This window comes from Lithobates pipiens, unplaced genomic scaffold (assembly GCF_037356315.1).
Source record: "Lithobates pipiens isolate NorthernLeopardFrog02 unplaced genomic scaffold, aLitPip1_a1.2 Scaffold_8, whole genome shotgun sequence".
Taxonomy (NCBI): Eukaryota; Metazoa; Chordata; class Amphibia; order Anura; family Ranidae; genus Lithobates; species Lithobates pipiens.
Window position 1 is genome coordinate 305,911,885 of NW_027507903.1, and position 144,179 is coordinate 306,056,063.

The 144,179-nt window shown below is 44.6% G+C and overlaps 1 protein-coding gene across 1 annotated transcript; it reads left to right on the plus strand.

Annotated features, from left to right (window-relative positions):
• Positions 1–14,174: 14,174 nt before the first annotated feature.
• Positions 14,175–121,103, plus strand: FBXO38 (F-box protein 38). The gene is given in 23 exon segments (XM_077472668.1): positions 14,175–14,265; positions 29,994–30,153; positions 31,602–31,735; positions 32,819–32,982; positions 44,789–44,954; positions 45,044–45,181; positions 49,806–49,862; positions 49,865–49,909; positions 51,347–51,440; positions 53,623–53,753; positions 58,081–58,251; positions 58,873–59,015; positions 62,408–62,696; positions 71,653–71,769; positions 74,186–74,359; positions 80,297–80,941; positions 81,068–81,165; positions 83,283–83,385; positions 84,661–84,827; positions 95,400–95,545; positions 95,846–95,949; positions 107,770–107,883; positions 118,855–121,103. Coding segments are annotated over 22 exon segments (3,504 nt in total). The 5' UTR covers positions 14,175–14,265; positions 29,994–30,028; the 3' UTR covers positions 119,034–121,103.
• Positions 121,104–144,179: the final 23,076 nt, after the last annotated feature.

Consider the following 144,179-nt stretch of genomic DNA (forward strand, 5'->3'; position numbering starts at 1 on the left):
CCCTGAACAAACGTACTCAACAATGAATGAGTCGCCAAGAGATGCTGAAAAGACAGCCAAAGCTGATATTTGCCCCTTACTGGTGCTTAATGCAAGTTTCTGATCCACTCCTCGCTGCAAAAACAGCAGGATCCTGGAAATTGAATATGTACGTGGACGCCACCCCATCTCCTCACGCATGGGGATGTAGGCCTTCCACGTATGATTATCAATCTTCAGAGAAGATGACTTCCGTGTCCTCAACATAGTGGATATTACCAAATCCGACAGACCTCAGTTCCTTAGCACCAGGCTTTCAACAGACATGCTGTTAAAGCCAGTGACGGTAAAGCAGAATGAAATATCGGACCTTGCGACAGAAGGTCCTCTCGCATCGGCAATCACCAAGGAACATCCACCACCATTCGCACTGTCGGCGTACCACAGACGCCGAGGCCAATCTGGGGCAATCAGAATTACCGTAATCCCCTCGGCCTCCACTCTGCGATGCAGACATGGTAGAAGTTTGAGTGGGGGAAAGCCATAAATAAGTCGATAATACCCCCATGGAGCCACCAATGCGTCTGCCACGGGATCCTTTGACCTGGCCACAAACCTCTGTACCTTCTGATTGAGTCGAGAAGCCAGGAGATCCACATCTGGCATGCCTCACCTTAGGCAAAGGAGCCAAAATACATCCGGATTTAGCGACCATTCCCCTTACGTAGTCTGCTTGCCAGTTTTCTATGCCCGGAATGCGCCGCTCTGCCCACAGCAGGATGTGAGCGGCCTCCAGTGCTGCAGCCAAGCTTCTTGTTCCTCCTTGATGGTTGGCATACACCACTGCCACGGAGTTGTCTGACTGGATCCTGACCGGATGCCCCTGCAGCCTCTGTGACTATGTGGAGAGGCACTGCCTGATGGCCCGAAGTTCCAGCATGTTGTTTGGCAGGTGAGCTTCTTCATGGTTCCACCGACCCTAGGATGACTGTACGCCCCAAACCAACCCCCCCCCCCAAACGCTCAGGCTGGTGTCTGTTGTGATCACCATCCAATAAAGAGGAGGGAACGACTTCCCGGACCGAAGACCTCAACCACCAAAGCAGGGAGTCCCTGACTAGCTGGCTAACTCGAATTTGCCAATCCAGGGACAACTGAGATTTGTCCCAACTTGACAGGATCTCCTTTTGCAGGACTAGAGTGTGGAATTGAGCATATAGTACCACCTCGAAAGTGGCTACCATGAGACTCAGGACTCGCATGCATAAAACGCAGCGACGACCACCTGCAGGACACCGGTAACTTCACTGCAGCTTGAAGAGTCTGCAGCTTGTTCGAAGGAAGAAAGACTCTCGCCTCTGAGGAGGCGAGATCACTATGAGATCACTATCTCATAGGAGGCGAGATCACTATCGCCCGAAGAGTTTGCATAGTGATTGCCACATCCTCCCTTAATTCTGAGGCGGAAGCTGCTCTCAGATGGAGGTCATCCAGGTAACCCACAATTGCGATCCCTCGCTGCCTTAGGAAAGCCAAAATTGGGGCTAGCGCCTTGGTGAAGACCCACAGTGCCAATGCCAGGCCAAAAGGGAGAGCTACAAATTGGTAGAACTCGTCCCCGACCACAAATCGCAGAAACCTCTGATGCTTGATGCATATGGGGACATGCAAGTATGTGTCCTTGATGTCCAGGGATAGCAGAAAATCCCCTTGATGGAGTGCAGGAACCACTGAGCGAACTGATTCCATCCTGAACTTTTGTACTTTAACAAAGCTGTTAACGGCCTTGAGGTCCAGGACCGAACGGACCCCTTCCTCCTTTGGGACTACAAACAGATTGGAGTAGAAATTCTGAAATCTTTCTGGCATTGGTACAGGTACTATCACCCCGTGCAGCAGCAGGTCCTGTACTGCCCCAAACAGGTCCTCCCGAAAACCCGGGAGAAGATGAAGGTTGGAGGGAAAAAAATCTGTTTGGCGGACAAGAAACTCTATCTTGTACCCTGAGGAAACCAGTTCGCAGACCCACTGGTCGGAAAGTAGGGAGGTCCACCGAATAGGACCCCCCCCACCCGAGAGGTGGGTGGGGCAAACCTTGATGCGGTAACATTTTTGCGCGCAGACTTTTTTTTGGCTTTCAAAACCAGGGACACTTTTGTCCTTCAGCAGGCACGGTGTCAGACTGGGAACGCTTACCTGCTGACCCGGGCAGGTGAAAAAGCAGTTCTTGAGTGGAAAAAGAGGGCTCTTGCCTGCGGCATGGCGCCTTACCCTTCCTGGACTGTGAGAGCAATGTGCTCGTCCCACCGGTAACCTCTTTAATAATGTCACCAGTGAAGCTCCAAAAAGCCTCTCACCTTGGAAGGGCAAATCTGCCAGTGCTTTCTTAGATGCCTGGTCTGCAGGCTCTAGAGAGCAAGGGGGCCATATCTAAGGCAGCATCAGAGACATACTTAAGGCCCTGCACCAACTGGTCCACCAACTCCACACAGACCGGGGAAGCCTGTTGCGTCTCCAATTCATGGTGCAACAATTTAGCCCATTCAGTAAGCTTCTATGATACCAGAGCCATGGCTAACACTGGCAGCAATGCTGACTCCACCACAGTAAACATGGGCCGGGCAACCACCTCGGCCCTTTTGTCAGCAAGGTCCTTGAAAGCAGGAGTCCCTTAAATCAGAATCGTGGTTACCTTATTTAACCTGGATACTGAGGGGTCAACAATCAGAGATGTCCATTTCTTCAGGAGACTCTCCTCAAAGAGGTAACGCACCGCCATGCGTTTTGGGACTGAAAATGCCTGCTGCGATTCTCCCCATTCCTTGTAAATAAACTTATCAAAATAAGTTGGGTAAGGAAACACCTTAGCCGTGTGGGCCGGCTTGTGGGACCCAAAAGGGACCGACACCTCTGTAGATGCCCCCGCCGTATCCTCCATTTTTAGGGTATCCCACACAGCTGTAAAAAGTGCTCCTACAAGCGTCTTTTCCTGCGCTGACCCGGACATGGAGTCATCCTTGCTGTCTGAACAGTCCTGGTTCACATCCTCTGATACATTAGAACAGGGGCCAACTGTCACAGCGGGGCCCGAGTCTGAATCGGAGCTTTCCCCAGAAGACAGTGGGGGGAGGGGGTGTTTTTTACCCCCCTTGCGCCCGCACGCCACTTCCACCCTGGCAACAAATGCCTCCAGGACTGCCGACAGAGCGTCCATAGGCACCGCAGGTACAGGGGAACCAGTTGCAATAGCAGGGATGTCTGGAGATCTGACTCCATGTTGACCCACATTCGCCCGTCACCACTTAGGGACCTAAGGCAAGACAAACAAAGTCCACCCTCCTAGCTGCACAGATTGAGGGGCCCCACCACACGACTCACCAACCTGACCAAGGTACTGCGCTGTGCTGCTGCTGTCTGTTCTCCCTTATGTCATCCACGAGGTGTCTGTGTGGAAAGCGCGATTTTCTAGAAAGAAACAAGCACCCAGCGCTAGAGGCAAAACTGTGGCTACAAAAAAATGCCCGTGGAGCGTGAGGCGGCCTCCCCGCATGTCTCACACAGCACAAACACCCCACTATGGCCCAGAAACAGGGAAGAGGACGAGCGGACCACTAACACCCAGCGCAGCCCCTTGCCAGGACCCAGAGCCCCCCCGGAGGACCCTCGGCCAGGTATGTGCACCGCACCTCCATGTGCCCAGTCAAACCATGGCCCATAGCATGGGGAGGAGGGAAGGGACAGGGAGAGAAGAAAGGGAGAGTGAGAGACTCCCTAGTCGACCTCCCAGGGAATGCCCAGCTGCTCCATCCTGCCGAGACAGGTGGAACCATACTTACCCCTCCTGCAGGGACTGCTGGACACATTCCACAGACAGACCCATCACCCAAGCAGTACGGGTGACTGCCGGCCACGGCACACTGACACAGACAGCAGTAGCTGGTCATATGTGTGCCCCGGAGCATATAGCTCACCTATAGGATTTTTGTACTCGCTGTAAATCCTTTTCTCTGAAGTTCACTGACTGACACAGCTCCATTAGTCTTGACCGTAGGAGCCCTGGGACAGCTGACAGCGAGGAGGTGTTCTGTAGTACAGCAGGAATGCTGGGTCAGCAGGCTGCAAGAAGGCACTCTGTGGTCAGGCAGGAACACTGGCAGGGTCAGACAGGCCGGGTCAACACTAGCGGGCAGAGCAGGTAACAAACGGAGGCAGGAGGGTAGTCGAGGTGCAGGCCGGGTTGGTTATAAGCTGGCAGTGATCAAACCAAAGGAAGAGGCAGAAGAGTGTAGTCGGGACAAGCCGGGGTTGGAGGCAGGCAGCAAACAAACATAGTCAGGAATAGGCCGGGTAGACAGGAATCGGGTCAACAGGTAGCAAGTAGCAAGGGTCTCAGGAAACAATGTAGACTGGACAGCAAGAAGGCACAGTAACAGACTCCTTTAACCAGTTCCTGACCAGCGCACACGATGTACGTGGGCAGAATGGCACGGGCAGGCATATTGGCGTACAGGTACGCCCAATCTTTAATACCGCCCTGGCATCGTGAGCGCATCGCCGGCGGCGTGCTCGCGTGCTGGTCGGGACCCCCGTGAGTCCGGTCACGGGTCCCGCGGACTCGATCGCCGTGGGCATACCCGCGATCGTTTCACGGGCGGCTGAACGAGGAAATGCCGTTGTAAACAGCATTTCCCTGTTCTGCCTAGCAACTAGTGACGCTGATCTCTGCTCCATGTGATTGGAGCAGAGATCGGTGTTCACTAAATTAAAGCCCAGCCCCCAGCAGTTAGTAACACACCCCTAGGAACACTTAACCCCTACACTGCCACCCACTGGTTAACCCCTTCACTGCCAGTGTCATTTACACAGGAATCACTGCATTTATATAGCAGTGATTGCTGTATAAATGACAATGGTCCCAAAAATGTGTCAAAAATCTCTGTCCGCCATAATGTCGCAGTCACAATAAAAATCGCTGATTGCCGCCATTACTAGTAAAAACTAAAAAATATTAATAAAAATGCCATAAAACTATCCCCTATTTTGTAAACGCTATAACCAATCAATCGCTTATTGCGTTTTTAAACCAAAAATATGTAGAAGAATACGTATCGGCCTAAACTGAGGGAAAAAAATGTTTTTTTATATATTTTTGGGGATATTTATTATAACAAAAAGTAAAAAATAATGCGTTTTTTTTTTCAAAATTGTCGCTCTATTTTTGTTTATAGCACAAAAAATAAAAACCGCAGGGGTGATCAAATACCACCAAAAGCTCTATTTGTAGGAAAAAAAGGACGTCAATTTTGTTTGGGAGCCACGTCGCACGACCATGCAATTGTCAGTTAAAGCAACGCAGTGCCGAATCGCAAAAAGTGGTCTGGTCTTTGATCAGCAAAATGGTCCGGGGCTGAAGTGGTTAAATAAACCTCTTGGCGCCAAGTGCTGTCACGCGGCGCATCTGCACACACCCGTGCGCGTCCGCCCACTTGCACCATCGCACACCCGCGTTCACACTATTGCGCATCCGCGTGCGCCCGTTGGCGCTATCGTGTGCGCTGGTTGGCTCTTTTGAAAAGGATTCTGCGGACAGGTCTTCCACATACAGCCGGATTACCAGGACGACTTTCTTGACAGTGCCCGCAATATAGTGGAAATCAGAGTCCAACAGGCCCCGGTTCCCTAGCACCTGGCTCTCAACAGCCATGTCGTTTAAAATCAGCGATGGTAAAGCAGGATGGAGAATCGGACCTTGAGACAGAAGGTCTTCTTGTAACGGTAGTCACCAGGGAGCGTCCGCAAGCAGGCGTACTAGGTCAGCGTACCAGGGGCGCCAATCGGTATTACTGGAATCCCCTTGGCCTCCACTCTGCAGAGCAGACATAGTAGCAGTTTTAGCGGAGGAAAGGCGTAGATCAGTCGGCACTGAGCCACCAGCACGTCTGCCCAAGGATCTATTGTCCTGGATATGAATCTCAGCACCTTCCAATTTGAGACGGGAGGCCAGGAGATCCACATCTGATGTGCCCCACCGCAGGCACAGTAGCCTGAACACCTCCGGACGCAACGCCCATTCGCCTGGGTCCAACATCTGGTGACTTATTTAGTCCACCTGCCATTACTACTGCCGGGATGTAAATGGCCGACAAGGCTGGTACATGTCGCTCTGCCCACTGAAGGATGTGAGCGACCTCCCGTGCTGAAGCCAAGCTTCTTGTTCCTCCTTGAGGGCACTGCACTGTTTGCAGACGAGCCAGTTGCAATTGCAGGGAGTTCTGGGGAAGAAATGCCAGTTTCTGAAGCCATGCTGACCCACCCTGTCTACCACCCTTGGGGACTTAGGACAGGTGCAGAATCCCACCCTCCTAGCTGCTGCAGACTGAGGGGCCCCGACCGAGTGTTGCGCCGTTCAGTTACAGGTGTTTGCGTCCAGTATCAGCTCCCAGGTGTCCTGAGCAAAAAAACGCACCGTTCTGAGCAGCAGGGACAAGCGCTGAGGATAAAAACCACGCTGGGCTACAACAAAATGACCGCCCTGTATAAAGGACCTAATCACAAGGAAAATGGCCGCCGAGATACAGAAAAATTGCCCCTGACCATGCTTTCCACTGAGGCACACCAAAAATGGTAGACAAACAACTGTATACAGTAAAAGGACAGAGAAAATGGTGGCAGAACAGCGCTATTGAGATCAGCACATGCAGACCTCCAGACACCCAGCTGGGAGACCACAGACACCCAGGGACACAGACACCCAGCGCAACACCACAATCTAAGGTGAGAGGCCCCCAGGGGGACCCTGGCTACAGGTACACACACCGCTCAGCAGCCCATCATGCAGCATCCCCCACAGGAGGGGGGAGGCAAAATGGGGACAGGGAGAGAAGAGAGGAACCCCCTAATCAACCTCCCAGGGAATGCCCAGCTGCTCAATCCCGTCAAGGCAGGGAGAGCTGTACTTAACATCCAGACGAGCTGGGGACATCCCATCACAGACTCACTCTCCGAGCAGTACGGGGTGGCTGCTGGCCACGGCACACTGTGACAAACACATCGGTAGTCCGGTCATATGTGTGCCCCGGAGTGTTGCGCTCACCGGCCGCCCCTGGAGCCTGAGGGGAATGTTGTGACCGACCCAGCGCGTAGCTAGGGACTGCACACGCTCAATAGCCAGGCTGGGGAGACTACAAGGATCTAGAATATCCAGCCTGTCACCCAGCCGTTTGTTGATAGCAGATCACAGGATCTTAAAATCTTGCGCAAAAGGCAAACATTCAGAAAAAAAAAAATCCCAGGGCCGATGGTCCCGCAGGGAGCCTAGGTCTATCTCCTTCACTAGTAAGGGTGCAACGGATCAAAAAACTCACGGATCAGATCATTCCTCGGATCGTTTTTCGGATCAGCAAATAATAATTGAATTTGCAAAAACCTGTGAAAATTCCACCGCCATATAGTCCCCACTGTAATATCCACAATCTCCCCCACTGTAATATTGACAGAGCATGGCTGGGTATGGCAGCGTATTGGCAAGGTATGGGAGAGTATTGGCAGGGTATTGCAGAGTAGGCTGTCAAAGAGCAGCACTGTGGGCACTACAGATGCAGCCCACAGCGCTGCATCCATCCGATCTCTCCCCCTCAACTGTACAGATCAGTACAGAGAGGGGAGAGAGGAACCGGCAACATGACATGACTTGTTTACAAGTGATTGCTCCGCCATTTGACGGAGCGATCACATTGTAAACGGCCTGGGTGTAGAATGATGTCAGCCGCTTCGTAGCTAGGCCGAAGCTGCGGCATTTCCTAAAGGCCGTGACCACGGAGCGACCCGTTCGGATCACAGATCGGTGACGATCCGTTGCACCCCTATTCACTAGGCAGAAAAAAACTGAGCTGCAGGAAGCAGGCTGATGGGGTTATTACCAGAGGGACTGCCCCCTGGATGGAACTGTAAAGTTCTGTTTTTTTCACCTGTATTACATGTTCTGCCTAGTCCTCTCCTGAAGGTAGTGCAATAATCCTACGGTCAAGACTAATGGAGCTGTGTCAGTCAGTGAACGAAAGAGAAACACAATATTTTTTACTTTTTTGCTATAATAAATATACCAATTTAAAAAAGGAAAAATATATGTGTGTGTGTGTGTGTGTGTATATATGACATTTTTAATTATACATTTTTTTTTACTACTAATGGCGATGATCTGTGATTTTTTTTTTTTTTTTTACCATTACTGTGACATTGCGGCGGACACTATTTTGGGACCATTCATACAGCGATCAATGCTATAAAAATGCACTGATTACCAGTGTTGGTCATCTTACTTAGTTAAGTTACAAATTACTTCTCCCAAAAATGAATTGCATTAGTAACTCGGTTACTACATTGGAAAAGTAATTAGTTACTCAGCAAAGTAACTGTGGTTGTAGAAGTGATGGTGGGTGGGTAGGGATGGGATCTTTAAGAAGCAGAGGCGGTGGAGAACTTGGGATGGATCGATTGCACTGCAATTCGAATCGTCAGTCACTTGAATGCCTTTCCTCATGGGGAGAGAGAGAGAGACCCTCCCCTTCACTTAATTGGTGTCAGCTGACTTCATTTTAAAGTGTCTGCCCCGTCTCCCTACATTCATTCATTCTCTCTCTCTCTCTCTCCAGGGCGGGATGGGGCGGTCCAGACAGTCTCTCTGAGACACAGCCTCTTCTCAGCGGGCGAAAGCCCCCCTCCCCACTGCGAAACAAATGGCCAGGCAGTGCGACCACGGCAGGCCTCCCGGGCGGTAGATGTAATTGCGGTAACGGCGCCCAAGTAATGGGAACTGAGTTACCATGAGGGGAAGAGTAATCAGTTATATTACTCGTTACCCTCTAAAGTAACTGCGTTACGAAACTCCGTTTATTTTAACTCTGTTACTTATATCACTGCTGATTACTGTATAAGGCTTGATTCACACTAATGTGTTTTTTGATGCATTTTGCAGAAATGCAGGGACATTTTTAACATGGGTTCCTCTGGAACATGTTCACATCAATGCATGTTTGTGCCTCTGCGTTTTTGGAAAGGGTCTGGGACTTTTTTCCCTGCAAAACGCAGCATTTTCCATGTAATAGAATTCAATGTACCCACATCCAAAACGCAAGTACCGCGTTTTTTTACTGTGATTTTGCTTTTTTTTTTTTTTACACTGTATATAGCCGGTTGCTAAGCAACCGGCCGCCACATCCTTAACAACTGAGGAGTCATCAGCTGTCAGCTGGCTTCCCACTCAATGTAAAAAAAATTGTGAAAAAAAACAGTGGGGTCCCCCCCAGGTCCATGGGTTTAGTATGGCAAAAAAAAAATGGTGTGGGGGTCCCCCAAAATCCATACCAGACCCTTATCCGAGCATGCAGCCTGGCAGGTCAGGAAAGTGAGGGGACGAGCAAGCCCCCCCCCCTCCCGAACCATACCAGGCCGCATGCCCTCAACATGGATGGGATGGGTGCTTTGGGGCAGGGGCGGCTCTGCACCCCCCCACCCCAAAGCACCTTGCCCCCATGTTGATGGGGAAAAGGGCCCCTTACTAACAACCCTTGTCCAGGGGTTGTCGGGGTCTGCGGGCGGAGGGCTTATCGGAATCTGGAAGCCCGCTTTAACAAGGGGTCCCCCAGATCCCAGCCGCCCCCATGTGAATGAGTATGGGGTACATTGTACCCCTACCCATTCACTAAAAAAAGTATTGTTAAAAAAACAGTAGTTTTTGACAAGCTTTTATTAAAATCCTCCTCGTCCTCGGTCTTCTTCCACTCTTCTGTATTCTTCCTCCTTCTTCCACCTCCTCCTCCGGTTTTCTCCTTCTTCCGCTTCTCCTCTGTCTTCTTTGTACGGTGTTCTTCCTCTGCAGTCGCTCCAGCCGACGAGCCACCCCCTATGCTACGCCCCGCTGATCTGTCGGCGCCGATGTCCTGCATTTCTTAAATAATGGTGGAGCGTGGCAATCGGACTACATCATCCGGAGGCCACGCCCCCTGTGACGTCACAGCCTGGGGCATGGGTCCGTGACATTACAAGGGGTGTGGCCTTCGGTTGACGTAATCCGACTGCCGTGTCCCCATCGTTATTTAAGAAATACAGGACATCGGCACCGACAGATCAGCGGGAATCAGCATCGAAGGTGGGTCACCAGCTGGAGCGACTGCAGAGGAAGAACACCGGACAAAGAAGACAGAGGAGGAACAGAAGAAGCAGGGGGAGAACAAGAAAACCGGAGGATGAAGATGGAGGAAGAAGCGGAGAAGTTGATATTTTTTAACACTACACTACTTTTTTTTTTTTGTGTATGGGTAGGGGTACAATGTACCCCATACTCATTCACATGGGGGAGGGGGCCGGGATCAGAATCAATGCTCACCAAACACATTAGCAAAAGGTACCCAAAGGGTGACGCTCGAGCTGAAATTCCACGTAGTACATCACTACGTTCGTGTTTGTTGGCCGACAATTGTGTGGTGTTGGTATGCAAGAAAAGTTCCTGGCACACGCCCCTCGGACAAAAGTCTGAGCCTCTGTTGGCCAACAATCCGATCGGGTGTACGAGGCTTTAAGCCTCGTACACCCGATCAGATGTTCAGCAGGGAATTGTGTGATGTCAGACTGCCTAAAATCTGACCATTAGACTCGGTTCATACTGGGGCAGCTTGTCAGGTGATTTAGCCGCCTGACAAGTCGCAATCCATTCTGTACAATGGAACTGTTCTAATAGGAGTGACACAAGTCGCTCCGACTTAGAAAAAGGTTCCTGTACTACTTTTGGGGCAACTTCAGGTGACTTGCATTGACTTCTATACAGAAGGCATTCTGCAAGCCACCGCTGAAGTCGCCTGAGGCAGTCGCGCTGCAAGTCGTGCTGCCTCAGTGTGAACAGACCCTTAGTTTGCTCCTTCAGACAAATGTTGTCAAACTTTCTGCCAAAAAATGTTGGATGGTAGGCTGGAAAATTTTTGAGGGACAGCGATCAGTTCTCAGATTTTTGTATCGTCTGTACACAAGTCCATCACTCAAAAGTCCAAAGTACAAACGCGCAAGCTCAGAATCAATGCTCACCAAACACAACACTGGCAGAAAGTGCCCAAAGGTTGGCACTCAAGAGCTGAAATTCCACATAGTACATCACTACGTTTGTGTTTGTTGGCCGACAATTGTGTGGCGTTTGTATGCAAGACAAGTTCCTGGCACACGCCCTTCGGACAAAAGTCTGAAGCTCTGTTGGTCATTAATCTGATCATGTGTACGAGGCTTTAGAATCCGTTCACACGGGTGTACCCACATGAAGGACTGTCTTTGACTGCACAGGTGTCCCGTCATGTCTATTACGCATCGTCTGCACAGAAATGGGCACACAGACTCATGTTGATGAATGCCAACAGTGCGCGCTCTCTGGGACATATATTCACACCCACGCGCATGTCAAACCGAGAGCAGCGGCTGTGTCTTTGCGCAAACGCTACGTCCTGATGGGCATGTTTGCACTCAGATGAACAGAATGCCTCAGCCGGCCCTTCGCACAGATATACGCCTAAGGCTCGGTTCACACAGGGGCGACACGACTTCAGGACGACTTTGTGAGGCAACTTGGAGACGACTTGAACACGACTTTTAGACACGACCTGGGGCGACTTACAAGTCGCCCCAGGCCAGGCGGCTTTTGCCGTGGCCAATCAGAGAATGAGCTCTGAAGGGGGAACTCCACGCCAAATTTCTGAAAAAAAAATTGACGTAAGTTCCCCCTCCGAGAGCATACCAGGCCCTTAGGTCTGGTATGGATTCCAAGGGGAACCCCCTACGCCAAAAAAACGGCGTGGGGGTCCCCCCCAGATCCTTATCCGAGCACGCTACCCGTCCGGCCAGGAAAGGGGGTGGGGACGAGCGGGCGCCCCCCCCCTCCTGAGCCGTACCAGGCCGCGTGCCCTCAACATGGGGGGGTGCCTTGGGGGAGGGGGGGCGTGCGGCCCCCCCACCCCAAAGCACCTTGTCCCCATGTTGATGAGGACAAGGGCCTCTTCCCGACAACCCTGGCCGTTGGTTGTCGGGGTCTGCGGGCGGGGGGCTTATCGGAATCCGGGAGCCCCCTTTAATAAGGGGGCCCCCGGATACCGCCCCCCCCACCCTATGTGAATGAGTATGGGGTACAGTGTACCCCTACCCATTCATCTGTAAAATAAAGTACAAAAAAAAACACAACACACAAGATAAAATAATTTATTGCACAGCTCCAGGGGTCTTCCGTCTTCGGGGGTCTTCTCGCCGGACTCCTCCGCTATCTTCTTGTAGCTCTTTTACTAGCGGAGGAGCCCGGCATTCTTCTTCGTCGCCGCGGCCTCTTCTTCTGACTTCGGGGGTCTTGTCCCCTTCTTCGGTTCTTCTGCCGGGCCACCGCGCCTTCTTATAGCTCTTTTACAGGCGGTGGCCCGGTCTTCTGTCGCCGCCGCCTTCCGTTCTTCTTCTTCTCCTGGAGATGTTGACTCAACGTTCTCTCCGGCCGCAATGCCAGGGACGCGCTGCGCTGCCACTTATATAGGGACAAGGGGCAGTGTCACATGGGTTGATGTCACATGGGTTGGTCACATGGGTTGATGTCACATGGCGACAGTCCCAGCATCCTCCGGGACTGTGACATCGTAAGGGGGCGGGGTCACCATGTGACATCAACCGATGACCCCGCCCCTTGTCCCTATATAAGTCGCCGCGCAGTGCGTCCCTGGCATTGTGGCCGGAGAGAGCGTCGAGTCAACATCTCCAGGAGAAGAAGAACGGAAGGCGGCGGCGGCGACAGAAGACCGGGCCACCGCCTGTAAAAGAGCTATAAGAAGGCTCGGTGGCCCGGCAGAAGAACCGAAGAGGGGGACAAGACCCCCGAAGTCGGAAGAAGAGGCCGCGGCGACGAAGAAGAAGAGTCCGACAAGAAGACCCCCGAAGACGGAAGACCCCCGGAGCTGTGCAATAAATTTTATCTTGTGTGTTGTGTTTTTTTTGTACTTTATTTTACAGGTGAATGGGTAGGGGTACATTGTACCCCATACTCATTCACATAGGGTGGGGGGCCAGTATCCGGGGGCCCCCTTATTAAAGGGGGCTCCCGGATTCCGATAAGCCCCCCGCCGGCAGACCCCGACAACCAACGGCCAGGGTTGTCGGGAAGAGGCCCTTGTCCTCATCAACATGGGGACAAGGTGCTTTGGGGTGGGGGACCGCACGCCCCCCTCCCCCAAGGCACCCCCCCATGTTGAGGGCAAGCGGCCTGGTACAGCTCAGGAGGGGGGGGCGCCCGCTCGTCTCCACCCCCTTTCCTGGCCGGCCGGGTAGCGTGCTCGGATAAGGGTCTGGTGTGGATCTGGGGGGGACCCCCACTCCGTTTTTTCGGGCGTAGGGGGTTCCCCTTGGAATCCATACCAGACCTAAGGGCCTGGTATGCTCTCGGAGGGGGAACCCACGGGAAAAAAAATGTCAGAAATTTGGAGTGGAGTTCCCCCTTCAGAGCTAATAATTCTGTCAAAGTCTCCTCCGTAAAGACAGAGATCTGACTTGGAGGCGACCTCCATTGAAATCAATGGGTACAAGTCGCCTACAATTTGGATTCAAGTAGTACAGGAACTTCTTTTGAAGTCGGAGGCGACTTCAGTAGCGTGCATTAAGACGGCTCTCATTCACTTACATTGATTTTTAAATGTTGTCCGACCTGAGGCGACTAGGGGCGACCTGAAGACTAGGGGCGACCTGAAGTCGGATCTGAGTCGCCCCTGTGTGAACCGAGCCTTAGTGAGACTGTGAACGAGGCTAAAGGGAAAGGTCACTACGCCTTTAGTAAATGAGGGAAAGGTCACTACGCCTTTAGTAAATGAGGCTCGCAGTGTCTGTGTATACTTATTTGTACTTCGTCCATAGTCTATCTACACTCCACTTATATAACTTATGCCCCTATACATTATTATCATTCTATCTCTTCAATGACAATCTGCTCCCACCATGATATCAGCCCGGTCACAGCTCTTCGCTGCCGCTGAGGTGACTGAAACGGGAGCGACTCCTTCCTAGCGAGGAAGCGCTTCTCTAGCCAATCCTACCGCCGCTGGCTCCTAGGCTTCTCTACCATTGGCTCCCCAGTGGAACGGAACAGATTGGCTGTGTGGGAAGAGAGGGGCGGAGCTGAATCAGGAAGTGTTTGTCTGGGCATCTTTCTAGCTGTTTCCGGTACACAGAGGCTCAGCTGATGGACGGCCCGGGGTTCCCTGTATACTGGAGAGCTGTGTCCGGGAGGTAATAGCAGGGCACTGGCAAGGGGGCAGGCGGTTGGAGCACGGTTATTGTAGCTGGGCAGTGGTGGTAGAACAGTATACCGGTAATGGGTACGTGACTGCAGCCCTGGCTATATATTATAGCCTGTATATATGGATTTAATGAGGATGTGTGTGAGTAATACTTCCTGTATAATTGCAGGATTTACATTACATACTCAATGGGCTCTCCTATATTGTGGGCAGTGTCATGGGTGCCAGCCATTCAGAAGCATGTGGACGGTTCTAAAGTGACCCTGTCACTAGTCAGGTGATGCTGGCTGGCCTCCTATGAAAAATGCTTGTTGCCTGGCTGTATCTAAAGTTGAATCACTGACCTGAAGTCCCAGTGGAGATGAGTGTTGTGAATGTGTCACAGTTCCTTATGTCTATGCTAATTCCTTGGCATGGACTCAAAAAATGTGGAATGACAACCAGGCAAATGGCATTTTCAGAAGGGAGAATTAGCAATGGCAGCCTCCATGAGGCACTTGCAGGTTTGTGTAAAAGCTGTCTGCTGATATCCCGCTGTGCAGGTGGATGGCTGGTCCGTGTCCGTCCTGCTTATATTGAGCAGATAGACATAGCTCACTCTCTGTGGGTGGTTGGGTATAAACAGACCCCACATCTCTGTTTACACCTGGCTGCCATCTGATCCGATTATTTATTATTTGGATCGGTTTCAATGTCGGTTGGTGTAAATGGACACATACTCTGTAGAGGAGAATGGAGGGTGTGTTTGGGTCTTCCTGCAAAACTGACTCGATCACAGTCCTGTGAAAGGGGTCTTAATTTACCTTTGGTAACAAAAGGACATATCGCGCGAGTTCAGCTGAACTCGCATTATTTCATTCCTGCATGTCAGTTTGAAGATTTCAGAGACATCTGTGCAGTTTCCTGCAAAGATGTCTATTGAAATCGCACCTGAAATTGGCAAAAGTAGTATAGAAACTACTTTTGGGAATGGGTGCGGCACCGCAAAGTTGACATTGCACTGATTCGGCTGGTTCCATTGCGGGCAATAGCTGCTGATTTGGCATGAGATTTGACATGTCAAATTGCATACCAAATCGCATCAGTGTGAGCAAGGGCTCAAAGTAAAACAGTACCCCCCCTTTCCTTCTCTCTCTTTTTTTTTTTTTTTTTTTTTTTTTTTAGTGGAAAGAAATCGGAGCACCTGTCAGGTGGTTGTTGCTGTCTGCGACACCTCTTTACTTGCCCGGTTTACCATTATCACTGAAAAATGTTGGGCTGTTACCAGAACAGTAGTAGAGGGGGAAATCCAATAAGGTGCACTAGTTCTGGTTACCCTAGTGACACATGAACACTTTTGAAGGGATTTCTTCTCATTTCCTGTTTTTACAGGAAGTAAAGGTGAATCTGCCCAATCACAGGTGGCATAAAAAATAACTTGATAGGGGTTATAACCCTCTTTTTATACTTTCCAAAATTAAGGAAAAAAAAATAAGTTTTGGTTTTACCTTAAGACCCCTTTCACACTGAAGCCATTTTTTCCAGGTGCTTTTAGAGCTAAAAATAGTGCCTGAAAAAAGCCTCGACTGCAATCCCAGTGTGAAAGCCCGAGTGCTTTCCCACTGGGGTGCTGCGCTGGCAGGATGTCAAAAAGTCCTGCAAGCAGCTTCTTTGCAATGCTGTAAAAGCAGCGAATACACTGCTCCTAAAGTGTCCCTGCCTATTGAAATCAATGGGCAGCACTGCTGGCAAAGAGCAATGATGCTTTGCGGGCTTTTTAGACCCTTTTTTGGCTGCTAGCGGGATTAAGAGCGCCCGCTAGCGCCCAAAAAGCACTTCAAAAGCTAAACTAAAAATAATGGCACTTTACCGCCAGGTGCTGGCAGTGTGAAGGTGCCCTAAATGTAAAACCTAAGTTCATATTTGTAATAAAATGCACTGTGCAGTCAAGGGGTTTTACTATTTATAAAAACTCTATGTTGCTTTAAAATTTGGAGTAGAAGTGCAATATCTGTAGGCCAATCGCAGCTTAACGATTAAAAAGTAGTGGAAGAGATCTGCACTGTCCTGCCTGTGATGTTGGAGACCCCGTACATCAGGGGTGCCCAACCAGTGGCCCGTGGAGCCCTCTGTTGTGGCCCGCAACCTCCTTCTGTGGGATGGCAGATTGGCAAGCCCAGATCATCTGTGTTGTTAATGAAGCTGGCAAAGCACGCAGCTGTGGAACAGAGCTGTATAAGCTGATGCTTCCTGTATAGCGCCGTCTCTTGCCACAAGCGGAGTGATACCAAATTCACTCTGCCGGGGACAGCAACAGCAGACGATACCTGAATGGAAGACTGTTATTAAAGGTCAGTTTATTACTAAAAATTGCAGTGTATATCTGGGCATATCTGCGCAGTGGTTACTGCGCTGCTTTCAAACGGATACACAGGTGCAGTGCACCTTCAGGTTACCTGCACTGAGGCTTAGACTTCTGTTATTACCTGCAGGTTTGGTGAGCTTTCAGAAGGTGCACCACACCTGCAAGATATAATAGAAGTCTATGGCAAAATGTAGCAACGACACAGGTGCACTGCGGTGCATTAGTGTGAAAGGCCCCTTTCACACAATCGTTCCGACTCAATCAAACCCTCAATCCATCTTATGAAACGGAAGATGTAAACAGATTTGTGCCCTTTTACCCCCATCTACCTCCAATCTGATTCGCTAAAAAAAAAAAACAGAAGGGGATCAGTCCTCTTCCGTTGGGGCAGATCGGAGGACCCATAGAGTAACGTGGGCTGTGTCCATTCTGCATGGACCTGTCATACGCCTGCTCTGCTCATTGTGGCCCGCGACTGGTTACCAAGTTGCTGTGTGCATGTGTGGGTCTTGAATGAGAGTGAACGATCTTGCAATGATACTAAATTGTAAAATGAGTGGCAAGAAGAAAGGCAATACTTTTGTTTTTCATAGAGTAGGAAAGTGTTAATGGATAAGTGCAATTTAAAGCATAGTACACCTATGCCTTATCCCTTTTTCCCTGACCTTGCCTACCCTAAACATTTGTGTATAGATATACCCCCCCTCCCCCCCCCCCCCTTATAAGTAATCACATTCCCTCTGTTCTCAGTTGTATAAGAGCTGGGTGGAGGAGAAGCAGCACACTGAGCATCACAGTGATAGGCCGTGCAGGAGGTGTGTATCGGGACAAATCTGATCATTGGAGAATACACTGAGCTTCCAGAATAGCTAGAAAACTGACCACACTCTGTTCCCATGCTTAGTGTTGTCAGCTTTTAATAGGAAAGCAAGGTGACTGGCAGAAACGCCAGGGATTTCACACACAAAGGAAGCAGTACAAAGAACAGGATACATTTTCATACAAGTACATGGTACAGCAGGCTCATACCAGGAATATGAAATCTTGGTGTGACAAACCCTTTAAAAACAAAGTATGCTTATCGTTAAACCTCAGTTTGTTAGGGAAATAGTTTCTTTAATTTGATAGATGCAACAATGAGTGAGAGGATATGTCTCCAAAGTGCCATCCTCAGTCAGTTGTCGCCAGAATGGGTGTCTCTATTGGAAGATATACTCCAACCTTTTTTGGTGACGACCCTAAAATTAAGGAACTCCCCTCTTTTGTCTCAGTAACCATTAAAAAAAATAAAGGAGGTGGATACAGACAACTATAAATGCATGACTAGCGTAACTGTTCCCTACTTTATCCAAATGTGAATAAAGTTTTGTTTACATGCTTTGTTTGGGTTTAAAGTGGATGTAAACCTGATTCATGAAATTTGAATTGGGCACGTGTGTGTGTTTTATCTCTCTTGAAAATCACAAAGTCCCGTAGCTGTCCCCTGCTTCATTCTTCTGTTATCAGCCTGACAAGTTCTCCAATAGAGATATAGATAGAGATATATATATATATATATATATATATATATATATATATATATATATATATATCTCTATCTCTTCTGCTACTTGTGCTGTAATGAATCGCCGCACATCTGGGTGGGTGGTCTTGTGCCCCCTATCCAGAAGCACTGATTACGAGCTAGGTACTTGATCCAGTGCAGAAAGTTGCCGCCGTATATAAAAGTTGTGTGTTCAGCAAGCGGATGTAGTTTTTGCTGGAGTCAGAGAGCTTTAGAACCAGGTGTCAGGTTTGTGACGCTGTCTGTTACAAGGAGTCACTTTCTTTGTCCTGATGGTCATTAGCACTGGAAATGAAAGTGATGGGGAAATCTAAAATGTTGAGTTGTCACAAGAAAAGGAGAAGAGGGGAAATGCTATTGGTGACTTGTTCCAGTGACAACTGTCTAAGAGGGCATTGCCTCGCTTTGGAGAGATTTTCTCTTAATTTCTCTTAATTTGCTCTTAAGACATCAATGCCAAAAAAAAAGAATGTTGGTAACTATTCCCTACTCTATCCAAAATGAAGAAAAGTGTAATACTAAAAGGTATGAATATTTTATGAATGATTACACTGGTTCAGCTTGCACCAATATAGCAAAGTTTTTATACCAGTGATGGTGAACCTTGGCACCCCAGATGTTTTGGAACTACATTTCCCATGATACTCATGCACTCTGCAGTGTAGTGGAGCATCATGGGAAATGTAGTTCCAAGACATCTGGGGGTGCCAAGGTTCGCCATCACTGGTTTATACCATACCTCAGGGTTCCACAAACTCCAGGTCGCAATGGTGAAAATAAATTTCATCTTGGCTGCACACACCCCTGTGTGACGTCACTTTCGGGTCCCCGTTGAGTTTCCCTGGCCATCAAGGCGAGGAAAGAATGTAATGCAGTGTGATTTGCATTACACTCAGTGGACCCTGCATGTCTCAAAGAGAATCTGTCACCACAAAAATCATCACATAGGGGATAAAAAGTCCCCTATGTCAGGGGTCAGTGGGCCGCACCCAGCTTGCCACTGCTGAATGCCGGCCTGTTAGCGCCTGTGATTAATTCACGGGCACCAGGCCTGCAGACATTTGTCGCTGTCCTCTTAATTGGACAGCAGGGAGTGGTCGTTACCACTGGGCAGGAACTGCTGGAGTTAATGTTTTCGTTAAACAGCAGGTGATTGGTTGCTGGGCGATCTTGGCAACCAATCACCAGCTTGACATGCGGCATTTCGCGCAGCCGAGCCACCTTGACGCAGAATAGCTGTGGTGGCTGGTCGGCAAGTAATGTGTTTTGTACTGAAATATTACCCTTTGGGGTAATATCGTGGGACATAAAATATTACTACTTCCACTGTTTTATTTTCTATGGTGTCTGCTTTCAGAAAATATATAATCTTTGGGGGTTTTAGGTAATTTTCAGGCCTAAAATAATTTTTTAAACGTGTGCAAAAAACCTAAGAAACTGCTTTTGGCTGCGAAGGAAAGGATAAGTTCACCTTTTGGAAACATGTTGCATGTTTTACTCGTAAACTTTATTTGCTAAAAAAAGTTTGATTGTTTTTTTTTTTTTGCGGGTTTTTTGACACTCTTTAGCGTTTTTGGACGTTGGAGTATTTTTTGCAGCTGAAAAACTCCTGTGTTTTTTATAAACCAAAATACGCCCCAGCCAAAAACTGCTGATAACAGCTTGTGTGTGCATGGACACAGGGTAACATGATGGGGAGTTTGGCTGTAGAAAAAAAAATGCTCCTAGTCCGGTTGGATAAAAAATCAATGATTTAAAAAAAAAATGCTTTTTGGAGTAAAGATTTTCTATTTAACCAATTGCCGAGTGCCACACGACAACATACGTAGGCAGAATGGCACGGGCAGGCATATTGACGTACCCAGGGGCCCAATCGACCGCCCCCCTCCCCGGTGCCTGCAGCAGTCGGAATCCATTCAGGAGCGATCGGTAATGAGGGGGGAGGCCATTTTTTCATGGCCACCCCCTCGCGATCGCTTCTGACGAATGGAAATCTTCCTCTGCTCCTGTAATGTAAACAGGAGCAGCGGAAGTGATGTAATCGCTCCTCGTGTCGGTCTTTTTCGTTCTGGCGCCGAGAAGACCTAAGTGAGTTGCACCAACACTACACATTACAGTAGAACACGCAGGCACACCGATCATTCCCCCCATCACAGTGATACCATTTGCAGTTTTTTTTATTTTTTATTATTGCATTGGTGTCATTTGTGACTGCAATAACTGTCTAGGGTACCCCCTAACCCCCCCTAATAAAGGTTTAACCCCGTGATCACCCCCCCCCCCCCCCCCTGTCACCAGTGTCACTAAGCGATCTGTTTTCTGATCACTGTATTGGTGTCACAGGTGATGCTAGTTAGGCAGGTAGGTATTTAGGTTCGCTGTCGGCTTTTTTAGCGTCGGGTACCCCCATATACTACCTAATAATGATGATGATAATAAAGGTTTTAACCCCCCTGGTTAACCCTTTCACCAGTGATCACCGTATAACTGTTAAAGGTGACTTTTTTTTTTCAGTGCACCTGCTGTTTATTACCTAATAAAGATTTAACCCCCTGATTACCCGGCGGGTGATATGTTAGGTTTTAGGGTCTGCTATGCCCTAGGCAGCATCAGGTTAGTGCCAGTACCGCTAACACCCACGCACGCAGCATACACCTCCCTTAGTGGTATAGTATCTGAATGGATCGAGATCTATACTAGCGTCCCCAGCAGTTTAGGCTTCCCAAAAATGCAGTGTTAGCGGGATCAGCCCAGATGCCTGCTAGCACCTGCGTTTTGCCCCTCCTCCCAGCCCAGCCCACCCAAGTATCAATCACTGTCGCTTACAAAACACTAAATGCACAACTGCAGCATTCGCAGAGTCAGGCCTGATCCCTGCAATCGCTAAGTTTTCTTTTTTTACCTGTGAGTCTCACTAGCGTGGCACTAAATTTAGAGCCCAAAATGGCAAATCGAAGGTACACTAGTGAAGAGGCCTACACGTTTCTGAGCATGACAGATAGTGAAGAGGAAGTCACTCATCTGTCAGATTCAGGCTCAGAATATGATCCTGTAGACGACAGCGGCTCCATGACAGATAGTTCTGACGACGGAGTTGTGGTCCCTGCCAAGGTCAGGCATACCAGACCCTGATCTTCTATTGTTAAGGTGCAAGACCCGCATGTCCCTCATATGGAGCAGAGAAGTACTAGCACTGCTATTCCTTCTGGTGAACTGGCAAGCACCAGTGGCCTAGTACATGCTGGTCGTACATCCAGCACTGCAGTAACACTTGGTGACATGGCGAGTCCCAGAAGTGCAGTTCACGCGGGCAAGGTGGCAAGCACAAGTAGTGTCCTGCTGCCACCAAGAAGACAAAGACAGGCCCATCGTGCCCATAGTGCCCTTCCTGCTGCATTCGCACTTGAATTTAAGATCTTTCTGGGCCTTTCCCTCGACGTGGTCATAGTTAAAATGAGTGTGTTGTGTTCATATTGGTCCACTGATCCAATGTACCATATGCCCGTGTTCTCTGCTTCCATGGCCAGGGCAAGATACAAGCAGATTTTGTGGTTCATGCACTTGACAATGAACTCTGTCGTCCTCATGGAGACCCTGAATACGATCGGCTCTACAAAATTCGGCCCCTCGTAAACCACTTCAACCAACGTTTTGTAGACTTGTTTACTCCCCATCAAGTTGTCTGCGCCGATGGGTCCCTGATTAAGTTTTCTGGCCGCTTGTCATTCAGTACAGTACCTTCCCAGCAAGCGTGGCAGATATGGGGTCAAGATGTATAAGCTCTGTGACAGGGCCACGGGCTATACATGTAGTTTTATGGTTTACGGGGAAAGAGATAGTCACGTAGAGCCGACAAACTGCCCTGACTACATAGGAAGTGCTGGCAAGATTGTGTGGGACTTGGTGTCGCCTTTTATTCGGAAAGGGGTACCACTTGTACGTGGGCAATTATTACACGAGCGTGCCACTGTTTAGTCACTTGTTTGATCAACAGATTGGAGCATGTGGCACTGTGCGACTTAATCGCTTGGGCTTTCCCCAGAGGCTTGTAGATTCCTGTCTTAGGCTGGGGGAGAGAGCCTGCTTGAAGTGTAATAACTTGCTTGCTATGAAGTGGAGGGATAACAAGAATGTTTTCGTTCTTGCCTCCCTTCATGCAGACACGACTGTCCAAATTACTACGGCGACTGGTGTTGTGGGGAAACCCATCTGTGTCCACCAATATATAACCAAAATATGAGAGGGGTGGACCTCAACGACAAGTTGTTGGCGCTGTACCTAGTTCCCTGTAAGGCCAGACACTGGTACAAAAAAGTGTCTGTTTATTTCAATTGGCTTTGACTGCTCATGTGCTATACAGAGCTTCAGGACAGACTGGATCCTGAGAGGCATTTTCCTTTATGTCCTCCCACGTACCCCTACCCAACGAGCCCCCCAAAGAAAATGTTGTATCTGCAGAAAGCGCGTATATAGGTAGTAAGGAGTGAAATAAAAAATGTACGCTCTTAGAAATCCTGAAGGTGGTGCTTGGATTTCGGAGCCCCGTACGCGGCTATGCTCCCAAAAAGTCCCACACGTGTGGTATCCCTGTTCTCAGGGGAAGCAGCAGACTCTATTTTGGGGTGTAATTCCACATATGCCCATGGCATGTGTGAGCAAAAAAAGTTGGTCATTTTCCTGCAACTTGTGGCAAAATATAAAATATTCAATGGACTCAAGCCTCTCAGCTTGGGGTCATTGGGGGGGGGGGGGGGGGGGTGCCATCTTGGAATTTTATGGCCTTCAAAACTGTGATAGGTAGTGATGTCAAAAATGTATGCCCTTAGAAATCCTGAAGGTGGTGCTTGGTTTTCGGGGCCCCTTACGTGGCTAGGCTCCCAAAAAGTCCCACACATGTGGTATCCCGTACTCAGGAGAAGCAGCATCATTTATTTTGGGGTGTAATTCCACATATAACCATGGCATGTGTGAGCAATATATCATTTAGTGACAATTTTTTGTGAAAACTTTTTTTTTTTCTTTTTTGTACATCATACGACATAGAGTCTCAAGTAATTACTTGGTGGGTTATAGCCCTACCTTCAGGTGTTGACACTGGTATGACCAATACAGGAAGTTGACTCCCCTATATAACCCCTCCTCCTTCCAGGAGTACCTCAGTTTTTTCGCCAGTGTCTAAAGGTGTTGGTCACGAGTGAAGATGTGCTCTAAAAGGAGGGATCCATGCTGGATTTAAAGAAACCTCCACAATCAGATCCATCCTCGCCACTGAGGCCATAGGATGGTACCTGGACCTCGATGCAAGAACGAGGTGTTGCCTATAATGCTTCTCTTTGAGAGCTGGACCCTAGGAACCAGGACGCTTTTTGGTCTTGCTACATTTCCTAAAGCTGTCCTGAGTGGTGCTATACAAGGCCCAAAGGAGCGGAACCCCTTTTATAGGGGCCCCAGTCTTTAAGCGTGTGTTAACGCAGCCCGCCGTGATGGATGAAGTTTGGATCTGCTGTTTCAGCAGTATCTTGCTGCGAGGATAAGGTAAAAAAAAAAAGAGAAAACCTTTTATATGCCTTAAATGCCATAGAACAGTGCTGTCTCAGTATATGTGTTGTCCAGCAGAGGGGGTTCTTACTTTCCTAAGGGAATTAGCAGGCTGAATGGTTATCGGCTGCTTAGCAGCTAAGGGGAAATGTTCCCATAATCATTAAAACACTGCAGAGTTTAGCAGCATGCTGACAGAACCCCCCTTTCCCTCCCCCTCTCCTCTAGGAGTTGTGTGGCATCTTTTTTTTATATATATTACTCACAGTTATGGTAGGTGTCCTAGCCTGCTGTGGAGCGGCATAAACCGGCAGTTGTTTTCAAAGCAGCATGGGTTCCCTCTCCCTTCAGGTCTGCATAATACAGATGAGCTAAGCATATTCAAACTGAATGGGGGGTTGCCGTAAGTCACATGACGCTAGGTATGAGACAGTGTCTATCCATACAGCGTTGATTACTGAGGGGGGAAGTGCTGTGGGCGCCAATCAGGTCCACCTGAGGCTCACAGATTAAAGGGGTTGAAGCTGAGACAGCCACCGAGGGACCCAGAAGAGCAGGTTCAGGACCGCTCTGTGCAAAACAAGCTGCACAGTGGAGGCAAGTATAACATGTTTGTTTAATTAAAAAAAAAAAAAATAATTACTTTACAATCCCTTTAAAGCACTCTCTGCTACAAGAAAACTCAACCTTCGCAGCCAGAGTTCACTAAGGAGAGGAGTCTGTTATACTAAGAGACATTAAGCGCGGGGCACATAAGGGTGTAAAGCAGGCATTTCCAGTACAGGAAAAGAACTGTTAGCATGCATTGTTTGGCTAGAATTATTTAGCAGATATTGTGTGTGCCTCTGCTTTTGTACTTGGCATTATGTCTTCCAGACCTACCGTAAAGGTACCTAAGGTGTCACCCTCAGGCGCTGGGAACCCCAGTCATGCCTCCATACTGTCTCTCTCTTTGGAGAGATCAGACATGGCAAGCCAGGGTGAGTCATTGGAAGCTAGCGGTGGTGCAACTGCTTCACACGCTTCAGCCCCTGTTTTCTTATCTCTATCCTATGGAGGAAAAATTCACTAAAAGGTGGAAAATTCCAGCAGTAGACTCTGCGATTTCCAATGTGACTACAAATTTAACTTGTCCAGTGGACAATGCACGTATGCTTAAGGATCCAACAGATAAAAAGTTGGAAGGTTCTGTTAAAAACCTCTTTTTCCTTAGCAGGGACCGTAACTCAGCCTGCGATAGCAGCTATAGGCATATGTCAGTCCTTTAAAGGACCAGTTTACAGATGCCCTCAAAGAGCTCCCTGCACAACTAGCTCAGGAGTTGGCCGAACTACCTAAAGCATTATGTTTTGCCATAAATGCTATAAAGGACTCTATTCACCAGGCATCACGTCTGGCGCTTGTACTTGTACACATGCGAAGGACCCTTTTGGTTAAAGGGTTGGTCAGCTGAAACGCCTTGTAAAAATCTTCTAACTGGGTTCCCCTTTAAGGGAGAACACCTTTTTGGAGATAGCTTGGATAAATACATTCAGACTATTTCCAGCAGAAAGAGTACTCTTTTACCAGTCAAAAGAAAATATAAACGTCCTTCGTTTAAACAGACTTTTTCCCCAGCGCCAAGGGCATCCTCCTCTAGGCAGGGGCGATGGCCTTTGCCGCCGGCCCTCACGGGTATATCTCAGGGTCAGACCCAGGCACAGAGGAGGACCTGGGCCCACAAGTCTGCAAAGCGAAATACCAAGGCCTCATCATGAAGAGGCATCCCCCCTCACCAAGGTGGGGGGAAGACTTCTGAAGTTCTCAGAAGTCTGGCAGAGGGAAATTCAGGACAGATGGACCCTCTCCACTGTATCTCTAGGATACAAGCTAGAATTTCGAGAGTTTCCACCGGCCCGTTTTCTTAGATCAAACGTTCCGAGGGATCCAGGCAAAAAGCAATCCCCGTTGCAAGCGTTGGACCAATTATTGCCTCAAGGGGTGATCATGCAGATCCCCAAAGAAGAGCAGGGTTTGGGTTTTTACTCAAATCCATTTACGGTGCCAAAGCCGAATGGAGATATCAGACCAATTCTAGATCTACGGAATCTAAATCAGTTCCTGAGGATCCGCTCCTTTCGCATGGAGTCAATCAAGTCAGTCGTATCTATCCTACAAGGAGGGGAACTTCTGGCATCCATCGACATCAGAGATGCATATCTGCATGTCCCTATATTCCCTCCTCGCCAGAGGTTTCTGTGTTTCGAGGTAGAAAAGAAGCATTTTCAGTTTGTAGCCCTGCCCTTCGGCCTTGCTACAGCACCTCGGGTATTCACAAAAGTACTTGCCCATCTCTAGCCAGGTGAAGGGCACAGGGCATAACTGTCCTGGCTTACTTAGATGATCTATTGTTAATAGACTAGTCAGTGGCTCACTTAAGACGGGGTGTAGCCGTTTCAAACAGCTACCTGGAAAGTTTGGGTTGGATTCTCAACCTAAAAAAGTCCTCCTTGAAGCCACTAAAGAGGCTGGAGTATCTAGGCATGATCATAGATACAGCCCAGAAGAGGGTGTTCTTGCCTCCGGCAAAGATCAGCTCCATACAGGAGCTAGTGAGGATGATCAGGTCAAGAAAAAAATCCTTAAATTTCGCCTTTGTATGAGATTGTTAGGGAAGATGGTAGCTCCATTCGAAGCAGTTCCCTATGCCCAATTCCATTCAAGACTGTTTCAAAGCAGTATCCTGTCTGCTTGGAACAAGACAAATTAAACTTTGGATTTGCCAATGCGGCTGTCCCCAAGAGTGTCCCAGAGCCTCAGTTGGTTACTATCCCGGAACTTGCTGAAGGGAAAAACCTTCAAACCATTTATCTGGAAGGTAGTGACAATGGATGCCAGCCTTTCAGGCTGGGGAGCAGTACTAGAGAAAACGACTGTCCAGGGACGATGGTCAGGAACCGAGCGTACCTTACCCATCAACATCCTAGAGATTTGGGCAGTATATCTGGCCTTAAAGACCTGGACCTCCAGGTTAAAGGATTTTCCCGTCAGGATTCAATCCGACAATGCCACCACCGTGGCATATATCAATCACCAAGGGGGCACCAGAAGTCTCCCAGCTCAGAGAGGGGTGAACCAGATTCTAACTTGGGCAGGGGATATTCTCTTCCGCCCATCGGAAGTTTTCATTCCGGAGGTAGAAAATTGGCAGGCAGGCTATCTAAGTCGCCAACAGGTTTAAAGGGAAAGATTCCCCCTTTTCAAGTTAAGGTGCACTCTACCAGAGCGGTTGGTGCTTCTTGGGCAGTGCGTCACCAGGCCTCCATGTCTTAGATCTGCAAGGCCGAAACTTGGTCTTCAGTACATACATTTGCATAAAATAATAAAAGAAAAAATACAGAATATTCTGTAAAAAAAATGAATTTTTCTTTGTTTCTGTTATAAAATTTAGCAAATTTTGGCCAAAATTTATACTACTACATATCTTTGGTAAAAATAAATACAAATTGGTGGATCTTATTTGGTCTTTGTGAAAGTTATAGAGTCCACAAGCTATGGTGCCAATATCTGAAAATTGATCACACCTGAAGTACTGACGGCCTATTTCAATTCTTGAGACCCTAACAAGCCAGAAAAGTACAAATACCCCCCAAATGACCCCTTTTTGGAAAGGAGACATTCCAAGGTATTTAGTAAGAGGCATGGTGAGTTTTTTGAAGTTGTCATTTTTTTCCCACAATTCTTTGCAAAATCAAGATTTTTTTTTTGACTTTTTATTTTTATTTTTTTTTCACAAAATTGTCATATTATCAGTTTATTTCTCACACACAGCATATGCATACCACAAATTACACCCCAAAACACATTCTGCTATTACTCCCGAGTACGGCGATACCACATGTGTGAGACTTTTACACAGTGTGACCACATACAGAGGCCCAACATGCAGGGAGCGCCATCAGACGTTGTGGAGCACGCAGGCCAATTATGAAATCTCTCCTACATGTAAAAAATCATAATTTATTTGCTAGAAAATTACATAGAACCCCAAAACATTATATATGTTTTTTTAGCAAACACCCTGGAGAATACAATGGTGGTCGTTGCAACTTTTTATCTCGCACGGTATTTGCGCAGCAATTTTTCGAATGCTTTTTTTTTCCAGCCGGTTGTTAAGTGGTTAAATCAGCGCAGTGCCAAATTGTAAAAAGTCCTCTGGTCTTTGACTAGCCAAATGGTCCAGGGCTTAAGTGGTTAATATACATTAATAATTTAGTTAATTCAGCATGAAATGGCGCTTATTCTGCAATATTTAAATTTTTGTTAAACTCATTCAATCAATCCAAGCTCTGCAAGCTCAAATAAAATGCCCTGCATTGATGCATTCAGATAAAACAAGGTTCAGAAATATTCCTCTAATGTACATTACTCACTGAATCAGTTCTGATATCGCGGTTTTACTAAACTGACAGCTTATTATTCTAAATCGGCGACCTTCATTTTGTTTGCAAATATTAAAGATTCTAACTACCAGCAAGAATAGGTCCTTACATTTAAAGTGCACCTGTCATTTCAGATCCATCATGGCAGCGCCTGTTAGCGGGCATCCACTCACCTGCTGTCACCATGTCCCTCACCTTATTGTGTCACTGCCACATTACCAACTGCCCCATTTAAGTGATTGGGACTGTCAGTGAGTCAACAGCGGGTCAGTGGAGGAGCTCCTGCAGGGCAGAGATGACAGTTGCTCTTTAAAAATTATTATAATATTTAAATTATGATTTAAATCACTAGTAAAGAGGCTCGATTTAAATCATAATTTAAATTTTATTATTTAAATCAAATCTACACTTCTCCTAGATTCAAAGCAGATTTGTCAAGCCCTGCCATACCTGGCCAGTGCCCCTGGAATGCACTTAAATAGACATCTCTACTCCGTGAGCTCCACTTGCTTTCGAGTCCTATGCCAGGTGGGTGCCTTGCTACTTACTGAACACAAGAGGTCGGCAACTTGGCATGGGTGTCATTCAAGTGCTTTGCATTTTCTGAAGTAAAGAAAAGCAAAGTGATCTCTGGATGCTGTGGATAGGCAGGACGGTAACACCTTTAAAGCTGGAATAGCATAACCATGTATAAAATATCCATACATGAAATTACTCTTTAAATGTCTCTCAAAATCTGGGTAATTATGACTTGAAGAGTTACTCCACTTTTTGTTGAGCAAAAACAATCCTCTCTAGTTGATCCATGTACCTTGCAAGGGTTTTAACAAACTTCATTTCAGTTCCCTACCTGTTTCTGCTCTGAGCCGTCAATCTGAATTGGAGGAACTTTTCATTATTATTCAGATGATGCACTTGCATTGTTTTATTGAAGAAAATGCAGAGCCTGCATACCTTTTTAGCTCTAATTAACCCTTTGGGAAGATCTCGGACAACATTGTTTTTGCAGAGGATGTCTAAAATCTGACTTGTATCCTTGTGCAAAGTTTTGGGAAAACAGTAAGCCAATCATGCAAGCGGGATACAACATTTCTGGGGGGTCGTGCTATACACCAATGGTGTATGGAAAGCCTCCAGGTAGCCGCATTGCATTGCATTTGACAAAATTACAGCTGCTGCAGATTGAAAAGAAATGGTCATTCAGTTGCAATATATGGCTTGTTTAGAAATTTGTATAAGCCATACTTCTTTTTTTTTTTTTTTTTTTTATTTGCTATGTTTTACCTACAAAAGTGGAGTTGGCCTTTAATCGTATCCCAGAATTTATATCGCACATTTATACAGTTTGTGCAGTGCTTTACAAAATTAAGAGAGACAGTACAGTTACAAGTGATATTAAAGGTGTGTGTGTGTGGTGTTAAAAAAAAAAATTATAATTACCTGCTCTGTGCAGAGGTTTTAACAGAGCAGCCCAGATCCTCTATTTCTCAGCTTGCACCCTGGCCCCTCCCTCCAGCCAAGTGTCACTGAAGCAAGCAGCTTATTGTGGGGGCACCTAAGCAGGCTCACTCTCAAGCCACTGCTTGTCTGTCCATTCCCACACAGCGCCATAGCTCGGCCCTATCCCTCGCTCTTTTGCTGCCTCAGCCAATGAGGGAGAGTCCCTGGAGAGCCGAGTCTCTTGTGCACATCGCTGGATCGCGATGGGACTTGGGTATGTATTGAGGGGGCTGCTGTGCAGAGAATACGTGAAGGTAAAAAACTGAGCCTTTGATCTGGTATCTGTGTGATTCTCCATCTTGTGATATTGCTGCTTTCTTACTATATTTACATTTATTTTTACTTTGCAGTTTATGAAGCGATTCCTCCTCTTCGGTTTTTTAAGATGGGGCCTCGAAGAAAATATGTAAAACCATGCAAAACAAATGCTGAAAGTGTTGAAAATAAATCGAACGATCCTAAAGATTACATGAACCAGCTATCCCATGAAGTGCTTTGCCATATATTTAAGTGAGTAGAGTAATTGTTAATAAGGTATAAATATGCTGTACATTCCTTCTGCACACTATTCTTAGCAACAGAGCAAGTTAGTTGTTTATAGCCACTGTAAGAAAAAGGTCTGTTCTCATTACATATGTGCATGGGGCAATATTAGATGAACTGTAGGTAATCATGAAACTTGCTAGTCCAGCTCTAATGATGCTACAGAACCAGAATAGTAATAATAGATTATGGTCAAACCTGAAACGCCTGTCTGTTGTGCGCTTGAACCGAACAGATCTAGTCACTGTATTGGCCGTTCTATATCTGACTATTGTAAGAAATTGCTCATCAATGGAGGATGTCTTCAACCAAATGCAGGTTCATTTTTTAAAATGTGAAGATTTGTAACACTTCTGGCTTCAATGGATCCACTCCAAACCACCAACTGATTGCTTTTGTTAAAGCACCACTACTCGCTTTTTAAATGCCTTGTATTATTATGATAATGTATCTAGTTATGTTTATCTTACCAGTGTTTATTTTGTGCATTACTGAGTATAAGAGTTTTTTTAAGTACTTGCAAAGCTATTTGCTGGGGTTGATTTACTAAAACTGAAGAGTGCAAAATCTTGTGCAGTTCTGCATAGAAACCAATCGGCTTCCAGGTATTTTTCTCAAAGCTTAATTAAACAAGCTAAAGCTAGAAGCTGGTTGGCTACCATGCAGAGCTGCACCAGATTTTGCAGTCGAGTTTTAGTAACTCAACCCCGCTGTGTGTACTAAAGTAGTAGAAGTAACCAATGTTTCCAGTAAATCACAAAATTGCTTCAGCTGGCTCTCCACCCATCAGGAAAGCCACTCTAACATGTTTCACCTGTGTAGGGCTTAATCGTAGAGGCAGATTTGGTCATATCCAGTGGTCCTATATGCATCATAAGCCAACAAGTAAGTTGTAATACAGACGGGTCTTTAACCAACAAACTAGTGTCTGATCCACAGTGTCGCCTGCCTGCTGTTCAAACACCAGACAAATGGACTTAATCTCAGCCGGCTCACAAAATCACAATACTGGTCTGGAAGAGCAGCAGCAAAACTGTAGGGGTGTACAAACACAAACACACAGCAGTACAGAAGTGCATCTATAATCAAATGCTGTCTTTTATTGGGATTAAGGACCAAGAATCATGATTTTAGATGTTGCCTTCAATGCCACATGCAAGTGGAATCTGACTCCGCAGCACAACCATTCGGATATTATTATTGAGTATGATGACATTTGCATTAAAAAGAACAGACTTTAATCTGCTGAGAAAATGCCAGGAAAAAAGGTTCCACTGATGCACAACATGTTTTAGAATTTGCTTCTGTTTTGTCCTAGAAATAACTGTGAAATTATTAACCCTTCCAGTTTACAAATTTGTTTTATTTTCGTGAAAAAAATGTTCAATATCTAACAGAATTTGTTCTTTTCTTAGATACCTCCCCCTGCAGGATATAATGTGTATGGAATGCTTGTCACGGAAACTAAAGGAAGCCGTGACTCTCTACCTGCGTGTAGTCAAAATGGTAGACCTTTGTGCTGGACGTTGGTGGGAGTACATGCCTACAGGTAAGTGTCTTCATATAGTGTTCTTTAAAGCCTATGTTTACCTAAAAATATATATACAAGGAACATTTACTTGCCTTCAATGAGTTGTGTCCCTTGTGCTGCTTTGTCCTAATTTTTTCCAAAATCTTCATCTTCTGATGTCCTGCCCCATCCTGTTTCATTCTAGGATGAGGCGGTGGCTGATTGGCACAAACTTTCTCTACCCGCCAAGTAAACTAGTCTGCTCTTTGTGAGTAGTCTTTGAAATACTGTAGATTACAAGAATGTGTTCTTAGGAGCTGGGTGCACACATTTCAAGTTATACCACCTTGAGTTCATCTGACTAAATCTTTTGGGTGCAAATTCCTAAACCTGAGTGGGTGTTTTTGTTTTATTTCATGCTAATCTTTGGCTATGGTTTAGGTTAAGCTTAAGGGTTGGGTTTATGGTTAGATTTGGGTTACGATTAGGTTACATGTTTAGTTTCAGTAGTGGGTTAGCTAAAATTGTATTTCCATTAATTGAGCTGAGAAACCCTTCTTGCTACTAAGCAGATTATTCAGAATATTACCCTTAGTAACCAATTTTGATGCAAACAGAAGCTTGAGCTGCTCAGACTTAAAGAAACACACTCTAGGATAATGTTCAACCTCTGCCCAGCTCTCCTTCCCACCCTTCCATATCTGATTACTGGACCAAAAAGGAAAAACTCCCTAGCTAAATGGCCCTTTTTTTTTTTTTTTTTTTTTTTTTCTCTTTTAAGCTGAGGTCCTATGATTGTGGTCTTTATTTCTACCTGCTTTGGTCCTTCCTTGGTCCATCAGTGTCTGCATGACTTGGACACATACTATGTCAAGAACCGGGGTCCTGTTACAATTCAGAGGACTCGTATCCCCTCTGGGGGGGGGTGGTAGGGGACCAGCGATCTTGGACTCCATTGCACTGCTGACTTGGGAGTTTATCAGTTTTCATAAGTTAGGGAAAAAAAATCCTAGAAGGGTAGGTTAGACTCCAGGCTTTAAAAATTCACAGAAATGTTATCCTCCATTGTTTTGTATGTTCTGCGGCAGATGCCATTGTCACTTTTTCTCTACATTTTGGTAGGTTTCACAGATTCCAGTTTCCTGAAACTGCTCAAAAAGATGCCAGATATTGAACAACTTTATGGCCTTCATCCAAGGTATCTGGAAAGACGCAGAGTTAGGGGCCATGAAGCCTTTAGTATTCCTGGTGTATTAGAAGCTTTGCAGTCCTGCCCCAATCTTCTGGTGAGTGCTTTTTTGTCTCCTATACCTTTGCACCAGATGCAATATCTCACATTCTGTCTCTGCTGTGAAGTCTTCTGCTATTTTAATGAACTTGACTCACTATTCTGTCATTTTTATTTGGTCATATATTCTAGGTAGCTCATCTATAGACCTATAACAGCATATTACAACCGATAAAAGCTTTGTCTGCCTAAACTTGCAGTGTAACAAGAACAAATATCTCTTCAGTGTTACTGTCCTCATTAAGATGTCAGTTAACCTTGGCCAATATGCCCTGTTATAAAAGCTATACTCCCTAAATGAAGTTAGTCTGTCAACACCAGCACTAGAAAAATTTCCTCTTTCTCTTATATTCACCGACTGACACAGCTCCTCTCTTAGCCATTGGGGTTGTTACGCCACCTTTAGGAGAAGACTAGGCATAACATGTTATGAAAAACGCAGAACTTTTACTTCCGCCCAAGGGGCGGTCCCTTAGGTAACAACCCCCCAGCCTGCCATGCAGCCATCAATTTTATTTTGCCTAGTGAAGAAGGACCTAGGAACCCTGATGGGCCCATCGGTCCGTGTGGGTTTTTTTTTTCTTTTTTCTGCAGAAGCTTTGCTTTTTGCGCAAGATTAAAGATCCTGTGATCTGCTCTCAACAGCCAGCTGGGTGACAGGCTGGGCCGGACATGACATACCTCAGCTCCAGAGGTGGTCGGGAGCTTTTATGCTCCGGGGCACACATATGACCTGGCTACTGATGTCTGCGTCACAGTGTGCCGAGGCCAGCAGCCAACCCTGTACTGATCGGAGAGTGGATCTGTGATGGAATGTTCCCCAGCTCATCAAGACTGGTAAGTACAGCTCTCCCTGCCTCAGGGCTGAGCAGCTGGGCTTTCCTGGGGAGGTCGCTTCGGGGGTCCCTGTTCATATCTTCCCCAATAACCCCCCCCCTCCCGTGGGGAATGCTGTGTGTGTGTGTCCTGTACAGGGGCTCTCACCTTGGGGGGGGAGGGGGGGCTGCGCTGGCTGGCTGTGCCCTGAGGTGTGTTCTTTCTCTCCCTGGGGGTGTCTGTTGAGGCTGTGTCTGTGATCCCTGCAGCTCTGATCACTGACATTTTCTGTCACTGTTCCTCATGGTTTTCAGTGTTCAGCGGCCATCTGAGGTGAGGGCAAGGAGCAGCATGCTCTCCTGTAACTTGGCGGTCATTTTCCCTGTGGTTCCCTCTGGACGCCTGGCGGCCATTTTCTCGGAGCCTGAGCACGTTTTTTGGTCAGTCTCTAGGAGCAGCATGCTTTCCTGTAGTCCAGCGGCCATTTTCTCATTGCTTTATGTCCTTATGCTGGATGCTCGGTGGCCATTTTCTTTGAGCCTGGGCACATTGTAGATCGGTTTCAGCGCCATAAGCAGCAGCTTTGGATAACACAGTGGGAATTCCTCTGCACCTGGGAGCTGACAGAACACAGGCACAATTTGCTGAACAGCGCAGAACCAGTCAGAGTGGTGAGTCCTGCGGGAAAGAGCCGCTCAGCCAGCAGCAGTTAGGAGGGTGGGACTATCACTGTCTTAACTCCCCTTCAGGTGGCAGACAGGGTAGGGTCAGCATGGCTTCAGAAACTGGTGTTTCTTCACCCGAAATCCAGCAATTGCAACCGGTTCACCTGTGGAATGCGCAGTGCCCCTGGACGCTTTGTCGGCGGTCTTCAATTAGATCGTTGCCAAGATGGAGGCGGTGCATGGGCACAAAGGTGCTAAAAAGCTGCCCCCCTCGGGGAGAGCTCTGACGCAGACTCTGGACCTGCTGAGGCTGGTGACCCCTGCTCTGTTTCAGATGACGCTGACCAGGACTGTTCGGACAGTGAGTATGAGTCCTCATCCGGGTCAGTGCACGATAAAGCTCTTGTTGGAGCACTTATCACAGTTGTGCGTGATACCCTGTAGATTCAGGAGCCAGCAGATCCCTCTGCTGATGTAGGGATGTAGACCCAATCCCTTTTGGGTCCTGCAAGCCAGCCCATTCACCTAAGGTGTTCCCGTATCTGACTTATTTTGACACGTTCATTTATAAGGAATAGGGTTGACAGCAACAGACCTTTTCGGTCCCCAAATACTTGGCGGTGCATTACCCCTTTTTGAGGAGAGCCTTCTCAAGAAGTGGTTGGCTCCTCCGGTCGTAGACCCCCCACCATCCAGGTTAAACAAAGTAACCACGATCCCGGAAGGGGAGACTCCTGCATTTAAGGATCCCACGGACAGGAAGGCCGAGGCAATGGCTCGTTCCTTGTTTACGGTGTGGGGTCAACCATGCAGACACTGAGTGGGCAAAACTGTTGCACCGCAAATTGGTAGTACAGGCTTCTCCTGTCTGCGTGAAACTAGCAGACAAACTAGTGCAAGGCCTTAAGTGCGTTTTTGACGTGGCCCTGGATACTCTTCCCCCTATTATCCAGGGCTGCAGTGTCGGCAGTGGTGCTGAGGCGCCTGATTTGGTTAAAATTCTGGTCTGCTGACTAGGCATCCAAGAAAGCCCTGGTTAAGGAGCCACGCCGTAGGCAAGGGCCCTCTTTTTCCGCTCACAAACTGCTTTTTTTTGTCCGCCTGGAGCTTCGGCCAAACGCCCCTAGCCCGACAGGAGGACCACTGAAGAACCAAAGTGTCCCTGGAACCGCAAGCCTGCGAGCAAAAGTTCTACCGTATGAAGGGGTCGCCTTCAGGAGTTTGCAGCCCGGTGGACCTCTCGGCTGTCCGACCAATGGGTCTACAGTCTTGGGGGTGGTAAGGCTCCTGCTGAATCTTGGGGTGATAGTATTTGTTACGGAATCAGAACGTTTCCAGGGGTTCTACTCAAACCTGTTTGTAGTTCTCAAGTAGGAAGGGATACGTCCAATCTTGGATCTAAAAGCCCTCAATTACTCAGTGAAAGTACAGAGGTTTAGAATGGAATCAGTTCACTCAGTAGTTCAGCAGTTCACTCCATCAAGGGGACTCCGTGGGGTCCTTAGACATCCAGAATGCGTACCTACACATTCCCATATGCCTCCCAAAAGTTTCTGTGATTTTTGCAGTCGAGGAAGCCCACTACCAGTTTGTGGCTCTTCCTTTTGGTTTGACATCAGCCCCCCCGAGTCTTTACCAAGGTATTGGCTCCTGTTTTGGCGCTGCTACGGCCAAGCGGGCTCGCGATCGTGGGTTACCTAGACGATCTCTTCCTGAGAGCATCTTCCACCTCCGAGTTAGAGGAGGATGTGGCGATCACCATGCAGACCCTGCAGGAATTTGGGTGGCTGTTGAATCTAAAAGTCGGTGATCGTACTGATCACTCAGCATTTGGAGTACCTAGGCTTACTGCTGGACTCCATGGAAGCAAGAGTATTTCTCCCTTCAGACAAGTTGCAGACTCTCAGAGCCACGGTAAAACTGCTGATGAACTGCAAGTGGTTGTCGCTGCGCTTTTGCATGCGAGTCCTGGGACTCATGGTGGCCTCCTTCGAGGCAGTACCATATGCCCAGTTCCACATCAGAGTACTGCAGAAAGAAATTTTGACAAAGTGGGACAAATCTCCGTTGTCTCTGGATCGACAGATCCAGGTGAGCCAGTTAGTCAGGGATTCCCTGATCTGGTGGCTGAGGTCCCCGGTACTTCAGTCCGGAAAGTCGTTCCTACCTCTGAAATGGACGGTGGTCACAACGGACGCCAGCCTATCCAGCTAGGGTGGAGTAATGGGAGTTCAGTTGACTCGGGGCCTCTGGTCGACGGAGGAATCAAAGTTGCCGATCAATCTGCTCGAACTGGGAGCGATCAGGCTATGCCTTTCCACATGGTCGATGAGACTGCGAGAACATCCGATCAGGATCCAGTCAGAAAACGCCACGGCTGTGGCATACGTCAATCACCATGGAGGAACAAGAAGCTGGGCCGCCGCACAGGAGGTCACTCACATACTTTGGTGGGCAGAGCGACATGTACTGGCCCTGTTGGCCATTTACATCCCGGGAGTGGAGAACTGGCAAGCGGACTATCTAAGTCTCCAGATGCTGGACCCAGGAGTATGGGCGTATCATCCGGAGGTGTTCAGGCTACTGTGCCTGAGGTGGGGCACACCAGACGTGGATCTTCTGGCCTCCTGTCTCAACCGGAAGGTGCCGAGGTTCGTGTCCAGGACGAGAAATCCATGGGCAGACGCGCTGGTGGCTCCGTGGGGTCAATACCAGCTGATCTATGCCTTTCCTCCACTAAAACTGTTACCACGTCTGCTTCGCAGAGTGGAGGCCGAGGGGATTCCAGTAATTCTGATTGCCCCAGCATCCCTGGTATGCAGACCTGGTGGCAGAAGCCCCCTGGCGATTGTCGTTACGAGAAGACCTTTTGTCTAAAGGTCCGATTATCCATCCTGCTTTACCATCGCTGGCTTCCAAGGCATGGCTATTGAGAGCCAGGTGTTGAGGAACCGGGGTCTTTCGGACTCGGTGATCCCAACAATGCTGAGGGCATGGAAATCTTCTTTTTGGAAGATATATCTCCATGTGAGGAGAAAGGGATGGCATTCATGCTCCTTTTCTATATCCAGGATCCTGCTGTTTTGTACAGCAAGGAGTAGACCAGAAATTGGCTTTAAACAACATTATAGGACAAATATCAGCTGTGTGTGTGTGTGTGTGTGTGTGTGTGTGTGTGTGTTTTTTTAATGTTTTTTTTTTTTTCAGCGACCCTTGGCATCTTACTCTCTAGTGAGCACTTTTGTGCAAGGGGTCTGAAATGTAGTTCCTCCGGTGCGTACACCGTTACCCCCGTGGGATCTGAACCTAGTGTTATCGGCGCTTCAGAAACCGCCATTTGAAAATATCAGAGAGATCCCTCTGTTGACTCTTTCCCAGAAAGTGGTCTTTCTAGTGGGCATTACATCGGCCAGGAGGGTTTTGGAACTGGCGGCCTTGTCCTGCAAGTCGCCCTATCTGGTTATCCACAAGGATAAGGTGGTGTTGCGTCTGCAACCTTCTTCTTTTCTGCCGAAGGTGGTCTCAGCATTTCACATTAATGAGGACATTGTGTTGCCAACTCTATGTCCTAAGCCGACACATCCTAAGGAGGTGGCCCTCCATTCCCTGGACATGGTTCAGGCTCTGAAGGTGTATTTGTCTGCCACGGCTCCCTTCTGGAAGTCAGACTCACTGTTTGTTTCGGTGACCACCATTTCTAGGTGGATCAGGCAGATTGTAGTACAAGCCTACACCTTGAAGGGGTAGGTGCCCCCCTTTCCGGTCACAGCCCACTCCACGAGGGCAATCGGAACATCTTGGGCCTTCCGACATCAAGCGTCTGTCGCTCAAGGGTGTAAGGCGACGACCTGGTCGTCTGTCCACACGCTTACAAAGTTCTACAAGGTAGATGTCAGTGCATCGGCTGATGCCTGTTTTGGCCGCAAAGACGGCTGTATAGTTGCAATTGTGTATGCAATTTTTTCCCTTTTTTCCTGGTTTTTGGGCAAAAACGCAGTACTTGTGGTGGATGAAGTTTTTATGCTGTTTTCCCACTCCTCATTTTGGCACTTCTTGGGAACGTCCCAATGGCGCCAGAGAGGAGTTGTGTCAGTTGGTGAATATAAGAGAAAATATGATTTTATTTTATTTTTTTGTACTCTCCATAAAATCCTTTTCTCTGCAATTCAAACTGACACAGCACCCGCCCCTCCTAATTTTCTTTACGTTATACTGCTTGTTGACGTACTGATGGCTGCATGGCAGGCTGGCGGGGGTTGTTGCCTAAGGGACTGTGTTTTTTATAACATGTTATGCCTAGTCTTCTCCTAAAATTTGGCGTAACAACCCCAATGGCTAAGGGAGGAGCTGTGTCAGTTGGTGAATTACAGAGAAAAGGATTTTACGGGGAGTACAAAAAATCCTATTTTTTTGCATCACACTGATGGCGTGCCTCATGCAGGAAAATTAGCTTCATCCACTGCAGAACTGTAGCTGAGGCTGTCTGATAAAGACCGGATCTATTATGTAATGCTATGTAAGAAAGTGGGGCTCTTTTCTTTTCCAATAGTTTTCTTGTATTGCAGTATTAAAAAAAAAAAGTACAAAGAGTTGTTCAGGTTATTGTTTAGAAATCTCAGGCTCTGAATAAATGATTCCACTAGCCCGTGATCATCATACGACGGTATCTGATAAAACACCATGCAAATTGGTGATGATCTTAAACACTGAAAAGGTTTTATCTCATGAGAGTAATGTGAAAGGTGGAGGAAAAAAACAAAACAGGAATTTGGAGACTAGTACAATGGAAAAAGAAAAGGAGGAAAAGCTAGTTTAACCACTTCAATACATGGCACTTTCGCCCCCTTCCTTCCCAGCCCAATTTTCAACTTTCATTGCTCTAACGCTTTCAGTGACAATTGCGCGGTCATGCTACACTGTACCCAAATGAAATTTTTATCATTTTGTTCACACAAATGGATCTTTATTTTGGTGTTATTTTTTCACGACTCCGTTTTTTATTTTTTGCGATATAAGCGCAAAAAAAAGCGGAAATTTGGGAAAAAAAAAACAATATTTTCTTTTTTCTATTTTTTTTTTTTTTTAAATAAAATTTTATTAAACAAAGGCATACAACAAGTTGTACAAAAGTTGCGGCTTTTTTCTATTTTTAAAAGAAATCCAATAAAATCAAATTTTGTCATAAATTTCAGCCAAAATGTATTCTGCTACATGTTTTTGGTAAAAAAAATTCTGTTAAGTGTATAATAATTGGTTTGTGTGATCAGACATATGTACGCAAATGATCATGTACATATGTGTTGGAGGTCGACCGATATATCGGCCGATATTTGCCGTTTTTTAAATAATCGGCATCGGCCGATTTGTGCTGATAAAAAGCCGATTTAGAACTACAGCGGGACTTTGAAATGACTTCTGTATAGAATGGTCTAAGTTGACTGAGTCGTCATAGCAACCCTTTCCTCCTCTCTGGGCAGACTGCCAAGAAAAGAACAGAAAGATACAATGTTTACACTTGAATGAATTAAGTCATCTCAGTGTGTAGAAGTTCTCAGTTTAACCATTTAAAGACTAAATCTTTTCTGACACTTGTTGCTTACAAGTAAAAAATCCTGTATTTTCTGCCAGAAAATCACTTAGACCCCCCCAAAAATGATATATATTTTTTTAGCAGAGATCCTAGGGAATAAAATAGCTAAATCATACATACAAGTAAACTGATTGGAGGTTTGTTTTGTTTAATAAATGTTTAAGCGTAAGAAATTTTCTGTATCACGTATGAAGGCCGCTTTCACACTGGAGCGGGCAGGCGTTGATGGTAAAACGCAAGTTTTAGCGGCTCTTTACCATCATTTTAGCTGTGCTATTTGGCTGCTAGTGGGGCACATATAACCCAGCTAGCGGCCAAGGAAGAGGTTAAATGCGCCCATGAAGCACCGCTGCCAAATCGCATTGCATGCACTTCGGCAGTGGTGCCCATTCATATCAATGGGCAGGAGTGGTGGATGAGCGGTATACACCACTCCAAACGTGCTGCTTGCAGGACTTTTTTTTAAGATCCTGCCAGCGCATCGCCTCAGTGTGAAAGCACTCTGTCTTTCACACAGACTGCAGGGGAGCCATTTTACAGGCACTTTACAGGCGCTATTTTTAGCCCAAAAGCGCCTTAAAACGCCCCAGTGGGAAAGGTGTTAGATCAAGGGGGATTAAAAATAAATAAATAAATAAAATAAAATCGGCCTAACATATCGGCCCAAAAAAATCGGCATCATATATCGGCTATCGGCTGCCATGATTTCTAAATATCGGCATCGGCCAGAGAAAAACCCATATCGGTCGACCTCTAATATGTGTGCAGGTGATCACGTACATATGTGTGCAGATAATCATTGGGACATATGTGGGGGACATGCTTTTATTATTAGGGACATGTGTTTTTATTATTTGGGGACATGTATGTTTTGGCGAAATATGCGGGGACATTGTGTTTATACTGTGTGGTGTGTTGTGTGTTTACACTAGACTGATGATCAGTGAGTAAAAAACAGCTGATACTTACTGATCATCAGGCGGCTGCAGCGATCTGCTGTCCTCTCCTCAGCGATTGACTTCTGTGTGAGGAGAGGAGGAGCCGATTGCCTAGCAACCGGCTGTTTTTTTACATCACATGACGGCCATGATTGGACACAGCCATCATGTGATCAGGAGGGCCAATCACAGAGCCCTCCTGCCGATCTGAGATGCGCCGTGTCCGGGTGACACGAGCACATCGGAATCGCGCCGCTGCGCGGGCACGATCCCGCTCCTTCTGAAGGACGTTGGCCGGGTGGGAAGTGGTTAAGGAATTTCTCTCCTCAGTTCAGGACCCAACTCACCACTACAGCACAGGGATTATATAGGCGATTTGTAGATCTCTTATCCAGCCATTCCAGATCTGGTGTGCCTGTCCTGACGGGTGCTAGCCAACTTTTCATGACGCAATATCCAAGAGATTGTTTTTGGTTGAGGCTAACTTTTCCTCTGGTGTCTTCCATGCTTTTACAAAGGACATTTTAGCCACCAAGAAGATGTAGAATATGCGGGACTGAGTACCTAGGGATAACTTCCATCGGATCATTTTAAAAGTGCTGTTTTGTCTTTTCTTTTGTTGTGTTTATGTTGGTCACTAAGTAAGTTAAAGTAAATGGTACAAAATTCACCAGATTTCGTACATGGAACCTTCCTGTCTGCTAAAGCAGAGAGAGGATGCATTGGGAAAGACTTTTAGCTATCCTTGATGGTGTTGAGTATCCCTTTTGTGTGTCATGGCTGTCCACCACTGCCAATGTTCCTTGGCTATCTCTGTACCCAAGTCTGCTTCCCATGCCAATTGGTTGGGTAGTTTGACTGTGGCCATGTAGAAAAAAACACAGATGCTCCATTCAGGCTAGTGTCCCAAATGCATGTTTTCAAAAGGGTTCCCGTGGCAATATTCAATTCTTTTATTTTATTTTTTTCTAAGAAGAATGTAGAGAATGACGTATTTGATGCAGATGGAACATTTATAATTGGTCATCCCAAGTGTTTGGAGGAAGTAATCTGATGGCCTTATCCCCTTATGGTCTAGAAAGTGTCCTATAAAAAACATACTAAATTTATTATGCCGTGCATTCCAATGGGAAATATGATAGAGCGAAGGTTAAACCTGGGTGGCTAAGCCATAACAATAAAAAGTCTTATTAAGGAGAACAATAAGGCTTTTAAAAAATAAAAAGCAGAGGGGTCGTTGTCGGAATTTCAACAAATAATGCTGTAAAAAGTGTAAGGACGCAATCAAGATGGCTAAGCTAGAGCACCAGAGAGACATAGCGGGCGAGAGTAAAAAATAATAATAATCACAAACTTAAATATATTAGTAAACACCCCCCCCCCCCCCCCTTCTGTCCTAGGACCAATTCTGTTTATTTATAAATGATAGGGCATGGGATAAATAGTTCAATGTCATTGTTTGCTGACAATACAAAGTTAAGTAGGGCAATAATCTCACAGCAGGATATAGGTCTTTACAAGAAAACCTAAATAAAATAATGGGTTAGGCAACTACCTGGCAAATGAGTTTTAATGTTGAAAAACGTAAATGAATGTAAAAGGATGTGCTGGAAATGGAGAGAGTCCAGAGAAGGACGACCAAGCTAATAAGGGGACTGGAGTACCTCCGTTCCGAGGAAAGACTGCACACGCTAAACGTATTCTCCCTGGAGAAGAGACGCTTGGAAGGAGATATGATGGCAATATACAAATGCCTAAATGGTGAGCCCAGCATAGGGAGGAAACTTTTTTCAGTTTCAGGGAGTATAAGCAGACGGGCCACTCAATGAGATTGGCATAGACACAGTTTAACCTTAAAGTGGTATTCCACAGGAAAAAAAAAATTGTGAAAATTCCTAATAAAATTAAAATTTTGGATTTTTTTTTTTTTTAACTCTCCTCTAAATGCCTGTTGCTAGGGGGTCCCTCGTTGTCTGCCTCTTTCAGTGCCTTGGCTGGTGACATCACTTCCCCTCGGCACAGGAAGGGCTCCGCTCTGCCCCCTCCCTCCTGTCAGTCATCTGGGACACGTGACAGGTCCCAGATGACTGCGCGGGCAATCATGGCGCGCGGCACCGCTCGCTCATGCGCAGTGGGTGCCCGGCTGTGAAGCCACAGCCGGGTACCCCCAGTTGCAATTCTGGCACCGCCGAGTGGAGGGGGGGGGGACGAGAGGGGCTTATTTTATTTTATGGAAACTCCTCTTTAATCACTTCAGCCCCGGACCATTTTGCTAGCTTAAGACCAGACTACTTTTTGCGATTCGGCACTGCGTCGCTTTAACTGACAATTGCGCGGTCATGCGACATGGCTTCCAAACAAAATTGATGTCCCTTTTTATTTTTTCCCCCACAAATAGAGCTTTCTTTGGTGGTATTTGATCACCCCTGCGGTTTTTATTTTTTGCGCTATAAGCAAAAATAGAGCGACAATTTTGAAAAAAACGCATTATTTTTTACTTTTTGTTATAATAAATATCCCCCAAAAATATATATAAAAAAAACATGTATTTTTTTTCACTCAGTTTAGGCCGATACGTATTTGTCTACATATTTTTGGTAAAAAAAAATCACAATAAAAGATTGATTGGTTTGCGAAAAAGTTATAGCATTTACAAAATAGGGGATCGTTTTATGTCATTTTTTTTTATAAATTATTTTTTTTTTTTTTTATTGTGACTGCGACATTATGGCGGACACATCGGACATTTTTGACACATTCTTGGGACCATTGTCATGTATACAGCAATCAGTGCTATACAAATGCAGTGATTCCTGTGTAAATGACACTGGCAGTGAAGGGGTTAACCAGTGGGTGGCAGTGTAGGGGTTAAGTGTTCCTAGGGGTGTGTTACTAACTGTTGGGGGCTGGGCTTTCATTTAGTGAACACTGATCTCTGCTCCAATCACATGGAGCAGAGATCAGCATCACTTGTTGCTAGGCAGAACAGGGAGATGCTGTTTACAACGGCATCTCTCCGTTCAGCCGCCCCATGAGACGATCGCAGGTATGCCCGCGGCCATCGAGTGTGCGAGACCCGCGGGGGTCCCAACCAGTACGCGAACGTGCCGCCGGATGGCAGAGTGGCATTAAAGATTGGACGTACCTGTATGCCAATATGCCTACCCATGCCATTCTGCCGACATACATCAGCGTGCGCTGGTCGAGAACTGGTTAAACTGCATAGGGACTTTTTCACTATCAAGGCAGTAAGGATGTTGAGCTCTCTTCCACAATTGGTGATGTCAGTGGGAAGTATTGATTGCTTCAAAAAAACTTAGATGGACATCTTGGCAAGCACAGTATACAGGGTTATGGGATATTATTTTAGACATGAGCTCACACACCCACACAGGTTGGACTGGTGTCTTTATTCAACCTTTACCAACTATGTAACCCTTGTTTAATTGAACAATGATCTTTGACTCATATAATGGTGAATTTATGATGACTGCGCTGAGGTAACTGCTGATTAAGTGTTGTGCTTGTATATTCAGGTGGCAGATATTTTGATGTATACTGTTTTAGTGACACAGTTACTCCAACTTTTTTTTTTTTTTTTAACAAAAACAAAACCCTGTCACCTTACCCTGAATGGGTAAGGTGACAAGGTTTCTGATAGTGATAAGGTTGACAGACAGCGTGCTCTTTTAAAAAGAAAGCAGCCGTGCAAAATCACAAAACAAATCCAGTTAAGTTTATTCTAAGTGTCCTGTGTTAGAAAACTGATACAGTTGTCATTATGCTTTTACCCAGGGTGTGGAGACTTCACATCTGGAGCTTGTAGAAGCTATATGGACATACATGCCACAGGTGCATATTTTAGGGAAATTTCGAAATCGAAATGGGGCTTTTCCCATACCACCTGAAAACAAGCTGAAAATACCGATTGCTGCCAAAATTCAGACCTTACATTTAGTAGGTAAGCATTAAATTAATCTTTGAAATTATAATGATTATGTGTGTATTGCCTATTTATTAACCCATTGTCCCTTTTTATCCCTGGAAAAGGAGTAAATGTGCCTGAAATTCCTTGTATCCCAATGCTGCGCCATTTATATTTGAAATGGGTGCGCTTAACCAAACCTCAGCCTTTTAAAGACTTCCTGTGCATCAGTCTGAGAACATTTGTCATGCGAAATTGTGCTGGTAAGGTTTTCATTTTATGTTTACATAGAGTAAGTTGTCATGTTAGTGCTTTTATAGAGTACGTTCAATGTTCACATTAAAGAGGAAGTAAACCCTGATGGGTTTACTTCCTCTTTTTTTCCCTGCAAAGGTAAAGCATAATGGACTACTATGCATCGCATAGTAGCTCATTATGTGTCACTTACCTGACACAGGAGCCAGCGAAGTCGCCGCTGTCCCCTGTAGTCCGCCGCATCCATGTTGCTGGTGGCGTCTCGCAGCTCCGACGAATAACAGCGGCGCAGCCGCGATGACGTCACTCCCACGCATGCGCACGGGAGTCGTGTCTCGCAGCTCCGCCGCTGCCATACGGCGAAGCCGCGATGACGTCACTCCCGCGCATGCGCACGGGAGTCGACAAATTAGGCAAATCCATTCTTGGATTTGCCGCATTTAGTGCGCCTGCGCGCCGCTGTCTACGGCGCATGCGCCGTAGACAGCGGTGCCCATTTTCGGGCAAATATCTCCTAAACCATATAGGTTTAGGAGATATTGCTTGGACCTACAGGTAAGCCTTAATCTAGGCTTACCTATAGGTCCAAGTTGTTTGGAAGGGTTTACTTCCTCTTTAATTCTCTGTACAAATTCTATGATTTTAAAGCCAAACTCCAGAAAAAAAAAAAAAAAAAAAGCACCAGTGAATGTATTTTCAAATAGACATGTAAATTGTTATATAACAAAGTGCAGCACTAGAAATTATCGGATGCAAATATGTGCAAACTAAAAAAGTGCAAATGTGCACATGTAAAACATAATTAATGTACAATATTCATGTGAATAAAACCAGTGTAAAAGCAAAAATGACTGAATTACAAGCAGAAATTTAAATAAAGTGTAAATTAAACATGTGCAAAAAAGTTCATTAGTGGTATGAGTTTATAAGGCTGGATCCAATAGGTGAAATCGTGAAATATAAGATAAAAACTTGGCCACATGAAACCCGTCATCACAGAAAGATGAGACTTATCAGAAAGCCAGCGACCACTCTTATTCAGGGGGGTCATAAGATGCTTGTGGGATATAGGCTCCTATGAGAAGATGACCTGATGTCTGATGAAAATCCTCAGATACCAAGCAGTGTTTGGATCCGATATAATGGCACCAAAACTGTATCCAGTAGTACTGTTGAAACTATGCACTTTTGTTCTTCTGTACTTCTGTTCACATGAGCTCCCAAAGATCAAACTCCAGAGTTTTTATAACGTCTCCCTGTATTTAGCACATTTACTGGGCATATACTGTTTGGTGCCCAGTATGCGGAGCCTCCCAACAGATCATATATTCATCCGCTTTCTTGCACAGGAGATTCTCGAAGCTCCAACGTCCAAAGGTTTACATCCACACTTTTTAGCTTTTTGTAATGTGAAACTGTAGCAAACAGAGGAGAGACAGATGGATCATGCTTAGTGGAAATCTAAATTGTCCACCCCTTGTAAAATAGTACACCATAGAACTCAACTGGGAGAGGTTGAACTGGTACTGATTGCTATTTGCTGACCATGAACATGCTGCCAGGAGAGAGCAGAGTTGGCATAGGATGAGGGTGGGGAGGTGGCCTAGTCCTGTTGGTTCATTGCACTCAAATCTATTTTTACCAACATGGCTGTAAAGTCGGGTTAGGTTGTGTGACATCTCGGGACTAATGGTGAGAAATACATTGTAGGCAAGAGATTTAAGTTGCTCTTTAAAACTCATGTTGAGCTCCTTGACCTTGTACTGCAGCCTGTGATCGCTTCCATGGAAATTTGTGAGACCAGAAATATGTACCTGGGACCCTGGTTCCATTTTTATATATCCATCTGTTCACAAGCATATAGAACTCTTTCCTAGTGCTCTGTTGTATTGCCTGGACATCTTGGAAACTCCCCACATCAGATGTCTAGGGTATCCTGTCTGTCCATTCAGATACGTTGGATCCAGTGGCTCAAGTACTGGTCTGCAAAGCTGGCAAATAAAAAAACTAAAAAAAACTGGGAAAAGTTACCTTTTTTTGAAAGATATATCTGGACTCTTGTATTAAGGATGTCACTGGTGGAAAGATTAAAAAAGGAAAAAAACCCAGACTGAGCTCATCCTCAGTGTGAAAAAACCCTGCTCCAAGCATGCTGCTCTTCAGCAATTGCTTATTTCACAAATCATTTTTTCTGTGCCTGCAGGGGAGAGGTTTTTACTCCCAATTATTCATGGTCCTTAAAGCCAAGGGCAAATTTCCTCCAATCCTGGGCCTGAACTGCATGACTGAATTCAGAAATTTTCAGTTATTGCATCCCTGTAGAAGGGAGATCTAGTGGCGGTGTACTATTTTTTTTTTATTTTTTATTTTTTTTTTTTTCCGTGGCTATTTACACATTCTTATTTCCTTGCACTACCTTTTTTAGTGTTTTTCTTTCTCTATATTTTCAGTTTGTGGCTCTGCTGTAAAGTCTATCCACTGCTCCTCGGGTCTTCATAAATGCCCCAGTTCATCCTATTTTTGAAGGATCATTCTGTCCAAGCTTTAAAAAGCCAGCATGCAATGGATTTTGCAGATCCTATAGAACGTTGGGTGAATCCTCAACCATCAGAAGTCTGTGCTGCTTCCAACTTACCATCTGGAATACTTCTAACTAGTCCTGGACATATACCAGGCCTGAGTCTCTCTCGCCATTTTGGAGAAGATCAGGTTTCTGCGCTCTCAAGCATGGATATTCCAATCCAAACATCACCCCTCAGTGCACTTTTGTATTTGGGTATTGGGATGAATGGTAGCCTTTTTCGAGGCAGTGTCTTATGCCCAAATTCACTCCAGATTTCTGCAACTTACATCCTGTCTCCATAAGACCAACTGATCCAGTCTTCCTGTGTTTGTATATCACCATCCTGCCTCTCTAAATTTGGTGAATTTCCAGTCTGGTGTTGGAAAACAGGGAAGTTTCTTTTAGGCTGTAGAGGAATCCATGGAATATTGGTGGTTTGGGGAAAATGGTTCCTAATAAAGGCCTTTGTGCAGGGAGTTGACAATCTGGCTCTATCCTAGATACTCTCTGGTGATGCTGTCCCATCTCAGTCTGCTACTTTGGGCTGTTCAAAAGCCTCCCTTTTAACCTATCTGGGTGAACTCATGCATAAAGTGGTGTTGTTGTTTTTTTTTGTTTTTTTTTTCCCACTAGACAGATATCAAGTTTGGCCTTATTCTCCTGTAAGGAACCTTTCCTGGTGTTAAACGTGAATAAAAAGGATGTTCTGAGACCCAAGGCGTCTTATCTGCCCACAGTGGTCTCCCATCATCGCTAGGTGAAGTCAACAGGTCTTTGTTAAAGCCCATTCTCCTGATAAGGCACACTCTACTAGGTCTATGTAAGGTTTTGGGGCTTTTAGGCATTCAGCATCTTTTGCTGATTTTGTAAGGCTGTCATCTGTAACTTGCATTGCAAAGACAAAGTATTTACCGTATCTTTAGTCACGCATTTTACCAGGTGGATGTTCAAGCCTAGACTGATGTCAACTTTGGCCTGTAGCAGAGTGTCTCAGAGCAAGCCTGGAAAATTCCTGTTCAGGATTTGCACCTCACCCAGGCTCCTCTCATACATTTTTTTTTTTTTTTTTTTTTAGACACCTGATTCCCTGTCCAATTCAGGTTTGCACTCAAAGGTTGATGAAAGCAGTAAAACTATGTGTGGAGACTGACAAGCATTAGGCTTGCTCAGCATGTTTATTTTGATTTGTGGTACACGGCTATGATTTTGCTTTGTGCTGAACAGTGTTCCACAAAAACATCAATTAAATATACCTGTAATTAGCACCAATAAACCCCCTCTGTTTGTCACTTCATCACTGGACTGGTATCTGTGCCCGTGTGTGCTCACCCCAGGGAGCATTGTACCCGCTACCTATCACCAGCTCACAGGCTGCTACAAGCAGGCGTCCAGTTAGGTTCATATGCCCTTGTTTGTTGGGGGGGGGGGGGGGGGGTGTTTGTGTGTTGTGTTTTTTTTTTTTTTTTTTTTTTGGGCCTGTTGCCGTTTGTTTTCTTTGTCTCCTAACCCCCCGCCCCCCACCTTTCCTCCCTTCTTCCTTTCTTTCTTTTTTTATTTGGACTTGCAAGTTGTCTAAGACTGCCTGTGTCTTGTACTGCATTTCTTGGATTACAGTACAGGACCCCTTTTGCCTCTGTAAATCCTTTTTAATTTTTTACAAAAATAAATAAATAAAAATTTGAGGATAACTGTTAATGGGAGATGTTTGCCACTGTCCAAGCAGCTGATGGTAGCACCATATAAGCCAGCCATCTAAGACTATGCCTGTGTCCTATGCTGTACTCCAAGAAATGGATTCTACAGCCAGGTCAAAAATTATTGAATTTTCTATTTTTGTGACTTTGAGTTGGGCTTTAACAAATCCTGAGTAAGCTTATTACAAGCACTACATATCAACTATGTTACTTTGACTTTTATACAGTATGTGTTTACAGTATGTGTGTGTTTACAGTATGTGTTTAGTAATGTAGAGAAGATTTTTTTTTTTTTTTTTTAATTATTCACTCTGTCCCGTTTTTGGAGTCTCTTTTTCATTCCTTAAGTTATTATGTGTTCACTTTGTTTTTAAGGACCCACAAACTCTTTAAAGTATGTGCCACTGGTGACTGGTTTGGCTTCTGCTCGCAACTTGGAGGACTTATCCAACATGTGGTGGAGGACAGCTGGCGGTCTGGTATGTTAATACTTCATTAGTTGAGTAAAAAATGTTTACAGTATCTGGTTTTAAAGTAAGTATATCAGCAGGCTGTATCAAAAAAATGTATGTGGGATAATGCCATAGTGCTATTTTTTTTTTTTTTTACAAGTAACATTCTATGGCCAATATTTACTGTATGCTCTTTGCATCTCATGCAAGTAGGGGAGATTCACCCTGTCATGTTTACTATTCTCATCAAAAGTGACCGTAAAAAATCCCAAATTTTGGGTTGTCACTAGAGAGCAATAATAGAGGGGAAATCTTCCAATGATAATACTAGTTCTGGTAACTTTGTGGGATTCCCTCACTTTGAAGGGATTTCCTCTCACTTTCTGTTTTGCCTATGGGGCAGAGAGTGAAGGAATATCTCCCCAATGGACACAAATGGCAAAATAAAGACTGACTGGTTATAACCCTCTCTTACTTAATCCAAAATAGGAGGGGGGGGTCAATGGGCAGGGACTTTAGCTCTAGTCTTAAGATCTCAATCACATGGGTACTATGTGCCATACAGCAGGAAAAAGGGGTATGTTTGTTGGCGTCCTGTAAATTAATGACTTGCTGTGGCTGTATGGTACAGTGCCTTGAAAGAGTATTCATACCCCTTGAAATTTTCCACATTTTGCCATGTTACAACCAAAAACATAAATGTATTTTATTGAGATTTTATGTGATAGACCAACACAAAGTGCCACACAATTGTGAAGAGGAAAGAAAATAAATGGTTTTCAATTTTTTTTCTTTGCAAATATGTGAAAAGTGTGGCATGCATTTTGTATTTAGCCCCCCCCCCCCCCCCCCCCCCCCCACGTCAATACTGTGTAGAACAACTTTTCACTGCAAGTCTTTTTGGGTATGTCTCTACCAGCTTTGCACCTCTAGAGTGACATTTTTGCCCATTCTTCTCTGCAAAATAGCGCAAGCTCTGTCCGATTGGATGGTCTGTGAACAGTGATTTACAAGTCTTGCCACTAATTCTAATTAACCTTCATACTAGTTCCCTACTTGGGCTTGTCCATTTAAAAAAAAAAAAAATGAATAAAACTCCTGCAGATTTGTTTCATTGACCTATTGATGACCGGTAGGACATTTGCTGGTAATTTTGATAAAGGGATGGCTTCCTGAGGAGTGGCAAATATTAGCTGTAATTCAATTTTTGACAGCAGTCTAAAGACAATCCAAAATGAGGTAGGGATGGTGCATTTTATTTTCTGATTTTATGTTAAGTCTTAGATTTCTTTTTATTCAATTATTTTTGTCTGGAAGGCAGAATTTACTGATTGACTGACTGACTAAATTCACTGCTGCGACCTCCAGTACTCCATTTTAGGTATTTAGTAATGGTTCTGATAGAATTTAAATATAATTGCACCTCATAGCTAGCTGATTTACTGTGTGCTGGTCTTTTTTCAGGAGGGTTTCGGAATTTACATACAATTGTTTTGGGAGCGTGTAAGAATGCTCTTGAAGTGGACCTTGGCTACCTCATAATAACAGCTGCTAGAAGGTAGGTATATTCTGCATAGTACTTTACAATCGCCATTTTCTCTACTCACATTTGCAGAGTTCATCTAGTTGAAACTTTGTCCTGGTGCAAATCACTCCACGATTGATGTGGGGTTTGCTGTGAGTATTGATGATTACAGTGGTAGGAATTCATAAAAAGCATCTGAGATGGTATCAACTGCTGCTGTTGTCCATAGCTAATAATTTGGGTTTTTATTCAGTTTTTTTTGCCACAGCTTAGAAAATTATTTTCTGCTCAGTATTTTTATTCAAAAACATACAGGGTGCTTCAGGAAAGAAAACCTGAAAACTTACAGATTTACATCTCTGAATGCTGAAGCGTTCAATAACTGATGATATAGTACAAAAAAGAGAGAGGCTCGCCAGCCTTCTAAACGTCCATGAGCAACAGTAGACAAGTATGTTGAAAATTGGTAACAGACCATATCGGTAGTGCCATCAGAGGGGTCCTGGGTAATTGGCAGAAAAATCATGCCTGCCAGTATGTCCCTTTTTAGTCCACTTGTACATGGTACTGATGTTTGAGCATTTTAGCATTTCTGAACAACATTTCAGGCATTTTGTGTTTTACACATATTCGCATGTACAGTATATGTCCAGGAAGGCAGATTTAAAAAAAAAAAAAAAAATTTAATTTTTTTTTTCTCAAGAATACGCAGTGCTTGCTTATGCACTTGTGTGTACAAGTACACTGTAAACCATAGGATTCTGTACTCTTCAAGCTGCATTGTGCAAGAGGCCATTTCACTGGTTTTAAAGTTCTTCAGACGTACAAACAAAATCAGGTCAATGGTGTCCGTTTATGAAGCAGTGAAATCTATTCACTGCGTCATTCTCAGAGGAGATCGTTCTCCTCTGTGTGGCAGTTTAGGAAGCGGAGTAGATCGCTTCACCTTCTGAGGAGTGAAGCGATCTACAAACACTTCTAACACTGGAGAACGGCCCCTGATACACTGATTCACTGAAACGCGGAGATATCAGTTTTATTAAGCAGTGATAAATTATCACAGCTCAGTACACGGACAGATGGTGTGGTTAATGTTGGTAAAATAACAAGTCCCCCCTACATTTTATTATATATATATATATATATATATATATATATATATATATATATATACATACATACATACATACATACATACATACATACATACATACATACATACATACATACATACATACATACATACATACATACATACATATTATTATAATTTTTCTCTCACTACGACAGGGGGACATGGTTACAGTGTTGGAGGGGTCTGAACAAGACCTAAGGAAGTTAATTATCTTCCTCTTCCATCCCCCCCCCCCCAGATTCTCTTCACTCCCTGGTTCTCCACCTCTGAGCTGCTGAATCAGGGAGTTTGAATTCTGACACACTTCGCCAGTGAAGCGCTGAGATTGCAGCTTCATAAACTGGCCATTGCTGTGTAAGTCTGAACATGTTCTCCGCACACTGGAGAATCCTCAAACACTTCTCCCCCCGATTATCTCTGTTTTCATAAACTGTTTATGGGCTGTAATCAGCGCCGATCCTCGGGATCACTTCTTCAAAAACGGACATGAATATACATAAAAAAATGTTCATGCTAAAATTTTGAAAAAAGACTTGTGTAAGCTGGCTTGTCAAACTTACAGTATATACCGTGCTTGGTTTCGCAGATTGATAGAAGTATAATCTCTGTTTAGGCTGGCCATACACCATGCAAATTTCCTTCCTGCAACCACGGGTTGCAGCATTTAAATTTGCATGATTCCCCCATCAACACAGACAGTGCTGACAGGGGAATCCCTCCTATCGAGCAGTTGTCTGCTCCTGGCGGTAGCACAGATGGGGGAAGCCGGTCCCACTGGCAGAAGACAGATAATCTGCAGCAAATCTGGCAGGTTGGTTGTCCCCAAGTTGATCGATCAGCCTGCCCGTCAACAGTTCACATCTCAGCCGGTTCAGCAGGATCTGAACGGTGTATGGCTGGCCTAACGCAGCTTTTCACTGTGGATGATACGCCTTCATTTCATGCACCATAATGACAAAGGTCATTCAAGCATGAGAAACTTGCACAAGGCACATATCTGAAATGCATTTCTTGTGCTGTAATTCTCCCAAATTTCCTGCTCATGTATTGTATGCTAATGCTGTATTTGCTTACATGAAGGTTACATGAAGTACGCATTCAACCCTCTCTGACCAAAGACGGAGTGTTTTCTGCACTGAAGATGGCAGAGCTCGAGTTCCCGCAATTTGAAACTTTACATCTGGGATACGTTGATGAGTTTTTGCTTCAATGTAAGGAAACTGTAATAGGCAAGACTAACTTTTTCAAATTGCTTGTCTTTTAAATTATTAGAGCATTTTTATAGAATTCTGAGTAAATGTAATTGCAAGTGTGATTTCCTAAGTAATCTGGGAATGCCAGTACCTGATAGAACCAGCATATGCCTCTGTCGATGAATCTCCTGATACCTGTAAAGCCTGAAACATTTCAGGAAGATATCTTTGCAACTTAATTTTTAAAAAGTATATTTTAATATAGTCGTGTGTGTGTTTTTTTTTTTTTTTTTTTTTTTTTTTTTAGGTTGTTCCCACCTTTTTCCTGTGCAGTGTAAACTCTTCTGTCTTCATTTATTCATATAAAGAGGCCTTTCCCCCAATTATCTTCCTGTCAATATGTCAAAGATGGGGGATCCCAGACATAGATCTATTTGCGTCCAGAATTCAACAAAGAAATAGACAACTTTGTGTTGAGAACAAAGGATCGGCTAGCATGCGGAACAGATGCCTTGCTATTCCGGTTCTCCCTAATTTATGCATTCCCTCCTATTCTGCCTGCGTCCACAACTTTTTCGCAGGATCAAGCAGGAAGGGAATTTGTTAATTCTTGTGACCCCCAGCAGGGGTCCAGGAAATCTTGGTATGCAGAGATCGTAAAGATAGCAGTAGGGGACCCACAGACCCTACCATCACAGCCAGACCTCTCACAAGGTCCAGAGTTCCACCCTACTTTATCAATGTTAAATTTAACGGTTTGGCTATTGAGACCCACAGTCTGAAGAAGCATGGGCTGTCAGGTACAGTCGTTTTCTACCTTGATTAATGCAAGAGAGCCAGCCTCAATATTTTTTATATTGTGAAGTCTGGAAAACATGTCTCCTGGTGTGAAACCAGGAGCTGCACCCCAAGAAATAGGTCAAAGGTAGAGTCCTTGCCTTTTTCAGATGGGGTGAGAAATAAAGCTTGCCTTGAGTGCTTTCTAAGGACCAGCCTTGGCCTTATCGGTATTATTTCTATATTGTAAGCTCTAACGAGCAGGACCCTCTGATTCCCCCTGTCTTGAATTGTATTGTAATGTCTACCCTAATGTTGTAAAGCGCTGCGTAAACTGTCGGCGCTATATAAATCCTGTATAATCCTAATAATTTCAATGACCACTTGCTTCGCATTCTTTGATTCATAAGTTTAAGCCGTGTTACACCCGAATAATCTCTGGTTGGATAACCCCTGAACCCTTGGGACTTGAATTTAGTTTTGTTGGCATTACAAAACAGCCTTTTTTTTTTGGCCCGATACGACATATTCCCTTGGTCTTTTTTTTTTCTCCTGCAAGAAGGGTATCAGAATTGGCTGCTCTTTATTGTAAAGAGCCATATTTTTATTATTCACAAGGATAGGGTAGTACTGCGTCCTCATCCTAACTTTTTCCCAAAGGTAGTGTCAGGTTTTTATCTAAACCCAGGATATTGTTCTACCTTCATTTTTCCAGAACCCTACTCTTTGGAAGAAAAATCACTACATTCTCTTGATGTGGTTAGAGCAGTCAGTCTACTTAAAGGCGATTGCTCAGATTCTGAAAACAGATATTTTGTGCATGTTGCCTGAAGGTCCTAAAAGAGGACAGGCAGCATCGAAATCTACTATTCTAAATAGTTTTGACAAGTAATGTTCACGCGTATGGTTTAAAGAGGTAGATTCCACCCTCTCAAATCAAAATTCACTCCTCTAGGGCTGTTAGTGCTTCATGGGCAGTGCATCACCAAGCCTCCATGGCTCAATTCTGCACGGCCGCAACTTTTTTCTTCAATCCATACTTTTGCCAGATTCTATCTAGTGGATGTAAAAAAACATGAGGATGTCGCCTTTGGGTGCAGTGTACTGCTCTGTGTCCTCCTGTGTAGGATTAAAGAAAATAAGATTTTTATAACAGCTTACCTGTAAAAATCCTTTTCTCTTGAATTTACATCATGGGACACAGAGGACCTGCCCCTCTTTACAATATACACGTGTATTGCTTTGCTACAAAACTGGGATACTCCGGTATGGGAGTGGTTATATAGGGAGGCAACTTCCTGTTTAGAGTGTGCCAGTGTCCAGCACCTGAAGGTGGACTATAACTCGCATAGTAATTACTATAGCTCTGTGTCCTGTGAAGTACTTCAAAAGAAAAATGATTTTACAGGTAAGCACGGGAGAGGCAATGGACCAAATGGGGAGTTTGCAGAGATTTTAATAAGGTTTACGTCAGTTTCTAACAAACACCTGTGGTGTGTTTTCACATTAAAAGTCTTGCAGGTTGCCATGATTCTGCTTAAATAGAAATTGGCTAAAATGGCAGTGCGTCTGTGAAGATTAATTTTTCCACAATACCTGCAGCTACAGAGAATGAGGATTTTTTTTAAAGTGCTTTTAATGCTTGTGCTGAATATTTTAACAATATAGTGTGGGCACATGTTCACTTTCTTAAAGAAAAGACTTAAAAATATATAGTTCTCCTTTCAGAGGTAACTTGAACTAAAAGTATGTAGACTGCCATTGCTGACCTGTTTTGAAGATCTTGTTACCTGGATGTCTTTCAGTCCAAACTGAGTTACTAACTGGGAGCAAATATGCATATCAGTAGTTGTCTGTGAAAGTTCTCATTTATCCAACTTGTGGCATAGCTAGTAGTAGTTTGTCACATGCAACCGAACTTGCTTTGTAATGTTGAGGACCTTTTTACCACTCATTCTAATTACTTCTTCGGTTATACTGATTGCCAGAAATATACCCCAACACAATATTAGCCCCACAGGTCACCTTAATGAAATCACTGGAATTAGTCAAGGCAGATGTTAATTGTCAATTTATTAAAATTTTCCCATCCCCCTACATCTTTGTGATTATATACAGAAAATCTTCAATTCAACTTTTATTGTGTCAGCTATAGATTAAAAGCCCAGGATACTCCAGTAAAATAAAAGAACAATTTGATGGATTACAAATCATGCTGACACAATCCATTAATAAAAAAGTTACCCATTTTATTCACATTTAAATCCATAGTCTCACCCCAATTTCATTAAAACCAAGCAGAGTCCTGCTATCAGTATTATCAAGAAATATACAAAAGACCATCTTCCTATTGATAAAATATGTAACCTTTTTTTACTTAACGTGTCTGTAGTCTATTGAAATCTGTCAGATGTTTTTCTTTGATAAATTGTCCAATAACAGTTGGGGTTTGGGGGGGGGGGGGAGTTTGTGAAACCAGCCTACACGCTTACTCCAATCACTATGGTGCCATGAAGTCTTGGCCAGATGCTAAGTATTCAAATTAGATGGCTGAAGGCATGAACTGTGCCGCAGCTAGTTACAACAGCTGACTCTTGTTTGTTTTTTGTTTTGTGTCAGATGATATGCAATATTAATGTTTAACAATCTTGACATGTCTTTTTGCTCTTTCACACCATGCATTTCTTTATACTACATCCCAGAACACAGGGCATCTTCATTTCCATTATGATAGGGTTCTGCTGCAACCTTCCAGTGATTGGACACTGGCAAAAAAAGACAGGACATCTCCCTCCCAGGCATAACCCCTCCCTATCAGGCAAGGTGAGGGTTTCTTCGTTCCATCTTAACCAGAACATTGTGTTGCCATCTTTCTGCTCTAAGCTTCAGACACAGGAGGACAAGGCTTTCCATGCCTTGGATGTGATTCATGCCATCAGGTGTTGTCTAAAGTCGACTGCTGCATTTCGTGCTGTTTGTTTTGGCTTTGTGCTTCCTGAAGGCCCAAGGAAGGGTCAAGCAGCTTTAAAATGTATAATTTCTCGATGGATCTGTCGGCTTATTTTTCAAGCTTGTAGTCTGAAGCGGTTTCACTTTTGGTTTGTGAGTTTTGCAGGCTGGTATGTGCAGTTCTAACCTGTTCTGCTTTAGTTCTTTGGATTATTGACTTATTGCCGTGTTACCCTCCCCTCATTTTCAATGCTTTGGGATATCACCATCGTAATGGAGATACCCTGTGTCCTGCAATGTCCGATAAAGAAAATGGGATTTTTGGTTTACCTGCAAAATCCCTTTCTTGGAGTACATCACAGGACACATGGATCCTACCCTTCTGCATTTGTGGTCTTTGGTTTGCTACAAAAACTGAGGCCTTGCCTGACAGGAAAGGGTTTTACCTGTGAGGGTATTTCCTGTCTTTTTGGTCAGTGTCAAGGTGGCAACATAACCTTACTGTAATGGAGCTGAAGATGTCCTGTGAAGTATCAGAGAAAAGGATTTACAGGTAAACCAAAAATCGCATTATCTTTTTTCTACGCCTGACATCTAACAAGGCTTGTTTTCTGTTCAGGTAAGATGACTAATGCTGATCTAATGAAGTATGGCCTGGCAGATGTGGCAGAGAACCCTGGTATTATCACTGACATTGGCATGAAAGCTGTAAATGAAGTCTTCTCCTGCATCAAGTACTTGGTGATCTATAACTGCCCTCACCTGCACAACCCAAAAAACTGGATCACAGGTAATAAAAGCCGACTGATTAGACTTTATTCTGTAGTTTTAAGGTAGTAAACCCTATTATCTGGCTGTGAAAACTAAAGCTAGCTATAGTCTAATTGTCTTTTTCCATTCCGCCAGCAGGCTGTCTGAAAAATATTAAGATTCCTCCATAAATGAGGTGGATGGAGCAATGTTATCCCTACATTGTATTATTATCCCCTGTCAGAATACCCTGATAAGCCGCTGATCAAAATTTTTTTCCAGCTTGCCACTTGACAAAAGTTGAACAGGGATGGCCAAATAGTTTATTTTATTTGAACTAGTACAAAAAATACATGCTGGTAACTTCTGCTGTTATCAGTCACATTGTTCTCAGCACTTTCTGTGGACAACTAAACACCCCCTCCACCCCGTCACCGTCTCTAGGTCTATCGGAGTGCTGGCCAGTTCCATTTATTGGCCTGTCAGTGTAAGAGGAGTGTTCTATGCACACACAAAAATTAAAAGGATGTTGATGTGATTTATGGGAGAATTAATTTTTTTGCATTACTTTTATACTGTTGTTTTTGTATTTGTTATATGCATTTTATTTTTAATTAACATTTCAAACTTTGTTCATAATCTGAACTGTGCTTTTTTGAAGATCACTCTCGTTGGAACCGGCTGGTTGATCTTAGCCTGGTTCGCTGCCATGCCATAAAGTTGGAATCCTTCAGTCAGTTTGTTGAGCTACTCCCCAGCTTGGAGTTTATTTCGCTGGACCAGATGTTTCGAGAACCTCCTAAGGTGAGCCTTTCTTTTAAATGGCAAATCTTGCTGCAACTAGTAATGTTCATGGTGGTTTAACCACTTAAGCCCCGGACCAATTTGCAGCCAAAGGACCAGGCCCCTTTTTTGCGATTCGGCACTGCATCGCTTTAACTGACAATTGCGCAGTCATGCGACGTGGCTCCCAAACAAAACTGGCGTCCTTTTTTCCACAAATCGAGCTTTCTTTTGGTGGTATTTGACCACCTCTGCGTTTTTATTTTTTGCGCTATAAACAAAAATAGAGCAACAATTTTGAAAAAATGCAATGTTTTTTTACTTTTTGCTATAATAAATATCTCCCAAAAATATATAAAAAAACACATTTTTTTTCCTCAGTTTAGGCTTATAAGTATTCTTCTACATATTTTTGGTAAAAAAATCGCAATTAGCGATTGATTGGTTTGCACAAAAGTTATAGCGTTTACAAAATAGGGGATAGTTTTAGAGCATTTTTATTCATTTATTTTTTTCTAGTAATGGCGGGGGTTTTTTTTTTTATTGCGACATTATGGCAGACACATCGGACATTTTTGACACTTTTTTGTGACCATTGTCATTTATACAGCAATCAGTGCGATTTAAATGCATTGATTCCTGTGTAAATGGCAGTGAAGGAGTTAACCACTAGGGGGCAGTGTAGGGGTTATGTGTTTTGGTTTTTTATTTTTGTTTTATTTTTATTGTAGGGAAGCATGGCCTGGCATGTGACGTCACTGATCATCTTTCCCTATAAAAGGGAGCAGACGATCAGTGACAGCCGCACTAGGAAGCACGAGGAGAGGTTTGTTTACACATACCTCTCCTCATTCTTCAGCTCTGTGACCCGATCGCAGGACACCAGCGGCGGTCGGGTCCGCTGATGCCATGGTCACAGAGCTCAGGACCTGGTCGGGAGCGCGCCGGTGCGCTCCCGAACCATGGCTGGACACTTAAAGAGCCACATACAGGTACGTGATTGTGCCCAGCCAGTCCTTAACCACTTCCCGGCCGGCGCACACCGATGTACAGTAGGTGCCGCCGATATTGTGTTTCAAGCGGGACAGTATCGCGCTGGTTCCCGGCGACCAGGCTTCTCTAACCAGCGCTATACCGTTTTATTTTCCTATAGCAGCCAGAGCGAGGCGATAATGTCGCCTCACTCATGAAGCCTGCATGCCTTCTCGGGGCATACCAGGCCGTAGGTCCGGTAGGAATTTTAAGGGGAATCCCCTTTACGGAAAAAACGGCGTGAGGGTCCCCCCCAAAATCCATACCAGACCCCTATCCGAGGCCGCGCGCCTCCCCTCACCCCAAAGCACCTTGTCCCCCTGGCCGTTGGTTGTCGGGGTCTGCGGGCGGGGGGCTTATCGGAATCCGTGAGCCCCCTTTAATAAAGGGGCCGCCGGATCCCGTCCCCCCACCCTATGTGAATGAGTATGGGGTACAATGTACTCCTACCCATTCACCTGTGGAAAAAATTGTACAAAAAAACACACAAGGGTTAAAATAGTTAATTGCACAGCTCCAGGGGTCTTCCGTCTTCGGGGGTCTTCTCGCCGGACTCCTCCGCTATCTTCTGCTAGCTCTTTTACTAGCGGAGGAGCCTGGCCTTCTTCACCGCCGCCCTCTTCTTCCGAAGATGGAAGACCCCCGGAGCTGTGCAATAAACTATTTTAACCCGTGTGTGTGTGTGTGTGTGTGTGTGTGTGTGTTTTTGGACATTTTTTTTTCACAGGTGAATGGGTAGGGGTAACTTGTACCCCATACTCATTCACATAGGGTGGGGGGGCCGGGATCCGGCGGCCCCCTTATTAAAGGGGGCTCCCCGATTCCGATAAGCCCCCCGCCCGCAGACCCCGACAACCAACGGCCAGGCTTGTCGGGAAGAGGCCCTTGTCCTCATCAACATGGGGACAAGGTGCTTTGGGGTGGGGGGGCCATGCGGCCCCCCCTTCCCCAAGGCACCCCCCATGTTGAGGGCATGCGGCCTGGTATGGCTCGGGGGGGGGGTTGGGGGGCGCTCGCACGTCCCCACCCCCTTTCCTGACCAGCCGGGCTGCGTGCTCAGATAGGGGTCTGGTATGGATTTTTGGGGGGGGGGGGGGGGCGGGCGTTGCGCCGTTTTTTTTTTTCCGGCGAAGGGGATTCCCCTTAAAATCCCTACCTGACCTAAGGGCCTGGTATGCCTCCCAAGGGGAAACCCATGCCGTTTTTTTTTTTTTTTTAATATATTTGGGGTGGAGTTTCTCCCTTAGGATTCATACCAAACAGTGCCTGGTATTGGCGGGAATCCAATTCGGATCCCCACACCAGTGTCAACCCAGCCAGCGATGCTTATCGGGAAAGGAAAAGAAACCTTTTTCCTTTCCCGATCCGAGCCAGCTCGGCGCAGGCTCCCGCGACGGAGCTCGTAGGGTGTCAATCTCCCTGTCACCTCCTGTACGTTGGCAGAATGGCGCGTACAGGTACGTCCATTTTCATATGCTGCCCTGCCAGTCGGGACCCCCGTGAGTCTGGTCGCAGGTCCCGCGGACTCGATCACCGCGGGGATACCCGTGATCGTCTCACGGGGCGACTGAACGGAGAGATGCCGTTGTAAACAACATCTCCCCGTTCTGCCTAGCAACAAGTGACGCTGATCTCTGCTCCATGTGATTGTTCATGTGTTCACTAACACAAAGCCCAGCCCCCCACAGTTAGTAACGCGCCGCTAGGAACAATTAACCCCTACACTGCCACCCCCTGGTTAACCCCTACACTGCCAGTGTCATTTACACAGGAATCAATGCATTTGTATAGCATTGATTGCTGTATAAATGACAATGGTCCCAAAAATGTGTCAAAAATTTCCGATGTGTCTGCCATAATGTCGCAGTCACAATAAAAATCGCTGATCGCCGCCATTACTAGGACGTGAATTTTGTTTGGGAGCCACGTCGCACGACTGCGCAATTGTCCGTTAAAGCGACGCAGTGCCGAATCGCAAAAAGTGATCTGGTCTTAAGCCAGAAAAATGGTCCGGTCTGAAAGTGGTTAAGCAGTTAAGATTAATTCCTTATGCACCTTTTAATTGGTGGTTATGTGTTTGTTTTTTGTTTAAGGTTTCTGCAACCTCCTTTTTCTATCCACTCTGATGGAGAAATACAAAGAGATTTTAATAATTGCCCACAAGATTTTAATGTGTCATTTTACCAAGTTGCATAGTTAGTAACTGATATTGGACTTTCTTGTGTTTTAAGACCATAAATGGGCATGGTTAAATTTTGTGGTTCAATGAGATGCACCCTTTTTAAATATTATGGAACAGTTCTTTTCCCCCCAAAGAAAACTGTAATAAATGGTAATATTTACAAGCATTTCTTCCTTTTTTTTTTTTTTTTTTTTTTTAGGGCTGTGCCCGTGTGGGCCTTAGTGCAGGCACTGGAATTGGTGTGTCTTCTGCCTTGGTAAGCAATCAGAACTCCAACAATGAGAATGAAAACAATAACAATCATCAAAACAACAACAACAACCTACAGCATAATAACCAACAACCACCTCACATACCACCGCCGCCGCCACCACCACCACCACCTCCTCCGCCACCACCTCCTCCCCCACAGCAAGAAGAAGAAGGAAATGAAGAACCAGACCTCAGGCCAGAGAACAATGTGGAAGAAAAGCATATTGCTGCTGAGGGTGAGCTTTACATCTAATCTATTGGAAGACCAAGGTGTATCCTATAAGTAAACCTATCAGAGGGACGAGAAAGGTTATAAATAAATCCGCACACAGGAAATGAGTGCAGAAAAACTTGAAAAAGAATTGCAGCCCCTACAGATATACGGTCACCTGAGTGGAGTATACTTAAATTGATTAAAGAAGATTGTAGGTGTGGCGCTGTTCTGATTAAAAAGTTCTTAGGTGTTTGGTTTAAACCTAATATAGTAATGCTTCTGTGTTACACCCGCTGCAGGTTGCAATCTTACAATCTTTAAAAAAACTAAAATTACAGAATAATGGGAATTGAATATACGCTGGCTTAGTGTGACAGTAATTAATATATATACCCTCTGCAAGGTGCGGTGTCTAATGACTTGTATTACACTTACGACCGTGAAAAAATAAGGGAAAAAAGGGTGCTATTGTGATTAAATAAGTGCTGGTGCAATGAAATGGAATTATTTCATGTTTTACAGCCTCTGGCAGGTGTTTTCACAAAAATTGCTATCGCAGCCAAGTGAGAAAATATTTTACCCCAAAAAATGAGGTGCCTGTGCTGTGGTAGTTATAATCGGCTTGGCAACATAAATAAGGTAATATATACAAATTGCTTGTGACAATATAAAATTCAATATGAAAGTCCAGAAACTAAGTGACTGGTGCTCAAAAAGCGTCCAGTGCTTGCTGAAAAATAACTTCTCAAAAAACATCTTATTTAGGTGACAGCTGGTGTTGGTGATTCTTATCTGTGCTCCGATTATGAATGCACTCGCCAAATAGCCTCACCCCCCGGGGGTACTGCACAGTCACAGTATATGTGTAGCAATCCTTGGAACCCCTGGTGCATGCTTCAGTGATATTGGCAGTATTTTTCACTCATATGGAGAACAGAAGGGATGCCCATAGTGTAAATCCATATTAAAAATGTTTTTTCTTTTACGTTCACCGACTGACACAGCTCCTTTTTTAGACCATCGGGTTGTTGCGCCACCTTCAGGAGAGGACTAGGCAGAATATGTTAACATATTATAACAAAACTAGAACTTTCTAGTTCCGCCCAAGGGGCGGTCCCTTATGTAACATCCCCCCGGCTTTCCTCCTGCAGCTTCAGTTTTTTTCTGCCTAGTGAAGGAGAAGGACCTAGGAACCCTGCGGGCCCATCTCCGTGGATTCTTTTTCTGCAGAAGTTTGCCTTTGGCTTCAGAAACCGCCATTTGAAAATATCAGTGATCCCTCTGACTTTCTCAAAAAGTGGTCTTTCTTGTAGGCATTACATCGACCAGGAGGGTTTCGGAACTGGCGGCCTTGTCTTGCAAGTTGCCCTATCTGGTTATCCACAAGGATAAAGTGGTGTTGCATCCGCAACCTTTTCTGCCGAAGGTGGTTTCAGCGTTCCACATCAACAAAGACTTTGTGTTTACTATCTCTGTGTCCTAAACCGACACATCCTAAAGAGGTGACCCTCCATTCCGTGGACTTGGTCCGGGCTCTGAGGGTGTATTTGTCTGCTACGGCTCCCTTTTGGAAGTCAGACTCCTTGTTTGTTTTGGTGGCTGGTCCGAAAAAAGGCATGGTGGTCTCGTCGGCCACCATTTCCAGGTGGATCAGGCAGATTGTAGTACAGGGCTACGCCTTGAAGGGGCAGGTGCCCCCCTTTCCGGTGATGACCCACTCCACCAGGGCAGTTGGAACGTCTTGGGCCTTCCGACATCAAGCGTCTGTCGCTCAAGTGTGTAAAGTGGCGACTTGGTCATCTGTTCACACCTTCTACAAGGTAGATGTTAGTGCAGCAGCCCGTTTTTGGCCGCAAAGTTTTGCAGGCGGCTGTGTAATTTGCAATTGCACTAAAAAAGAAATTCTGGGTTTTTGGTAAACGCAGTACCTTTTTAGTAAATGCACTGTTGCATTTGTTACTGCAAGTTTTGAGGCGGTTTGTGAGGTAGTGACTCCCAGATTGAGGAGCACTCTGTTTGTTTGTTTTTTTGTTTTTTTTGTGGGGAAAAAAGTTCTTTGCTGTTCCCACACTCTGTTTTTTGTGGGTGAAGTTTAATGCTGGTTCACACATGCCATTGTGGGTGAAGTTTTATGCTGTTTCCCACCCCTCGTTTTGGCACTGCTTAGGGACAACCCGATGGTCTAAGTAACGAGCTGTGTCAGTCGGTGAACTACAGAGAAAGGGATTTTACTGTGAGTACAAAAAAATCCTATTTCATAAAATAATAGGAGCTATACTCACATTTGGTACAGTTTTGTAAAAGCATGAAAAACATAAACAAATGGAGTCCTAATCTCAGCTGAACGGAAGTGGTGCAAAGACATTCGTTACTCCGCCCTGCGCGTTTCGTCAAACGTCGACAGCTCTCCTGTTGACGTCTGAATGACGAAACACGTTTGTTTTATAAAATAAAAACCTTTTTAATATGAATTTACACTAATATATATATATATATAGTTTAAGCACGCACCAGGGGTTCCAAGGATTGCTACACCGTGGCACATACTGTGACTGCGCAGTTCCCCCGGGATGGGTGAGGCTTTTTGGTGAGTGCATTCATAATAGGCGCAAAGATAAGAATCACCAACACCAGCTGTCACCTAAAAAAAAATAAAAAAAATAAGACACTTTTTTTTTTTGGGGGGGGGAAATTATTTCTCGGCAAGCACTGGACACTGGACTTATTGAATTTTATATTGTCACAAGCAACTTGTATATATTTTACCTTATTTACGTTAGCAAGCCAATTATAACTACCACAGCACAGGTACCTAATTTTTTTTTTTTTGGGGTAAAATATTTTCTCAATTGGCATTGCACCAACACTTTTTAATTTAATTCACAATAGTACCCTTTTTATTTTTTTATTTTTTTTTTTCAGGGTCCTAAGTGCAATATGTTTATAGTTTTATTGAATAACGTGTTTTATTTTTTCCTTAAAGCGGAGGTCCACCCTAAAGTGGACCTTCCGCTCATCGGAACCCTCCCCCCCTCCGGCGCCACAATTGGCACCTTTCAGGGGGGAGGGGGGGTACAGTACAGGTATCTGCACCCACTTCTGGGATAGCTCTCTGCGGAAAGGGGCGTAGATTACGCCCCTTTCCGCAAGTGCCCCGCTGCCTGCTGGGAAACACACAGATCCCAGAGGCAGCGGGGACCGTCCTTTTTGCGCAGCGCGACTCGCGCATGCGCGGTAGGGAACCGGGAAATGAAGCCGAAAGGCTCCATTTCCCGATTCCCATACCCAAGATGGCGGCGGCAGCACCCGAGAGACGATCTAGAGATCGGCTTCGGGTGCCGACATCGCGGGCGCGCTGGACAGGTAAGTGTCACTATTTTAAAAGTCAGCAGCTGCAGTATTTGTAGCTGCTGGCTTTTAAAAAAAAACAAAAAAAAACGCCGAGTCCCGGCGGACTCCCGCTTTAACTATACCCCAGATAGGCTGAGGGCATAACACTTACACTATCTGTATTAAGGTTTAGTTCACATTTTTCCTTTTTTTTTTTTTTTTTTTCATTCTACCAAAAACGTGGGGTTTACGACTGAAGTAACTGATCACTTCAATCTATTATTATTATCAGTTATGTATTCGTTTGGCTAGTCCCTATAGTTTAGCTATCAATCTATTACGCCAAGCACATGTTATTGTTAATATCACAATACTACCACCCTTGGCTATGAAATCAATACACGGTCTAAGATCAATCAAATCTCATTTATTTCCTAAGGAAATAATAAAGCGTGCATAAGGTATCAATAGAAGTTACAATAATACATAGCATACAATCAAAGTACAATATAAGCCATACTTATCAGACCTTCGCAGCTAAGCCTCATGATGGAAGTGAGAGACCGAACTCATGGTCGCAACCCTTTTTGTTAAACATACCTCAGCCATACCACACCCCATAGCCCATCCTACTTTTTCCCGTAGACCAATCAGCGTCTCTGGGGCGTTTCCTCCCCCAGGCTAATTACCTCGGACAGTCCTGCCATACTTGGCCTTTGGGGGGCAGTGTCTGCCCATGAATTGCAACTGCTCCGACTGGATTTCCATCTTGTGGCTCGATCTCGGACGCCCCTCCCGCTCACCAGCTGTCTTTTGTTCTTGCAGACAAGCCGGCACCATATTGTCTTTGAAGTTCAGTACATTCCAGGTGGGCTGAATAGAACTCATTCTGCTATCCAGATTGTGTCTTTGTGTCACATTCCTTCCTTTTACACACGTGGGACTGCATGGTATCAATATGGCTGAGTTCGGCTGTACAAACAGCTGTGTAGATGTATAATATTAATTCCTGTTTGATTCCAACAACGACTAAACACACGGCATTCATGCAGAGGGTGTAGTACATCCACATTATAGGTGCTGCACTCCATTCATTTCTGGTCTATACCACTTTGGCTCATCCCATTAATTGATTACCAATTACTCTCCCACAAGCCTCTGTCCTGACTTATTGCACCCAGTAGAGGTTATAACACATATATACCAGCATATAAGTCATTAAACACTGCACTTTGCAGAGGGTAGGTATATTAATTAGAAATATAGAGAGGGCTACATATAGAAAAGCCCATGTATATAAAAAAAACACAAATTTAAAGAGGAAGTAAACCCTGATCAGTTTACTTCCTCTTTCATTCCCTGCAATGGTAAAGCATAATGGACTACTATGCATCGCATAGTAGTCCATTATGTGTCACTTACCTGACACAGGAGCCAGCGATGTCACTGCTGTCCCCTGTAGTCCGGCGCATCCATCTTCTCGGTGGGTCTTCGCTGCTCCACCGCTGTCATTCGGCTCCACCGTGGCATATTCGCTGTTGACGGTGCCGCGCTCTGTGCGCCTGCGCTCCGCTGTCTAAGGCGCATGCTCCGTAGACATCGGTACCTGTCTTTCGGTAAATATCTCCTAAACCGTGTAGGTTTAGGAGTTTATTTCTTGGACCAACAGGTAATCTAGGCTTACCTGTAGGTGAAAGTATTGTAAGGGTTTACAACCACTTTAAATTTTAATATCATTACAGCATAGGTGCACAATTGTGATAAATAGAACATTGCACCACAATGAAGTGAGATACTAATTGTGACATATCACGTGTAGAGTGCGCACAAAAAACAAACGAGAACTTGAGTGACCACAACAGTGGTAACTGCCTTCAAGTCTTCCACTTAAACTGTACAATCCTTCTATGTGAGAAAATTCCTACACCAAAGAGGAAGCGACACCCTGCAGTGATGATTTATGAATCGGCTTACCAGAAGTATGACTTCTTTAGTGAAAGTCATAAACGCTTGTACAGGTTTGTGCCTGTTCACGTGGGATAGCTGGATCAGACTGGTAAAAAGACTTCCTCCCTATATTGTCAGATGTAGGATATATAAAACCAAAAGGAAAAGGCTAAATGGCCCCTTACATTAATTGGTGCTAACCCGGCACAGACACTGCTCGCTCGACTGGGGTTCGCTGTAGCTTGAAGCTGTGTATCAAGCCGTGAATGGTGTGCATTCCACCTGGCAATAGCAGCAACCAGAGATGCCGGAAGCCCGACATGACCAAGGTGATGCTCCTACGTCCGTTTTGTAAACAACGTCTTCTGGGATGCGTACCTTGGTCACTAGTTGACGAAATTTTATTGTGACATTTTAAATTTAGTAATTTTTTGCTTTAGTATACTGTAGTTTTTTAACTTATAATTTTCAATACAGTTATATATTGACGCGGGGTCTATCACTTACCATGTATATTAATTACTGCCACACCAAGCCATTCTATATTCAATTCCCATTCTCTAATTTTTTTTTTATTTTTTTTTTTTTTAAGTTTCTAAGATTGCAACCTGCAGAGGGTGAAACACAGAAGCATTACTATAATAGGTTTAAACCAAACACCTAAGCGCTTTTTAAACAGAACAGCGCCACACCTACAATCTTCTTTAATCATATCGGAGGGATGGTCTCTCGCACTCATAGCAATTGGACAGGTTAGATGAAATGAAGCAAATAAATTGACTAATTACTTTGGGAAGTTAATTTCTTTGCAAAGTGAACCTGTGCTTGCGTGGTAAATTTTAATCCTGGCATTTGCTTTGACTTATATTTATCTTCCATTTGCTGCTATTCAATTTGGCAGTTGAGGGCCAAAAAACCTACCTTTTCTGTCTCTTGTGTGGTGGTACTTTTTTTTAATTTATTTTTATTTTTTTTGCAACTGGTTGCTCAGGCACAAGCCCTGCGTAAGGTGTGCTTTTTTATTTTTATTTTTATTTTTTTAAGCTTTATTATTGGCTGTAGTGTTAACGTATATCTAAAAGCAATACTCTTGTATGGACAGACTGTATATGGACACCCGTCAGGTTGTCATTGCTGTCAGTGTCCCAGTTAGGTAGATTTACCCTCTCTGTGTCCTGTTTACCATTGTCAAAAGTGTAATTACAACATTGTAAAAAAAAAAATCATGTCATTTCATTTTGGGTTGTCCTCCTAAAAGTAATGTCTCGTGTACACTGGGGCTCTTCTTAACACTGTTTTTCTACTGGCAGTAGACAAGCCACAGGCAAAACAAGCTTAAGTTGCGTTTAAACGTTTCAAGCACTTGGGTGTTTATTAATTTCATTAGAATATTTATTCTGGCCATTAAAATGAAAAACTGCTTAAGCACTAAGAGCGCCTAGCGTTAATGCACATTTTAGCACGTTTTTATGCTCAAAAGCTCCTCTCCTGAAAGTGTTTTTTTTTTTTTTCTCTCTAAAGTCCTGTAAAGGCTGACAGAGTTTTATATAACCCTCCCTTACGCTAGCCAAAATGTGGGGGGAGAGCAGTTTTGCCAGTAGGTTTGAGTTTTTTAAATGTTAGTTTTGTTCATTAAATGAAGATTTATTAGCATCCTTCATTCCTCCTTTTTTTTTTTTTTTATATCCGTGCCTCCAGAATATATAAGGTCCTTTTTTTTTTTTTTTTTTTTTTTTTATAGCAGATTTTAATCCCGTTGCCTATCAAGGCAAATGTATAAACATACAGTTATTGAAGGGATTAAAACAAGCTTGTGGTTGTAACTTATCAACTTAGTATTGATTTTTACAACTGACTCTTGTCTTTCAGGTAAAAGTGATCCCTTTTACAGGGCTCTAAAGAGGCTGCCCCCTCTTTGTCATGCCTGCTGTGGTTCCTGGGATTTCCCATCCCTCCAGGGAGCCCAGGACGGCAGCAAATTAGTGTAAAATTTAGAGTGGGAGGAAATCTGCTCTGTTCCCAGGTCTCCCCTCAGACTAATGAATCCAGAAGCAATGTCCTGTTGGGGCACTTTAGGGTTCAGAGCTGTCCTTCCTGGCTACTGCAGCCTGGGAAGCAGCAAATCGGGCACAATTTTGTGCTTGATTAACAGCAGTGGAAGACATGGGGGGCATTGGCTTTTCATGATGTCAACTTAGAGGACCTGCCTATGCTGTCATATGAGGCTTGTTGGCCCCTGTGATAGCAGTATAGTTAAATGGAAAATTAAAAAATAGTAATTTTTTTTTTTTTCTTTTAGAACCCCACCCTTGCTCTACAGTGCAATGCAAATGCATGCAACTGTGGGTTCCCGCATCGCGCCCAACATGCACGGCAGTTCACACTGCCACATGCGAACTGCTGGGGAGTTTCATTTTATGTTTGACTCCCCCATTCCAGTTTGCATATCGCACTACGAACTGACAGTTCGAACATGAATCAGATTGTATATGTGTGAACACACATGCGATCCGATTCTGGTACGAACAGAAAAAAGGGTCCTCTGCCTGTTTGCACCAAATGCGGTGCGATATCAGCCATACTATCTGTATGGCTGACATCGCACCACACAGACATTGCATGTAATGTGACCAGCAGTGTGCTTCGAATTACATGCAATGTCTGCCGTCGCAATAGTTTGAACTGGCCCTTAAATAAACAATTATACATTTTCTGAAATTAGAGGTCACGTAAATTAAAATTATGGTAGTTGCATGACATTTGTGCAACTGTTTTATCAAACGCTTATTTTTTTTTTATATATTGTCTGTTGCCAAGTGGTAAAAGTAGAACTGAAGGCAAAACTTTTCATTTTGGATAGATTTAGATTTAGTACCGGTTCACTCTACAGCACCTTGGGATCCGAATTGTCAGACCTCAAGTCGCCCCAAGTCGCTGGACATAGGATTCCATTGAAGTGAATGAGAGCTGTCTTAATGTACACATAGATTTCAATGGAAGTTGCCTCCAAGTCGGAGCCTTATCTTAATTGATGTGATTTGGATCTGACATTGGAGGAAGATTACCCAGGAATTCCTTGAAGTTGCCTGGCAAAGTCATTTCTTTCTTTTTTCTTTCTCTTCCTTCTTCTTTTCAAAAAGTACTCACAGATGAGGGAAAGTAGAGCAAGACCCATGAGGTTATATTGGAAGTATTATCTTAAAGTATTGAGGTTAACAATCTGGTTCCTGGGCAGACGGCCTCTACACTGCATGGTTCGCCACTGTCTCCTTGACGTGTAGCTTAATGCAACAAAGAGGTCCAAATTCAACCCTATTCCAATAAAGGTCATGGGGACAATCCAAAGAGTAGCCAATGTTTTTCTTGGTCCACAGGCCTTGTCATCAGGGGTTCACAGGCTTTTTCAGCCGCTGGTTTGACAGCACACCAACTGCTGCTGACGAGACTTGCGCTTGTAATCACACTAGAAGAAATAACATTAAAGTTCCAGCTTACTTCTAGTCCATTCCCATTGTGTTCAATCAAGCCCTTGGCTACTCTTTTTGATTTTCCCCTCTGACTTTGTTGGAAAAAAGTTGTATCTGGGCCTCTTGACAAGAGTTTTGCCTTCATTGATGGTGTGTGTGTGTGTGTATGAGTGTGTGTTTTATTTTATTTTTCCCTTTCCCTTCACCTTATGTGCATTTCCCTCAAATCGACAGCTCTAAATGACATGGAAGATGTGTCTCAAGATGAATTAAAACTTCCAGAGCAAGAAAATGAAGTTGCAACTGCGAATGTAGCTGTTATACCAATGGAAATGGATGAGGAACGAGCAGGTCTGCCTTCAGTGTTGTGTGTTTTTGTTTTTTTTGGTTCAAGCAACAAGTGTCGGTGTCAATGTAACAAAATGTCCCACTCTCCCTTGAGTGCTTCTGTCATATACTGCTTCCTCCAGTCTGAATTTAGATATAGCCGCATATTAAAACCAAGAACTATGCAGGGACTAATTTTGGCTGAAAATCTGGAACATGTTCGTATAAATGTATGTAAACTGTTTATTTGAACAGAGGATCAAAGAGATATACACTCAGAACAATCTCCCCCCCCCCCCAACTGCATCGTGACACAGCACAGAGTGGGGTCCACTTTACCTCCACCAGTAGCATGACACAGGTGTATTCAAACTTCTCATCAGTAGACTTTTCTATCAGCAGGGAGAGCTGTTGGAAGAATCTCCCCTCCCTCCTCACAGCTAATCCACATATGCATCCCATAGTAGGTTGCTCCCAAGGCTGACACAAACAATAGAAGGATGGGATACAGCCACGCCTCAAATGATCTAGTAAAGAATCTGCAACCATATATGAAACCTAATAAATTTTTATATATTATATTCACATACACAATATTTCAGTGTGGTTATACAGAGAGTCTGATTAATGCAGATCGGACTGGGTTACTCGGTCTCCTTGTGCACCTAATAGACACAGGTTTGACTTGCACATAGGAAGGGCCTGGGGAGCTGGACAAGGAGATTCCAGTGCTCTCCAAGGTAAGCTGGGTTCCACAAGCCCCCTGCCCAAAGTGACTCCCCTTTTGCCGGAGAAGACTAACACAGAAGGAAACCCCAAACGGGTTGCCTTTGAATTTAGCCCGTAGTTCCAGTCCCCCATTGCCCATACCCACACAGTACCCCAATCACATTGTCCGATACAGAGCGTTACTAACCAAGCCAACTTCTGCCTCTTGTAGAACATGCCTGCTGCTGGGGAGAAGACGGTGTGACTGGGCTCACTCCGTCATGCTGTTGGGGATCTGGGCCGACTGCCCAGCATCCCTGGAGTGTAGAGGTGGAGACTGAAGTCCCATCCACTTTTGCTAGATGAAAATCCCCCATTGCTTGCAGAGCATGGCTGATATCCTCCTGTCCCAGTGCTGGACCATTATCTGTTGTCAGAGACCACGGGCCCATCCACCATTATCTGCTCAAGCTGCAGTTGTGAATGTGGTGTGCCGAGGCCAGTAGCATTCTGCCCTGTTGGCTCTTCAGCGCTCACTTTATTCGCACCTGCTAACTGTTGGGGAGGGAATGCTGTCCTCATCTGCTGCTCAGTAGTGACCACCACCGCCTCACACTGCTCCTCCATAGCTGCCGCAGGTGTGGGGCAGAGGTCTTGGACCCTCTGTCCGGTTGCCAGCACTTCAGCTGGCTTGGTGTCATCATTCTGGGGCGATGTCTGCTGCTGGGACACCCTTTCTCTGATACTGTCTCCCAGGTGCACGGATCCTTGGTGGGGAAGGGCGAATTGCTGCTTCCCCTCCCTGTATCTCTGAAATCCACTGGGGAAGAACCACCGCCACCTTCTCAGCTTGGGCCTCTGAAACTGCCACAGGTGTCGAGCAGGGGTCTCCAGCACTTCTGCTGGGTGGTTCCTCTTCTACAGAAAAGTCTGTTAAATCGCCATCAGTCTCTGGAATTGCTAGACGTCCAGGGCATGGGCTGGTGGCCCTTGGGCCCAGTGCCAACACTTTGGCATTTGACTCCTCATAACATCCTCCAATGAAAAGTCCATTATATCCATACATTCTGTAATCTTTGGCTGGGGAATGAGAATGTCTTCCTCTAATCCTGAGCCCTGGAACTGCAAATGGGAAGTTGAGCCGGCTGCTCCAACTCCTGTACCTTTACTCTGCAAGTTTGATCCAGCTCAGTGACTGGCTAGATGCTCCCCGTGCCTAAAGTGAGTCCCGTCAGTTATCTAGCCAGTCACTGAGCTGGATCAAGCATGCAGATTAATGCACGATTAAAGTGTTACTAAACCCAGGAACTAGGTTCCAAAGTGTGTATAACAAGCATGCTTTACTGCATATACGGACTGATTTTACTGTTGTGGGATTAGTATAACTTTAATGATTCAGTAGCTAGTGAAGCCAGGATCAGGATGACAACCCCAACTCCAGAGTCTGCATCTTTAAACGATCTAGCAACCTCAAATCCTATATAACTTTTCTTCTTGCATGTTCATTTTACCTTTTATTTTTTTGTTTTTGTCCTTCTTTTTTTTTTTTTTTTGTTTGTTTAGAAATGCTCATCAATAAGCATCACTCCAATGCCTGGCTCCAACTGGAGTTTCCTTAAAACACTACCCAGTGACTTCACACAATTGCAGAGTAACATGTTAAACTGTGCTACCATACCATGGCAGTTTTTGTTTGTTTTTAATAGCCTTCTATTTTAATTTGCTTCTTTAGGACCCAGTGGGTTACAGCCAGTTGTGAAAGCTGCACCAATTACAGTCCATGACTCGGACAGCGAAGATGATGATGACCTTGTTGGTAGTCGCGGTGAGTGTGGCACCTCAGTTGACTACCCTCCTGAGGACAACAAAGGTGAACAGTTGGCAGAATCCCAGGACAGCACAATAAGTGAGTGAATGGGCTTATCCATTGCTTGTAAACTTGGTCTTGGTGGTGGCGTACTCCAGGTCTATCAGAGCAACTACATTCGAATTGTATACCCTGTTGTAGAACACAATTTTGTCTCTTTCTGCACTTAAAGTCCAGCTTCAGGAAAAAAATAATCCTCTCTTGCTGTGGGAATGCACTACAAAGGTTAAATATGCATTTAGGTCTAGTGGACAAGAAAAGCAGTTTTACTTGCCTGATCCCCTGTTTCCCTGGCAGCCTGTGCTCTAGGGCAGGGGAGTTACACTGGCGGCCCTCCAGCTGTTGTAAAACTACAAGTCCCATCATGCCTGTGGGAGTCATGCTTGTAACTGTCACCCTTGCAATGCTTCATGGGACTTGTAGTTCCACAACAGCTGGAGGGCCATCTGTTTGACACCTGTGCTCTGGGGCAGACTGTTGGCATCCTCATGTTTAAAGCAGTCCTATTGACTCTGCATTGATCTTGATGACATTAAAGGACCTGCAACGGCTAAGGCATGGACGAGGCTGTAAGGGCTAGCCTTACAGTAGGGAAAAACCTCTGTGGGAGCAAAGGATCAGGTAAGTAAATGTTTTTTCTTGTGCCTTTAGGCCTAAACAAGCGTCTAAGCAATGCAAGGACAGTCTCACTGCAAGGGAGGTTCCCACTCCTTGAGTTCATCCTTACTAATTGCATTCACAATCAATTTTCGTGTCCGTTTTTAATCTTCAAGTTTGACACACTGCATGGCGGAACACCATGTTTGGACCTATTTATAGATAGAGAAAAAAAGTAAGGTATTGTGTGCTTTTGTATGAAACTGTGTAATCGGCGATATTCCAGATATAAAGTGTAGGTGCAGGATCCACTATTGTAGTGGGCAGACTAGCCCTATAGAAGAGGTCTAAAACCTTACAAATTCCATTTGATGCAAAGGATATTGATATACTGTGCCTCTAAGAAACAAAAGTTAATATTCCAAACTACACTCCGATATGTTTGTACTTAAAGTAGCACATCAAAAAATACAAATGCAACAACTGAAACAAAAGCCAAAAACAGGAAAAAGTGGGCATGTAAATAAATCGTGTCTAGAAATGTAACCATGAGAGTAATGGACATTGTCCTTACCATGTATATTTATTTGAAATGATCCTTTCAGGATGATAAAGCATTTGCTTGTAAAGGAGGTCACTGCATTGTATTACTTTTCTGTTTTTGGTTTAATTTTAATAAGTGTGAAACATTAGTTTTTTTTATAAAAAAAATAAAAATAAAATTAAATTGGTCAATTTTAGTGCCTCAAAAGTCCAGCCATCTGTTTCAGCTGTTTTTGCTTTACATTTTGAATTCTGGGTATGGCACAGGTATTAGAGCCCTCCCCTATTTTGGAAAAATCCTTCAAAAGAGATCTCATAACTGCTGCAGTTTATCCATTGATTTTAGAATGTGTGACGCAAATAAATGGCTTTAGCTTTTAATTTGTCGTGAAGATCTGCGGAAAAATGTCCTGGCTTCTCACATGGGTTTCCTGGGTAAATTTGTTAAAGTGCTAGATTGTGAAAACCTTGTGTGAGAAATGGTTGATCCACATTGCCTTCGAGGGACAATGTCCCTTTAGATCCGGGATCTCAAAACCTCCAGCTGTTGCGGAACTACATGTCCCATGAGGCATTGTAAAAATCTGACATCCACAAACATGACTAGGCATGATGGGAATTGCAGTTCCTGAACAACTGGAGGGCCATAGTTTGGAGACCCCTGCTTTAGATTGACTGTTGATACTATTATTTATTTCAGTAATGCCATTTGTGGCAGTAGCACCCATCTGATGGTGGAAGAAACCTTAAAGCGATGTTACACCCGCTTTGGGGGCAGGTACCTGGTTTAGACAGATGCCAACCTAGACAAGCCGAGCAGAAGTTCTCAGATTTTCTTTGTTTTGTTGCTGGCCCTTACTATATCGGTTTGTGGATCTGTCCTTTTGCATGCTCATCTGCACCTTGCAGTGTTCTGACCCCAGTATACACCCTGCTACTCTTTGTGGGATTCTTGGATGACCACCTGTTAAATAAACAGTCAATGCAGGTCTGTCAGACAACTAAACTTTGACTGTCCAGATATGAGTGATTTGGGTGGATCCTGGACAGGACAGGTCAGGCTGTTTATATTCCATAGGAGAAACTTTAGACGCTTCCATCTGATTCAAACTCTCCAGTCCAAGAGTTTTCCAAATCCCAGCTTTGCAAAAGTCTTGAGCCTGTTGACCTCCTTTTGAGGCAGTCCTGTTTTTCCCAGTTTAATTTCAGACATTTATTCTACAGTGAAGCATTCGGATATGGGACATGCAAGTTTTATGTCTCTGAACTGAATGATTCCTTTGACACAGAGGACCAGGTTATCATTGGCTCTGTTGCTCAGGAATCCGTCTCTGGAATCAAAAGCATTACCTATCCGTCTTTTGAGGGACCCTCTTGCTGGATCAATCCTGGTGTCTTGACTGTATCTGTAATATTGGGCCATCTTTGTAAATGGTCATCCAATCTGCATTCGGTCACACAGTGCCACGGCAGTTGTGCATATCAACCATGGGAAGAGCTAGAAGTCGTGCGGCATAAGCGATAGATTGAACCCTGTCCCAAGCAGAATTTCACGTTCCTTGTCTACCGTGTAAATCCCAGGCATAGACAATTGCCAGTATCTAGAGGCGTTTCAGGACCTGTGCTGCAGGTGGGAAACTGAATGTGCACCTCCTGGAAGTGGTGGTTTCTTGTCTTCATGAGATCAGTACACCCTAATCTTTTGTCTGTCTTTTTAAGCTTCTTCCTCCATCTGCTTTGCATTATCTAGATGGAGCGTTTTCCAATTCTCATTGTTCCGGACTGGTCCAGGCGAATGTAGTTTGCTGACCTGGTATGCACTCTCTGGACTCTGCAAGACCATCAGGACATTCTTTCTCATCCTACTTCATTGTCACTAGTTTTAGTGGAGAGTGAATGTAAAAGCTAACTGCTTCTTGGGGTTTTTTGCCATCAAGCAACTGCTTCCCAGAACTGCAAGACTACCACCTGGTCTTCTGTTCATATGTCCTCTAAGTTCTACCAGACATTTTGGCCTCGTCTAATGTGAATCTTTGAGCTGCAGGCACACCCCAAAGGTCTGTTGCGCTTTCTTGGGCCTGTTGGGGTTTGTTTGCTGTGATTTTTACCCCTTGATTAGATTGCTTTTAGACACCTCAACAGTTAAGACTTTAGGCATCCCTCAGTGCACAGACAGAAAAAAAAGATTTTTATACTCTGCAAAATCCTTTTCTTTGAGTTTGAGGTCCCACCCTTCTGTGGTTTTGTGATAATTTTCTATTATAGGAGATATCAACAGTTTTTCTTTAGCCTCATCCCACATTTTGTTTTTTCTTTTCTTTTACACAAAACCAGCACCTAGAGAAATGCGGAAGCCCCTATATCTGACATTAATCTGTAAATAGTTGCTTGCTCTGTTTGACTTCAGTATAAGTCACTGTTTTGAGGTAAGCGTGCAAATCCCACGCTTGCATACTTGCTCAGGTCACTAACACATAAGGCATTGAAGCCAGAGCAATCTTGTTGACAGCCAGGCTAAGGCCTGCTCACACTTATGCAGTTTGCAGTTGATGCATATTCCAGGTGCATTTTTCAATACATGTGTTTGATCCATTGAAGTCTATGAAACCAAAAACGCAACCTGCTAGTCCCTGCCCCTAAAATGCACAGGAAAACCATGGTAAATGGACTGTAGTGTGTTTCTGCAAAAACTGAAAATGCACTAAAATGCATAGGTTTGAACCAGGCCTAATAGCATATTGAGTAACTCAGCAATTGCAACCTCAGACCCCTTTTAAATGGCTAGGTCCAATAGGTACAAATCCAAAACCATTCTCTCTGTCGTCATTGAATTGGATGGTCAGGAGTGATATGATTTGCAATTAGGCTGCTTTCACACTGGGGCGGGAGCAGCGTCGGCAGACCGCAGTTTTAGCGGCGGTCTGCGGGCGCTAGCGGGGTGGTTTTAACCCCCGCTAGCGGCCGAAAAAGGGTTAAACCCGCCCGCAAAGCGCCGCTGCAGCGGCGCTTTGCCGGCGGTATTGCCGCGGTGTCCCATTGATTTCAATGGGAAGGAGCGGTATAGGAGCTGTGAATACACCGCTCCTTCACCGCTCCAAAAATGCGGCTAGCAGGACTTTTTTCACCGTCCTGCCAGCGCATCGCTCCAGTGTGAAAGCCCTCCGGCTTTCACACTGGAGTTAAAGGGGCCGGTTTTTTTCAGGCTCTACACAGGCGCTATTTTTAGCGCTGTAACGCCTGAATACCGCCCCAGTGTGAAAGGGGCCTTACTGGAGCTGGTCATGTTGATGGGTGTGCAGTCTATTTCATTAACCCTTTGATTGTAAACACTACATCGTCATTTAACCAAATTCCCTACTGCTATAGTTCATTTTTACTCCTAGGTGGAAGCTGTCTTGTAGAAGTGATTCTGGCTGTGACGCTGCCTGATCAGTTTTGAGTATACACAGTCTATGCTCAGAGTGCTGAGGGTATTCTTATGATCTAATAGTCTCATGATGTCTGCTGAATGAGAACCTGTCATATACACTATACTAATACATAGCATTATGTAAAACTTTTTTTTAAAGAATTAAGCTTTCATAAAATCTATTATAAAAAAAAAAAAAAAAACACATCTTCACACACATTAAAATGAGTCAGGCGCACGCGTACAGAAATGATGATTGCACCATACATTTTGGATATCCCTGCACATGAGTGAGAGAAGTAGTGTTGGGGCCATCATTAGTTCTCTCTAGAGTGATGAGCTGTAGAGGCTTTTAAACTGCCGCCTATGGCGCAAACCATTTTGAGGCTTGACGCATTTTGTATTAACTCGGCACAACCTCATGTTTATTACCCAATTTTTTTGGAAAATCGTAAGCTTGTGTTTTCTATGCTCTAAAATGTTGACTATTTTTACTGGAAATACAGATTTGATAGACAGTAGCAGAAATATTGTGTGACAAAAAATTGGAACTGCAACCACTTTGTTCTTCTGGGTCTCTTCTTTTAGAAAATATATAATATTTTGAGGGTTTTATGTTGCATCCAACCTAAAATGGGCATTTTAACATATGTGCAAAAGATGGGGGAGGAGACCCTGGCAGTGAAACAGTTAATGGAACCCAATACTGAGAAAACTATAAGGGCAACCATTGCTGATGTCATCCTAAACAAAAATTTGTTGCCTGGTTTGAGTACTATAGATTGTTGAGACTAAATGTGTAACCAGTGAATCCAGCACTACTGATCTCCATACTTGTTGCAGGACATTGACTGAAAGTATTAAAGCTTTTAAAGTGGCTCTAAAAACGCAAGGTGTTTTACCTTAATGCATTCTATATGCCCCCACCCCACCAGTACTTAACCGGAGCCTGATCCTGAGCTTTAATATCGCTTTAAATCAACATGAAAACAGGAAGTCCGCAATGGCAGCCCAGTACATGTTTTCTTTAAAGTCTATCTTTTGGCAATTTTTTTGTGCTTTTGAATAGAAAGGAAGGGTTAGACCATGTTTTTTTACTAGTTCCCCCATCGGGGAGATTCACCCCTCTGTACTGGTAACCCTTGCTACAGTAATGGAAAGTGTAGGGGATATCCAAAATGTTTCCTGGTCAACTCTGTAAGAAGGAAATTCACTCTGGTAGCATTCCGGTTGCATCTGGGGGACAGAAAGTGAAGGAAAATGTCCCCAATGGCTCACAGGCGGGGAAAAAAATGAATTCTATTCTATCTAAAAAATGTAAAATGTTTTGGCTTCACACAGTTTAAAGTGTGGGTATGACAGCTAATGTAAATAATATTTGTTGAAGCTTTACTGTGCTTTTCAATATGTACCTACATTCTTTACAGCTGTAAGTGGGAAAGGCAAAGCACCTTTGCGTAAGAAGTGCAGTGTTACAGCCAAGAGTCCGCCAGAGCAGGCCACACCAAGTGAAGAGAGTAGCTGTGAAAAAGGGTGCCAGGTAACTAGTGAACAAATCAAGGCAGATATGAAAGCAGCCAGCGATCCATCTGAGAGGAACAAAGGCAAAGATGGTTGTGGTGAGGTGGGCACAGCAGGTGGAGTTATAAATGCTTGTGAATCTGCTCCGCAACATATGGACAATGATCACTCTTTGAATGAAAGTTCTGACCTTTCTGAAGAATCTGATTTTTGTACATGCAGTAGGACCGGAGAACCCAGTGCTGCTCCAGAGCAAGCATCTAGCTCACGGTGCCCCCGTTGTTCCAGAAATATGAACCTGGAGTTGACAATGCAAAGAGGAAATAGTGGGGGTGGTGAAGGGCCTCAGCCCTCAACTAGTCGGTCCTTTCCAGGAAATGGCCCAGAGTACACACTCAGGACTCCACAAAGTGCAGCACAAAGGACTAATGCAGAAACAGATTTTACTCCTTCTGCCTTGTGCCGGGCAGAACAGCATGAACGGAATCCCCAGAGGCCTCTCACAAGGGCAAGATCAAGGCTTTCTCAGGTGTCACTGGTGTCTGATGGTGGTGAGTGCCTTTTACTGTTTCTTAGTTTTTTACATTTCTCAACCTTTTTGGCTTATTTTATTGTTGCAATTGCTAAGTTTGTTACCTTTCAGAACAAATATTTTTGTTTTAATGTTTATCTTTAAGAAGCAACACCAAATAACAGGAAAGCTGTGAAGAGGAAACGCACTGCAGATAAGTCTACAAGCACTAGTGATCCAGTCATTGAGGATGACCATATACAGGTATAGTGTGTGGTGTGGCATTCCTTATTTGAATATACATGTGTTGTGTGTTCTGCATTGTTAATATTTGTTTAACCACTTGCACTCCGGAAGGTTTTACCCCCTTCATGACCAAGCCATTTCTTGCTATTCAGCACTGCACTGTGCTCATTTTAACTGGCAATTTATATATATATATATATATATATATATATATATATATATATATATATATATATATATATATATATATATATATATATATATATATATAAAAAATTTCACACAAGTGGAGCTTTCTTTTGGTGGTATTTGATCACCACTGGGTTTTTTATTATATAAATGAAGAAATTACTGAAAAGTTGTAGAGGGGGGGGGGGGGGGGGAGACTTGTTTTTACTTTCTGCTATAAAACCTATTCAATGATAAATATTAAGAAAAAAATAAAGAAAATTTTTTTTTAACGGGCCTCTAAATGCCTGTTGCTAGGGGGTCCCTCGTGGTCTGCCCCCTCCTCCTGTCAGTCATCTGGGACACATGACCGGTCCCAGGTGACTGCGTGGCCAATCACAGTGCCGCTCGCGCATCAGCAGTGGGTGCCCGGCAGTGGAGCCACAGCCGGGTGCCCACAGTTGCAATGCCGGTGACGCTCGTCGCCCCCCCCCCCCCCCCCCCCCCGCATCACTGGACCCTGGGACAGGTAAGTGTCTGATTATTAATTTAACTCCGGTTACTATGTAATCATGATCTCCGTTGCTCCTGGAGACCAGGCGCCTTTTTCGCTTATTACAGATTCTTCCTACTGCTTTGGTGTTAATCCATAAAGAGTGACCCCTATTTGTCTCTACTGCTCCTTTTTATTTGGGCTTTTGTTTACCAGTTTGTTGCCAATGGTCAATGGTTACAAACGCATTTACCTTAACCAAACTGTCAACAGTTCCCATTATTGCCAAGGCATTCGTTTGAGAAACATCCTCAGACAAACCTGATCTCTACAAGCAATCACTAATCTGATTGCTATTCTATCAGTCTTCTAGAAAAATCCTATATTTTATATCAAATGCAGCACAGCGTGATATAGTGTCTACAGACCATGGTGTGTAAATATACTGGAATTTTTTCTTTTTATACTAGTAATGGTGGCGATCAGCAACTTTTATAGTGGGACTGTGATAATATGGCAGAAATTCTGACACTTTGTGGGAACCGAATTAATACACTGATCCGTTATAATATACACTGTCACTGTACTAATAACACTGGCTGGGAAGGGATCAGCATCTAGGGGCAAACAATGGGTTAATTATGTGCCTAACAATGTGTAATGTGTGCTGCTTTTTAGTACAGATTGATTTTGTTTAGAGGCCTGTGTTTATTGTCAACACAGAGCTCTGTCGGGAAAGGCCTTAATGGAGTGGTGTAATATATTCCTGTATGGTTGGGTACACGTTAATTGAAATCAATACTTTGCACATTTCTGACATCTCATTCTAAATTGGAGCTGGTTGTATGGCTATGGTGCTGATCCAATGGTTTCAATACTTTGAGTACCTAACCCAAAAAGACTAAAACAAAGTATAGTGTTCAGGCACCTAAACATGCCTTCAAGTTACTGCAGCAGCCATTATGCCCAAATGCAAGGCTGTTTTAAAGAGTTAATGCTGAAACAATTTTGTGTAGTGTTTCTGTGTGTCTGCTCTCCACCCACTACACTTCTGTTGTGCCCATCGTTGTTAGGGGCTGACCAATAGGAATGCATAAGAGGTGGAAGGAGCAGGCAAGCTCTATCATAAAACCGTAGCACCAGAGCCTTGATCACAATGGCCCAGCACTTGGGCATACAAACTGCTAAAGGTCTTTTTTACTTCAAAGTACCTGCAACAATATACCAGCAACCTCCCTTTTATTATTATTTTTTTTATTTTTTTTAGCTGTTTACTTAGGTTGCAAATAACATTCAATATTTGAGTCCTGTAGTAATTTTTACAGGTCAAGCATGGTTCTGGATTTTATTTTTTCTATTGTATCAGTTATCAACATACTTATGCATAATTCAAATGTACAAAGTATGCACAGCCATTTAGAAAAACCATGTGAGTACACTCTTGACTCCTTTACCTTTTTTATCCCTCACCCAGGTTTTGAACCTTAAATCCAAGAATCTTGTGGGTATTACACTAACCAACTGTGGCATTACTGATTTGGTTCTTAAGGATTGCCCAAAAATGATGTTCATTCACGGTGAGTAAAAGATATATAAATGGGTATAATCGATATACAAAAGTATCCCTTCTTTGTTTATAGCCCAGTAAATAACATGGTACTCTTGAGTAGCTTCATGTAACACCATGGAGAAAGAAAAGTCAGATTATAGTGATATGAGAGAGGGATTAAAGCGTTTGTTAATCCAAAAAATAACACATCATTTTTTTTTGTTCTTTAAAGCATGTTATACAGCACAGTACTTTTGCTGTCTCATTTGGCCCCCTGTATACCCTAAAAAACCTGGCTGATCCTGCCTGACTATACCCTCTCCTATGTAAACAGACCATGATAATCATGGCTGCTGAGCCCTGACATTGTGTTCCGTTTGCATGAATCCGTCAGCCGCAGCCCTCCTCTTTGCAGCTCTCCCTGTGTCTGTGTCCTCTGTCCTCCTCCCCTCCCTGCTTGTACCAACGTTACGCCTTGCTTAAAGTTTCTGAATCCAAAACCAAAAATAATTCTATTTACACGGTAACAATCCTTAGATTTGCTGGCTGCATTAGTGTTTTTGTCGTGTGTGTGTGTGTGTGTGTGTGTGTGTGTGTGTGTGTGTGTTGTTTTTTTTTTTTTTGTTTTGTTTTTTTTCCCCTGAGGATATAGTAGCAACACACTTCCTGCCCTAGGATGACAACACTGCCTATCAGGGCAACAGAAACCATAAATATCTCGGGAACTTTGCCCCTCTCCTATTGTTCATCCCATCCCATCCCATCAAGGGTGTGGTTTTGTAGTTCTTAGAGATAAATTTCATTGATAACAGTCAGCACAGACACAGAGCACAGGGGTTATCAGCTCACAAGAGTTCTGGAAGGATCATCTGGTATTTTTAAACTTTTCGAACAGATATAGCTCCTTTAGTTGTATACTTCACAGACCAAAAGGGACCAAATAAGAGTGCATTGCTGAGGTTTACATACACATTAATGGTGGATTTTGGAAAATGGGTTGAAATTTGAGCTTATATTTGTATGGCACTTGACATGATACACTTCACTCAAATACAGGCGTTCCCCCTAGTTGCTATTTTTTTTTTTTTTTGACAGTCCTACATATTATCGCACGAAAAACATGGCAAAACAGGGGACACAACACGGTTAGCTCAGTGCCAAAAAAGTACTTGAACTACTTTGTTGCGGCATATGACATACAATAATACTGATTGTAAATGGGGACTAATGGAGAGCAAAGAAAAACTTCTACACGGTGTAAATCCTTTTTTCATATATATTATTTTTTTTATTTTTTTTAAAGCCACACGATGCCGTGTTTTAAAGCACTTGAAGGTTGAAAATGCTCCCATTGTGAATCGATTTGACTATGCACAATGTAAAAAGCTAAATATGGAACAGGTATTGGATCAGATTCTTAGAATGCCTCCTGAACGGAATCGCATAATCTACTTGCGTCCAATGCAGCAAGTAAGTAACTGCAGTTCTTCCCAAATGCTAATTTCTTATCTGCTACTGAATTGCATAACTATAAAAGTTTTGTTTGAAAATGTAAAGTGGTGTGAACCCGATTTCATGAAATGTGACCTGGACGCATATATCTGTAGTGCTTCCTTGTCTTTCTTCAGAGTCCCGTGTCTTCCTCTGCCTATGTGGAGGGGGTGGTCTTTCCTCCATTTAGCTCACACGCAGTGTATGTCCAGACTCCCCTCCCACTGCTGAAATGGGCAGAAGCATTCCTAACACAATGTGCACTTTCTAAAGAATGCAGATAGCCGAAGATGACAGATATATGTAAAACCTATGTAGGGAGATTTGTTTCATCTCTGTATCATCTGAGGCTGTTCACTTCACTGGGTATATGTGAAGGTTTACATCCACTTTAAAACCTGCCTTTTTTAATATTTTTTTTTAATTGTATTTTTTATTAAATTTCAAAGCAAGTACAAAATAATCAAGCAATGAAATGATCAGTAAGCAGAAATAAACATAGATTATAACGTAAACGTTAACCATAGAAGTCAGATAATTAATGTCCATAGATGCAGGCACAAAAGTGAACTGCATACCTGTTTCAGTTAAAATAAATAACATACAGTTTTTGAAAAACAAAAGTCGGTGCGACAATAGGCCGGAGGCCATAGGTAGATAAAGCAACAAAACAACCATAAGAACATCATGACAATTCTCAGGGGAAGGAGAGAAAGATACCCGGACTGATACATATAGAAAGTTAATGGGAGGGGGAAAGGTGGGCGCGAAGGCCGAAAAGAAGGCACTACCATCGGCGACTGGAGCCGTTAGGGGTGTAAAACCTGCCTTTTTTAAATGGGGTGTCCACGCTTCAGTTGTCTTCAGGGGTACCTTGGCAAAATGCCTAAAAAAACTGCCAGAAATTGTATACATGACGGCGTATGTAAGAAGCCTGCCTTTTAGTTGCATAACGTGCGTAATGGTTTTCATTGTACACCATTACAACCACCTAGCTGACGGCATCCTAACGACCAGTCGCCTGCATAGCATCCTTATTTGACCCTCCCCTGCCCCTTTCCATCAGCATTGGGGTCACATTAACTGAGTGATGGAGAAAAATTGAGGAAGACGAGAAACATTGGCATACTAGTCAGTACCAGTTTGTATTTGTAAGTATATTTGCTTTGGAAGAATAACTTGCCTCTAACATCGGGTGTCCTACATGTGTGGATGTTGCTGCATTATGTAAAACTATTAGCGTCGTTTTTACATTTTAGAATGGGATGCCTCAAGATTATCCATCATTTTTAAACTGGTTGTAAACCCACGGAAAAAAAAACTCTGCAAGACAAATGCATAGCATACTAGCTCATTATGAAATGCTCACCTTGGATCGAAGCACTTGCAGCAGTCCCAGCACACTGCTCTGCCCGCCGGTATGTCTCCCGGAGTTATTTACGGCTATTGCGGGCTTCGGCGCTGCAATTGGCCTGAACTGCGATGACATCACTCCTGCGCATGTGTGCGGGAGCCGCCGGTAACGGCACATCAGCTGAAGCAATGGCACAAACGAGCCGTTACTTGTGCGTGTGCCAATGACATCGGCACATGCTGCTACACGATTTAGGAGATATCCACGGTAGCTACAGGTAAGCCTTATTATAGGCTTGTTATGTACTTGGTCTGTAAGGGTTTACAACCACTTTAAAGGGTGCCTTGACTGGAAAAAGGTTGAGAAACACGGATTTTAAACGTTCCACTGTCATGAGAAAATAAGTGTTTTTAGTAGATGCATGTGATTTAATATACAGTATGTAATGATTATGTGCATTATTCCTGTGCTTGAGTTGTAGTAGCTTAATAATAATACTTTTTTGTAAATTATAATAGTTTAGTGTCAGTTTTATCTATTTAAAGTAACTAAGCTGTCTGACAAAGTAACGTCTCTTCGTCCTTTTTTGTAAGTTTCAGCTTGAGTCCTGTAAATTGTCTCATCTTTATCGTACAGTACAGGACACAGGAATAGATTCATTAACCGTGGGTTATTTACCGTTACCTTCAGGTGAATGGACACTGCCAAAGCTTCCAACCGCGGAGGTTAGTTCCACAATGTTAAAGCGTCTGCTACTCCATTTTGCCATGGCATGTGCCTTGGCCCTGAATCCTGATGCACCCTTTACCCTTTCCATGGTTGCAGATTGCCATCTCTCCTTTTTGGGGCTAGAGCGACTACCCTGCCTTTTTCCTCCCTAGGTTTTGATCAGGTGACTTAATTTGCTGATTTTGTATTGGCAATGGTTTGCATCCCCCTGTTCCCAGAGTTACTCAGTTAAATAACTTTACGCTATCTGGGGCCTATAGGAGCTTTGGCACATGACAGCTCAGCTTTCTTCCTGAGTCCAGCCAGTCATAGCCTGATATCCCTACTACCCAAATATTTCCTCTATTGGCACATTCCATCCTTTTTGCTTTAGATGCCTCCCTTACATCCTTATTTATGCAGGTTGTTTCCTTGCTCTTTAGTCTCTAGAAGAACAATTTCACCTAGTCGTCTGATAAGGAACCTCCTCTGGAGTTTTTCTATTCATTCTTATTCTGTACATCCTCTCTGGAGGATCTCAGCACCTCCTATGTAATTTTTTGCTGAAGATGACATTTTCCTGTGACCTGCTGGGAATTTTTGAGGACCTTGTTGCCAAACCAAGCCCTGTTGTTGTTTTTTTAATTTTTTTCTGATTCAAAGGGGTTCCCCTTTTGTGTGATGCTTGTAAAAGTAGATCTTTCTACTTCTGTTCCCACCAGCAGCGGTACTTTTGCCTTTGGTCTTTCCTCCTTCCACTTGTAGACATGGTAGCCTGGAAGCTGGTTCTCTGCTTGTTTCCCTGAAGACTCCTTTTGTTTGGGAACTCCTAATCTTTCTCTGTCATGTCTTGTTAGACAACATGGCATTTTGTTTTATTTTATCCCCTTGGGGCTTAAAGTAGATCTATGGGCAAACCTTTTTTTTTTTCTTTTCTCCATTTTGGATAGAGTAAGGGAGGATTCTAACCCCTGTCAGATTTTTTTTTTTTTTTTTCTTTCATTCATTGACGGACACAGCTCCAGTAATCTTGACCGTAGGGTTATTACACCACCTTCAGAAGAGGACTAGGCAGAGCATGTAATACATGTGAAAACAGAACTTTACAGTTCCGCCCAGGGGATGGTCCCTCTGGTAATAACCCCTCAGCCTGCTTCCTGCAGCTCGGTTTTTTTCTGCCTAGTGAAGGAGAAGGACCTAGTGTCCCTACGGGATTTATTTTTTTTGCTGAATGTTTGCCTTTTGCGCAAGATTTTAAGATCCTGTGATCTGCTGTCAACAGTCAGCTGGGTGACAGGCTGGATAATCTAGATTCTTGTAGTCTCCCCAGCCTAGCTATTGAGTGTGTGCAGACCCCAGCTACACGCTGGGTCAGCCACGACATGCCCTCAGGCTTCAGGGGCGGCCGGTGAGCGTAACGCTCTGGGGCACACACATGACCGGACTACCGATGTCCTTGTCACAGTGTGCCGTGGCCAGCAGCCATCCCGTACTGCTCGGGAGTGGGTTTGTGATGCGATGTTCCCAGCTCGTCCTGATGGTAAGTACAGCTCTTCCTGCCTCGGCGGGATTGAGCAGCTGGGCATTCCCTGGGGGGTCTATTTAGGGGGTCCCTCTTCTCCCTCTCTTCTCTCCCTGTCCCTATTAATACCCCTTTTTGAGTTGAGCCTTCTTAAAAAATGGTTGGCTCCTCCGGTCGTGGACCCCCCAGTATCCAGGTTAAACAGAATAACCACAATCCCGCTAGAGGGGACTCCTACATTTAAGGACCCTACCGACAGGAAGGCCGAGGCAGTTGGCCGTTCCTTATTTACGGTTGTGTGGTCAGCAATATGACCAGTACTGGCCACATCACTGGTGTCGCAGACACTTACTGAATGGGCAAAACTTTTGCACCGCTCATTGGAGAAGCAGCAGGCTACTACTTTCTGCGTGGAACTAGCAGACCAGTTAGTGCACGGCCTTAAGTACGTTTGATAAGCTTCCTCTGCTTTCCAGGGCTTCAATGTCAGCAGTGGTGCTGCGGCGCCTGATTTGGCTAAAATGCTGGTCTGCAGCAGGCATCTAAAAAAAAAAAAGCCTTGACTAATCTACCCTTCCTTGGTGTGCAGCTCTTTGGAGCCTCTCCCACAGGCCAGGAAGACTAAGGAGCCACAGCGCAGGCAAGGGCCCTCATTTTTCGCTCAAGAGGCTTTTTCGTCCATCCGGGACTTCAGCTAAACGCTCCCAGTGCGACCTCTGAGGAACAAAAACGTCCCTGGACCCACAAGCCTAACAAGCCGGTGAACAAAAGTGCTACTGCATGAAGATTTGCCCCTGCCCGGGTGTTGGGTCGCCTTCAGAAGTTTGCAGCCCGGTGGGCCTCTCCGATGTCCGACCGATGGGTTTGCGAACTGATTTCATCTGCCTACAAGATTTTGGTGGCCAAGAGTTTCTCTTGGCCACCAAACAGATTCTCCCCCTCCAGCATACCCTTACTCCCAGCTCGCCGGGAGGCCCTATTGGGGGCAGTAAGGGATCTGCTAAGCCGTGGGGTGATAGTGCCTGTTCCGGAATCGGAAAGGTTTCAGGGGTTCTACTATCTGTAGTCCCCCAAAAGATGAAGGGTACGTCCAGTCTTGGACCTGAAAGCCCTCAATTGCTTTGAGTGAACTGATTCCATTCTGAACCTCTACTTTTTACAGTGGTTGCTGCACTCCATCAAGGGGACTCCCTGGCGTCTTTGGATGCATACCTGCACATACCCATATGCCTCAGGCATCAGAGGTTTCTGCGATTTGCAGTAGGGGAAGCCCACTATGAGTTTGTGGATCTCCCCTTTGGCTTGGCATCAGCACTCTGAGTCTATACCAAGGTATTGGCTCCAATGTTGGCGTTGTTGCGACAACGCGGGCTCGCAATTGTGGGTTACCTAGATGATCTCCTCGTGAGAGCAGCTTCCGCCTCAGAATTAAAGGAGGATGTGGCGATCACCATGCAAACCCTGCAAGAATTTGGGTGGCTGTTGAACCTCAAAAAGTCAGTGCTTGTACCGACTCAGCGCCTGGAGTACCTAGGCACTCCGTGGAAGCGAGAGTGGTGCTCCCTTCAGACAAACTGCAGACTCTCAGAGCGGCGGTGAAACCATTGATGAACCGCAGGTGGTCATCGCTGTGCTTCTGCATGCGAGTCCTGGGCCTCATGGCGGCCTCCTTTTGAGGTGGTACCGTACGCCCAATTCCACACCCCAGAGTCTTGCAGGAGGAGATATTGACAAAATGGGACAAATTTCCATTATCCCTGGATCGGCAGATTCGGGTGAGTCAGTCAGGGACTCCCTGCTCTGATGGCTGAGGTCCCTGGCACTTCGATCTGGGAAATAATTCCTACCTCTGCATTGGACAGTGATCACAATGGACGCCAGCCTGACTGGCTGGGGTGGCGTACTGGGAATAGAGTTGACCCAGGGCCTCTGGTCAGGGGAGGCATCCAAGTTGCAAATCAATGTGCTCGAGCTACGAGTGATCAGGCTATGCCTCTCCACATGGTCGATGAGACGAAGAGGGCGACTTGGCACCCAGTCAGACAACGCCATGGCGGTGGCATATGTCAACCATCAAGGAGGAACAAGAAGCTCGGCTGCAGCACGAGAGGTCATTCACATCCTTCAGTGGGCAGAATGACATGTACCGGCCCTGTCTGTCATTTACATCCCGGGAGTAGAGCACTGGCAGGCTGACTATCTAAGTCGCCAGATGCTGGACCCAGGAGAATGGGCGTTGCGTCTGGAGGTGTTCAGGCTGCTGTGCCTGTGGTGGGGCACACCAGATGTGGATCTCCTGGCCTCCCGACTCAATCGGAAGGTACCGAGATTCATATCCAGGACAAGAGATCCTTGGGCGGACGTGTCTGACGCACTGGTGGCTCCATGGGGACAGTACCAACTGATCTACGCCTTCCCTCCCGCTAAAACTGTTACGTCTGCTCTGTGGAGGCCGAGGGGATTCCAGTGATGCTGATTGCCCCAGATTGGCCTCAGCGTCCCTAGTATGCTGACCCTAGTACGCCTGGTTGCGGATGCACCCTGGTGACTACCGATGCGAGAAGACCTTCTGTCTCGAGGTCCGATTCTCCATCCTGCTTTACCATCGCTGATTTTAACAGCATGGCTGTTGAGAGCCAGGTGCTAAGAAACCGGACCCATCGGACTTTTCAGCTATGTTGAGGGCATGAATCTTCTTCGTACCATCGTAGCTGGTAGACCTGCATCTCCATGTGTCAGGTAAAGGGGTGGCGTCCTCGCACCTTTTCTGTTTCCAGGATCCTGCTGTTCTTACAGCGAGGAGTAGACCAGAAATTGGATTTTAGCACCATTTAAGGGACAAATATCCACCTTGGCTATTTTTTTTCCAATGACCCCTGGAGTCTCACTCTCTTGAGCACTTTTATACAAGGGGTCCGGCATGTAGTCCCTCCGGTGCGTCCTCCGGTGCGTCCACCCTTGCCCCCGTGGGATCTGAACCTGGTGCTATCGGCGCTTTAGAAACCGCCGTTTGAGAACATCAGGGAAATTCCCTTGTTGACTTTTTCAGAAAGTGGTCATCCTAGTGGCCATTACATAGGCCAGGAGGGTTTTGAAACTGGCGGCCTTGTTTTGCACGTCGCCCTATCTGGTTATCCACAAGGAGAAGGTGGTGTGTCTGCAGTCTTCTTTTCTGCCGAAGGGTTTCGGTGTTTCACATCCATGAAGCCATTGTTACCATCTCTGTGTCCTAAACCGATACATCCTGAGGTGGCCCTCCACTCCCTGGATGTGATCCGGGCTCTAAGGGTATATTTGTCTGTCACGGCTCCCTTTCGGAAGTCAGAATGTTCGTTTCGGTAGCTGGTCCGAAAAAAGGTATGGCGGTCTCGTCAGCCACCATTTCCAGGTGGATCAGACAGATTGTGGTACAGGCCTACACCTTGAAGGGCCAGTTGCCCCCCTTTCCTGTCACTGCCCATTCCACCAGGGCAATTGGAACCTCTTGGGCTTTCCGACATCAAGTGTCAGTTGCTCAAATGTGTAAGGAGGCGACTTGGTCGTCTGTTCACACCTTTACAAAATTCTACAAAGTGGATGTAAGCGCATCTTCGGATGCATGCTTTTGCCACAAAGTTTTGCAGGCGGCTGTGTAATGTTGCAATTCTGCACTCTTTCTTCTGTTTTAAAAAAAACTGTTCATTTTGAATATTAATACACTGTTGCATTTGTTGGGCGCAAGTTTGATGCAGTTAGTTAAGATGGTGACTCTCATGTTAGAGAGCACCGTTTGGTTGTGGGTGAAGTTTTATTGCTGTTCCCACCCCTCGTTATGACACTGCTTGTGGACGTCCCTATGGTCAAGATTACTGGAGCTGTGTCCGTCAACGAACGAAAGAGAAAATAGGATTTTTGTACTCGCCGTAAAATCCTTTTCTCTGAAGTTCATTGACCGACACAGCACCCTCCCCTCCTATTGAATTAAGTTATACTGCTTGTTGACGTACTGAGGTGTAGGAAGCAGGCTGAGGGGTTATTACCAGAGGGACCGCCACCTGGGCGGAACTGTAAAGTTCTGTGTTCACGTGTATTACATGTTCTCCCTAGTCCTCTCCTGAAGGTGACGTAATAACCCTACATTCAAGATTACTGGAGCTGTGTCAATCGAACTTCAGAGAAAAGGATTTTACAGTGAGTACAAAAATCCTATTTTCCACCATCTGTGTCCCGTTGTGGAGATTTTACATCACTTCCTATCCCATAGCTAAACGGGAAATGAGAGGAAATGCCCGCAAATGTAAAATTCCTTAGGGACCCCCAGATCACCAGTCCCTAATGAAAGATTTCCACACTATTCCTTTTCTGACGACAACCCAAAACTTGTGATTTTCTATTAATTTCAATGATAAAGGTAAACGGGACAAATGGAGAGGGTGAAGTTCTGATCTATCTACACTCTATCCAAGACGAAATTACATTTTGCCTTTTTAGTTAGCCATAGAGGTCATACCTGACCCTTAAAGTATATATACGCCAGGTTCCCCCCCCCCCAACCCTTTTTCCCTTAAAGCGGATCTTCACTGCATCTGAGCACCACAAACCAATAACACTATTTAATTCATTTTTTATTATTCAAAGCAAACTCCTCTGTTTACCCACCTCTCCATGCTTTTTGTTGGGAAATCGCTTTGAAAAAACACCCCCTAGCATTTCTGGCCATGGCCATCTTGAGTAAGGTCAAGTGGTTCATGTAGCATTTACTTCCTGGAATCCATCTACCCTTACATCAAGCATGCATGCATGAGTGTGCTTAGCTGAGAAAACCCCCTCTCCTCTCCTGAAGACTCCTGGGATGTATGACATAATTTGCCTAGGCAAGAAACCAGAAAGTAACTGAAGAAATGTAAACAAAAAGAATAATTAAAACAAGTAAATATATATACTTTCCTAGCTTTATTTACTAATACTAGCAGCATGTGGATTAAAAATCAGTGTTTATTGGGAGAGAAGTTCCACTTTAAATTTCTTGCAGGAAGTTCCCCTTGGGTTTTTTCACTCACCTGGGTGGTTATTTTGTCCCTTTATGGGATTTCTGTCCTATGTCCTTCAGTCCTTCCTTGCCTGATTGAGGTCAGGTTCTGGGGTCTATACAGCACCTAGTGTCTATACCCTTTTGATCAGAGCCTGAATTTGTTTTTTTGTTTCTCCCAAACCTATGTTTGCTAGGTGACTGTTGTGTCTCCACTATCGCATGCTCCAGTAGCGAGGTTTTTCTACTGTTGGCCCTTGTTTTTTTTTCTTGGGGGGGGGGGAGGGGCTGTTGCAGTGGTTTAGCTGTATTGTTGCCCACTCTTCAAGTTATTTCTTGGAGATGTCCCATGGTTTATGAATCGATAATGGTGTCCTGTACTGTACTCCACGATACAGAATTTAAAAGTCAGAATTCATATTTTTTCTAGTAAAATGGAGTAGGATACATGGCTTAAAGCCAAAGTTACTTAAAACTAAACACGAACCAGCACAGAAGACTTGACTTGCATTTATTATAACAGTCCCTTGTCTGGAATCTTCTGTTGAGTAGAAATCTTGCTGTGTCCTATTTCCCCCACCCGCATTCATTTTGCCACCTCTGCCATCTTCCAGTGTGGCTGAGCTTACTACAACTAGTGGACTGTCAGAAGCTCTCATCGAGAGAGTACAACAATGCCTGCCCTTTCCTACCCAATATGCCATTCCTAGAAACTGTACCTTGGCTTCCATGAATGGCATATGATCTTTGAATGTGGGGGGGGGGAGGGGGGCAGGTGGATGATGGCTGTTTCCTTTATTCACTGACCCTGTGTCATTCACAGAAGCTGTAGTAAAGAGTGGGCATAGTCCAACTCCCTTGATGGGAGCTTCTGACAGACCACTAGTAGTACCAACCCCCACAACATAATTTATGGAGGCAGAATGTTTGTAGGATGCAGCACGATTTCTACAGAAATTAGAAGAATCCGGGTAAGGGATGCATTATACTGACAGTAAGTTATGTCCCTTGTGCCAATTCTTTGTCTGTTTTTAGTTCTGGCTATACTTGGGCTTTAAAGTGGTTCTAAAGGCAGAAGGTTTTTCTTACCTTAATGCGTTCCATGCATCAAGATGGGAAAACAAACAAACCTCTATGCAGCTTGCTGCTCCAACGCCCCCCCCCCCCCAAACCTCTTTGTGCTTACCTGAGACTGATCTCCATTTAAATCCAGCGCTTGTACATGAGCAGCGCCTCTTAGCTCTCTCTCCCCTCGCTAGACAGAGAAAGCAGCAGCGGGGAGCCATTAGCTCCTGCTGCTGTCAGTCACCACATTGGTGTCCATAACACATGTTTAGCAGCTCCCCCTCCCGTCTTGACACTAATCTCCCACCCCAACAAAAGTTGCAGCCAGTGGGTGCGTGGGAGGAGAGAAAGCCAAACAATGGTGCTGCAGAGAGGGTGCACCAGGGATCGGTCAAGAGGGGGGTCCACTGCAGGTGGGTTTGTAGGATAGAAAAGCAGAGGATGGGGACCAGGTTCACATTTTAGGTGAATGGCTCTGGCTCTGATCAGCAGCTTGTTTGCTGCTAATCAGTTATTGGTCTGTTCAGCAGATTTTGCTGAAGTGTTTTGCTATAAGCTCATGGTCAATGAAGTGGCCATGAGCTTATAGCAGAAGTATTGCTAGGTCTGTACGGCATATGGACCTGGCCATCTGAAAGCATACTGTAGGTATGTACGCTATACTGACCTGGCAGCAAATGGTTAAATGGATGTATCCTACTAATTTATTAAGGACCAGTAATATGCATGGCTGTGGTTCAGGAATTGCATATAGGGGTCAAATCATAAAACTTTGATGAATTGAATGATTGTGCCTGTACTGGACATTTGATACACCTGGCCTAAAGCTCAGTGTTACTTTTTTTTTTTATTTTTTTTTTTATCAACTCTCAAATTTTTTTTCTTTCCAAACAGGTAGATACATTGACCTTGGAGAGACAGATATTTAGTGGACCATATCCTTATCACATCTGTATCATACATGAATTTAGCAATCCACCTAATGTAAGAAATAAAGTCCGTGTGCGTAGCTGGATGGACACCATAGCGAACATCAATCAGTGAGTATTTACATTCATACCTGCTTTTTTGATGCCTTCAGATGTGTAGAGACAGCAGTACCAGTTACAACCAAGGAAGAGGATTTAAACTGGTTAAAAAATGAGATCTGCAGTAACTATTTTTAGTTAAAAAAAAAAAAAAAAAAAAAAAAATTCTTTCTGATTTTTAAACCCTTTTTGGTTTTTCTGTCAAAGCATCAGACTTTTACAATTTACTTTTTCCTATTGCAGACATTTTCTGCCTTTTCTCATCTTCTCTGCTTTGATTTGTAATCTCTCCCCTTGATCTTTTTTCCACAGAGAGCTTATTAAATACGAATTCTTTCCTGAGGCCACTCGGACAGAAGATGAAGTTAAAAAATATACAAAGTATCCTTGGGGCCGGGACATATACACACTAGAAGGTATTTATCTGCCTCCCCCCAACCAGTGAGCAGTGTGTAAAGAATTGGAGTACTGTAACTAAAGGCAAAACCTTCCTTTTTTTTTTTTTTTTTTCTCTTTTTCCATCCTGTTTTATTGCTGTCTCTACCCATGTTGAGGAGATTCACCCTCTATTAGTACTGTTTATTGTTATCAAAGTGGAAAAAAAAAATCACAAATTTTGAATTGACACAGAACAGGGGTAAAAGGGAAATCTTCTAATGAGGACACTGGGGTGTGACCAGAACTAGAATTCCCACACTTTGGAGGAATTTCTTCATACTTCCTGTTTCCACTATGGGACAGGAAGTGAAGGGAAATTTACTACTGGATGCAGCATCGGTCCCCTGCCACCTCTACACTGGGAACCAAGCGATTGAACATCGCCGATGGCTCAGTTCTCACAGATCCCTGAGCCTAGAGCTGCTGACTGTCAATCAGCAGCTCTCCTCTGCTCTTTCTCACTCATTGGAGCCCTGAGCTGTGGCGGGGTTGGGAGCAGTCGTCTCAGTCTCTCAGCGGCTCGCTAAGAGGCAGAGACAGGCATCAGTCCAGGCACCTGGTGGATCCAAACTTGGTCGTGATTACGCAGTGCCTGGACTGATTCCAGTGACGTCAACAGAGAGCGGACTTCAGCCCACTCTCTGCTGAAAATGGGTCACAGGAGTGCAAAACTAATTGCACTCCTGTGACCCATAGGAGAAGCCCAGCCTAACAAGCTCAGGCTGGACTTCTCCTTTTTTAAATAGATTTTGGGACTTCTTAAAGTGTGACTAAACCGACAACAGTAAGATCGGTCTGTGTATGCAGTAAAAAGCGTGCTTGTTATACTCCTGGAACCTAAAGGGTTAATCCCTGCATTTTGTTTGATCCTGCCTTCTCAGATCCTTCCCTTCTAGAGTTATCTCCCGATGGAACAAAGGCTTGGGGGCAAGCTGCACATGCTCAGTTTGTGTATTGTTAGAGAGGTTTTTGTTTTTCCTTTGGTGCTGTGCTGATCACATGCACTCTCCAATCTGTACTATCCAAGCAAAGGGTCAGGTGTCTTGCAGCTTCATAGGACAGTCAGGGGAGAATGAAAACTCCACCTACAAGCCTTTACCAGACACTGATAGTCGCAAGACTGCTCTAACTGCTGATGAACAAAGGTATTTGACAGTTTATATTCACTAAAAACTATTGCATTTCCATGTTCTGTGTACTGTGGGAGATCAAATATAGATAATGCAGGGTCCTGGGTTTAGTAACACTTTAATGCACTTAGCTGCTCATGTAAGGGGTGGGGTGGTGATTTGACCTGTTAATCGCAATAGCTGTGTGTGCCTTCATTTATGTGCAGGTACCTACCTTTTTATTGCATACAGGTACTCTTTTTAATGTAAGAAATCCGATCAATGTATATTCATGTTTTTATAGCCTTGTTTCTGTGAATATTTTGTAATGATACAGTTGTGCTTATAAATGTACATACCCTGATGGAATTTATGATTTCTTGGCTGCTTTTCAGAGAATATGAATGGTAACACAAAAACCTTTCTTTCACTCATGGTTGGTGTTTGGCTGAAGCCATTTATTATCAGTCAACCATGTTTACTCTTTTTAAATCAGACAACAGAAACTACGGTACCTAAATGGCCCTGAGAAAAAGCTTACATACCCTGGTGATTTTGGCCTTATAACATGCACACAAGTTGACACAACGGGGTTTGAATAGCTATTAAAGGTAACCATCCTCACCTGTGACCTGTTTGCTTGTAATTAGTGTGTGTGTAAAAGGTCACTCCTGACAGACCCTTGCATCTTTCATGCAGTGCTGCACTGACGTTTCTGGATTCTGAGTCATGGGGAAAGCAAAAGAATTGTCAAAGTATCTGCGGGAAAAAGTAGTTGAACTGTATAAAACAGAAAAGGGATATAAAAAGATATCCCAGGAATTGAGAATGCCAATCTGAAATGTTCAAACTCTATTAAGAAGTGGAAAATGAAGGATTCTGTTGAAACCAAACCATTTCAGCCACAACTGCCAGGAAAATTGTTTGGGATGTAAAAAAAAAAAAAAAAAACACAAATAACTTCAGGTGAAATACAGGACTCTCTGAAAACATGTATTGCTGTTTCAAGATGCACAACAAGGGGCACTTGAAGATGGGCTGTAAGGTCGAGTCACCAGAAGAAAGCCATTACTATGCAAATGCCACAAAGTATCTCACTTATAATATACCAAATACAGAGATATGCCTCAATTCTTCTCGAACAAAGTCATTTGGAGTGATGAGCCCAAAATTGAGCTTTCTCAAAGCATCTTCCAGGACAGCCCATGAGACCTAGGGCTCCTACCAGGACAGCAAACACATTACCCCCACCAGATAAAAGGGCGGTCCTCCAGGCCCCATGTCAGTTATTGGTGTTTTCTCTGGATGGGGGGGGGGGGGGGGGGGTGTGTAACATGTTCGTGGAACCTGGTCTCCTAGGTCTCATGAGCAGGGGCTCTGTATGGCTATTTGGGGCATGTCACTAACCTTCTCCTCGCCAGAAGCAGCACTCCACTGGGGAGATTGGCTGTGCTGCTGTCTCCTTTTTGTCAGTGCCTGGAGAGGGCCAGGTCTGGGATGGTGTCGGCTCCCAAGTGCTTTACACTCTGTTAGAGCAGTAGCCTTTCCTCACCAACAGCATGGCTTGTTTGTGTGAGGAAAAGCAGGAAGCTGCAGCGCTTGGGGGGGGGGGGGGGGGGGTTTAAGCGTAAAGTGTTGTCACGCTCTTGCTATCCCTGTGAGTGTTCCCTCCCCCTCCTCTCTCTGTAGTAGTGGGTTATGGGGACGCATTTCCTCCCTCCTGCACGTGGTGTTTCGGCATGTCGGGTGGCTCATTATGGGTCATTTTTGTTTTTGTCTTTCAGACCAAGAACCAGGACAAGGCTCAGGTGCAGCCACCTAAAACGAGATGTGCGGTGGGCGCAATCAAATTGAGCTCCGCTTGGAGCAAAGAGGTTTGTCGCAGATCTATAGAAGGCCTTGTAAAAGATGACCCGGTTGCCTCTTGCCAGAAGATGCTAGCTTCTGTTAGAGATGAGTTGCGTCAACCTTCAGTTCCTTTAGAACACTTATTGACAAGCTCCAGACTCCAGCTGAGGGTCAGTCTTCACTGAAGACTTCAGTCAGTAGCACTCCACAGCAGGCGGAGAGTGAAGACTCAGAGGCTGAGGTCAGATCGACCCATTCTTCTCTGGAAGAATCTGGGTCCGATATAGAGCCCAGGGATAGAGAATCCAATTGGGGCTCGAGATTTAAGTTATCTGTAGAGGATGTGGATGACTTATTAAAGGCCATCTATACTACTCTTGAATTGAAAGAGGAGGAGATTGTTATCCAAAAATGATCTTGTGTATAAAGGTATGCATAAGAAAAAATAATTGAGTTTATCCAGTACATAGTTCATTGATTGATACTATGAAACTGGAATGGGATAATCCTGAGAGAAAACCATTCTTCTCTAGTAACCTAAAGAGAAGGTTTCCTTTTGATGAAGACACTGAGCAGCCATGGAATAAGAATCCCAAGTTGGACGCACCTCTTTCAAAAGTTTCAAAAAACTCTGACCTAGCATTCAATGATATGGGCACGCTTAAGGATCCGATGGACAAGAGAGGGGATATCCTCCACAGAGCCTGGGACTCTGCTGATGGGAACCTCATGCCAGCTCTGGCCTCCACTTGTGTGGCCAGAAATATGGACGTTTGGTTGACTCAGATTCACACATCTGTCAGCAGGTACCTCCCAGAGAGCAGATTTTGAAGTCTTTTCCTCTCCTCTTTTTCAGCCAGTAGATTTTATTTTGGCGGATTCTTCCGCAGAGTTGGTAAGAATATCCGCCAGGACTTCGGCTTTAGTGAACTCGGCCAGGAGAAGCCTTTGGCTTAAAACCTGGTCAGGGGACTCTGTATCCAAGTTGCGCCTTTTGTGGGCTTCCCTTAACAGGCGATAATCTATTTGGCCCAGGACTGCAGGAGGCACTGGAACGCACAGACGATTGGGGGAAGGAGGCAGTTCCTCCCCAAGATCAAGAGAAATTGAAGGCTCTAGGTCTCCAGATCAGAGATTTATTGGATCAGAAAGTCCTGATTCCTGTTCCTCAGTCAGATCAGAGCAAGGGGTTCTATTCCCATGTATTGTCAAAAAGCCATCAGGAAAGTTTTGACTTATCCTAAATCTCTGGACTTTAAACAAGTCAATCAGATACAAACATTTCCGTATAGGGGAGACGGTTTTCGCTATCCAAAACCTGCTCTACCCAAACTGCTTCATGGCCACGTTGGACTTAAAGGATGCATATCTGCACATCCCTATACATCCAGCCTTCCAAACATTTTTGAGATTAGCAGTGAAGATGGCTACAGGGATTCGACACTTACAATTTCACGCCCTCCCCTTCGGTCTTTCCTCAGCCCCACGCATTTTTACAAAGGTGTTGGCGGAAGCACTGGCTCTGCTGAGATTAAAGGCAATAACTGTTATGCCTTGGATAACCTGGTGGTGGCAGTCATACCAAAAATTGTCAGAGGATATCCAGACTGTACAAGACTTCCTACAATCCCTAGGCTGGTTGATAAACAGAGAAATCGTCCTTAATTCCGGCCCAGAAGGTAACATACCTGGGTTACGACTTTTGCTCAGTAGACCGAAGAGCTTTTCTTCCTCAGGAGAAGATTACAAAGATGATCAAAACTGTCAGCTTTGCAGACCAACTAGTCGGTCTCGCTGAGACAGGTCTCAAGGGCAGTGGGTCTGATGACCTCCATGCTTTCCTGCAGTACCGTGAGCAAGGCTCCATCAACGTCCATTACAACTGTTTCTATTAAGAAACTGAGACGGAGGTGCAAGTTCCCTGGAGTCGAGGGTCTGGCTCCCCGCCAGGGTAAAAAGAAGCCTGTGGTGGTAGAGAGCAAGCCAGCACCTAGCAGGAGGTCTCCCATGGTCCATTCCCATATCCCGAAGGATTACTACAGACGTGAGTTCCTGGGGATGGGGGGGCCTACCTCAGCAACGCAGTGGCACAGGAAGAATGGTCCCCGAGGTAAGCAAAGGCTTCATCCAATCAGAGAGCTGCTTGCAGTCCATAGAGCCTTGCCATTTTTTCAGATGGAGATCAGAGGTCAATATCTCCAAATTCTGTCAGACAGTATTGCGTCAGTCGCGTACCTCAACAAGCAGGGGGGCACAAGAAGCCAGATAGTCCAATTGCCCAGGAGATCTTATCATGGGCAGAAGGGAATCTAGCTTCAATTTCAGCTGTGCACCTGAAAGGGACACACACTTGTTTAGCAGATTATCTCAGCCGCTACCGAGTAGATCGAGACAACTGGTCCCTTCATCCCGAAGTCTTTGCAGATCTCACCAGCAGATGGGGATATCCCGAAGCAGAACGGTTTTCAAACCAGAACAACCGCAAGACGGAAATGTTTTTCTCCATAAACCCAGCAGACCAATCCCTGGGGATCGATGCTCTAGCAAACCCATGGCCATTCGGCCTATGTTATGCCTTCCTGCTGATGAGACTTATTCCGGAAGTCCTCCGGAAGTTTCTTCTAAAAGAAACGGATCTCATTCTAATCGCACCGTATTGGCCCAAGGACATGGTTTTCCCTGCTACAGACTCTAGTCTCGGAGCCTCCGCTGAGTCTTCCGAAGAGAGGACTTGCTATCGCAGGGCCCAGTGTCACGCCCACAGGTGGCTTCCTTAAACTTGACTGCTTGGTATCTGAAGAGAAGATACTGAGCTCCCAGGGGTTCTCTGACCAGGAAGCCAGGACTTTTTCTGTTTAAATTTACTTGCATTAAAAGCTGTTTTTCTTGTAGCTATTACCTCAGCTCATGTGGGAAAGCGAGTTGCAGGCCCTTTCAGTAATGGAACCTTTTCCTCACGTTTTTTTGAGGATCGAGTTGTTTTAAGAACTGATCCAGGGCTTTTGCCAAAGGTGGTCAGTAAATTCCACCAAACTCAGGACATTGTACTGCCATCCTTTTTGTAGCTCACCGCTGGGTGGCCAAGAAAGAGAAAGTTTTTAGTTTCTTAGGCGTGAGAAGGATCCTCCTCCTCCTCTATCTTGAGGTCACAAAGACCTTTAGGAAAACTGATGCCTTGTTTGTCCTCTTTTCGGGAACACACAGGGGAAATAGTAGGTCTAAAGCCACATTAGCCAGGTGTATAAAGCAAGCTATCTCTGAAGCTTACAAAATTAGAGTTTGCTCCACCTTTTTGTTACTGCACACTCAACTAGAGCCTTATCTACGTCTTGGGCTGAGAGGGCTGGTGCTTCATCTGAGCAAATTTTCAGGGCTGCCACATTAAACTCTATCGCCTGGATCTCCTATCAGTCCAGAAGCAGGCATTTGGTCGTAAGGTCCTTCAGACAGTTGTCCCTCCCTAGACTGGTAAGTTCTGGCTCATTGTCTCATGGGCTGTCCTGGAAGACTCTTTGAGAAAAGCTGAGTTAGACTTACCGGTAACTCCTTTTCTGAGAGTCTTCCAGGACAGCCGGATTCCCACCCAGTTTTATCTAAAGTTATGTGTATTGTGCATGTTTTGCAGGGACGTCCTATGGTTCTTGAGAAGACTGACATGGGGCTTGGAGGACAGCCCTTTTATCTGGTGGGGGGGTAACATGTTTCCTGTCCTGGTAGGAGTATCCCTAGGTCTCATGGGCTGTCCTGGAAGACTCTCAGAAAAGGAGTTACCGGTAAGTCTAACTCAGCTTTTCTCTTTTGTTCATTGACAGACACAGCACTCCATTATTCAGAACCATAGGGTTATATCGCCCCCTACAGGAGTAGGAAACTAGGCAGAAAAGACTTGGCTATGCCTGTGGGCTGTCCTAGGAAATATACACCCGCCTCTCTGCTATAGGCCTTCAATTTATTTTTCTGCCTAGTCAGGAATAAGGACCTAGTTCCCCACTGGGATCTCTGGTCCTGGCAATTTGTTTTGTTTTTAAGCTATTTTTTTTTTCTGATTTTTATTTTTTTATTTTTTTTCCCTTTGAGATTTATAATCCACTGCTGGACTGGGCGATGGGTTGGACATTAAGATTCATTGGTCTCCTCAGTCTGGCCAGGGAGCGCGTGCAGACTGCAGCTACGCGCTAGGTCGGCCCCACTGGATGGGGGTTGGCCCTACGAGTTAAACATCTTGCAAGGTCCCATACGACCGGGTCTCGGCCTCTGTCACAGCATTTCTCGTGGCCAACAGCCCCCTACTTCGGTGGTGAGGAGGATCCGTCTGGGAGAGTTACCTGTGCACTCAATGGAGCGGTAAGGAAGGGGCCCCCTCTCCTCTCCTTCCCTGAAGTGTGGGGCGCGGGTACTCCCTTGGGTGGTCGGTCCCTCCTGGGTTTTTCCCCCCTTTCCCGGGTTCTCTGGCTTAGGTGCTTCGAACACTGTCCACCCCACTCCCCTCCAGTGTTGTCACTATGGGGGGGTACACCTTGGCGCCTGATGGCTAAGTGTGTGACCCAGGCATCTGTAAATCCTGTGGCGGGCCTCCGCTAATTTAGGGTGCAGCTTTTGCAGCCTACAGATCGGGTGACGTGCAGGGCGGCCCTAGAGCCACTTTCCCTGTGCGGGGCCTCAGTCGATGTCCTCAGTGAAGCCCCTGTGCTGGGCCTAAAGCAGCGGTGGTCTCAGTCTGCGCCCCCCGTGTTCTTTGCATTTTCGCAGGTGGTGCTTGGGCATATAGGCTAGTAAATGGCGCCCCCCGTTCTCCCCTGCCTCATCGGTCTTGACTGATCCTATGTCTGGCTCTGCCATCGTGGATGTGGCCCACCTTGCGGGGTTTGTGGTCACACTCTGTCCTGTCAGTGAGGTTGTTCCTCCAACTGCAGTGGTGCACAAGAAGGTGCTGGTTGTCCCTTACATCTGTGCGGTAAACTAAAGATAGAGGATGCAGCTGTGGCGGAGGTGGCGGTCCCTTTGGCACCCATAAACTGTCTTGCACGGCAAAAGTGTTCCCTTCTCCCTCCTATTTTGGAATATTTGTTTGTAAAGACTGAATGCCCAAAGCTTCCTTTTTGTGGTTCCAAAGATGCTTCGCTTTGTGGGGTCCCTCCTTAAAAAGTGGACTGTTCCACCAGTAGTGGATCCCCCTGTCTCTAGGTTGCATAAGGCGGCCATGATTCCGGTAGAGGAGTCTCCGGCTTTTAGGGATCCGGCTGATGTACCTGGAGGGAGAGCAGATTCCTCTGCTTTCGTTGAGTTGGTGGACCAGTTGGTCTGGGGGCTACAGTTTGTATGCAATGCCTCTTGGACGCAGTTCCCTTGGTTGCTAAGCGCCGTTTCTGCAGTGGGACTTAAGTGTTGGTCTGAAATGGGGGGGGGGAGGGGGAAGGGTCTCTCAGCACACAATGGACCTGGTTTGGAGAGCTGAGAGTGAGGCTCCCTAGGCCCATGGACAAGGCCCCTTCAGCATGAAGGCGTGCCTTCACCTATGTCCTAGTGTTCCTGCCTTGAACCCCTAAAAGGGGGTTTTTCCTCCCAATTGGCGTCCGTCATCATGCTATTGTCAGTTTTCCTTGGGGCTGTGCAAGCCCTGTTGCTTCAGGGTGTGCTTGTCCCAGTTCCAGTGGGTACAGAAACTCAGAATGGAGTCCATCCGCACGGTGGTGGCGTCCCTTCATCATGGGGGCTTTCAGGATTCATTTGACATCACAGATGCTGATTATGCACTCCAATATATGACCAACACAACATGGTTTACTGTGGGGAAAAGAGCATTTTCAGCTCACGGTGTTGACTTTTGGTCTCGCCTCCACCCCTCGCGGACTGGCAAAGATGTTGGCCCCAGTTCTGACATGGTTACGTCAGTGGGGGTTTGTGGTTCTGGGCTGCTTGGATGATCTTCTGCAAGTAGAGTGCTCGGCTACCCTGAGAAGAGACGTTGCTCGCTATTCAAACCTTCGTTTTTCATTTGGCTTCTATACTACCTGAAGTCCGCGCTCCCTCCTTACAGAAAATTGGATGATCTGGGTCTGACTCGTTTCATCTCTGGCCAGAGTGTTTCTTCCTCTGGACAAACTCCAGAATTGTTCATGCTGCATTTCAACTACTGTTGCCTCGAAGATGGGCCTTCCTGCGGTCCTGATGGTATCTACAAAGATGAAGCGGTTCTTTGCCCTTTTCCGTGGATCCCTCCTCTGATTCTTTTTGACTAAGGACTTGTATTGCCTTCCATGTGTCCCAGGTCAAAATTTCCTAAGGGATTTATCATGCATGCCCTGGTTGTGTTTGGGCTATTTGGGTGTATTTGGCAGTCACAGGGCCTTTTCGGAGATCAGACTCACTGTTTGTGATCACGGACCAGTCAAAAAGGGGCTGTCTGCTTCTAATGCAACCTTTCTGGATGGATCAGACAGATGATAACTCCGGTCTATTCTATCAGGGGTTGGGTTCCTCCTTTCCCCGTTTTATGGAGCATTCTACTTGGCTGCTTGTTACTTCTTGGGCCTTCCATAATCGAGCGTCAGCTGCACTGGTTTGTAAGGTGGCCACTTGGTTGTCGGTGTAAACGTTCACAAATTTCTACGTGTATGCACTGGCATCTGAGGATGCTTCTTTTGGCTGCAAGGTGTTGCAGGCTGCTGTTTAGAGGGTCTATTCCCTCTTGAAGGGGTATTGTGCAGATTGAGCTCCTGTTACCTGGTTGGCCATTCCTATCAGTGGGTTTTTATTTGTTTTTTTTTTTTTTTTTGTTTACTTTTGAAGAATTCTCTTTTGATAACCATATCCCTCAGAATGATTCTGATATACAACTTTGTGCAGTATGCAGTGCTTTCTGTAGAGGGAAGTAATGGAGTGTCCTTTTGACATTCTGCTATCTTCCAGGTCTAATTATGCAAGTTTTTTTTTTTTTTATATTCGGCTTTGGAAGTGATTATAGTGGCTAGACAATTGTGGAAATTTTTGCTGTCCTTAAATGTTTCATTTTTTGCACTTTTAGAAATTTTAATGATGGGGAATCATTGTAGTGTAGGAAATGCCATTGGTGTCCAGCTTAATCTCAAAAGGAGGCTCGATATCCAACGAAGTCTATCAATGATAAAGTGAGGCTTGATGCCCTGAGCTCTGGGTATCAGAATGAGGCTTGGTTTTGGATTTTATGTATAAAAGGCGATGACGCAGTACATCGCCCGTGCCCCAGGATGACGTCAGTCATTGATGAAACTAGTAGAGCCGACGACGTGCTGACGTCATTGTGACTTACGAGTCACGGAAGTGCGGGCGTTCATTTTTTCCCACCTGGTGTTTTTATTATTATTCCATGTATGGGAATTAACTTTGAGAGAGAGAGAGGGAGAGTCTCTCTCACTCTGCAGTATCACATATCTTTGGCTGGATCACAATCTCTAAAGGCCCCGGCGGGGTAATCGGCCACAAGCGCTACTGGCCTTTCTAAAGATTCAGTGTATCTGGTAAGCAGGCATTCCTTATTTTCGGTGGTGGTCTCATATGGTGTCTAATCCACAGGGGATTGAAGGGGACTACATTGTGTCATGGTATACATATGGACTAAAAGCTCAAGATTTTGACACTGTTGATTACCTATCGCCCTGTTCTTTAATCACTCTTCACCCAATGAGGAGGACTGTTTAGCACCAAATGTTTTATGTTGTACGTGCTTTTTATATTTATCTTCTGTCATAAGGAGGACTGTTTACCATCAGATATTTTATGCTGTACATGTTAGGATGACTGTTTATCAGTAGATTTGTTATGCATTAGTTGATCGCAACTCTGTTCCAGCTTATGATGTTTGTTTGTGATATCACACATTTGAGTTGCTGCTGTTTATTTTCATTTTTTATTTGGAAGCGTGATTTTTCTCCCATATGCAATCATAAATTCTGCCAGGGTATGTCAACTTTTGAGCACAACTGTATATGTACAAGGATGCAGCCAAATGGAGGAGAGGTCATAACATTATTCATGTTTCTTTCATGAGTTTTTATGTATTGTGTATGTATAGCACAGTTTATCCTCCCCAGTTAAGAACTCATGTCATGTTTTAGTGCTGTCTGTGCTTCTGCTGGGTAGATTCATTCTTTCTTTTCATCCTGATGACCATTGCTAATGAGACAGAAAGTGATGGGAAATCCCCCCCCCCCCCCCAAAAAAAAACCTTCTGTGCCGTAAGCACTTATTTAATAGCATCTAATCTATCATGGAAGTTGCATCCAAGAAAATGACTCTAACCCTAACTTGCATTGCAAGTAAAAGTGCCATATACTCTGTTCTGCATGGTCCTGCATGTAACTGCAGCGCACTGTGCTAATGTGCAGTGACTGGAATGGTCACTTTGTACACTTCATACTGTACAGTATATAGTTTTTATGTTTATATATAAAAATAAAAGGAGCTGTGTGATCCGATAAAACGCACATCACACCGCCCCCTGCTGTATGGCTCTGAAGCAGGACAGTGTGTATGAGCCCTGAGCTAATCTTAATCAGATTTTTCACATTTTTATGCTTGTGGCATTTTTTACAATTTATACATTACATATGCAAGTTTATAGATTTCTACCAGTGGGAGCAGGAGATCAAGATTAAAAACTGTAAACTGTGTCAATCTATGTAAACCTCTACCATAAAATGTTCTGTATTAAAACATTGTAAAAAGTGTAATTTAATTACACATCCACCTCAAAGAAAACCTGTCATTAAAAATAAAAAAAACGTAAGGTTGCCATTTAACTTGAATTGATTTATATGGCTGTACCTCTGAATGCTAGCTGACATTTCCATTTTTTCTTTTTAGGCGTTGTAGATGGCGCTCCATACTCCATGATCACAGATTTTCCATGGCTGCGATCGCTCAGAACTGCTGAACCCAACAGCTATGCTAGATATGACTTTGAGGATGATGAAAAAAGTAAGCTAGTAAATACAATTTTGCTTAGACTAGCCATTGTAAAAAGGTGCCAGCACACAGGCTGGCAGACCTAACCAGCAGCCGGTCCATATTTGTTCAATTAATGAAGCGATGAATGGGAAAAAAAACTCGTAAAAGACAAGAAATGTAAGATTTAAACATGCATTTGTAATAAAATCTATTAGACTAAGTAGGCTGTACTTGCATTTTTGCAAGTTGAAATTTTTATATAAGGCTATTTATGCATCCCCATCCCTATCCCTATCTCCACCACCCACCCCTATCGCCACATGGCTGTACGTAAGCCTGGCCAATCAGACCCCAAGAACTGAATGTTTGGTAGTTGTGGGTGAAAGGCTGCATTTGTTCCATAATTGGAAGTATCCAATATTTCTTGGGTCTCATTCACATGATCGTACTTAAGTGTACGCCCATGTGAGACACAGTGGCTGCACAGACACTTTCCCCTATTTTGATATCCATGTGGGAGCAGGGGTGTGTCCCCACATGCAGACCGTTTGAGTTTAGGGACATAGTTTAGTCTACACACCCCTTTTTAAAATTTTAGGTTTCTGTGATGTAAAAAAAATGAGACCAAGATGAATTATTTCAGAACATTTTCCACCTTTTTAATGTGACCTATAAACTGTACAACTAATATTTTTGTTGAAACACGCTTCTGATTTTGGTACAGCACTCAGTCTTTTTGGGTATGTATCTTCCAGCATGGCACATCCTGACTTGGCAGTATTTGCCCACTCTTCTTTGCAAAAACACTCCAAATCTGTCAGATTGTGAGGGCATTTCCTGTGCACAGCACTCTTCAGATCACCCCACTAATTTTCAATTGGATTCAAGTCTGGGCTCTGGCTGGGCCATTCCAAAACTTTAATTTTCTTCTGGTGAAGCCATTCCTTTGTTGATTTGGATGTATGCTTTGGGTCATTGTCATGCTAAAAGATGAAGTTTCTCTTCATATTCAGCTTTCTAGCAGAAGCCTGAAGGTTTTGTGCCAATATTGACTGGTATTTGGTACTGTTTATAATGCTCCAGCTGAAGGAAAATGGCCCCAAAGCATTATGCTGCCACCACCATGCTTCACTGTGTGTAGCTATCATTTAAAGTGCCTCTGATTCCAAATAGTTTAGCTGTTCTAGTAGGTCTTTCCTGACTTTTTTTAGTCGTATCCTACAGCAGAATTTGTAGAGCTATTGCTGAGGCAATAGGTGGAAATTTGCTATGGTCCATATGGAGTATGCAGGTGTTAGAGCTGGATCTACTGGGCTGTTTAGATCTCTGAATCCCCATGGTAGCACCATCTCTAATGCTGCTGTCACAGAGCTGGTTCAAATTACACACAGCCCTAGTAGAGTTTAATTGAAGAATTTAATTGATGAATAACCTGATTTGTAGTTGAATTGAAATATTAGAATTTGTAAAGCAGTTCTTAATTAAATGTCATGTGGGAAAATAGTTACCATAAGGGACACAGGCACTCTCTAAATTCAGAAGTTCATATTAGAGTAGTCTAGTGTTCTCTCCTACTGAAGAGGTTAAAGGCCTGTACACACAATCAGAAAATTGTACAAAATATACCGCTTTCAAAACTATTGTATGATAATCTGATCGTTCGTGCAAAGTTTTCGTCTGAAAATTTTCCAAGGAGCCAGTGCAAAAAAATTTCTTGTATGATACCCGATCGTACGATTTATGTTTTAATCAGTAACGTTTTCGTCTGAAAATACAATACAAATACACTACAACACGTAGCGCCACTTCAGAAGTTTTATTCTGTCAATAACTTTTGTACTTTAGCAACTTCCTTTTTGGATCTGAAGATTACCATGCAAAAAAAAAAAAGATAATTTGTCCATTAATCTCATCGTGTACTAGACCTTGTAACTAGTACACAGCTTTGCAGTTGGAGTGGCAAAAACCCTCTGAGATTTCTTTCTTTTTTGTTTACAAACTTTTTTTATTGTAAAGTTAACATCATACATAGAAAAGCATCAAAGAAGCCTATAAGAAAGGTTATACATTGAAAATAGCATACATGTACAACACAGTAATGAAGCCATTGATACGACTGTCATTGAAAGGTAGAAAAAGAGACATGTACTAATATTATTATAGCTCAAAAGAACAAGTCATGCCAATACAACAGTTGAAAAATGGACAGTAAAATTCTAAATGTCATCAAACTGATAAAAATATTTTCAGGAAATATTATTTCAATGACGGGTAACTAAAAAGGGAAAAAAATCCCCAGTGCTTATAAAAATAGATCTCTACATTCGTACCAGTGATCCCATTGTTTATGGAAAAAGGGCATTTTATGATGCAGCTTATGACTGATAAAGAGAGAGATATCTAAATATAGATTTTATATATAGATATATCTCTCTATCTAGCTATATCATTTTCACATGTTCTATAAGTAGAATCAAATTTAATAAATTTCAGATGAGTGTAGAATGGGTCCTCTGTGGATTTCCATTGGAAGGCGATAGCCCATTAAGCCGCTACACAGGCTGTATGTATCAAGTGCAAGAGGCCTTATGTATGGGAGTAAAAGTAGGCAGTGTCCAAGTTAGTTGGCAAGTAACTTAAACTGACTAATTCATCAACTCTCTGCCATAGAGGTGCTAACTTTTCGCAAGACTAGATAATGTGTAAAATTACTTGGGATTTGACAATCTCGGAAAGCAATTAGGGGAGACCCCAGGATAGACTATATAAAGCTTAGTTGGGGTCAAATATCTAGTGAATTGTTTCATGACTGTTTCTCTAATTGCAAGAGACTTGGGGGTTGATTTACTAAAGGCAAATCCACTTTGCACTACAAGTGCACTTGAAAGTGTAGTCTCTGTAGAGCTGCGGGGGACATGCAAGAAAAAAAGGAATTTTAGCTTGCACATGATTAGATGATAAAATCAGCAGCGCTTCCCCTAATTTCATATCTTCCCCCTTAGATCTATAGCGACTGCACTTCCAAGTGCATCTTCAGTGCACTTCTAGTGCAGAGTGGATTTGCCTTTAGTAAATCAGCCCCTTGGTACACTTTCTATGTTTATCAATGGAGGTGTTCCATTTCTCAAGGGTGAGTTGTAAATCGCCTTTGTCTTCCCACTTTAAAACATACGGTAATTTAGGATTAAGTTCATAATTCATCAAGGTTTTTATATAGGTCTGATATAATACCCTTACCACTCTAGTTTTTATGACCTATGGTTTCATAGAGGGTAGGAGCTGTGAGGGGGAATAGTGAGTATTTAAAAAAAAAATTTACTTTGGAGGTAGCAAAACTGTCCAAGACTTGGAACACACCTGTCCTGGATGAGTTGGGTAAAAGTGACAAATGAAGAGTCTTGTTGAAAGTGAAACCAGAAAGTAAATTTGTAATCCACCAGTTAAATTGTTTTCGATTAGGAAAACTAATAGGGAATTTAGGGTAGCCTAAAAATGAAGCTTGGGTGGGGTGAAGGTGAGATCAGTCCATATTTAGATTTTTGTATTGAGCCCAGAGCTTAAAGGACGCAGCGAATATTGTATTAAGAGGGACTCAATAAGTATAGGATATCGCTTTTTAGATCAGAGTAAACAAGTTAGGTGATGAGGGTTTATAGAATTGTATTCAAATCTGATGCATCGCACTCTGGAGTCATTGAGGTTCCATTGGGCTAATTGAGTAAAGCGAGAAGCCAGATAGTATGACCAAAAGTAAGGGAGGCCAAGACCACCTGTACGGTTAAATCTCTATAAGACTTTATGGGAAATACGAGGGCGATTCTCTGACCAAATCGATTAATTGAAAGGAATTGAGATGTCTTGGTGGGGTTGATGGGAAAGGCTCAGAAAAAATGAGTTTTAGGAAGAATATTAATTTTGAGAGCTCTAATTTTACCCCTGAATGAAATGGGATACATGTTCCACGCCTTGAGCATGGCCCGGATTTTAGTGAATAAAGGAGGATAATTCTTGTCATATAGCAATTTGAAATGATGGGGCAAGCCTAATACCTAGGTAGGACATGGAGTCTAACTGCCAGATAAATGGAAACGTTGGTCTGAGAGAATATTGTGTTTGAGGGAGGTTGATCTGCATAGCCATAGATTTAGAAATGTTTACAGATGGACCTGACGGAGTGCCAAAATTCTGTAAGACTTTGAGAGGGTTGGGTAAAATTACCACTGGTTGGGTTTTTAAAAATAACAAAATATCATTAGCATTCAATTTAAATGTTCAGTGTGATCTGGAATACCCAGAAATATCCAGGTGCATGGAAATGGCAATAGCGTGAGGATCCATGGCAAGGGCAAACAAAAGGTGTGAGAGGGCAACCCTGTCTCTCCCCCTGCCCACTTCAAAAAATACGGAGTTACACCCAGGTAGTCTAATACAAGTACACAGGGAATTATAAAGTGCTTGATAGCTATGAAAAAAATCCTCTTTAAAGCCATAATGTTGTCAAGCTATCAATAAATATTGCCAGGTGACACTGTCTAATGCTTTTTGCATATCAAGACTCACAAGAAGTGCAGAGCAAGTGTATAGTTGGGTTTCTTGTATGATGATGATGATAGCTAAATGGATATTATCGGTTATTTGTCTGTTTAGAAATAAAGCCTGATTGGTGGGGAGATATTAATGTAGAAATAGAGGAAATTGGTAAGCATTCTACTGAAAATTTTCAAGTCATTATTAACAAATAGGATGAACGTTTTGCGGGAAAGCATGATCTTTATTTGGTCTAGGTATGAGTGACATATTTGCCAAGAGCATTTAATCGGGAGAAGGGTTTCCTTGCATGATATGATTAACCACTTGCTTACTGGGCACTTAAACCCCCCTCAGTCCCAGACCAATTTTCAGCTTTCAGCGCTGATGCACTTTGAGTGACAATTGCGCGGCCATACAACACTGTACCCAAATGAATTTTTTATCATTTTTTTCCCACAAATAGAGCTTTCTTTTGGTGGTATTTAGTTACAGCTCGGAGTTTTATTTTTTGCTAAACAAACAAAAAAAGATGCAAAAAAAAAAAAAAAAATATCATGTTTTAATAGTTTGTTATAAAATTTTGCAAACGGGTCATTTTTCTCCTTCATTGAAGTGCGCTGATTAGGCGGCACTGATAGGCTGCATTGGTGGGCACTGATGGGCTGCATTGGTGGGCACTGATGGGCTGCATTGGTGGGCACTGATGGGCTGCACTGGTGGGCACTGATAGGCTGCACTGGTGGGCACTGATAGGCATAGTTAAGGCGGCACTAATAGGCACAGATAAGGCGGCACCGATGGGCACAGATAAGGCGGCACTGATGGGCAAAGATGGGCACAGATAAGATGGCACGGATGGGTGGCACGGATAAGTGGCACGGATGGGCACTGATAGGTACCACAGATAGATGGGACTGATGGGCACTGATAGGTGGCACTGATAGGTGGCTCTGATAGGTGGCACTGCTGGGCACTGATGGGCGGCACTGCTGGGCACTGATGGGCGGTACTGCTGGGCACTGATGGGCGGCACTGGGGTGCAGCACCTGAGGCAGATTTTGGGTGGCACTGTGGGTGGCACTGCTGGGTGGCACTGTGGGTGGCACTGTGGGCACTGCTGGGTGGCACTGTGGGCACTGCTGGGTGGCACTGTGGGCACTGCTGGGTGGCACTGTGGGCACTGCTGGGTGGCACTGTGGGCACTATGGGCACTGCTGGGTGGCACTGACAGGGGGGCACTTACTTTATTTCAGGATGGCACTGCGGGTGGCAGGTGGGCACTGGCAGGGGGCAGGTGTCCTTTTAAATTGCTGGCCGTGATCGGGACTGATGTCCCGAACACGGCCGCCGGCGATCGGCTTTTTTTTTTTTCTCCTCGCGCTGTCAGCGCGAGGAGGAATACTAGCCGATTACCGGCTCCGTTTTATCACATGATCAGCTGTCATTGGCTGACAGCTGATCACGTGATAAGGGGTCGGGATCGACCCCTTACACGGATCGGTGATCAGGCGAGTCTCACGGACTCGCCGATCACAGAGCGCGCCGCGCGCGCCCCTCAGGGGGCGCGCAGGCCGCTCGTAACCGGGACTACGTCAATAGACGTAGTCCCGAAAATGTGGGTCCGCGCTATTGCCGTCATTTTGCAATAGCGCGGATCCCAAGTGGTTAAAAAAGAGTGGCTAGGTTTGGGGCCAGGGAAGGGGCAAAATGTTTATAATAAGTGGCAGAAAAGCTGCCTGTGCCTGGTGCAGAAGTGCTTTTAAGGGATTTGATTATAGATGAGATTTCCTCAGAAGAGCAAGGAGCATTCAGTATTTCATTTTGAGATGGCATTAATGTTGGTTGTGGAATATTAGCAAACCTTGATAATGAGAAGGGAGGAATGGTGTATTGCATAAGGGCAGGAAACTTAGTATAAAATTCTTTAAAGATTTTAAGTGTATCCTTAGGAGGAGTAGTCCACTGTCCAGAGGGTGTGCGTAATATGTATATATGGGGTGCTTTTAGTGTTTGTTTCCTGGCAAACATGGTGGAGTAAGAATCTTGCCGTGGACCAGCGTAATGTTTTTTTCAACCTTATGAGACCATAAAGTGTCCAGTTCTAATCATTTTTGAGATATTGGTTTGGAGAGGGCCTTTGAATTTGTGTTGGAGTGGGTTTTGTATAGATTTTCTAGATCAAGAATCTAACGCCAGTCCTCATTGTGAGCTGAGGCAGGTGCAAGAAGCCAGCTTCTAATGACAGCTTTATGAGTGATCAGTAGTCTGTGGGAAGGTATCGGCAGCGGTATTAAGGGCAAACTATTGCTCTATTGCTGAGCTAATTTCCAAAAGTAGGGAGTGGAGGAAAGTACTATCATATTTGTGGTGATCAGACCATGGGCATGCGTGGATATTAGCCATTACAGAATTTGACAGTATGACTGGGATACAAAAGGTATAGTCCAGTCTGGCATATTTATCATCATCATGGGAGGGTGAGAATAAAATCAAAACTCTTTGGTGCCTATGTTGTGAGCATGCGCCATGTGTCTATAAATTTGAAGAGTCGAATTTGTAAATGGTTTTAGAAAAAGCTTTAGCGTGCAAGCTAATGTGACTTTGGCTGGAAACCATGGATACTCAAAAAAAAAAATGTCTGACATACCAAGGATTCCTTGAAAGGGCCCAAAGTTTCATTTTGTGGTCCCATGATAGATCTACAGCTGTAGATCTATCATGGGACCACAATATAAAGCTTTGGCCCCTTTCGAGGAATCCTTGGTGTGCTGATGACATTTTCTTCATTCTGTCTAAAGCTAGGTGAGCAACCAAGTTAAAATCTCCACCAAGAGACATATGAGATGACTGGAATCGACAAAGAGTGTCAAAGAATTTTTAAAAGAAATGAGTCTGGGCATCATTAGGACCATAAACATTTGCTATCGTAAGTTCACAACCTGCAACTACCTTTTTTAATGATGAATCTACTTTCTGGATCTTTTTTAAAAATTTCAAATGAAAAAGATTTGTGGAGGAAAATGGCTTCACCCTAGTCTTAGTAGAATGCATTGTGTAAAATGCTTGTCTACAAGCCTTGTGAAAACATTTTGAATGGTTTGGGAGAAATGGGTTTCCTGAAATAGGAGTATACTCTGAGCCCCCGATTTTATTGCACTGCAAGAAAGCCTTCCTCTGTTTGCATGGGGAGTGGAATCCTTTCACATTGTGAGAGATGCAGGTAATAGCCATTACAAATTTCTGTTTTAGAGATATATCTCTTGGCAAAGTATTTTAGGCAGCAGATACAGGAGATAGTTGTGTCCTTCCGTTACCATGTTGGAGGGATTAAAAATTACCATACAAGTGAAAAATATAGGCATGTAGAGATCTTTTGCCTACATTATCCTATAAATAATCCATAACTTGATAACATAACAGGTAAAAAGTGAAATGAAGTAACCATAAAAATAAGCAATTGGATCAGGATACAACCGGTAGCCTATTAAAAAAAGAAAAAAAGAAAAAGAAAAATCGGTAACCTGGGACACACATGTCCCAGGCTCAGTCCAGTTCCTATGGAATGAAAATAAGAGGATATGGGCAAATACAGGTCAAAGTAGGAGCTCCAAAAAATATCAAAAGGAACGGAAATGGAGCGCTCCAAGGAAAATCAGTAAATGTATGGGCTGAGTGGGGACATTGCATGATGGCAAAGAGGGTACAGCCTAGAACGTTTACAAATTGATAGGTCTGTGCTATAAAGTGGAGGGGCTAAAGGAGAAAAAAAAAAGGGGTGAGGTACGGAGTAGCTCTCATGTAGCCTTGTGTGAAACCCCTCTGAGGTTTCTTAAACATACTGTATGATTTTGTGGCCGATTTTCAGTTGCACACCTTTGTGCATTGCTTTTAACCACTTGCCGACCGCCGCACGACGATGTACGTCGACAGAATGGCACGGGCAGGCATATGGGCGTACCTGTACGTCCCTGCCTTCCCGCGGGTGGGGGGCCCGATGGGGCCCCCCCCCCCCGGTGCCTGCGGCGGTCGGTATTCGTTCGGGAGCGATCCGGGATGAGGGGGCGGCCATTCATTCATGGCCACCCCCTCGCGATCGCTCCCGACGAATGGAAATCCTTCGTGACATCACTTCCTCTCCTGTAATGTAAACACAGGAGAGGAAGTGATGTAATCTCTCCTCCGTGTCGGTATTTTTCGCTCCGGCACCGAGGAGAGAGGATCGGTGAGTTGCACCAACACGACACTTCACAGTAGAACATGCCAGGCACACTCACACCCCCCCTTTACCCCCCGATCACCCCCCCCCCCCCCCCCCCAATTACCCCTGCCTCCCCAGTCACAGTGACACCAATGCATTTTTTTTTTTTTTTTTGCATTGGTGTCATTTGTGACTGTAATAACTGTTAGGGCAGTTAGGGTTAGCCCCCTTTAGTTCTAATGTACCCCCCTAACCCCCCCAATAAAGGTTTAACCCCGTGATCACCCCCCGTCGCCAGTGTCACTAAGGCTGGGTTCACATTGCAGCGGTTTATGAGAACGGATGTGATTCGCACCGCACTGCAGTGCAAATCACATCCGATCTCTGCGATTCGAGTTCAGCCATTCGCCGCACGCGCCGCAAATTTGCATGGGACCCTTTTTTTGGTCCGCAGCAGAATCGGATCGCATGGGTGTTCACACCATGCGATCCGAGTTTGCAGATCGCACTGCGATATGCGAACTGATCTGGGGGGGTCATTAACATTTCACTGACACTCCCAGCAGTTCGCATAGGGCAGTGTGAACTGCCGCCGGGAGGCATGCGATGCGGGAACCCGCCGCGGATTTGTGGCGTTCCCGCATCGCTCCAGTGTGAACCCAGTCTAATAAGCGATCATTTTTCTGATCGCTGTATTAGTGTCACAGGTGACGCTAGTTAGGCAGGTAGGTATTTAGGTTCGCCGCAGCTTTTTATAGCGCCAGGGACCCCCATATACTACCGCATAAAGCCCCCTGATTGCCCCCTAGTTAACCCTTTCACCAGTGATCACCATATAACTGTTACAGGTGACGCTGGTTGGTTAGTTATTTTTTTATAGTTTCAGGGCACCCGCCATTTATTACCTAGTCTCACTAGTGTACCCCTAAATTTAGGGGTGTCTACTTTCCAAAATGGGGTCATTTGGGGGGGGTTTGTGCCATCTTGGCATTTTATGGCCTTCAAAACTGTAACGCCCTTAGAAAGCCTGAAGGCGGTGCTTGGTTTTCGGGGCCCCGTACGCGGCTAGGCTCCCAAAAAGTCCCACATATGTGGTATCCTCGTACTCAGGAGAAGCAGCAGAATTTATTTTGGGGTGTCATTTCACATATGCCCATGGCATGCGTGAGCAATATATCATTTAGTGACAACTTTGTGAGAAAAAAAAAAAGTTAGTAATTTTCCCGCAACTTGTGGCAAAATATAAAATATTCCATGGACTCAACATGCCTCTCAGCAAATAGCTTGGGGTGTCTACTTTCTAAAATGGGGTCATTTGTGGGGGTTTTGTGCCATCTTGGCATTTTATGGCCTTCAAAACTGTAATAGGTAGGGAGGAGTGAAGTCAAATATTTACGCCCTTAGAAAACCTGAAGGCGGTTCTTGGCTTTCGGGGCCCCGTACGCGGCTAGGCTCCCAAAAAATCCCACACATGAGGTATCCCCGTACTCAGGAGAAGCAGCAGAATTTATTTTGGGGTGTCATTTCACATATGCCCATGGCATGCGTGAGCAATATATCATTTAGTGACAACTTTGTGTAAAAAAAAATAAAACATTTTTTTTTTTGTCATTATTCAACCACTTGAGGCAAAAAAATAAAATATTCAATGGGCTCTACATGCCACTTATCAATTTCCTTAGGGGGTCTACTTTCCAAAATGGGGTCATTTGGGGGGGTTTTGTACTGCCCTGCCATTTTAGCACCTCAAGAAATGAGATAGGCAGTCGTAAACTAAAAGCTGCGTAAATTCCAGAAAACTTACCTTAGTTTGTAGATGTGACAACTTTTGCGCAAACCAATAAATATACAGTTATTGACTTTTTTTTTACCAAAGACATGTGGCTGAATACATTTTGGCCTAAATGTATGACTAAAATTGAGTTTATTGGATTTTTCTAATAACAAAGTAGAAAATATCATTTTTTTTCAAAATTTGCGGTCTTTTTACGTTTATATCGCAAAAAATAAAAATCGCAGAGTCAGTCAAATACCTTTAAAAGAACGCTCTATTTGTGGGAAGAAAAGGACGCAAATTTCGTTTGGGTACAACATTGCATGACCGCGCAATTACCAGTTAAAGCAGCACAGTGCCAAAGTGTAAAAAGACCTCTGGTCATTTACCAGCAAAATGGTCCGGTCTGAAAGTGGTTAAGAAGTAGAATGAGCTTAACACTTCCATTGGCTGTTCTAGTAATTTAACAAACTATGCATTTTTTTTTTCTTGATCCCAGCTACCATATATGCTCCCCGAAGAAAAGGACAACTTTCAGCTGACATCTGCATGGAAACTATTGGTGAGGAGATTTCAGAATTGCGGCAGATGAAGAAAGGAGTATTCCAGAGAGTTGTTGCCATATTTATACATTACTGTGATGTTAATGGTGAACCTGTAGAAGATGACTATATATAGAGGTAAAACGGTCAGTCTTGTGATTCTACTGAAGGCACAGAGAGACCAAGAGGAGATCCACGAAAATGAACATTTCCATTGGACCACTTAGCAGAAAGCAATCGGTGCAGCTTAGGTGGATATTTTGTTGAAGGCCAGAAAGTTTACGAAAGCAGTGATACGCCCTTTATTTTATTAGAACATGTCTTCCTAGAAGCTCTGACACAGTGGTACGCTTGCATCTGAACAAGCCTTCAATAATTCCCATTATATTTTTGTGGCTGCATAAGTTTCCTAAAAATCTGCCTACTTAAAGAAGAACCTCAGGTGAACACAACATTTAGTATATAAACCATAAGAAGAGCGGTGTACTTATGTCTGCATTTTATTTTTGGATGCAAGAGGCAACGATCCACAGTAGCTGGAGTCTGTTTAAAATCCAAGTGTCACAAGTACTTCTGAGCATGTTTGGGGGTCTTCATTCTACACCATTATCCTGCTCACTGGGTAGTCTAAAGCAAAGCAGGCATACCTAAAACCAGTGCTGCTGGTTAATAGGTGAAGGAAATCTCATCAAGCTAGATAACTTTCTGAAGGAGGATGCCATCGTCTGACTCACAAGCTGAATGCTAATCCCAAAATGGTGAAACAGCAGTTAAACATCACTGTAAGGAGAGGAACTTGTAAGTCAGGCACAGGTAGCTTCCAACAGATCGGTATTTAGGTTAATGAGCGATTCTAAACAAACCTAAATGGAACTAGGACAACAACTTGATTTTCTGTGTACTAAGCACTGTGTATGGATGAAGTTAGCATTGAGCTTATGATGGGTTCACTTGTTCAGGAAACAGACTTGTGAGACTCACAACTGAAGAAAACAACTAAGCAGACGTAGTTGTAATTAGTTTCGGCCTGACTGTCATTCTTCTTTCAGTCTCCAGGTATTCTGATATTATACCAGGAAGAACTATGTAAAGAATAAACACTCTGCAGGAGATATCTGGGCTTTGTCAGTACCTTCTGGTAACACTTAATAGAAATTAAGCATTTGTTCTTAGAATTTAAATATCACAAGGCGATGTCTTAAGTGTCTTTAATAAGTAGCAGTATGGAGATGCCCCATTTAAAACTGGAGAAAAGGAAATGAGCGCAAAATCGAATTCATTGCCCATGGTGCAATTCTTGTTTAAATGCTCCATAAAGGGAAACCATGTTGGGTTGCCATTGGCAAAGTCTTACATTTTGTGCTGATATTTCAGTTTTATTTAGCCTTTTTACAGCAGTTGTAGTGATTTAGCTGAAAGATTACAGCGAGGCATATGCTGGGGATGGATAACTGGTACCAGAATCTACTGCCCACCAAGTGAATTTCTGTAAATGTTGAGCACCTGACGTCACCAATATTGGAAGCAATTGATTTGCAAGAGAACATGCTAAATATGCAGCACTGACTGTGTTCCATGGGTTGCACACATTTCTTTGTTCAAAACAAAGTAGATTTTAAGTTTTTTTATTATTTTTTTTGTTCCTTTAATGGAATCTCCACATTTAAATTACTGTCTGGTTTGGTTGTATGCCAATTGGTTGAATTGTCCACTAAATTTAACTTCTGATGCTTAAAGAATCAAATAGGATGATTTTCATGCAGCAGTTCTTTCCTCCCACAAAATGGATTATACAATTTGTTCTACACTATGAAGAATCTAATATGACAACGTGACACCATTATCTGGGCTTTGTAATAGCTGCTGGCTCTCATTTGAAATGAGGCATTTTGGTGAGCGGTGTAGCCATCATCCCAGAGGGAGACCAGGGAGCCTGTGGATCAGTCAGCCACCAACCACTTGAAGCTGAAGTGGCACTTTTGTGTGGAGTTGGCCTTGAAACATGACTTTTGCACTGAATTGAAGGCAAATCAGGATATAAATGAGCAGTTCCTAGAGCTGAAAAAAGTTTGTATATTTCCTGTATTTTTTTTTTCCTAATTACAGATAAGTTTGTAAACTTTTTCCATAAGCTTTGTGTCGATTTTTAAATCCATATCCTATACCTTCCAAATAACGGCATCAAGTAAAAGCTCATTGGACTGGTCGCCTTGTCAGTTTGTCTTTTTCATTTGGAGTCTTCTGAGGCAATCAGAACTAGTATCCTTTGATTTGGTTATTTTCACAAGTAGCTGCAGACTTCCAAAACGTTTCTGGTGATGCAACCCTTTCATTATAGTATTTCTTTCATATTTATGGTTTTGTAATGTGTCTTTGTAAAAGAATATAGAATATAATTCTTCTAATGACCAGGCAGCATAGATCCAATAGAGTGCAACAGTGTATTGCTGTTCTGGGCCTATCACTACATATATTTTAAGCTCCGGTAGCCCATTAAAGAAAATCCAGAGGCTGTTGTTGCAGACATAATCTTCTGAACATGCTGGGCGCCTGGCTAATCTCATGGATTTACTACTTTCTTAGGCACTGACCTAAAACAATCTGGTACATTTGAAAGCTGGTGTAGCCAAAACTCCCAGTTTTGCACGCTTGTTCTAGGTCCGTGCCTCTGAAAATAATTCAGCTTCAGTCAGACTTTCTGATCTGTATGCCTATTCCAGGTTAGTGACCAAAAGTATTATATCCAGAACTATTAAAAATACCTAGGATTTAAAAAAACTGGTTTAGCAGTGGAGGTTTTAGTATTTCTTTTGTAAAGGTTTCCTATAAAGTTTTGTTCAGATGGCTTTTAGCATGTATAAGAGCAGTGTGTACAACCAGCTTTGGTAAAGCAATGCAAGATAAAGGCTTCAACAAAGCTACTCTTAAAGAACTCAGTTTTAGCTTGGGAACAGTAAACACAGATCCTAATGGGAGTTCTGACTGTCACTATAAGCAAGCTTAAGTAGGCTTTCAGCATACTTCCAAGTAGAAGCTTCCTGAAGCCCACGAACAGCTTATTTAAAGTGAGAGGCAGCAATCCTATTAGGATTCATGTTTAGTATTCCCACTGAACTTCAAAGGCTTCAACAAAGCTTTTCATACATGTTGTTGTTCTTATACAAGCTACAGCTTGTGTGAAAATCCTCTGGGCCTTGTGAAGCAGCCTCATACCAGAACATCTTAAATTTTACTATATATATATATATATATATATATATATATATATATATATATATATGTATATGTGTGTGTGTGTGTGTATATATATATATATATATATATTATAATTTCCAAATTTTATGTATGTAATGCCTGAGAGGATAACATGTAGATTTAGTATTCTGGGTGGATCGAAGTGAATCATATAAATTATAAACTTTTTATCAACGTTAAAGGATAAGTTCGCCCTTTCAAAAATAATAAATGCACATTTTTTTTTATGCAGGTAAAAAAAAAAGTGCATTTATTCCTTGTTTTCGGAGCCTTTAAAGCATTGCACCAGTGACCAGCAGATTGTTGATGCTATGCAAGGTCTTATGCAGATCTGTCAGTGTATCTGCTTCCTCCTATGAGGAAGCTGATGCATTCTGACAGGGAGACTCAATGAACCACCACAGCCCGCTTTTTTTTTTTTTTTTTTTTTTTTTTTGTGGACGCAAACACTGGGAGAAGATCCCTGGTGTGTCGTCACAGAGGGTATCAAGTTGGGGGGGGGGGTTGGGGTTCACTGAGGCCAGTGCATTTATAACATGTTAAACCCTGAATACACGGGTGTAACATGTTACGAAAGGTGAACTTATCCTTTAAAGCAGGGGTCTCAAACTGGCGGGCCTCCTGCTGTTGCAAAACTACAATTCCTGTGAGGCATTGCAAGACTGACAGTTACAAGCATGACTCCCACAGGCAGAGGCATGATGGAACTTGTAGTTTTGCAACAGCTGGAGGGCTGCCAGTTTGAGATCCCTGCTTTAAAGTAGCAAGGAAAGCCATGCATTTTCTTTTGGTCCTTTAGGAGCTACAGAGCAATGTTAATTGTGAAGGTGGAGTAATAGTTTCTGGAAATGTGGGTTCAACAGGAATGCATACCGCTGATGGCTGTCATTTCTTTCTCACAGCTGTATGTTGTTGCAGTATGGGGGAAAAAAGTTATTCATGTTGCATCCTTAATGAGGTTTCTATCATGACATACAGTATCTCACAAAAGTGAGTACACCCCTCACATGTTTGTAAATGTATTATATTTTCATGTGGCAACACTGAAAAAAATGTATACTTTACATTGTAGCAAAGTAGCGGGTGTACATCTTGTATAACAGTGTACATTTGCTGTCCCTTCAAAATAACTCAACACACAGCCATTAATGTCTAAACCGCTGGTAATAAAAGTGAGTACATCCATATGTGAAAAAGTCCAAATTGGGCCCAAAGTGGCAATATTTTGTGTGACTACCATTCATTTCCAACACTGCCTTAACCCTCTTGTGCATGGAGTTCATCAGAAATCAGAACTTCACAGGTTGCCACTGGAGTCCCCTTCCACTCTTTCATGACATCAGCTGGTGGATGTTAGAGACCTTGCATTCCTCCACTTTCCTTTTGAGGATGCTCAATAGGGTTTAGGTCTGGAGATATGCTTGGCCAATCCATCAACTTTACCCCCAGCCAGCTTCTTTAGCAAGGCAGTGGTTGTCTTGGAGGCGTGTTTGGGGTCGTTATGTTGGAATACTGCCCTGCGGCCCAGTCTCCGATGGGGGGGAGAGAATCATCCTCTGCTTCAGTAAATGTTGCCATTCATGGTTTCCTCAATGAACTGTAGCTCCCCTGTGCTGGCAGTACTCATGCAGCCCCAGACCGTGACACTCCCACCGCCATGCTTGACTGTAAGCAAGACACACTTGTCTTTGTACTCCTCGCCCGGTTGCCGCCACAAAAGCTTGACACTATCTGAACCAAATACCTTTTTCTTGGTCTCATCAGACCACAGGACATGGTTTCAGTAATCCATGTCCTTAGTCTGGTTGTCTTCCGCAAACTGTGGGCTTTCTTGTGCATCGTTTCCTTCTCTGATTACATCTATGTAGACCAATTTGATGCAGTGGGTGGCGTATGGTCTGAGCACTGACAGGCTGACCCTTCAACAATGCTGGCAGCACTCATACGTCTATTTCCCAAAGACCACCTCTGATTATGACACTGAGCACGTGCACTCAACTTCTTTGGTCAACCATGGCGTGGCCTGTTTTGAGTGGAACCTATCCTGTTTGGTCTTGGCTACCGTGCTGCAGCTCAGTTTCAGGGTCTTGGCAATCTTCTTATAGCCTAGGCCACCTTGATGTAGAGCAACAATTCTTTTTTTTTTTTTTTTTTTTTTTAGATCCTCAGTATTCTTTGCCATGAGGTTCCATTTTGAACTTCCAGTGACCAGTATGTGAGAGAGAGCGATTTTTTATTTTTTTTATTTTTTATTTTTTTAATTCCTTTTCAAAATGAGGCAATTTAACAGTCAGAAAAGCTGACAACAGTTTTAATAAAAACGGGTAATGGACACAATTTGAAGTTATAACAGCATTGTCAAATATCAAATCCCCCAGCTGTGCACTCAGTGAAAAACATATGCGGTTACGACTGTGTATCAAAGCTAACCGTGCACTACTCTGGGGGAGACTGCCCGACTGTTACCCTGGTAACCTCCTATTGCTAGAAAAGTCACCAGGACCATACTGTAAGAAACTCATTTATATCTGCCAGGGAGGGTTATCTCCCAACCAGCTAAGTCCAGCCAAGTGGCACAACTGACGGGTTACGGAAAGTAGGATGTTTAAATTATCCGAGTAGACCGGCCCAAGGCTGGAAGCAGATTAGGAGAGGAAGGACTAGGGGGGTGGAAAGGCAGGATGTGGAATGATACCCCAGTTGGGGGTAGGGAGGAAGATGGGTAGTGGGTTAACGAGGCAAAAGGGGGGTATGAGGAGGAGAAAAGAGAAGGGGGATGGTGGTGCCTCCCGACCAGAGAATGATTCAAGCTACAGGGACTAATTGGACAATGCAACCTTGCGGAGGTAAGCTTCCGTGTAGATGTATTGTTGCCATGGTCGCCACGTCTCCTGAAAGGCCTCCTCCCCTCCGTACAGGGTGGCAGTAAGATCTTCCATGTTTCTTAGTTCGTTCACCTTGGCAAACCACAGGGATTTAGTTGGTGGAATCTCCAACGCAAGGGGATGCATGCCTTGGCGGCATTCAATAGCTGAATGGTGAGGGAGGCTTTATATTTCTTAATGGGTCGCTTAGAGAGGTGCAGCAGACAGGCCAAGGGATCTCCCTCCAGGGCTTTGCCAGTCAGGTGCTCGATCGTGCGTGTCACCTCCATCCAGTAGGGTTTGATTTTAGGGCAATCCCAGAAAATGTGCAGCATTGTTCCCTCCTTCAGATTACAACGCCAACAAAGACTAGGGACCCGTGGGAAGAAACAATGCAGAGAAGTGGGCGCTCTGTACCATCGGATCAAGATTTTATAGCAGGTCTCTTGGACCCTGGTGGCTATGGAGGACTTCTGGGCGAAGTGAAGGATCTTCTCCCTCTGTGAGTCATTAAGTTGGACTCCTAGATCTGCCTCCCATTTAGAAAGGAAGGGAGGGATGAACCCTTCTGCTGGTGAGATCAGGGAAGAGTAGAGCAGAGATGTACAGTGGCGTGATATGCCAGGCGTCCTTGCGCTCCCGCGCAGGAAATTACGTAGTTGGAGACCGCTCCAGAAGTCCAACGGGGGGGTCTATAGCAGACACCCCCGCTTCTATTGCAAGTTGGCCTTCCGGGCCTAGAAAGTCTTGGAGATGAAACTGCCCTTTCGCTGCCAAGTGCCCAAGAATGGGATTCAGCCGGCCGGGTGGAAAGTCTGGATTACCCAAAATTGGCACCATGGGGGAGGGCATCGGGGAAACTGAGGAGTGCCGGAAGGCATTCCTGACTACCCGTATGGTACTGCCTAGCGTAGGATGGTCATTGAGGACCTTCGGCAGAGAGGTGGCGATCCACGGCCAGCTCCTGGCCATCCCATCAGAGTCCTCCATTTCCATCGCCACCCACTGTTTGGCCCCCGCGTGGCAATACCAGTCGACCACTCTAGTAAGGTGGGCTGCCCTGTAGTATGCCTTTATGTCCAGGAGGCCGACCCCCTCCCCTATGCTTAGCCATGTGGAGGATTTGCAGTCTGATACGTGGTTTTCGATGTGACCAAATGAAGTGATAACACCAAATTTTAACACGCCTTCTCCCCATTCTCACACCTGAAACTTTGTAACACTGAGTCACATGACATTGGGGAGGGAAAATGGCTAATTGGGCTCAATTTGGACTTTTTCACTTAGGCGTGTACTCGCATTTGTTGCTAGCAGTTTAGACATTAATGGCTGTGTGAGTTATTTTGAGGGGACAGCAAATTTACACTCGCTACTTTACATTGTAGCAAAGTGTCATTTCTTCAGTGTTGTCATATGAAAAGATATAATAAAATATTTACAAAAATGTGAGAGGTGTACTCACTTTTGTGAGATACTGCACATTACATAGTGTTTAATGGTGACCATGGACAAAGTTCTGTCAGGATTCCTGTGACCGAGTATAAAACTTGCCTTATCAGATGGAGTTTTATGACACATGTGGCATGCCTGTACATCTATTACCGTAAACCAATGTGTACACCAAGCTTTATAGTGTCTGTGTTCGATATACATTTATACATGCAAGATCTCCATTGCGTACCTGACACTGCACTTTACATTTACACACTGGCTATGCTTCAATCCTGATTGTACATATTTTCAATGTAGCACATATACAGACATCCAATAATGTACAATGTAATGTACTTGGTCGTTGACAGGTGAGTGTGATTCTTTATATACTGCATGCTATGGTAAAACTTTACATATGCTATATTATAATGCAAACTCAGTACCATTCTACATTAGTCCTATATTATTTAACCAGTTAAGGACCGGGCACAAGCACGTACCCGTACGTGCTTACCTTCCAGCGGGTGGGACTGTGGCGGTCCGGGATGAGGGGATGGCCGTTGGTTTCTGGCCATCCCCTCTCCATCGCTCCTGGCGAATGAGAAGCTTCCCCTGCCTGTAAACACAGGCAGGGAGGAAGTGATGTCACTCCCCTCGGGGCGGTCTTTTTGACCAGACGGCGAGGAGAGACGACATCCAAGTAAGTGCACCAACAGTCCACTGACACATATGTACACAAGTCACCACCCCCCCCCCCCCCCCCCCCGTCACAGTGTCACTGATTGCAGTGTTCATTTATTTACTGATCACTGCATTTAGTGTCAGTTGTGACTGTAAAAAGTGTCAGGGCAGTTAGTGTTAGGTCCAGGGTAGCCCCCTACCCCCCAATAAAGGTTTAACCCCTTGATTGCCCCCCCCCCCCGTTAACCCTTTCACCCCCTTTTGCCAGTGTCACTAAGCGATCGTTTTTCTGATCGCTGCATTAGTGTAACTGGTGCCGCTAGGAAGGTTTTTATATAGCGTCAGGTACCCCCATATAATACCTAATAAAGGTTTTAACCCCCTGATTGCCCCTAGTTAACCCTTTCACCAGTGATCACTGTATAAGTGTTACGGGTGACGCTGGTTAGTTAGTTTGCTTTTTATAGCATCAGGTCACCCACCATTTATTACCCAATAAAGGTTTAACCCCCTGATCACCCGGCGGGTGATATCTATTTAGGTTTTAGGGTCAGATAGCGTCTGCGTCTCCCCAGGCAGCGCTAGGTTGGTGCCAATACAGCTAACACCCACGCGCAAAGCATACACCTCCCTTAGTGGTATAGAATCTGAACAAATCAATATCTGATCTGATAAGATCTATACTAGCGTCCCCGGCAGTTTAGGGTTCCAAAAAAACGCATTGTTAGCAGGATCAATCCAGATACCTGCTAGCACCTGCGTTTTGCCCCTCCGCCCAGCCCACCCAAGTGCAGTATCGATCACTGTCACTTACAAAACACAACACGCATAACTGCAGCGTTCGCAGAGTCAGGCTTGATCCCTGCGATCGCTAACAGTTTTTTTTTTTTTTTTTTGGTAGCATTTTATACAATCGCTGACAGCCTAGTTGCTTTTTTACCTGTGAGTCTCACTAGTGTACCCCTAAATTTAGAGCCCAATATGGCAAAGCGAAGGTACACTAGTGAAGAGGCCTACACGTTTCTGAGCATGACAGATGGTGAAGAGGAAGTCGCTGATCTGTCAGATTCAGGCTCAGAATACGATCCTGTAGAGGACAGCGGCTCCATGACAGATAGCTCTGACGACGAAGATGAGGTCCCTGCTAACGTCAGGTGTACCAGACCCCGATCTTCTGATGTTGTTGAGGTGCAAGAATCGCAGGTCCCTCGTATGGAGCAGAGAAGTACTAGAGCCGCTCACCCTTCTGATGAACTGGCAAGCACCAGTGGCCTAGTACACCCTGGACGTACATCCAGCACTGCAGTATCACGTGGTGACGTGGCGAGTCCCATAAGTGCAGTTCAAGCTGGCGAAGTGGCAAGCACAAGTAGTGTCCTGCTGCCACCAAGAAGACAAACTACTTCCCCCATTCACTGGCCAACCCGGTATTCAGGTGGATACAGCTGATTTTATGCCACTTGATTTTTATTCGCTGTATTTCACGGAAGATCTCTATAGATCTATTGTGGACCAAACTAATTTATATGCTGGTCAACGCATCGCCGCTAATCCCCAGTTGCCTTCCCTTGCCAGAGATTGGAAACCAGTTACGGTTTCTGAATTTAAGACCTTTCTGGGCCTTTCCCTCAACATGAGCACACATAAATTCATGACTTTGCGGGCATATTGGTCCACGCCCCCGACTGACCACATGCCCATGTTCTCTAACTCCATGTCCAGGAAATGATACGAGCAGATCTTGCGGTTCATGCACTTTAATGACAATGAACTTTGTCGTCATCGTGGAGACCCTGAATACGATCGGCTCTACAAAATTCGGCCCCTCATAAACCACTTCAACCAATGTTTAGCAGACTTATTTACTCTCCATCAAGTTGTCTGCGTTGATGAGTCCCTGATTAAGTTTTCTGGTCGCTTGTCATTCAAACAATACATTCCCAACAAGCGTACCAGATACGGAGTCAAGCTCTATAAGTTCTGTGACAGGGCCACAGGCTATACATGGAGCTTTATGGTTTATGAGGGTAAAGATAGTTACGTAGAGCCGGAGAACTGCCCTGACTACATAGGAAGCGCTGGCAAGATAGTGTGGAACTTGGTGTCACCCTTGTTCGGAAAGGGGTACCACTTGTACGTGGACAATTATTACATGAGCGTGCCACTGTTTAGTCATTTGTTTGATCATCAGATTGGAGCATGTGGCACCGTGCGACCTAATCGCGGGGGCTTTCCCCAGCGGCTTGTAGATTCCCGTCTTAGGCTGGGGGAGAGGGCCTTCTTGCAGTGTAATAATTTGCTCACTATGAAGTGGCGGGATAAGAAGAATGTTTTCGTTCTTGCCTCCCTTCATGCAGACACGACGGTCGAAATTTATACGGCGACTGTTATTGTGGTGAAACCCCTCTGTGTCCACGAATATAAGAAAAAATATGGGAGGGTGGACCTCAATGACCAGTTGTTGGCGCCGTATCTAGTTGCCCGTAAGGCCAGATGCTGGTACAAAAAAGTGTTTGTTTACTTATTTCAGTTGGCTTTGCTGAATGCTTATGTGCTATACAGAGCTTCAGGCGGGACTTTAACCTTTCTTTTTTTCCCAGAGAGAGGTTGTCACAGACCTTCTGTATCCAGACGGTTCTGCACCTCACCATTCCCAACCAAATGCAGTAAGCATGAGAGGCATTTTCCTTATGCCCTCCCGAGTACCCCTACCCAACTAACCCCCCCCCAAAGAAGATGTCGTGTCTGTACCAAGCGCGGATATAGGCATGACACCCATTGTTGTTCACGCTGTCCTGGTAATCCTGGTCTTTGCCTTGGTGAATGTTTTGAACGCTACCATTCACTAGTGAAGTTTTAGCGTAGGGTACAGCATTTCACAGGCTAGGCACACTAACACAGGGTCTCCCAAGATGCCATCGTATTTTGAGACCCGAACCGTTTACAGTTCAAAAAAAAGTGTAAAAAAAAATATATAAAAACCAAAAATAGTTGTCGTATCTCGCTCTCTCCCTCGCGCTCTCCCTCGCGCTCTCTCTCCCCCATTTTTTTGGTTTGCAGGTACGCCATTCAGCTGCAGCACAGATTTATTTATCTTGACAGCAACAGCGTTTGCTCCCACGATACATAAAGCCGTGACTCCAACACTGTAGGAGGTGATTTCACCACTACAGTTAAAAAAAAAAAAGGGAGCATATATGCCGAAGCATGGGGGCAGCGGGGGCGGAGGAGCGATTTTGCTTCTAATGCTGCGTACATACGGTCGAAATTCCGACGGAGGGCTTGCCCGTGGAAAAGTTCGACAGTGTACGTGGCATAACTTTTTTGTGTGAGGATGCCCCCATGCTTCGGCATATATAAATGGTGCATGTATGCCCATCATTAGAAGTGGGTTGATGAAGGGAGGTATTCTAATGGTGGGCATACCCATCGATCTTTTTTTTTTTTTTTTTTTCGTTCAGCCAACATGACTCTTAGCAAATAGCTTGGGGTGTCTACTTTCCAAAATGGGGTCATTTGGGGGGGGTTTGTGCTATTTTGGCATTTTATGGTCTTCAAAACTGTGATAGGTAGTGAGGAGTAAAATAAAAAAATGAATGCCCTTAGAAATCCTGAAGGCGGTGCTTGGATTTTGGGGTCCCGTACGTGGCTAGGCTCCCAAAAAGTCCCACACATGTGGTATCCCCGTACTCAGGAGAAGCAGCAGAATGTATTTTGGGGTGTAATTTCACATATGCCCATAGCATGTGTGAGCAATATATCATTTAGTGACAACTTTGAGCAAAAAAAAAAAAAAGTTTAATATTCCCGCAACTTGTGGCAAAATATAAAATATTCCATGGACTCAACATGCCTCTCAGCAAATAGCTTGCGGTGTCTACTTTCCAAAATTGGGTTATTTTGGGGGGTTTTGTGCTATTTTGGCATTTTATGGCCTTCGAAACTGTGATAGGTAGTGAGGAGTGAAATTAAAAATTTTCACCCTTGGAAATCCTGAAGGTGGTGATTGGTTTTCGGGCTGCCGTACGCGGCTAGGCTCCCAAAAAGTCCCACACATGTGGTATCCCCGTACTCGGGAGAAGTAGCAGAATATATTTTGGGGTGCAATTCCACATATAATAATGGCATGTGTGAGCAATATATTGTTTAGTGACAACTTTTTGTCAATTTCTTATTTTTTTTTGTCTTTATTCAATCCCTTAGGACAAAAAAATAATAATAATTCAATGAGCTCAACATGCCCCTCAGCAATTTCCTTGGGGTGTCTACTTTCCAAAATGGGGTCATTTGGGGGGGGGGGGGGGGGTTTGTACTGCCCAGCCATTTTAGCACCTCAAGAAATGAGATAGGCAGTCATAAATTAAAAGCTGTGTAAATTCCAGAAAATGTTCTCTAGTTTGTAGACGCTATAACTTTTGCGCAAACCAATAAATATGCGCTTATTGACCTTTTTTTTTTTTTTTTTTTACTAAAGTAATGTGGCTGAATAATTTTGGCCTAAATGTATGACTAAAATTGAGTTTATTCAATATTTCTTACTACAAAAAGTAGAAAATATATATTTTTTTTCCTCTAAATTTTCTGTCTTTTTCCATTTATATCGCAAAAAAAAAAATTGCAGAGGCAATCAAATACCATCAAAAGAAAGCTCTATTTGTGGGAAGAAAAGGACGCAAATTTCGTTTGGGTACAACATTGCATGACTGCACAATTACCAGTTAAAGCAGTGCAGTGCGAAATTGTAAAAAGACCTCTGGTCCTTAGGCTGACAATTGGTCCGGGGCTTAAGTGGTTAATGTGAGTTGTAAACAACAAACATGCTGAAAAGATTAAAACAATTCATTGTGAGAGGGCAAATTTTCCAAGCTTATGGGGGGGGGGGGGGGGGGGGAGAGAGAAATGAAGAAATCCTATCATCGTTTGAAAGCTACAAAGAATATAGCAGAATATGTATTAAGGAGTGCAAGGGTGTAAAAATTCAGAATTGATAACAGGTTATGAAAGAGGGTAGGATGACCCCCCCAAATTCTTGACATATTTATAGTAAAAAGGTAATGGGGATAGTATTTGCATAGCCTTACAAGAACCCCCATGGCTCAGTATTGATATGGTTCAGAAACATTTAGACAAATTAAGGGTGAATAAAGCACCTGGGCCAGATGGCTTACCCTTTATGTTGCCTCAAGGTTGAGCTCTGTTAAATTTAAAGCCATCGTTTACAATTTTTATAGACTAATGATTGGTTCTGTACCACTATATTGGTACAAAGCCAATGTGTTGCCTGTATGTAAAAAGGAATTAAAGTCCTTGCTAAGTAACTACGGACAAGTTGGTTTACCTTCTATATACTTCTTATAGTTGGGAAGATACTGGAAAATTTTTGCTGGAAAACAATATTTTCCACAATAGTAAGCATGCCTTCAGGAAAGGCCGAAGTAGTCAAACAAGTCTCAACAAAGCCTTCGGAATGCCCAGGAAAAAACCCAAGCCTACTTACCAACCAGCTTGCAGACAACCAAATGAACCTGTCTAACAGTGCGTTAAAAACAGGAGTTTAGCCTGCACTCATTTGCAAGCGCATGCGTAAGCCACATCGCCTCGTCAAGGCACCCCGGTATCTGTGGCACTAATACTAAAATATGACTGTCCCTACAGTGGAAGCACATGCATTCTGATGGATAAATGAGGGAAGGTTAACTGAAGGAGAGCCCACCCCTTCTTAAAGGTACAGGAGCACACCAAACGCCCAGAAAGTAGCACAATGGCTGCAAAGCTATTGGTGCGCTGCTGGACTACTACAAACACGAACGTGATAAACTCACCACGCCCTCATCTATAGTTGGCTATCCCAGTAAGCGGCATTGGAAGGCTGAAACAGGTAACCACAAAGCCTGGGGAATGACCAGGAAAAAACCCAAGCCTACTTACCAACCAGCTTGCAAACAACCAAATTAACATGGTTAACCGTGTGTTAAAAATGGGGGGGGTTTTAGTCTGCATGCATTTGCAAATGCATGCGTAAGCCACAGAGCCTTGTCACAGCACCCTGGTAGCTGTTGTCTTAAACAAGTCTACTTTCTTTTTATGAAGAAGGAAACAAAAACAGACCAAGGAATAACTGGATATAATGGAAAATGTAATACTTTCCTGGTGCAGATCTATGGCAGCATACACATGGTTAGTTGCTCCGCCACAACCTGCCCACAGGACCACTTTAACTCTATAAAAAGATTTCTTCCCCCCCCACAGCATTCTTTTAACTAGTCTCAAAAAACTGAGGATTATGGAAAGGGAGGGCGTATGCTGCCATGGATAGGCACCAGGAAAGGAAAATTACGGAAAGGTACCTTTTTTATTACATTTTTTTTGTTTTCTGGCGACTCCACGGCAACATACACATGGTAAATAACTTGCTCCTAGGGAGGGTTGCTGCAAAAAATATTGTTTGGTCGGGTTTAGAAAACCGACAATTTGTAAAATCCTGGGAGGCCAGTGCAGCTGGATCCAGGCTATGAGCCATGAAGGTGGTAAAAGAAGACCAACTTGCCACACAACAAATAGTTTTTGGAGAGACCTTCATTAAAGCCGCCCAAGAAGAGGCCACCCCCCCAAATCGAGTCAGCATTGATTGCCTTAGGAACTGGAAGACCACTAGACCGCTAAGCCTTCAGTATTAGATGTACAATCCAGCTTGCTACAGTTCTTTTGGATACCGCCATCCTAATTCCATCAGGGATAACAAACCGGTGTTGGTCTTTGCAAAAAGGCTGTGTTCAAAGTACCGTTGAAGATTCCTTGCAATGTCTAGTTCATTTAGTTTCGAAGTAGCTGGGTCTTCTTCAGAAACTAGGAGAATACATTCCTGATTTAAGATTGTAAACAGACGCAACTTTGGGGATGAACTGATGAATTGGTTGTAGGGTACTGAACCCCAAACCTAAATCTAAACCCCTTTTGTAGAAGGAGAATGGTCTTTTCCACCACCACAGGCTAGACTTCATTCCTAGCGTGAATAGAATCCTGAGACAGGGCTCTCCTCTACCGGGATAGAAATCTCCGTTGAAATACACAGAGATGCCGCCAGACCCAGTTTACCATTAGGATGCACAAGAAGAGTCCCAGGAGACTTAGACATTCCGATGATGACATAGACTTGCTTGCCAGCACTCTTCTTCCTTTGCCTACGATCATAGGGATTATCCCTGATGGAAGTGACATTGCATGTTCTGGGTCATGAATGCTGCCCCCAGATATAGTATATTATTCTCAGTGCAGGAATAAGTCTGGCTTTTAGTATAATTGATTAGCCATCTATATCTGATCAGTGTGTCCATGAGATGAGCCGGAATTGCACCAACACCATCATGTAGGTTCTGGGACCTATCAATATGTCAATATGCTGAAGGGCAGACATTGGAGTTGTAGGTGAAGCTACCTTATTTTGAACCTTAGGAAAGACTGGAAGTCGTGATGGGTCGATATGTGCAGGTAAACATTTTGGAGGTCTATAGAGACCATCCAAGCTCCCGGCTGCATGCCTAGGATAACTGTGTTGAGGCATTCTGTCTTGAAATGTTCTAGGCGGATAAACCTGTTTATTTAGCTTTAGGTCTAGTACTAGTCTCCATCCCCCTGACCTTTTGTGTACCAAAAAGACAGGAATAAAATCCTAAGAACTTTTTTGATTCTGGGACCAGTACTCCTGTTTGTTGATGCACCAGTGTCTGAACATATTGGAGTAAGATTTCCCACTTTTTCTTGGTACTTGGTGTTCTGGTGGGCAGAAAAGAACAGGGTGTATGGTTTGAATTTACAAAAATGACACTGAAGCATTGTGGAAGTAGCCTATTGAGCCGAACAATGTTCCACTCAAACCTGTGACGGGCACCCAAAATAGAAACCTTTCCATATTTGGAGATGAAATCTCTTCCTCTGTACGTAAAGTATGCCCCCTTGTCCTCTGTGATGACCTTAAAGTGAATAACTCAACACCAAATTCACTATAGCCTTTGATGCAAATTTCTATCCTGAGAAATCAGCCCCCCCCCCCCCCCGTAAAATGAATTGCAGTATTCGGCTTCTTGCCAAACAGGGTTTCCCATCATAGGGTATGCGGCACCATGTTTGCTTAGAGCAAGGATCCGCCAAGCATGATTTTAGCCAAAGTGCTCTTCTAGCAGTAATTGAGTAGAACATGGCACTAGTGGAGCATCTCAAGGTATCAATGGGCGCTTCAGCTATTACATTTCAGGTGCCTTTATAATCTGGTCAAAATCTATGCCCTGCCCTGTTGTCCTAAAACAAAAAAAAATAAAAATTCACAGGCGTATCAAAGTGCTCTGCCCTTCCACAGTTATACTGAATAGTACCTTGGGCGGACTCCATTGATAGGCACAAAAATGAATCTGTGCCTTTAACAGAGGAAGGAAACACCCCAGGACCATATGGGAGAGGTTTCCTGGCTGACAACTGCCTCATAATGGTCCCAGCGTGTCTTGTATATACAAAGGGAGATTGAGTGTACCAAGATAGCAAACCGTGGCTTGCGGAGGGGGAAGGAAGGTGGGGGGGGGGGGGGTACCGAGCCACTGCAAGAGGAAGGAAAAACAAGAGACCAACCCTATAGCTGCAACTCCAGGAACTCTGCCGCTGTAAGTCTTACAGGAGGAGGGGGGAAAGGACTCAACACCAAAACTGAGGCAAACTTGGAACAACAGGGCAGAGAGCCATATGGGATCCAGAAAAAAAAATGGCAGCAGGCTCCCTACAAAAAAAGAGGAGACCGATAGAGGGAAGTGGGAACGTGAAGCATTAGACCCCCCCGAGACCCCTTAAGCCACAAAAAAGATCCACAGAAAAACAGGCTCCTGTGCTTATTGGGGCATTTTGCAGCCTACGTTGTACCACCATAGTGGTTTGGTAAGGGCTGATCCAGGTGCTCCTGCAGGCTTGAGAGCAGAAAAAAATTGCAGGGGGGTGTCAACTTTTTCTTTTATAAAGTTAAAGGAGTCCTGTGGGTTCGTTGTGAGTGGAGCAACCAACCATATGTATGCTGCCATAGAGGCACCAGGAAAGTATATTTGGACTTTGCAAAGACATTTGACACCATTCCCCACACACAGCTAATGTGTAAGTCAATGTCTACAAGTTTAGAAAATTCAGTTTAATTGATGGAAAACTGGCTAAAAGACCATATACGGAGAGTAATTATTCATACTCTGAATGTAAAGTTATTACTGGTGTGCCTCAAGGTTCAATGTTGGGACCCTTACTTTTTAATCTAAAAGATAGAGTTTGAGATTAAAAGTACAATTTCTTTGTTTGCAGCTTACATCAAACATATTTCCACTTCCAAGCAAATTTTAATGCATTGTTTAATTGGGCACCTACAGCACATAGCAAATTAGGTTTAATGTTGATTAATAGAACAAAAGACAGCTGGATATTGGGATTTTGAAGGCACTCAGTCCTTCTTAAGGAATAATAATTAACAAAGTGATATAAAACAATATTTTTTATTGTAAGTGTATAAAATAGTGTCTATAACAAAATAGACATTGAGTGCAAACAATTTTTGTACAGCAATCTCTGTATGCAAAGGGGATGGCCGCTCTGCATTTAATCATGGATACCCATGGCATACACCATAACATATAGTAAAGGAAGGAGCGCAAGCTGACGTGTTTTGCTTGACAACTTCTTCTGAGGTTTTTATTGGAAGGAAATTGATGAAGTAGAGTTGCTGTAAAGAAAAATACGAATAATATACATTTCTTTTCTTACATCAGGGGACACAGAGCCATAGTACTTACTATGTGGGTTATAGGGCCACTGATAGGTGATAGACACTGGCACGCCCTAAGGCAAGAAGTGTACTCCCTATATAACCCCTCCCACTACTGGGGTCCTCATTTTTTTTTTGCCAGTGTCTAAGGGTCCTTTCACACGAGGTGGATCAGTGATGATCAGCCCCATGGATATCCGCTTGCTCAGCAGGGATCGCTCTGTCGATCCCCACTGAGCAGGAAGATGACAGGTCCATCTCTGCACACTGCGCAGGGACAGACCTGTCAGAGTGCTGCTCTCCCCTATGGGAGATCGGAGGACGATGGACCGCAATGTCTGTCGTCATCCGATCCAGTGACGGATGGAAAAGTAGGTTTTTCCTCCGTCACACTTTTTCGAATCAGAGCGGGTCGGATGTCGGTGGACATGTCACCGCTGACATCCGACGCTCCATAAACCTCTATGGAGCATCCGTTCAGGTCCGCCTGAAAAACTCATAGGCAGACCTGAATGGATCATCGGTAGTGTGAAAGAGGCCTAAGGTGTTGGTCACAAGTAAATATGTGCTGAGCTCCACGGGAGCAACCCTTGCTGGGGCTAGCCATGCTGACCGGATCCGTTCAGATGTCCTTTCATGGGCTAAAGGAATGGTACCCGGGCCTTGTGTCTGAAGAAACAAAGTTTTGCTTGTAAATGCTTCTCTTTAGAGAGCTGGACCCTGGGATCCACTACTTTTTTGGTAGTAAGGCCATAAAGTTTTTACTGGCAGGGTGCTGTTGCAGGTCCAGAATTGTGGGTAACCTGAGGTTCCCCTGTTCCTGAAGGTTTCGGAGCCCACCGTGAAGGGTGACGATTGGGTTTATCTCAGATAACCCTGCTGCAAGGAAAGGTAAGGGAGATTTTCTTAAGAATTTCTCATTTTGTGTATAATGTTGTCATGCCCATGTCTCACCACGGGGAGCTGTGGTGAGTACTCACCGCCTAATGCTGGAAACAGCGTAGAAGCCTTCATTTCTCCTCTCAAGCCACAAGCAGATCCTCCGGTAAGAAAGGGGGGTCTGGTTCTCCTCCTGCGCCCCTAATGGTTTTTTTTTTCACCTTCGGGGGATTGATATGCCAAAAACAGTTCTTAAAAACTCAATAAAAGGGACAGACCGTGCGGCCGCTCAGCGGAGAATCTACCCCCGCCTTGTCAGCTGTTTCACAGGATGTCATGAGTCCACCGCTCGTGCGGGAAGACACTTTGTTGAAGGGAAGGGGGGCCATAATTCGCACTGGGGGGTGTGGCTAATGGCGCCAGACGCCGGCCACACGTGGAGGAAGTTGTTAAAGCACTATGTGTTTAGTTGCTGCTGGCTGTGAAGGGACAGAGCAGGAGGATGGCTTGTTTCAAGTTGGTGACACAGGCATTCCCTTTGACACATTATACTTTACCAGGCTAAGTATTAATAGCAGCTAATGACGCTGGACTATAGCCTAGAAGTATACAGTCTTTTGCTGGTAGTGCCGCTGCTTTTTGCTTCAGGCTATGCGTGGTAATGGGACCAAGAACTCCTCTAAGGGTTCTAAAGGGTCAATGGTTTCACAACAAACTAAATCCATTTCCAAAAGAATGTCCTCCTCCTCTGAGTGATGCGGCTGGTCAGTTTGAACCGTCAAGGGAAACTGTTGTTGCAGCTTGACCTGTATATATCACACAAGAGTTTTTTTTTTTCTTCTACCATTTGTAATTTGAAAAGAAGATTGATGCTATATCTCTCCATAGTGGGGCCAAACATAGCAGATTCCCATCTAGTGCTCAGGACCCTCTTATTGAGGTGCAGGAGGCTAGGGATCAGGTCGATCTTCCCAAAGATTTGGAGAATACTTATTTATCCTCTTCCAAGGATCCTAATATGGAAGGAGTAGCTTCACAAGACAGGTTGCTTGTGCACTCCCTTACTAAATTGGTTCGTTCAACCTTTTTGCTGCCTGCAGCTCAGGCTCTTGAGGAACCCACCTCTAATTTGGGATCATTAGAACCTCCCCAACTGGGGATGTTTTTCCTATTCATGCATGGCTAAAAAAGCTTATGTATTCTGAATGGGAACATCCGGATAAACAATATTATTCTCCTAAGAAATTCTCCACACTTTATCCTATGGAAGAGGATTTCCATAAAAAAATGGGGGGTTCCAGCAATTGATGTTGCATTCGCCTCAGTGAACCAGAATCTCACATTTCTGGTGGATAATGTGCTGATGTTAAAGGATCCAACAGATAAAAAGTTGGAACTTCTTTCTAAAAGAAATGTCTTTAGCAAGTTCAGTAGCGCAGCCAGTTCTTGCTGCAATTGGTGTATCCCAGTCCACTAAGGAACAGTTTGTGGAGATAGTTAAAATTCTGCCTGATCAGCAGGCCCAGCAATAAGCTGGTATATCACAGTGGATGCTATGAAAGATTCTATCATTCAAGCCTCATGGCTTATGCTTGGACTAGTGCATTTTCACAGAGTTCTATGACTGAAAAATTGGTCAGCCCAAGCACCCTGTAAAAAGCTCCTAGCCAGTTTTCCCTTTTCATGGTGAATGGCTATTTGGAGACGATCTGGCCAAAATACATCCAAAGGATCTCTAATGGGAAAAACTCTCTTTTACCAGTAAAGAAGTTCAACTATTTCTCCTTTAAAGGGTGCTGCTTCTTCTGTGCCAGGGGCATCAGCCTCTAGGCAGTTTCAATGGTCTCAACCGTCAGTTTCAAGGGGAAGACCCCAAGGGCAGCACCAAGGTCAGAAGAGATCTTGGGGCAGAAAGCCCACAAAGCAGTCGCTCGGGTGGGGGGAAGGCTCCTGCAATTCTCAAAGATCTGGCAGGAACAATGTCAAGACAGATGGCTGGTTTCTGCAGTTTTCTCTAGGTTACAACTAGAGTTCACGTCTACTCGTTTTTTTTATGGTCAAATGTTCCCAAGGATCCAGAGAAAAAGTCTCTTTCTGGCTCTGGATCATCTATTATCCCAGTCGGTGATATCAGAGGTTCCCTTAGTGGAACAAGGCACAGGTTTTGATTCAAACCTTTTCACGGTTCCAAAACCAAATGGAGAGGTAAGACCCATTCTAGATTTCGAGATCTGAATCGGCACTTAAACATCCGATCCTTTCACATGGAGTCAATACGATCGGTTGTGTCCATCCTGCAAGGAGGGGAGTTTTTGGCTTCAATCGATATCAAAGATGCATATCTCCATGTGCCAATATTTCCCACTCACCAGAAATTTCTGCGCTTTAAAATGGAAAATCATAATTTTCAGTTGTGACCCTGCCATTCGAATTAGCCACAGCACCATGGTTGTTCTCAAAAATTCTGGCACCTCCTTTACCCAGATTAAGGGCTCGGCATAACAGTCCTAGCCTACTTAGACAATCTACTTTTAATAGATCATTCAGTCTCGGGTCTAAACCAGAGTCTGATCAAAGCTGTAAACTACCTGGGATCTCTGGGTTGGATACTCAACCTAGAAAAATCCTCCTTAAAGCCATCAAGGAGCTTACAGTACTTGGGGCTGGTTATAGATACCGTACAGAAGAAGGTATTCTTACCTTAGACTTGAATCAGTTCCATTGTAGGACTAATTCAACTTATCAAAACAAAGAAAAATCCTTCTGTTCGGCTATGCATGAGATTGTTAGGGGAAATGGTGGCCTCCTTCGAGGCCGTCCCTTACATGCAGTTTTCACTCAAGACTGCTTCAAAACCCCATCCTGTCAGGCTGAAATAAAAAGATTCAGGCCTTAGATTTTTCCAATACACTTGGCTCCCGACGTAAGTCAGAGCCTAAATTGGTTGTTATCCAGCAGCCTGTATCCTGGAACGTGTTATCAGATGCCAGCCTTCTAGATGGGGGAGCAGCCCTGGAAGAAGATTCTGTCCAGGGGAGATGGTCCAGGTCAGAGGACCTTGCCTATCAACATTTTGGAGATTCGGACAGTACGTCTGACCCTATAATCTTGGACGGCCAGACTACGGGACTGTCCTATCAGGATTCAGTCCGACAAGGCCACGGCTGTGGCTTGCATCAATAACCAGGGGGACACGAGAAGTCGTGCAGCCCGAAAAGAGGTGAATCATGTTCTAGCTTGGGCAGAACACAACATTCCTTGCCTATTGGCAATTTTCATTACAGGAATAGATAATTGGCAGGTAGACTACTTGAGTCGCCAACAATTATTTCCGGGAGAATGGTCTCTTCACCCCGGCATCTACCCAGTGATATATTAGAGGGGGTATTCCAGACATGGACCTATTCACGTCGATTCCCCAACAAAGTTGACAACTTTTGTGTCGAATAAGGGATCCGTTAGCAGGCGGAACAGACGCATTAGTCTTCCATTGGGATCAGTTTTTTACTGATCTATGCGTTTCCTCCAGCTCTGCTACTTCCGCTCCTTCTCCACAGGATCAAGCGGGAATGAAAGGAGGTGATTCTGTTGGCCCCAGCGGGGCCCAGAAGATCTTGATTTACCGAGATCATAAAGATGGCAGTAGGAGTCCTTCGGACTCTGCCATTATAACCAGACATTCTCGCACAAGGTCCGGTATTCCATCCTACCTTACGGACAAAAAATTGAACATGTTTGACTGAGTCCCACTTTATAAAGAATCGTGGGTGATCTCCTGCGCTAGCGTCTACTTTGATTAATGGCAGGAATCCGGCTTCCAGAATCATTTACTATAGAGTCTGGAAGGCATAGATTTCTTGGTATGGATCCAGGGGTTGGCACCCCAGGAAGTATGTCATAGGCACGATCCCTGATTTCCTGCAAATGGGATATGAAATGAAGCTAACCTTGACTTCGATCAAAGGGCCATATCCCAGCCTTCTCAGTGTTTTTTTTTTTTTTTTTTTTTCCCCAATGGTCTCTTGCTTCCCACTCTTGGTGCGTAGCTTATTCAGGGGCTAACACAGATTAATCTCCCTATCAAGGCACCTCTAAATCCTTGGGATTTAAATTTGGTCTTATCGGCTTTGCAGAATCAGCTGTTTGAGCCTTTACGAGAAATTCCCTTGGTTCTTTTGACAGGAAAGCTAATCTTTCTGCTTGCCATATTTTGCTAGAAGAGTATCGGAACAAGCGGCTTTATCTTGTAAAGAGCCATATTTGATCATGCATATGGATGAGGTGGTTTTATGTCCTCATCCTGAATTCCTACCAAAAGTGGTAACAGGTTTTCACTTAAACCAAGATATTATTCTTCCTTCTTTCTCCCCAGAGCCTCAATCTAGGGAAGAGAAGGCACTACATTCCCTTGATATAGTAAAAGGGATCAGAGTCTATTTAACCACTTGCCGACCGCCGCACGACGATGTACGTCGACAGAATGGCACGGGCAGGCATATGGGCGTACGTCCCTGCCTTCCCGCGGGTGGGGGGCCCGGTGCCAGTGGTGGTCGGTATCCGTTCAGGATCGATCCGGGATGAGGGGGCGGCCATTCGTTCATGGCCACCCCCTCGCGATCGCTCCTGACGAATGGAAGTGAGGCGTGACATCACTTCCTCTCCTGTAATGTAAACACAGGCAGAGGAAGTGATGTAATCTCTCCTCCGTGTCGGTATTTTTCGTTCCGGCACCGAGGAGAGAGGATCGGTGAGTTGCACCAAGACGACACTACACAGTAGAACATGCCAGGCACACTCTCACCCCCCCCTTCACCCCCCGATCACCCCCCCAATCACCCCTGCCCCCCCAGTCACAGTGACACCAATTGCATTTTTTTTTTTTTTTGCATTGGTGTCATTTGTGACTGTAATAACTGTTAGGGCAGTTAGGGTTAGCCTCCTTTAGTTCTAAGGTACCCCCCTAACCCCCCCAATAAAGGTTTAACCCCGTGATCACCCCCCGTCGCCAGTGTCACTAAGGCTGGGTTCACATTGCAGCGGTTTATGAGAACGGATGTGATTCGCACCGCACTGCAGTGCAAATCACATCCGATCTCTGTGCGATTCGAGTTCAGCCATACAGATAGTATGGCTGAATTCGCGTCGCACCCGCCGCAGACTTGCACGGGACCCTTTTTTTGGTCCGCAGCAGAATCGGATCGCATGGGTGTTCACACCATGCAATCCGAGTTTGCAGATCGCACTGCGATATGCGAACTGATCTGGGGGTGTCATTAACATTTCACTGACATTCCCAGCAGTTCGCATAGGGCAGTGTGAACTGCCGTCGGGAGGCATGCGATGCGGGAACCCGCCGCGGATTTGTGGTGTTCCCGCATCGCTCCAGTGTGAACCCAGCCTAATAAGCGATCGTTTTTCTGATCGCTGTATTAGTGTCACAGGTGACGCTAGTTAGGCAGGTAGGTATTTAGGTTCGCCGCAGCTTTTTATAGCACCAGGGACCCCCATATAGTACCGCATAAAGCCCCCTGATTGCTCCCTAGTTAACCCTTTCACCAGTGATCACCATATAACTGTTACAGGTGACGCTGGTTGGTTAGTTATTTTTTTTATAGTTTCAGGGCACCCGCCATTTATTACCTAATAAAGGTTTAACCCCCTGATCACCCGGCGGTTTGAGGGTCAGATAAGGTCTGCGTCGCCCCAGGCAGCGTCAGGTTAGTGCCAGTACTGCTAACACCCAAGCACAAAGCATACACCTCCCTTAGTAATATAGTATCTGATCAGATCTATATTAGCGTTGCCAGCAGTTTAGGTTTCCCAAAACGCATTGTTAGCGGGATCAGCCCAGATACTTGCTAGCACCTGCGTTTAGCCCCTCCGCCAAGCCCAGACCAGCCCACCCAAGTGCAGTATCGATCACTGTCACTTACAAAACACAACACACATAACTGCAGCGTTTGCAGAGTCAGGCCTGATCCCTGCGATCGCTAACAGTTTTTCTTGTAGCGTTTTGATACAGTCGCTGACAGCCTAGGTGCTTTTTTACCTGTGAGTCTCACTAGTGTACCCCTAAATTTAGGGGTGTCTACTTTCCAAAATGGGGTCATTTGAGGGGGGGGGGGGGGGGTTTGTGCCATCTTGGCATTTTACGGCCTTCAAAACTGTAATAGGTAGTGAGGAGTGAAGTCAAAAATTTACGCCCTTAGAAAGCCTGAAGGCGGTGCTTGGTTTTCGGGGCCCCGTACGCGGCTAGGCTAGTCCCACATATGTGGTATCCCCGTACTCAGGAGAAGCAGCAGAACTTATTTTGGGGTGTCATTTCACATATGCCCATAGCATGTGTGAGCAATATATCATTTAGTGACAACTTTGTGAAAAAAAA